The 126,518-nt window shown below is 45.9% G+C and overlaps 1 protein-coding gene across 1 annotated transcript; it reads right to left on the reverse strand.

Annotated features, from left to right (window-relative positions):
• Positions 1-22,027: 22,027 nt before the first annotated feature.
• SCUBE2 (signal peptide, CUB domain and EGF like domain containing 2) lies at positions 22,028-97,337 on the reverse strand. Its single transcript, XM_055142366.1, has 23 exons — positions 97,153-97,337; positions 95,763-95,885; positions 86,934-87,059; positions 80,684-80,818; positions 75,981-76,106; positions 73,297-73,413; positions 71,922-72,011; positions 67,334-67,450; positions 66,275-66,397; positions 63,465-63,581; positions 61,247-61,369; positions 60,761-60,877; positions 60,442-60,522; positions 58,526-58,630; positions 55,743-55,898; positions 55,084-55,290; positions 40,055-40,225; positions 38,264-38,431; positions 37,380-37,541; positions 34,581-34,778; positions 33,337-33,489; positions 25,016-25,095; positions 22,028-22,368 (listed from the first exon to the last, which is right to left on the reverse strand). The coding sequence occupies exons 1-23, from the start codon at positions 97,310-97,312 to the stop codon at positions 22,216-22,218; spliced, it is 3,108 nt and encodes a 1,035-aa protein (XP_054998341.1). The 5' UTR covers positions 97,313-97,337; the 3' UTR covers positions 22,028-22,215.
• Between the last annotated feature and the right edge of the window lie 29,181 nt (positions 97,338-126,518).

Genomic DNA, 126,518 nt, shown 5'->3' on the forward strand with positions numbered 1-126,518 from the left:
AGGAGCAATTGGAATCCGGTTTTCTTCATGCATCTTTCATACCCACATGTCATTCCAATGAGTCCTTCCGACAGGCTGGGTTTTGGCCTCGATGTCGTGAATTTGTACAAGATCTGTGCGTGTGTGTGTGTGTGTGTGTGTGTGTCTGTGTCTGTGTGTGTCTGTGTCTGTGTCTCTGTGTGTCTCTGTGTGTGTGTGTCTGTCTGTCACCATTCTCATCTCCCAAGAGCAGGCTCAAAGCAGAAAGATCTATGCTTTGAAGAGAACTAATAATAAAAGTAGCAATAACGACGTTTACTGAGTCTTTGTGTGCCAGGTAGTAGAATGAGTACTTAGCATACAGTGTCCTTGAATTCTGGCAACAAATTAGGAGATAGTTTTAGCATTTTACAGGGAAATTTCTGAGATTTAACCAGTCTCCTGAATGTGACCTGGTTTGGTTTCCTTCCAGTGCCTTGTTCTTGTCTGACTGCCAGAGTAACCTTTCCGAACAAGAGTTATCGTCTCTCTTCCCTGTGAGGCTTCCTACTGCTATTAAGATAAAGACCCGCATTCTTATATTGTCTACCTGTTACCTGCCCTTCGGCCCTACTCCAGCTTCATAAGCCTTCTTTCAGTTCTTTTGGAAGTTATTCTCCCTCTTACCTACTGGCCAACTTTTGAATATTCTGGTCTCTTTGCAATGAATGCCCTCTCCTCCTTGTTCAGTAAACAGAGGTCAGTTTATCATTTCCTTGAGACTGCATCTCTGTTATCATTCCTTTGAGAATGATAACTTCTGCCACTGCTAAGAGTGAGTGAATTCTTCCCAAGTGAAAATTCTACATCTCAGCCTGGATGAGATGGTGGTGCTTGCTCACATGTGGCTTTCCCGGATTCAATCCCCACTTTGCCAGTAGTGATTCCCTTATATGATTGCTTATCTTGTGCAGTTTATCCACTACAAAAGAAATACTTTAATCCTGGGATATTAAAAGATGAAGGAAGAAGCCAGGAGGCCAGATGTAACCCCAAGACAGGAAGGGGGATGCTAGGGGGAAGGTGGAGAAACCCTCTACATCTCTCTCAGACAACTCACTTGTTTTAGGTTTTTTTTTTTTTTTGGGGGGGGTGGGTTGGTGGTGGTGGTGATGGTTGTGTGTGAGTTCTTGGGTGAGGTGTTGGGTGCCTTGTTCATGAACTAGTATCTATGTCCCTAACTATCTGCAAGTTCCAAGAGGATGACCGAGTTTTTCTTTTTCTCTTTTTCCCATTGATGCCCTAGCTTGTTACTGTTTTTATCATATCGAATACACCACAGGTAGCTTGCCAGGGTCCGCTGTGCAGGTGGGATACTCTTGGTAGCTTGCTGGGCTCTCTGAGAGGGATGGAGGAATCGAACCTGGGTCAGCCGCGTGCAAGGCAAACACCCTACCTACTGTGCTATCACTCCAGCGCCTAGCCCTGAGATTTTAGCAGCCTCTCCTTACTCTTTCCCAACAATCGGAGGCTCTTTCAGGGTCAGGGGAATGAGACCTGTTATTTTTACTGTTAGTTTTACATAGAATATGCCACAGGTATCCTGCCAGTTTCTGCCGTGCAGGCGGGATACTCTTGGTAGCTTGCCAGGCTCTCTGAGAGGTGTGTGTGTATATACATGTATATGTATATGTATACATATATATTACTCTCTATTATTTGTTGCCTACTGTACTGATTTAAGTATGGCATAAAATTAAGGTACTGTCCAAAAAAATGAATGGCAGAGCTAGGATTTTAAAGCCAGACTATGTGCCCCCAGAACATGTGTTAGAGCTCCCCTGCATGAAAAGCCAGGTTTGATCTCCTGAACACACTTCTTTCCCTCCATTGCTCACTTCAACACTTGCCCTGGATCCGAGGCTCATAGACCACCTGTCAGATGAACCCTGAGACCAGAGGACACTCACCTGACTTCAAGGAAGGCCCAGCTGCCTCCGTCACCACACCAGCCACCAAGGGCAAGGTCTCTGGGATAGGAAGAGGATGCAGTTGCAGCTCACCTTCAGTCTGGGCACACATCCAGTAGTGAACAACAGTGGCTGCCCTGGCAGCTTCTGTCCTGTCGCCTGGATCCCTGCCTGATCATTCCTCTAGACTAGAGTTGCCCAGGGAACAGTGAAAGACAGACTTGCCTTGTCTCTCGAGGACAGGTGCCTCTGAGTTCAGCAAAGCATCCTCCTCCCAGAGGACAGACCCAAGAGCAAGACTCCGTGTGGCTTGGGCTGGGACAGCCACCTTCTGCTGCGAGCTGCCAGTTCCCCACTCCTTAGCTGCCTGGCTATCCTTTTGTTTTCTGCTGAAGATGCTCAGTGGAAGATAGGGGCTTGATTCATAGCTTTATCCTTCATCCCCCAGGAGTACCAGGAGGATGACTCTGTAGTCTCTTTGGAACCTCTCCTTATCAAGTGCTGCTGAAAAACAACAAAAACAACAAATAGGGCCTTTACTGCAGCTGGGAATTATTTTGTAAATGCATACCTTGTTGTTCTAGTGGGATTTTGGTTCTATTGGATCTGTGGCCACAATACCTATTGGTTCCCTCATTTCTCGGTAATCTTCCTCAACCAGCCTGAAACCATTACTGCCCTAAAGCATGGATCTGTGCACTGAGGTCAGCTCCCTCTTCAGGTGCAAACAGTGTAAGTTTCTGCAGACTGAAGCCCTGCCCTGAAGTCTGGTTCTGTAGACTGATCTGAGGTGCAACTCCTCTGGACAGTTTAATGCAGTTTATCCAAGTGACTGAATAAGTCACTTCCAACTTCTCATCCTCTTCTTCCCTGTCTATAAAATTAATGCACTAAGATTGTATACAGGGGGCCAGAATGATAGTACAGCAGACAGGGCACTTGCCTTGCATGTAGCTGACTGGGTTCAGTCCCTGGCATCCTGTATGTTCCCGTCTCCCAAGCACTGCCAGGAGTAATTCCTGAGTGCAGAGCCAGGAGTAACCCCTGAGCATCGCCGGGTGTGACCCAAAAAGGCAAAAAAAATTTAAAAAGGTTGTATATAAAAATTGGCTTTGTAAACTCTTGAGAGCTATACCAATGAAAGGTCATTATTAATATGCATAATAAAATATGGACTTAAACAGGACATAAACAACCTTCTCTGCCCTAATGACTCATCATGCCAGCTTTGAAGAAGAATGATACAGTTGTTAAAAGCCTGGGTTTGGGGGTCCAGTATACTAGGATTGAATCCCTGCTTTGCCACTTACTAGTTCTATGACTGGTTACTTAGTGTCTTTTAGTTCTTCATCTAGAGCATGATGCTGGTAACTATCCACTTCTCTGAATTACTATTAAATGCTCACAGCACACTGTGGCACCTAGTAAGTGCTCAGCAGAAGGTAGCCACATCATCACTTGGAATAGCCTCAGGAAACCTTGTCTATCACTGTGTCTCAGCTGGCTGTAACCCTTGCTTCCTCCAAGCCTCCCTACAGAACTTCACCCAGTGCACACAGATATGAGCATCATATCCACACTCTGGAACTGAGGCCTGCAAGAAGGGTGCTGGCCAGCTCCTTTCCTCTCCCTGTTGTCTCTGGATTCTGATTCTACCTTGTAAAGTGGCTCTATCAACATTCTCTACATCCTACCTTGGCAGGCATCAAGGCTCAATCCTTGAACATTGTTGCAGGGGCTGGATAGATGGCCCAAAGCACTGGAACATTTTTCTTGCATGTGGGATCACCTGAGTTTGATCTCCTGAGCACTGTGCAGTATAGCGCCTTCCCCTCCAAACTAATAAAATAAAATTAAAATTTAGTAGACAAGATGGTACTATTTAAAATTGGATTTTATTTGTGAGTTCTTGTGATGACTTTTTTTTTTTTGCTTTCGGGTCACACCTGGCAATGCACAGGGATTACTTCTGGCTCTGTGCTCAGGAATTATTCCTGGCGGTGCTCGGGGGAACATATGGGATGCTGAGAATCGAACCTGGATCTGCTGCGTGCAAGGAAAATACCCTCCCCGCTGTGCTATCGATCCAGTCCCTGTGGCGACATTTTTTAAACATTCTAAATAATAAAGCAACCTGTTGGTCTCCTGAATTAGAATGTGAAGGGCAGGGGTCAACGATGGCTGGATTATAGGACTTGAATGGTACAATCACTGTTTTAGCTCTGAGCTGCTGCCGTGGCAGGTTGACTCTGTCTCATGGCTATCAGCAGCTCCACACTCAGTCTCTTCTCCCAACAACCCTCTTTTGGTCCTCAGCTAACAGGGAGACCTTTATTTATTTTTGTTGTTGTTGTTTTTTTTTGGGGGGGGGTTGTGTGTGTGGTTTTTTTATGTTTTTAAATTTTAAATGAATCACTGTGAGGTACAGTTACAGACTTACAAACTTTCATGCTTACGTTTCAATCATACAATGATTGGATATTCATCCCTCCACCAGTGCCCATTCTCCACCACCAATGATCCCAGTATCCCTCCTACCACCACCACTCCATCTCCCCAACCCACCCCGCCTTTGTGGCAGGGCATTCCCTTTTGCTCTCTCTCTCCTTTTGGGTGTTGTGGTTTGCAATATAGGTATTGAGTGGCCATCATGTTCGGTCTATAGTCTACTTTCAGCTCGCATCTCCCATCCCGAGCGGGCCCTCCAAGCACCCTTTACTTGTTGTTCCCTTCTCTATCTGAGCTGCCTTTTCCCCCAGCATATGAGGCCGGCTTCCATGCCGTGGAGCAATCCTCCTGGTACTCATCTCTACTATTGGGTGTAAGTCTAACAGGGAGACCTTTAGAATAGGGTACAAGATGAGTACCAAGACTGAGAGGACAGAAAAGCAGACGGGAAGTGCAGAAGAATGGAAGACAGGTATGGAAAATTCCAAGGAATCTTCATTCCCAATTCCCTTTGCTAGTTATACATATTTTCTTGCTATTACTCTGCCCTTGGACATATCGTGAAAGTAATTTCCACTGCTTGGGTCCCCCTTTGTTCACCACCTAAATCTTTGTATCTACAGAGTCCCCTTCCTCTCGTGGTGCCTCCTCAGCACCCCGACTTTCTGACAGAAAGATTCTGTAGCCTTTGCTGCAGGTGCCATATGTGTGCCGGGATGTCTGACTACCCAGTGCCCACACTTTGGCACGTGACCTGAAGACAGTATCTGCTTTGGCAGGTTAAAGCAAAGACAAGATATTTCGGTCCGCTTCCTTCTGAGTGATTCCCAGCATCACCATATTCATAAAACAGGGCTGTTGGCAGCCCCGCTGGTGTTTTCCAAAGTTGGCTGGGACTTTTGGATCTATTCCTGTGAGCAATGATTTTGACTCCTGGGATAAGGATAAGCTATGACCTCAAATCAGAGAGCAAGAGAGGAGAGAAAGGTGGCAGGGGAGACCTCAGTGTCTGAAGCAAAAGCACCTGGTGGAAAGAGGAGATTCCAAACTGGCTTTCAAACTTGGCTCTGCTCCTTGCTCACTGCGCTACCTCAGCTGAGTTCCTTCAGCTCTCTGAGCCTCAGTTTCTCCTTTAGAGAGTGTGGCTCTGTGTGGTTTAAATCAGATAACAAATAAAGTGCCAGACCTGGCACTAAGTCAACTGAATGTATTCTCTTCATTTCCTCCCCTCCCCAGCAGAGGAAGTGAACAGAGAGAGAGAGAGAGAGAGAGAGAGAGAGAGAGAGAGAGAGAGAGAGAGAGAGAGGCTTCTGAGGCCTGGAGCCTTCTCTGAATGCTGCCGGTTCTTTGGCTTTTCCTGTCAGATGAGGGCAGGAGCAAGAAGGGGCAGGGCAGCTCAGGAAAAATGAGCCTTTGGGGAATAAGGTGAATAGTCAGAAAGTCCCAGGCCTGGAAACAAATGGCAACAGTAAAGTGAGGCAGTGAAGCACAGTGTGGAAGGAGGGGGCGCTGGACGTGCAGATATGTACATACCAGTCACACCAGGCGCATGTTCCACTGACCTGTTTACTCGCGTTTCTGCACTGCCCAGGGAGAAAGTCACAGGTGATCATTTTAGAACTTTTGCTTTGGAAACAACTTGGAACTTGCAAGATGTTGCAAAAATAAAAATAAAAGAAACCGTACATCCCTGAGCCAAATTGTTAACATTTTACTCCATATGCAGTATCATTTACTTTTTCCCAGCATAAACACATTCAAACATAGACATTTTTTTTTCTCTTTGATTTTGAGCCACATCCTGCAGTACTCAAGGCTTACCTCTGGCTCTGTCTTAGTCGGACTCAGGGGACCAAATACAGTGCCAGGGATTGAACCCGGGTCAGCACCATGCAAGGTGAGTACCCTAATCCCTGTACTATCTCTCTGACCTTCATACACACTTTAGCCCCTCCCCTGGAACATTTGAGGATAAATTACATTATGATCCCTTATCATTAATGCTTAATTGTATATTTTACAAAAATAGGGAGTTTTTTCTCTTACCTAAACGCAGACCTGATATAAACCTCATAAATTCACATAATACTACACATGGTGTTTGTGTGTATTTGTGTGTGTATGGTATTGTGTATCAGACTCAGAGACAGGTAGCATTTCCACAGCTTTGTCTTAATGATATTTGCATTTTTGAGAAATAATACATTTTGAGTCATCCAGCATTAAAAAACAAATTAAAAAAGTAGGGCCAGCGAGATACCACAGAGGCTAGAAGCTTTCCTTGCACATGGCTGACCTGTATTCAATCTCTGGCACCCCAAGTCCCACCATTAGTGATCCCTGAGCACTGAGCCAGAAATAAGCTCTGAGCAAAGCCAGGTGTGGCCCCCAAACAAAGAAAACAAACAAACAAACAACTGACTGAGATACAATTTACATGCCATAAAATTTGCATATTTAAAAGTGCACAACTATGGGCAGAGAGTCAGTACAGAGGGTTGGACGTTTGCCTTGCACACGGCTGACCCAGGTTTGATCCCAAACATTGCATGTAGTTTCCCCCGAGGACCTCTAGGAGTGATCCCTGAGCACAGAGCCAGGAGTAAGCCCCGACCACCACCTGGTATGGCCCCCTAACAAACAAGGAATATACAAAAGCACCAATTCAGGGCCAGGGAGATAGTCCAAGAGGTTAAATCATGCCTAGCATGCTAAAGACCCTGAGTTTGGTCCCCAACACCACATGATACTTGCCCCCACCACCTTCCATCTGGAGCACCTTTGGCCTTGGCAGCACTGCAACACTAGACTGTCACTGTCATCCTGTTCCTCATCGGTTTGCTCAAGCGGGCACCAGTAACGTCACCATTGTGAGACTTGTTACTGTTTCTGGCATATCGAATACGCCACAGATAGCTTGCCAGGCTCTGCCGTGTGGGTGAGATACTCTCGGTAACTTGCCGGGCTCTTCGAGAGGGGTGGAGGAATCGAACCCGGGTCTGCCATGTGCAAGGCAAATGCCCTGCAGCTGTGCTATCGCTCCAGCCCTGCAACACTAGACATGAGCACTAAATTGTCAGGGATCCTATTAAAAATAAATAAATAAATACACAAATTGCATTTGGTGATTAAAAAAAAATTCATAGAAGGGTTGAGAGATAACTCAGTGGGCTGGGCTGGAACACATGCTTGACATGTGGGAGGTGCAGATTCCATGCTCGGCACCATGTGGTCCTCCAAGCACCATTAAGAGTGAGCCCTGGGATTGGGATTGGCCTCAGTATGGTGGGTATGGGTATGCCCCCCCAAAACCAAACAAAATAATTTTCTGCCCACTTCCCACAACGGCCACCGTGTCAACTCATCAGCCCAGTTTTACAGATCCTAGAGTTTCTGGACACCTCCAAATTCCACAATACTAACATCCCAGTAGGAGCACAACAAGTTAGATAGAAAAGAGACATAGAATCCAACTAAACTCAACAAACAAAAACAATAACAAGGAAGTCTTAACCAGCAACAAACAGCTTAGTAAATCCTCAGACAAGGTATACCCCATAGTGAGGTATAACAATTTGCATAAATTTTCTTTTACTGGAGTAGCACTGTAGCACTGTGGCACTGTTGTCCCGTTGTTAATCGATTTGCTCGAGCAGGCACCAGTAACATCTCCATTGTGAGACTTGTTGTTACTGTTTTTGGCATGTTGAGTGTGCCACAGGTAGCTTGCCAGGCTCTACTTTGCGGTACTCTCAGTAGCTTGCCGGGCTCTCCGAGACGGACGGAGGAATCAAACCCAGGTCGGCCACGTGCAAGGCAAACGCCCTATCTGCTGTGCTATCAATCCAATCCTTTACTGGAGTATTTTTGATAATTTTGTTAGTCACTTAGTTGTAATAAGCAGTATAAAATTATTTGTATGTCTGCTAAGAGGGCTTGGGGACTGGCTGGGAAAATGGGGACAATGGTGGAGAGAAGGCTATTCTGGCGGTGGAATTAGTATTGGAACATAGAAAACCTGTAACAATTGTATTATGAATACTTTTTAAACCATGTTATTTAACTTATTTTATTTAAAAATCACTTTTTTCCCACGGAATTTCGAAACCTTCACTACACTAAACTTAGGACATTTTTAAAATTGAATCACCATGAGCTACAGTTACAAATCTTTGATGTTTGAGTTTCAGTCATACAATGATCGAACACTCGTCCTTCCACCAGTGCACATTCTCCACCACCAATGACCCCAGTATCCCGCTCCTCCCCCTCCATCCAACCTTTCCCCTTGCCTCTATGGCAGACAATTTCCCTCGTAATCTTCTCTACTTTGGGGTATTATGGTTTGCAATACAGATACTGAGAGACCATCATGTTCGTCCCTTATCTATTTTCAGCACCCATCTCCCATCCTGAGCGATCCCTCCAACCACCATTAACTTAGTGACCCCTTCTCAATGCTGGCTGCCTTCTCCCCTGGCTCATAGGCAGGCTTCCAACCAAGGAACCATCTTCCTGGCCCTCATCTCTACTGAACTTAGGACATTTTCATCACTCCAAATAAAACTTTTTTTTCCCCTAGTGCAGTGCTGCTTGGGCTCTGGTGCAGGGATTATCTGGGCCACTCTCGAAGGTATTCAGGGACCTCCAGGGCCACACACCTAGCTGTGCTCAGGGGTCTCCAGAGTTATACCTGGCAGTGCCCAAGGGAACACATAGTGCCAGGCATCAAACTGGGATAGCTTTATGCAAGGTATACTTCTTGGCCCTATGCTAACTCTTAGTATCTAATTTAAAGTTTTCCTTGCATTTGGGGGACCACTCCCAGTGGTATTCTGGGCTCACTCCTGGCTCTGTGCTCAGGGATCACTCCTGACAAGCTCTGGAGATCATATGAGGTACTGTGGATTGATCCTTGAGTGGGCCGTATGCAAGGCAAATACCCACTGTACTATCCCACCCTTGATTTAACGTTTTGAGAAATCTTCATACTGTTTTCCCTAGAGACTGGGCCAATTTTCATTGCCTCCCAATAAGGAATGAGTGAGGGTGCCTTTTTCTCACTCATAAGCACTTGTTGTTTCTGGCCCTTTGATCTAGGTCTTTCTCATAGATGTGAGATCTAATTATAATTTTGATTTTCACTTTCCTGATAACCAGTGATAACAATAATTTTTCCCATGTTTATGATGATCACCAGTATGTCTTCCTTGGGAGGCTTGTCTGTCCAGCAGAAAGTATCTTTTTTTTTTCATGAGTCGCTTTTTGATAGTGGTGAGTTTTGCACATTCTTTATGTATATTAGTTATTAGCTTTATGTCATATGTATAATTTGTGAATATTTTCTCCCATTCTGTCATTATATGGTCTTTTGTGCTGACTCTTTTAGCGTAATGTTTATCTATGTTGTACCATGTCTAAGTATGCTATTTCTTTTTTTTTTTTTTGGTTTTTTTTTTGGGTCACACCTGGCGATGCACAGGGGTTACTCCTGGCTCATGCACTCAGGAATTATCCTGGCGGTTCTCGGGGGACCATATGGGATGCTGGGATTCAAACCTGGGTTGGCCGTATGCAAGGCAAACGCCCTACCTGCTGTGCTATTGCTCCAGCCCCCGCTATTTCTTTTTATGACAGAATAACTTTTATTTTTATGTGGAGCGATAGCGCAGTGGGTAGGGCATTCGCCTTGCACGCGGTCGACCCGGGTTCGATTCCTCTGCCCCTCTCAGAGAGCCTGGCAAGCTACCAAGAGTATCTCACCAGAGCTTGGCAAGCTACCTGTGGAGTATTCGGTATGCCAAAAACAGTAATAACAAGTCTCACAATGGAGATGTTACTGGTGCCCGCTTGAGCAAACCAATGGGCAACAAGATGACAGTGACAGTGATGTGAACATATTACATTTGTTACTCTTACTTTTTTTGTGGGAATCAAATCTAGGCCCTTACATTGCAAGGCATGTGCTTGATCACTGAACCAGACCACAGTTTGTTTTTCCCTACTGTCCAGTTGCTGGTTCAACAACTTTCCCCTTTTTGGCTCTCATCAGGAGATAATGTGTGATTTTTTGTGAACACACACATTTTCATTTCTCTTGAAGTAGAATTCAAGAGAGTCAAGTAGATTAGATGCGAGAATGTTTAACCTTTTGGGAAAATAACAGATTGCTTTGCAAATTTTATGAACCATTTTATATTCCTACCAGTGATATGTGAGGATTTCAGCTTTCCATATCCTCACTAATATCTGCCATGGCCTGTCTGGTCTGTCTCTTACTTTATAGCCAGCATAGGGGGTATGAAATGCTGTCTCATTGTGGCTGTTTAAAATTTTCCCTAATGGCTAATGATGATGAGTATCTTCTTCGTGTCTATTGGCCATTTTCTTTTTTTAGAATCCTTAGTTACTTACTTTTTATGTATTTGTGTATTGTTTTTCCCTTTCCTACTCTCCATTATTATTGCTGTATTAAGCACACATTTAGCTGTGGTGCATACCAAGGATCACATTCCTTTAGTTACAGTGCACACACACACACACACACACACACACACACACACACACTTTGCTGTGCTGCATCTAGAAATTATTTCCAGCACCAGGAATCGTGGACAGCAGAGCTGCTATGCACAGAGTAGCCAGGATTGTGCTCTGCGCAAACAGCACCGGGGGTTGTACACGCAGCCATGCATTCCTGTTTTCTTTGAAAAAATGATCCCTTGCTTATTTATTAATTGCCTAATCATCTTTTGGTGAAAGAGGTTGGGGCCACACTGTGCAGTGCTCAGAATTTTTTTGCTGGCTCTGTACTTAGGGCTTTTTCCTGGCCCTGTGCTCAGGGATCACTCCTGGTGGTGTTAAGGAGACCATATATGGAGCCAGGGATCAAACTGGGGTCAGACATGTACAAGGCAAGTGTCTTAACCCTTGTACACTCTCTCTGGTCCCACTTATTTGTCTCTTTATCTTTGAGTTGTAAATGTTCTTTATAAAGTCTAGCTACCTGTCTCTTGTCAGACATATGGTTTGAAAAATTTTCTACCATTTTATGGAGTACATTTTTAGTTTCTTAACAGAGTTCTTTGAAACACTACTGTTTTGTTGTTTGGGGCTTTGTTGTTTGCTTGCTTTTAGGTCACACCTGGCCGTGTTTAGGCCTTACTCCTGGTTCTACATTCAAGAGTCACACTCCTAGTGTGCTTGGGAAACTGTGGTGCTGGAAATCAAACTGGGGTTGGCTACACCAAGGCAAGTTCCTTGGTAATTTCTATATTGTCTCCCTGCATAACTCCAGGTTTTTAATTTGATAGATAGACAAGTTATTTGAGATTAAGATTATACTTTCTTGACCTGGGTACCATATGGATGATGCTGCATTCTTCTCAGGTTATCACATTTGGAACCAAAGATATCCATATGTTCTTTCCTGTTTGTTTGTTTGGGGTTTTTTTTGGTGGGGGTCACGGGAGATTATCAAGTAGTGCTCTGGAGACTTAGCCAACCAGACCAGATGTTCAATGCTAAGACTTGGTAATGCAAAGCTGCTTGGGCCCAGTGGTACTGGGGGCCCCCAGGGCCACACCCAGTGGTGGGGTGGGCATATGGTGCCAGGAATTGGACTTGATATCCTATAAATGCAAAGCATGTACTCCGGTGTCCTGAGCTCTCTCTCTCTCTCTAGCCCCAGATCCATCTTTTATTGGAACTGCTAATTTTGCTCATCTCATTAGGGTATTGCTTGATTACTATGATTACTGGTTTATTTTCTCTCCGTTCATGGTTTTTAAAAAAGATGGTACTGTCTCTTTTCATGCTGTCTGCACCCCCTAGAATACATTTCCTTTGAGTTCTATGCTCTTTCGGGCACAGACTTCATGGTGCTCAGACCCACCCTGGTCTGGTGTGGGTCCTCACATATGTCAGGGCTTCATGACCCTGACCTTGAGGACTCATGCAAATTTCCCCGTGTTTCCTCAGGGATCCAGAGTTTACATCATGCCTAAATGAGTATCTACGGCAATCTCATTTGCCTACATCCCTGAGCACTGCCACCAGGAAGTCCGAAGGCGGACTTGGCCGTGTGAGAAACATCAAGCATGGGTATGCAGTTTGGAAAAATGTGTGAATTAGAGCTCAGCAAAGAGCTAGGTTTCCATCCTTACACAGAAGGAACTGAAGACAGGAAACAAGCAGGAATAAAGGACTGGCAGGTCTCATGCCCATATCTGAACCTCCCCGGAGTGGGGCAGTCTCTGGAGAACATAGATTAGTCACCATGACCTTTCATTCCAGCTTCAAGCTTGTAAATATTCTGTTTCTAGAACACATCTCTCAAGAAAGCCTGTGATTGGGCTGGAGTGATAGCATAGCGGGTAGGGCGTTTGCCTTGCAGGTGGCTGACCCAGGTTCGATTCACATCCCATATGGTCCCCTGAGCACCACCAGGAGTAATTCCTGAGTGCAGAGCCAGGAGTAACCCCTGAGCATCACCAGATGTGACCCAAAAAGAAAAAAAACAAAAACAAACAAAAAAAGAAAACCTGTGATTAAAGGACTTTTTGTTTCAGTGAAATGTGGAAAACCAGCAGTGTGAAACCACTGAAGGAACCAATATTGGGGTCGTTGTGAGGTGGGGGGGGAGAGGTAGGATAGTGACTCAGTGGTTAGAGCAAGGCTTTGCATATGTGAGACTCTGATTTTGATTCCCTGCAGAGAGAGAGAGAGAGAGAGAGAGAGAGAGAGAGAGAGAGAGAGAGAGAGAGAGAGAGAGAGAGAGAGAGAGAGAGAGAGGGAATCTGTATTTAACTTCTCAAGTCAAAGAATTGAAACATAGTATTGATGCTAATAGGTAACATTTATTTAGCTTTTATTATTTCCACACAGTGTTCTAAGAGTTTTCCATGTGTGATCTAAGTTAATTCTAACAACCACCCTCTCTGGTAGGTTCTATCCATGATCTTTATTTACCATAGGAGGTAGGAGGAAAAGGACACAGAGAGAATCTAAGTAATGTGTTCAAGGTCACTCACTTAATAAGTGGAGAGCTGGAACACAAATCCAGGTACCACAGATTTTCCTGGAGTCTTAGAGAAGACAAGCGTTATGAAATATAAACTTTAGAGAACCTATTCACTGAAGTAAACTCTTTCCCAGAGAGGATCGTTGTAAGGAAAATAAGTTAGGAACAAGGGAGGGGATTACTGGTGAGTAGTGTTGCTGAGTGGCTTCAGTTTTTCATGAAAAGTGTCTACAAAGCATTGTATACTTGTTCCTGTATCATCCAACACCCCAACTTTTGTGCCTGATGTGATCCCTGAAGGCTACCTTTCTCAAGCCAAGTTACTGGGTCTTACATTGGACTCATGAGCCTGTGAACTTGTTACATTGCTGTTCAACTCAGTGGACAGGTAACATGCACACAGATCCCACAGGCTACAGAGGGCCGGGCACAGCCTGGCCTGGGTTCTGCACACACCCACACTGCCCGAGCTCGGGCATCTGTTCGCCAGGGTTGTGTTGGTCACACTCCGCTGGCTGTGGCTTCCTGGGGCAGTGGAAACCATACTCTTCCTGGTAGAGATTCCCCTTCCCAGTAATGATCGCCAATTACAAGCATATGCAATGTGACAAAGCCAACATCAAATAGATCTCAGGTTTATTTATTTATTTTTTTGTGGGGGGAGGTGGTCACACCCGGCGATGCATAGGGGTTACTCCTGGCTTTGCACTCAGGAATTACCCCTGGTGGTGCTCAGGGGACCATATGGGATGCTGGGAATCGAACCCGGTCGGCCGCCTGCAAGGCAAACGCCCTACCCCCTGTGCTATCACTCCAGCCTCAGGTTTAAATACCTCCAGATCTCAGGTTTAAATATGTCTGTAATTTAACTTTTTATTCATTGTGTAGGAAAATGACAGAAAATCCCAAACTGTGCCTTAAAATTGTCCTTCATTCCACAAGTAGAATAAAGAATCAGAGAATAGTCTTATGTCAGGGCATGTGAGACCTCAAAGAACTACATGTGGTGAAACATGCAAGATTACAGCTTGGGGTTGAGTTTCTCCTTCATTTTTCAACTTCTTTTTCCTCCTGTCTTATCAATTTTTAACTCAATTTCCATGCTGCCTAGAATACAATAATGAATGAACAGATGTGATGATGTTGTGTGTGTGTGTGTGTGCATGTATGCTTTTGTGTATAGTATTTAAAAAGACTTAAATCAGTAACTTTCCACTTGATAGTCATCAGGCCAGAAAAAAGAAAGGAAAATATATACACAGATATATTCTATATATTTATATATTCTGAGGGCAATCTGAAACACACACACACACACACACACACAAAACAAAACCCAAGATAAAACCCACTCAGTCAGGGCTGGAGAAATAGAACAGGGGGCAAGGTCCTTGGGTTGAGTCTACCCCAGTTTGATCCCTACCACTGCATAGGGTCCCTTGAGCACCACCAGGAGTGACCCCTGAGCGGGAGTCAGAGCCAGGAGTGGGCCCTGCACACTTTTGGTGTGGCCCAAACCACCTGCCCTCTTCCCTTAGGCCCCCATGGCCTTGGTCCCGGATTAAAGACATTAAACTCTGAGGCTTTGGGATAACAGAAACATCGCTGAGTGTCACTTTACAACCACTAGATGGCGCTTGTTCTAGGAATCTCGAAATGAGATGTGGAATCCCCGCTGAGTGGGTAGAGGAGCTTGCCAGAGCCAGGGCTGCCAAGCTTGATTGATTGGCGAGTCCGATTTCCTGATGGGACGTGACTCCAGTGCTGAGCTCGCCCTCTCTAAACTAGCCACTCCCTTGCCTCACCTCTTGTTTGCCATCCTTCAGCTGTCCTTTCTTTTCTTCATAGAAGTTATCACACTTGACTTTACAATATGTTTGTTGGAGGTGCTAGGTAGCCATCTGGAATTTTAATTCTACAAGAAGAAAGACTTAATTTTGGTTTCTACAGTATCTCTAGCCCCTGCATAGTCTGTACTTAGTAAACCCTCAATCAATCCATTGCAGGGCTGGAGCGATAGCACACACAGCCTTGCACGCAGCTGACCTGGGTTCGATTCCCAGCATCCCATATAGTCCCTTGAGCACCGCCAGGGGTAATTACTGAGTGCATCGCCAGGTGTGACCCAAAAAGCAAAAATAAATAAATAAATCCGTTGCATAAATGAATGAAGGAACAAGAACATACCAAAGAATTATGAGTAACTATAGTCTCACCCCACTTATGGGATACTTTAAAAACCAAAGTGAGTCACTGTCATTGTTTATAGCAAGAGAGCTTCGGTGAGAACAACCTGCCTGAGAATTAGAGTGGTCTCATTTTCTAAATCTACCCCAGTACCTCTTCACCTCTTATTTTCTATGGTTTCAGTTACCTGCGGTTATCACAGAAAAAAAGCATTCTGGATAATAAGGAATTTGGCAGGATATGGGGAAGTTGATGCCATACTCAACAATGTTCAGGAGTTACTGCTGGCTCGGTGCTCAGTTGTCTCTCCTGATTGTGCTCAGGGACCATATGTGGTGGTAGTGGTGGTGGTGGGTGAGGGGTGCCTAACTTGGGCTATGTGCAAGGCTATGTGCAAGGCAAGCATCTGAACTCCTGAATTGCTTCTCCAGCCCCTCAATAGGAATTTTAAGAAAGCACACAGGTATATTCAGAAACTTTTATTAAGTGTATTATTATTGTTCTAGTTTATTATTGGCATTGTTGTCCATCTCTTGCTATGCCTCATTTATAATATATCATTTATAGATCCAATAGTATCCTATTCTCTGTAACATTGCACAGTATATGGGGTTAGAGGCATCCCACTGCAGCTTGGGGCAGGTGGAAGATTCTGGATTCTGATCCTAGTGTGCTTTCTGGAAATGATCCCTGCCACTAGTCATAGCTTTGTGGTTGTTGATGACAGGGGCAGCTTGATTGCACCATCAGACGTGGGGATAGTCGCTGCAGCTTGGTCAGGGCTGCCTGAAGGGAGAAGAAAGCAGGGTACCGCCTGAGTTGGATTAATAAACCCCATGAGTAAAAAATATAAAAAGTCAAGATTTATAATTTCTCACCCAGGCTTCTAACTTCCTGTTGATGGGACCCTAGGGGCCATACACAAGTCCTGGATTCCAAGCAGCCGATAGCTTGGCTACTAAGAAGGCCAAAATGTCATCAGTTTGACAAGGAACCATTTTATTCCAAGATTTACCTAATCCACTTGCCTCCCCAGTGCTGGCTGTGAATGAATGACATAGAACTGGGCCCTGAGTCTGCTGTGTGAAAGGAAGCAGAGATGCTGACTGCCTTAATAACGGTTTGCCTCTGGGTTGAGTGCAGAGGAAGACTAGGCCCTCTGTGGTCCCCCGGTGTCCCAGTGCACTGGCCCACCAGATGCTGGGGCCTGAAGCCTGCAACAGCCTACAGGCAGCTTCCGGCAAGGGCCTCCCTAGGGCAGAAGCAAGTCCTTGCTCTGTGCAGTGCAGCCTCCGACTTTCTCAAGTTCGCACATGACAATTTTAAAATCACCTGCAAACCTAAATCCAGTGAGTGCCTACAGACGACACACTTAACAGTTTAGAGAATGATTCAGAGGAAGCAATTTTCCAAAGTGGAGATAATCATCTGTTAGTGTGAAAAGGCAAACACTCTTTTATTAGCATTGGAAACTCAAGGGAAGCGTTGTTAAAGGCATCAATGCAACCACTCGACTAAAAGGCTCAAGAACAATAGCCACAGCTGGAAGGAAGGACTTGTACAGATTTTCCTCCCACTCAGAGTTCCTCCCAGAACCCACTCTTCCATTAGAGAAGGTGACGCTTCCCTCTGGCCTTCTTCCTATTTCCTTTGTAAGCAGCAGCGCTAAGCCCTGGCCCTGAGCCTAACACCGGAATCCCAGAATTCAGAGCTCCCTGGTCCTTCAGCTCCAGACTCTCCCCAGGTGACCTCATCTTGATTTTATAACATTAAACTGCTCATTTCAGCCCTGATCTCTCCTGTGACTTCCTATTTGAACCCTCCCTCAAGATATTGAATAGGCAATTCATCTTCAGAATGACCAAAGTGGAATCTTTTCTCCAGTGTCATATTACTGCATAAGAGACCACCTCACGGGTCCTGAAGTCCCGGAAAGGTTTACAGTGGCAAAAGCACCTGCCTTGCAAGCATGAGGATACAACTGTTTGGGAAGCCCAGTGCTGCCTTAGAGTGTGCCATCTTCTGCCCACCTCAGCCAGGCATAGGCCAGCACCTTGCTAAAAGGTACCAACCCCAGGAACACTAGAGAAGTATGCTAAGACCACAGCCCACTGAGGTCTATGACCCCCAGTCATTGCAACAACTAAACACCAACAAAGGAAATAAAGGGAAGAAAACTGGAGAGATAGTACAGTATATAGGGTGCTTGCCTTTCATATAACCCACCCTGGTTCAATCCCTGGCATGCCATATGGTCCCTTGAGAACTGCCAGGAGTAATTCCTGAGTGCAAGCCAGGAGTAACCTCTGAGCATTCCTCAGAATGACAAAAACCAAAAAACAAACAAATAAACAAAATAAAACAGAAAAGGATGGAATGGAAGGAAGGAAGGAAGGAAGGAAGGAAGGAAGGAAGGAAGGAAGGAAGGAAGGAAGGAAGGAAGGAAGGAAGGAAGGAAGGAAAGGAGAGAGAAAGAAAGGGAGGGAGGGAGGAAAGAAGGGAGGGAGGGAGAAAGGGAGGAAGGGGGGAGTTCAATGAGAGAAATCACTCCCAAGCCTAAAGACTTATAATGATTATTGGTTCTGCTCCCAAGCTCTGTGGTTTGGAGGTTGCTTCGCAAAGCATAGCACGGGCGGCTCCCTCCTTCCCACTTGGGGTTGGAGAATCCATTTCCAAGAAGGCTCAAGCACAGAGCTGAAAAGTTCTGTTAAGCTGTCACTAGGAGCCCAGCAGACTGTAGGTGGGGCTCGGTTCCTTTCCATGTGATTCCTCCACCTGCTGCTACAGCTTTCTCAGGACGCAGTGACTGAGTTCCCAGCGTGGGCTTCCCAAGGAAAGGAAGTGGAAATTATCAATGTGTTAGGACCTGGCCCAGAGATTTATTAAAACTCTCTCTCTCTCTCTCTCTCTCTCTCTCTCTCTCTCTCTCTCTCTCAGACACACACACACACACACACACACACAGAGTCAAGAAGAATGCCCAGATTCAATTCAAGGGGAAGAAGGAAAGAAAGGAAAGATTCCAGCTTTTCATGGAAACATCATCCCAAAAAATTGCAGAGAGACTTTTAAGTGTCTCATGTCCCAAATTCGCTTCCCTGCTGGTCTTCTCCAGTTGCTCAGGAAAGCAAGAACTCCTCTTCAGTAACTGCCTTTCCCTTCCCCTTCCACCCAGTCCTCGACCACAAGTTCTGCCGACTCTTCCCCCAAATGGGATCCAAATCCTTCTCCTTCTGTCATCACAACACAAACAACCTCATCTACCACCTGGTAGCTGTGTGACTGGTTGCAAAGGCTCACTAACCAATCTCTGCCTCCAAGGCCTGATTTTCTAAAAACTTCTTCATACAGGAACCAGGGCTATCCTTGGAAACATCCACCAAAGGCCGGAGAGATAATACTGGGGTTTAGACACTCACCTTGCACTCGGTTTGATAACTGGCACCACATGCAGTCCCCCAAGACCCACCAGGAGTGATCCCTGAGTACAGAACCAGGAGTAAGCCCTAAGGACCAGGTGGCCCAGGCCCCACCCCCAAAAGAAAAGCATGCATCAGATCATTCCATTCTTCTGTGTAAAGCCCTCCTAATCTTCACAGCTTCTGTAAAATTGAGGAGAACTCCCAGTTCTGGATAGCAAAGTCCGATGTGTTCTATCTCCTGCACACTGCCTGCGCCTCATTTTGTACCCCACTTTGTACCTTTGCTCCAGGTTGGGATCCACACAGTTACTTGTTCCTGCGGGCTGACTTTGCACGTGGGGTGGGTTCTCGCTACCTGAAATGTGTTTACCCTAATGTTCCCAAGGCTGGTTCCTACTTGCACTCTCAGATGAAATATTCCCTCAGAAAGCCCATCTACAACCCACAACCCCAAGGCAGCTATTCAGCTACCCACTGTACTGAGCCATTTTACTTTTCCACAAGGCATTCATCACTAGCTCAACACTTCTGTGGGTTTATTGGTACATGGCCCATCGCCTTCCTCTACACCAGGGGGTTCCATGAGTGCAGGGATGTTGTTTGCTCCCCTGCTGTGCATCCTGGGAGCCCAGAATAGTGCCGGCACATAGCAGATGTTCAATGAATATTGACGGATTCAGCCCCTGAGAGCCTCTGAGAGGGGGTGAGGGAGGAGGGAGAAACTGCAGGAGGGCCTTGGAGGATTGTGCTAATATGGGCAGCACAGCTCTGGGGCAGGTGCTGCTCCTGGGAGATGCTCACCCCACCCCGCCCCCAAAGCATTCCCTTGCCTACCCTCCTGTGGAGTCAGCAGTACCTAATCACACAGTCCTCAGCAGAAAGTGACCAATGTGCTTAGACAGGATGGGGCAGCTCAGCTGGCCCCAAGCCCCACATCAGTTGGGTCCCCAACTCTCATGTCACATATGTTACATGCGAATTGTTCTGTCACAAAACATTTGTATTATGCTACATTTGAATTTTCACTTTATGGTTAGATACAGGAACATAGGCCAGGTTCTGGTATTGCAAATACCAAGTGCTTGTTTTTTATAGTGAAGGTGTTAAAATTTCTTTATTGGGGTTTGTATTCACAGATGTGGTGCTCAGGGACTTCTCCTGGCTTTGTGCTTGGAGGGTTGTGCTGGCAGTATCTGGGGAACCATGAAGTACCAGAGATTGAATCTGGGCATTTGGCCTGCAGACACGCAGCTCTTTGGGTCATCTTTCCTGCCCAGATATTCCCCCATCCCCACTTTTTTTTTTTCAGAAAATTTGAAAATTAAAAAATTTCCTCTAATTGCTTTAGAGCTTTTGAAAAAAACCTCAATGTTATTAACAGGTTAAACACACACACACACACACACACACACACACACAAAGAAAAAAGAAAAAGAAAGAAATGAAAAAAGAAAACATAGGTTAGGGCCAGAGAAATAGTGCAGCAGGTTCCATCCCCTGGTGGCCTTATATGGTGGCCCAGACCCTGGGTGTGCCCCCCAAAAAAAAATTTGTAAAAAACAACAAACTTTAGGTCAGAGATATTGTATGGGGGTTAATTACTTACCTTGCATGAGTCCAACCTGGTTCGATCCCTGGCACTGCATTTGGTCCCCTGAGCAGCCCCTGAACACCACCCATGCTTGCCCAAATCCCTCCCCACCCCACCCCAATAAAGCCACCAAGGAAAGTGAGTTCAACTATACTAAAATCATCTTTGTTTCCTTCAAAAACCATTTGTAGATGTCGAATGTAATATTTGCTGTAGAGAAGTGGTCACATCCAGAGTTAGTCTGTTACTGAAACAGCTAAAAGCTACGTGTAGGAAGCACCCATTTGTTAAAAGAAATAGCAGCTTGTTTGACAGGGCTGGTGTTTTGGGTTTTTCTTATTCACTGTCATGAGATGTTTTCCTATGGATTAAAGTTTTTTAACATTTTGATCCTATTGGGCAGTCATGATCCCCCAGGAGAGAGTGACTGTAAGGCTGATGAGTGGATTTTGTGGCCCTCAGAGGCACGGATCTGAATCGCTCCTCTGACAACTTTGTGCCCACAGGGAGCATGAGAGCCTTTGGCCGTGCTACCCAGAAGCTGTCCTTGGAGCCATCTGACCTTGGAAAGTGAAGAGGGCAGGAAACTCTGGCTGCACCCCCCTAGCCCACCCATGCCCCATGGTGGGAAGTCCCGGCAGAAGGCCCTGGGGAAGCAGGATCCTGAGACTTCGTGGGATCTTCTCTCCATGACGGAGGAGGATTCTCATGCACCAAACAGGCCATGTCAGACCGAACCTTCCAGCCCAGTGGCACTGGAGACACCACAACAGGTGCTAAACCAACTCTGTGCCCTGGTGAGGGTGTAAGCTGGAGGCGATGAAGGCTGCAGGTGGGTCTACATTATTATGTCTGTAGCCATGCTTTGGTTTTGTCTCATTATTTCTAGTTCTTTTTGAGTAGTTTTTTCTTTTGTCTTTTTTTTTTTTCTTTTTTGGGTCACACCCGGCAATGCACAGGGGTTACTCCTGGCTCTGCACTCAGGAATTACTCCTGGCGGTGCTCAGGGGACCATATGGGATGCTGGGAATTGAACCTGGGTTGGCTATGTGCAAGGCAAACGCCCTACTCGCTGTGCTATCCCTCCAGCCCCGAGTATTTTTTTTTTCAATGACTACTGCTTTGAGGATCAGACTTGGCGCCAGAGGAAAAGGCTGTGGAGAAGCAGCATCCTCTGGGGTCTTAGGTGGGTGAAAGGCATTGGGAGATTCTTATCCCTCCATTACAACTCTACACGGGTAGAGACACGGCAACCAGGGCAAGTGGGCTGGCAGGAACTGAGTTTCAGACCACACAGCCCCTCTGTGGCGCCTTCCTATAGGAGCCCCCTTGACAAGGAAGAAGAATCGAGATGGACGGTGAGTTTCTCCTCAGGCCTGGAGATCGCTGAGACTGTGAGAAGCAGCGAGACTCAAAGCCACGCTCAGTTCACACCCACATGCTTTTGCAAAGAAAAACCAAGTTGAATTTACCAAAATATCTGTATTATCTATAAAAATTGAACTCTAGCGAGTCACTGCTCCCAGCGGCGGCGCTGTGGGTGGATGGGGCTGCAGCAGCGAATGGGGGGCAGCAGCGTGCCTGGCAGAACGACACCTCAGAGAACAGGGGGTGCGCTCATCGGTACGGCCTCAAGAACCTGGACACTTTGGAACGCAGTAACCGAAGGAAGGACCTTGGAAACATCTCCCGGGACTCCTGAGCTGTGTACTTGAAGTAGTTCTGGGGGTGAGCCAGGACATCAAATAGAGCCTTGATCAGTTTCTTATCCTAAAAAGATCAGAATTTGTGTTACAGGGCCAGAACATTCACACATTCTTTTTTGCTGACACTTGTATCACTTGTATCACTTGTCATCCCATTGCTCATCGATTTGCTCCAGAGGGCACCAGTAACAGTTTTTGCTACAATGGGACTTATAACAACCTAGTGTTAGGACAAAAATTCTCAATTGTTTATAATATAAGAAAGTAATCCTTATTTTTAAATTTAAAAAGTTTTTGGTTTGGGAGGGTCACACCTAACAGTGCTCAGGGTTTACTCCTAGCACTGTGCTCCGGAATCACTCCTGGCAGTGTTTAGGGAACCATACGTGGTGCCAGGAGTTGGTTTGATACAAGGCAAACACCCAAAGCCCTGCAGCACCTAACCTATCTCTCTGGCTCTGATACTACTTTATTTTAATAGGGACAAGCCCTGTGGTGCAGGGCGTGGGAACGGGGTGTTGGGGTACACTCCATGGAGCTTCGCAGATGCTGGTCATGTGTTCTCTTGCTAATTTTTTTCCCCAACCAGATGAGATGCAACATTGGAATGCAGACAAGTTGGTGCTGAGACTCAGCAGTTCCTGGGGGCCTGTGGTGGAAGGAGGGGTCCCTGCCGACTAGGGGCCTTGCATGCACTAGGCATGTGCTCTACCACTTCAGCTATCTCCCTGGGTGAGAATTTGGGAATATTTATAGTGTTAACATTTGGCAGGTGCTTACTGACACTTACTTATAAACATCTAAAATCAGGTAAATTGTAGACTGGAAGGATAAACCAGCTGCTTACTGCTTGAACACCCGACATTTGCAAATTAAAAAATACAACTCTGGGACCAGGTAAGTGATGCCAGGTTCCAGTCCTCGTGCCACAAGCCTGCCAAGCACACATAGGCCGGTGGACCCTGGCACTGCAAGGCCCAAGCAGCACTACCTCTTTTCTTTTTTTTTTTTTTTCAGTCTGCAAATTTTTACGCAATAAGTGGTAAAATTATACATATACCAAAAAATTGGGGGGTGGGGTCACACCCTAAACTCTTGTAAATCTCTTTATGCCTGCCCCCCACACACACTCCTCCACATATCTTGGGCAGTACCTGACAGTGCTCAAAAGTCACTCCTAGCATTGACTGGAAGTCCTATGCGGTGCTGTGACCTAGCCCAGGCTTCCTGCATGGAAAGCACACACTCCGGTTCACTGAGCTGCGAACCAAGCAGCTGTTACTTTTACTGTGAGTGATCTCTGGTTGCTTTTGTAGAGCAGAGCCAGGAACAGCCCCTAAGCACTACTCAGTGTGACCCCAGAACCCTACTCTTACCCCACTTACAGGCAACAGCTACTCTACAGGTAAAAACTGCTTTGGGAAAACTTAAAACCAATTAATTATCTTGTATTCTGTATTGTACAGTAACTTATTAAGAATTTGAGAGCAAGAGGGATTAAAGATCTTGTCTTTTATGCAGGCGACCCTGATTTTAATCTTGACACCTCATACAGTTCCCCAAGCATCAGCAGGAATGACCCCTGAGCACAGAATCAGGAGTAGGCCCTGAGAACAGCCCAAAAATCCAAAGAAAAAAGTTTCATATTAGAGGTTTAATAAGAATTAGAGGAAAAAGTATCTGGTAGTAGCATTTGAACAAATCTAGATTATAGCTTATATGCACATTTCAACAGCACCTAAACCTAAAATTAGTTAAGAAAACGAAAAACCACTATTTTATGAAGTACTTAGGTCTCACTTGCATACACGATGCAAAAAATGTTAATTTTCTGGTCACCAAATCTTGAAATACAATTCAAGATAATAATGTTTATTATCTTCATATAATAAATAAATATTTTATTTATGAATATAATGAATATATATTAAAATAACAGAATAAACAAAATTAATGTTTATTTTGTTTATTAATAATAAATAATTAATCCAAGCCAGCCTAAGTATATATAATGAAGCTGTATTAAATTGAACTGAGTTCTCAGTCTCCATAAACTAAACTTAATTTCACTCAGTCTCCATACACTAGACTTAATTTCACTCTGTTTCACTTATTTCACTGTATTTCAGTTTGAAACTCTGATCTGATATTGAACCCTACAGAACCCTTCATATTAAATGTGCATGGCCTGCTAGAATCATGTAAATACTCAAGTGGGATTTTATTTATCTTCTTCTTCAACAACAAAGGCTACATTTTAGTACTTAAATCCATATTTGACAGTGGTCCTTCTTCTAAAGCAGAGTAACTGAAGATAGTGATGAAATGTGTTTTAAAAAATTATTTTTTACAAATCCAAAGATGGGGCCAAAGCAATAGTCTTGCCTTGCACGTGGCTGACCCAGCTTTAATTCCCAGCATCCCATATGGTCCCCGAGCTCTGCCAGGAGTCCACTTCCTTGAGCCTAGAAGTGAACAGCCAGTCTGGTTGGCCGAGTAGCACCAGTGGTTTCTCTCCAGCACCACTTCAGAGGCTCCCAAAAGAAGACAGAACTTCACTTGACAACACTGAAGACAGCCACCCAAATTAAAAATAAATGGTGTCTGGTAGAGCTAGAAAACCACGCTCAGCTAGCACAGGTGCCATGGCTGAGAGGTGGGAAAAAAAGCCAGCAGGAAGCTTCCCCACCCAGCTGCCCCTGCATCCTTACCTTAAGGATTTCCTGGTGGTTCTCAGAGGCGTACAGCCTGCCGTCTCGCACGATGTCTTCGATGAGCTCCTGGTAGTCCTCTGTTGGAATCAAAAAGAACACCAGCATTCTGCTGCTTTAGTCAGTTCCAAGCTTGCTCTCTCTCTCTCTCTCTCTCTCTCTCTCTCTCTCTCTCTCTCTCTCTCTCACTGTTAAATAAGGTTCTGAGGACTCCCTTTCTTGAATTCCACCATGGCCAAGACCACAGTGAGCACTAGAGAACTTCTTTCCCACCAGGGAGAAGCAGGGTCCAGCTTTCCTGGCTCCCTCCTCTAGAGGAATCCTGTGCACCCTGCCAAGATTGCTCCCCACTTCTCCTCACATCAAGGGCATGTTCCAGCCTATATGGTGCAGTGTTCTCTCTCAGGGCTGGGGAGAAAGACAGGAGTTGGGGTTCATGTCTTGCATGTGCCCCACCCAGGTTTGGACATCCAATGTTACATGGCCATCCAAGCATCTCGGTGTGTCCCTAGAGGTTCCTTAATGGTTCTGGTGGGTCCAGCACTGTAGGATCTGACAACAGCATATCCGCAGCCCCCAGCACTGAACTGCAGGTCCTGTTGGCTCAGTATAACCAGAAGTGGGTCCTGGACACCTTGAACAGAGAGTGAGAGCCACCCCGCCCCCCGTAAAAAAGGTTTACTGCTGGTGTTCCCTATATGCCTACAAACATACTATATCTCCATTAAATATGTATACATTTTTAAGAATCAGATGTTTCAGTGGGTAAGTCATTTGCCTTGCACAGTGCCAACCCGGATGCAATCCCTGGCACTCAATATGATCCCCTGAGCCCTGACAGAAAGGATTCTTCAGCACAGAGCCAGTATGGTCCCTGATCACAGCCAAGTATGGTCGTAAAATAAAACAACAATGAAAATAAGATAAGTGAAAAATTAATAGCCCCTTTGACCTCATTTCTCTCTCTAGCTTCCATTCTGCACCTTGCTCTTGTTTGTCATAAAATGTCTTGTAAGGATTGCCTGCATTCACTGTCTTCAATTTTTCCTTCTTTCCTAAATCCAGTCTAATCAGCTTTGTGCGTCTCTAAAACTGCTTGTCAAAGTCATAAATAACCTTCTTGTTTTTCTACCTAAAAGGTCAACTCTGGGTTCTCATCTTCTTTGATGCATCAATAGTATTGGACTTGATGAGTGGCCCTCCTCCTTGATCCATTCTTCATGCAGTTTCTAGGATACCCTACATTTGTGACCTCCGAGGCTCCTTTGCTTTGCTTACCCCACCTCCTGCTTTGTTTTTTGAGGGACCACACCCAACAGTGGTTGGGAGCTGGAGTTGCTCTACCAGAAGTGTTCTGGGAGACCCAACCCTGTGTAGCTCAAGAAATTGAACCCTGACCTCCCGCATGCAAAGCATGGGGCTTACCATTGAGCGGTCTGGTCCTTACTTGTTACTACCTCCCCTCGAAGACTTCTGACTGTAGGAGGGCTCACCATCAATGCTTGTTTCTCATCTCTTCTCTATGTATGCTCATTCTCTTGTCATTTTTTCTTTTTGTCCCTATTTTTCTTTCCCTCTCCACTTTTCTGCCTTCTTTCTTCTCCCCTATTTTCTATGCCCCTGTAGCATCTAAAACAAGTTTTTAACCTAATAAGAAGATTCTCATCCTCATCCTCCTCTTTTTCCTTCTCCTCCTCCTCCTCCTTCTCCTCTTCCTTCTCTTCCCTCTCTCCCTCCCTTCCCTGCATGCCTCTCCCCTCCCATGGGGAAGGAAGCACTGATCACTTTCTCATGAATAATTCTTGGTCCTAACATACACATTAAATGCAGTACACTCCAAAAATATAGGCAGAATATTTTAAGATCTAGACCTCAAAGATGTCTTCAATAATACAATACCACTGGCAAAAGCTAAATTTAAAAAATTAAACTAATGGGACTACATTAAAAAGTTTCTGTATGGCAAAAGAAACAAAAGGAACATGGGTTAAACCAAAAGACATAACTGAATGGGAGAAAGTATTTACATTCAACACATCAGAAAGGGTGATGTGTACTTTAGATACCCAGGATATATAAAATACTCACAAAGTTCACAACAACAACAAAAATTCCATTAAAAATGGATAGTAGAAATGAACAGGAATTTCTTTAGAGAGAAAAAACATATTTTCTCTAAGGAAAACCAATGGATAGCCAAAAGGCACATGAAAAGTACTTATCACTTATTGATAGGGAAATTCAAATCAAGATGACAATGAGATATCACCTCACACCAGTGAAAATGGCACATATCAAAACTACTAGGAACAATCTGTGTTGGTGGGGGTGTGATGAAAAAGAAACTATCATCTATTGCTCATGGATATGTTGCCTGGTTCTACCTTTATGGGGAACAGGATGAAGATTTCTCAGTATCCTAAGAGTTGAGTTTCTATCTGATCCAACAGTTCCACTTCTGAGGATCTAACATCAAGACATAAAAACATTAATTCAAAATAACATATGCATATCATTGTTCATTGCAGCACTTAGTACAGTAGCTAAGATACAGAACCAACCTAGGTGCCCAATGATAGGTGAGTGGATCAGGAAGATGTGGTGTATATACACAATGGGATACTACACAGCTTCAAGGAAATATTAAATCATGCAATTCACTGCAACATGAATGAAATTGAAAGATATTATATTAAATTAAATATGTCAGAAGAAGAAGGACAAACAAGATGATCTCACTTTTATGTGGTATATAGAATAGGTGGGTGAGGGAATGCAATGTTTAAAAGGAGGTTGCCTAAAGCACCCTTGACCCCAAAGTATATGAAGGAGAAGGACAGAGAAGGAAAGAAATGGAGGGTAGCAGGGAGGAGAGACAGACAGGAAGCAATGAGGAGCAGGACTCAGGGAATCTGAACACATTAGTGGTGTGAAGGAGTGGTATAGCCAAATACCCAAACCACAGAGTCAACAATACTGAAATTAAGAGATCCAAATGTCAACAATCAAATTTAAAAATGTGTCTGTCAAGGTGGCAGGCAGAGAATGAGGTTGGGGAATGGGAGGGAATATGGGAACCCTGGTGAGGGAAGACACTGGTGATGGAATCAGTGCTGGAACATAGTATGTATAAAATCTGCCTATGAAAAACTTTGAAAATCATGGTGCTTTGATAAAACTTTTTTAAAAGCAGTGCTTTCCAAATGCAGTCCTGTTCTTTCAGAATCTATTTTCTATAGTTAAAATTCAAACCAAGTAGAGGAAAATCACAATCTTTTCTAAATTCCAGACAGAAAAAAAATGTATTTTTGTATGCATATCATGTGCAACAACAACAGCAAATAAATCATAAGAATATTGCTGAAAGGCATTCTAGAAGGTTTCTCTTAGTCAAGTCAGAGCATATGGAAATTAATAATACTCATAATTACTAATGGCATTGGCACTAATCATTGGCACTAAATGTGGTGTCTTCTATTATTCTATTTTAGTGGATATAAAATATGAGTTAGGATAAAATACTGTATTTATTTGGCTTGGAAGTCATACGGGTGGGGGTGCTCAGGCCTTATTCCTGGCTCTGTGCTCCAGGACCACTCCTGGCAGAGCTCAGGTGGACTCTACGCAGTGCTGGGATTGACCCTAAAGATGCTGTGTAGAAGGCAAGTAACTTAACCCCTGTACTAGCTCTTCAGCACACACGATCTTTCCTTTTTGCTTCATTTTCTTTCTTTTTTGGTACTGAGGATCAAACTCAAAGTCATGCAAGAAAGTTCCCCACAACTGAGCTAGCTTTTGGGTCCTACCTTTTAAAAGGGGATCCTCCCCAGTGGTGCTGGGTGTGGCGTACAGATGACTCTTGGACAGCCAGACTTTATGTTCAGTATAAGGGCCAGAGGCAGGGAGACCTGAGTCACCATGATATGCTGGGTTCTCCATGGTCACACCCAGACCACTGCTATGTGGTGCCGGGAATTAAAGCCAGGTTCATGGTCACTGCATGCTAAGCATGTGCCCTAATTGCTGTGCCATCTCCCAACCCCAGGGTACAAGATTTTGGTTATTGTTGTCTTGGTTTTGATTTTTGGGCCATACCTGGCAGTGCTTGATTTCACCCCTTTGGGTATTTTTTTCTTTTGGGGTCACACCTGGCAGTGCTCAGGGGTTACTCCTGGCTCTGCACTCAGGAATTACTCCTGGCAATGCTGGGGGGACCATATCGGACCCTGGGGATTGAACCCCGGTCGGCCTTATACTGTACACTGGAGCAATAGCACAGCGGGTAGGGAGTTTGCCTTGCACGTGGCCGACCCGGGTTCGATTCCTCCGCCCCTCTCGGAGAGCCCAGCAAGCTACCAAGAGTATCCCGCCTGCATGGCAGAGCCTGGCAAGGTACCTGTGGCATATTTGATATGCCAAAAACTGTTATAACAAGTCTCACAATGGAGATGTTACTGGTGCCCACTCAAGCAAATAGATGAACAACGGGAAGACAGTGCTACCTGGTAGTACTTGGAGAACCATATGGGATGCTGGAGATCAAACCTTCTCACTGTAATTTCTCTCTAGCACACCAAGGTACAGATATTTCACTTGAATTCTTTATTCCTTTGGCTGATGAGCCTTTATCTTACATCAGCCTGTTGCTGAAATCTGTTTTGGTGTGAGAGGGAGCTAGAGAGCTGTTTGTCATTCCACTGGGAGTTTCCAGACCACTGCTATTAAAAAAAAAAAAAATGTTTCCCTCTGCTTTTAAGAACTACTGTGTCTCCTCACTTGCTCTTGTCATGAGAAAAGCAGTCAAGTATTGTAGTTAAGAACTCAGGCCCCTGGGACCAGAGCCATAGTGCAGCGGGGAGGGCATTGGCCTTGCACACACCCGACCCAGGTCCCATCCCCAGAATCCCTTTTGGTCCCTGAGCACAGCCAGTAGTGATTCCTGAGTGCAGAGCCAGAACTAACCTCTGGGCATCTAAGGGTGTGACCCCAAAAGCAAAAAACAAACAAACAAACAAAACCCCAAAAAACACCCACAGAACTCAGGCCCAGAGATCCCAAAGATTTAAACTAATCTCAGTTCTAAAGTTGTAGCTGCCACCTTGGTCTGTCTTGTGGCTTCACTCCAGCCCCAGCAGGCTGAGTGAGGTAAAGGGACCCAGTTCTTGTGGCCTGTGGGAGGAGCACGGCCAAGGCACTGCCCTGCACATCCCACCCATCACTAGCTCCTTCTCCAGCAGTACAGGGGCCTCCCCTGCTTCTTCTGATTGTGGCTGCTATTTGTTCTACTGGGTTAGGAAACAAGATATCACACCTGGCAGAAATCTACATTGAAAAGAAAACTTAATGGGTTTTCTGAGTTAAAATCTACTGGGCTTCTGTAAACATGTAAACATCAATTTTCAACATTTTTCTGTTGTAACAAGGTAGGGTACACTCATGGGCCTGACTAGAGTTATGTGTCACTGCTGCTGGCTCAAGCTCCATCTCTTATGTATATATACATTTTCGTGCCACAATGGCAGAGTTGAGTACAGTGAACTGAAAGGGGGTGAGCTTTGGAGTCATTGTTCAGGAGTACCTGTCACCTTTTTTTGTTTGTTTGTTTGGGTCACACCCAGGATTGCTCAGGGGTTACTCTTGGCTTTGCACTCAAGAATCATTCCTGGCGATGCTCTGGGGACCATATGAGCTACTGGGGATTGAACCCGTGTTGGCTGCGTGCAGGGCAAACACCCTACCCACTGTTCTATCGCTCCGCCGGGCCCCCCCCTCCCCGTCCCCTTTTTAAGGTTCCTTTCTGATCCCAGATATGAGAGGGGGTCAGTCAAATGCTTCTACAGAGATGAAGTCTCGGCAGAGCCACGAGGGAGGAATTTGTGTCCACCTCAGAGACTGATACTAAAAATCCTGTCTTGTGTGTCTGACCTGGCTTCAGGCACAGGAATGAATAGCCCGGCACTGGCCACATGTTAGAAATGATTATGAGAAATGTGCTTAGGAAATCCACAGCATACTATCTCTCCTGATGCCTACTGTCAGCGCTTATATGCCTAAAGTCCTTCAGTGGTTCCTGATAAGGTTGCCTGATAAGGTTCTTCTAAGCTTGCCACTGATGGAGCTTCGGTACCTATCCCCGTTCCCTTCTAGTCTCATTTCTCACTCTAAGGCTCATGCATGTAACCAATGGGCCAAATGAAGCCATTCACTAATCCTCACATGTGCCTGTAGTCTACGCCATTTCCTCTTCCCAAGTGTTCTTATTGTGGAGAGAGTAAGAAGGAAAGTGCCTCTCATAGATGGAGGCTGGGGGTGGGGCATGGGGTACTGGGGGATGATGGGAGGGAAACGGGGTGGGGGGGCATTGGTGGTGGGAAATGTACGCTGGTGGAGGGATGGGTGCTGGATCATCGTATGACTGAAACCCAATTATGAACAGCTTTGTAATGGTCTATCTCATGGATCACGGCAGAGCCTGGCAAGCTACCTGTGGCATATTCAATATGCCAAAAACAATAACAACAAGCTTCACAATGGGGACGTTACTGGTGCCCACTCGAGCAAATAGATGAACAACAGGATGATAGTGATACAGTGATACAGTGATCTCACAGATATTCAATTAAAAAAATTTTTTAAAGTAACCGAGAGTATCTCGCCCGCACAGAAGAGCCTGGCAAACTACCCATGGCATATTCGATATGCCAAAAACAGTAACAAGTCTCATGATGGAGACGTTATTGGTGCCCGCTCGAGCAAATCGATGAACAACCGGGAAGACAGTGACAGTGACAGTGAATGTGGAGTTCATGCCTGCTTCAGTCAGCTTAATTGGTGGCTGAATAAATAGCATACTCCTACGTTAATAAATAAATAAATATTCCTGCTCTTACCATTTATAAATTGCTTTTGAAATGTATGTTCTTCTAAATTTAAATCACTGTCACTGTCACTGTCATCCCATTGCTCTTCGATTTGTTCGAGTGGGCACCAGTAATGTCTCTCATTGAGATTTATTGTTACTGTTTTTGGCATATCCAATATGCCACGGGTAGCTTGCCAAGCTCTGTCGTGCGGGCATGATACTTTCGGTAGCTCGTCGGGCTTTCCAAGAGGGGTGGAGGAATCACCTTTCACTCGGGTCGGCCACGTGAAAGGCAAACGCCCTACCGCTGTGTAGGGTGTTCTATCTATCTATCTATCTATCTATCTATCTATCTATCTATCTATCTATCTATCTATCTATCTATCTATCTATCTGTCTCTCCAGCAACATGAGATTTTTCTCTAGCCTCCCAAAACTTTCTTGCAGGTTTAACTGCTGCCTCTTCTATGCTCATACAGTGCTTTTGTACATGCCTTAGTAGAGCATTGATGAAAATATAGCCTTTCTTTTGTTTTTGTCACTAAACAGAACCTAGCCCCAAACCTGGCACAGTAGATTCTTGTTAAATATTAGATGAATGAGGGAGAATCTGGAGAAACAGTACAGTGGGCGAGGCCCTTGCCTTGCCTGTGGCCAATTCGGGTTCAATCCCCAATACCCCATATGGTCTCCTGAGCACTGTCAGGATTGATCCCTGAGTATAGAGCCAGGAATAAGCTCTGAGAACCACTCGATGTGGCCCCAAAACTGAAATAAGTAAATATTAGATGAATAAAATGAACAGATGGCTCTTCCCCATTATACTATGAGTTTCCTCAGGACAAGACCCAGCTCATTTTGTGTTTTCAGTAAATGTGTGATAATCCGGGCTCAGCTCTGGGTATGCTGCTCCTAGCACTCTGAGGGACCAGCTCTTACTTAGCAAGAAAACCAAAAACCAGAAGTCATCTGACTTGCCCCAAATCACACAACAAGTTGCTGAGAGCTGAGAGAGTTTCTGAACTTGACTCTTGTCTGCACACTCCTCCTTGATGATTTCTTTATGATCAGTGCAGATGATCCTTATTTGCACATTTCGAACACGAGGCTTCGAGTTGGTAAGGAGTATACACAAAGTTACAGGAGAGATTGTATGCAGGCAGGCTAATTCCGACACCCACGTTCTTCCCCATCAAGCTATGCTCACTTCCATTCTCTAAATTATCCTGCCGTCACTTTAAACTTTTAAAAGTCACCCTAGTAATCAGTGTCCCCAAATGCCTGTTAAAATCTGGCAACTGTGAGTCAGCAATGTCCTTTGTCCATGCCCGCCTGCCTCTCTGAGTGCATGTGCATGTGTGCACGTCAGCCGTCCACCAGCTGGCCCTGTTGCTGCTGCTCACAGTAGCGATGTCCACCCCCCCCAAGCTCGCTGCAGCCCGAGCCCCTCAGAGCTTACCATCATAGGTCACGTAGGGGACCTGGAAGCCTCTGGCACTGTTCCCTTCGTTAGACTTAAATTGAATCCACAGCTTCTTGGATCTGGAGGTGAAGGCAATGGGCCGTTCGTAGGTCTGGCAGGTTTCATAGGTTGTCACAGAATTGGACGAAGCTGCCAAGGGAAGCTGGGAGTGACGTGGGGCTCAAGACCCCTCCCCCGGGCAGGGGCACACTCATCTTTCCACACACTCACTCTGTACCATCACTTGTGCTCAGGAGCTCTTCCAGGCCAGCTCAGCCAGTATAAAGGCCAAAAGCCCTGGAAAGCAAGTAGCTGCAGCTGGTGCTGGGGGGGTCCCCAGGGAAGGCTCAGCCTGCAAGGCCCCTGGGGAGGCAAAGCGGCAGCACTTGCTGCAGGCACTGAGTCACAAGTCCTCTACTATGGAGAAACTCACCGGCACCACTAAATCCTGCTTCTTGAGGCCAGGTGCTATGTTGAGCACTGTGGGGACTTCATCTTCCCACAACCTCCCCCAACCACACAAAGCTGGTGCAGTTATAACCTCTTGAGAGAGAGATTAAGGGCTTGCCCGGGTTTACACAGCTGATAGGTGGAAAAGGGAAGAGTCCAACTCACATCTGACTCAGAGAGTGACCACTAACAGGAAGCACACACCCATATAGAGGGCTCCATTGCTACTCTAAGTGCTTGACAAGTACCAAGCCATGTATTCTTCAGGATAACCTTAGGAGGGAGCAACTACAATTATTCCCATTTTAGCAAATAAAGAAAACTAAGGCACAGAATGATCTAGAATGCAGGCCCAAGGTCACAGGATAACTAAGAGGCAAACCTTGGTTTCAGACCCAAACAGTCCGCCCGCTACATGGATTTCTGCACCCAGCTCTCACGTTAGGATGAAGGCGGATCCTGCCCAGCTGGCCCATACCCTGGCCCTCAGTCAGTCCCCCACCCAGGAGCTGCTTCCCCGGTGAAGGGACCAGTCCTGCTTTTTGAGCTTCACTGATTCTCTGGGTCCTCATGAGGGAAGAGGCCTGGAACAGGCCTGCCATCAGCACCAGGCCCAATGTGCCTTCAGTCAAAGCTGTTTCCCGGTTCACTCTATCACCTCCTGCTGGCTCTCTATTTCCATATCTAGGTCACATTCTAGGCCTGCTTCTGACATTTCAAGACAGCGACTGTGCTCTCAGGCTTCCCAGCTGGCCTGAGAAGGGATTTGGGGGCAGAGGGGTGAGACGCACAGGTTTTTCTCATCACCAGGTAGTCCCCACAGTCATCCTCCACGGGCAGAAAGATCTCAGGGACCACAATCAGGATGCGGCGCTTGGGCGGTGGGTTGATGATCCATGTACACTCGGTGTTGGCCGGGTAGTTGCCTGGGTAGTTCGGGGATTCGATGTATCCAGTGAAATCTCCCAGCTCCCCTCCACATCTTCTGTCTAGAAGGGAAATGCCGAGGGTTGTGATGGGACAGCTTGATGATCACTGTGGCAAAGCATCACCTGCTCTGTGAAGAAACCCGACTGCCACAGAGCATGGGGGCCAGGAAATGACAACGTTGGGGGAAAGTGTGACCGGTGATGCCCAGGGCTGCTCTGGGAGCTGAACTCCATCAATTCCCCACCCAGAGACCTTGCTCTGAGCTCCTTCCTGCACTGCTTTCTCGTTAGCTCAAGGTCACAGGCAGAGATTTGTGAAACAAAAGGACAAGTCTAGGTTTCCAGATCTTGTTTACAAAGTCTAAGGGCTGGGAAGTTGTGACACAGAGCTTCAAGGTATGTCAAAGGAGGAGCAGAGCTTTCTGCTCAGTCAGTAGATTCTAGACCCCTTCCTAGAATTCTTTGAGGAGGTCATGGCAGCCATAATCCATTCACTTTTCCTTCTGCTCAACACCATGTTATTTGGTTTCTATTGTGTGGGGTGGAGGCTTAAGCCACACCCAACTTGGTTCTCAGGGGACCGTGCATTGCCGGGATGGCACCCAGGCCCCCCACAGGCTGGCATGTTCATTGAGTTGTCTTCTTGATCCCCTACATTCTATTTTGTTTTGTTTTGGGGCCACAATGGCTGTGCACTCAGGGCTTATTTCTGGCTTTTTGTTCAGGAATCACTCCTGGTCATGTTCAGGGGATCATAAGTGTGCTGTATTTGGACTGGGGTGGGCCACATGCAAGGTGAGTGCCTTACTTATCCCCTGTCCTTTGTCTCCAGACCCCCACATTTTATTTTCAAATGAGTCAGAGATGGAATCATCGGTCAGAAGGGGGCATGTTGGACATTCAGCCTTGGAATCAAAGGCTTACATACAAGTTGCATGCACACACATGCACGCGCACGAGTGCGCACACACACACACACATACACACACACAGAGAAGCCCACATCTCAGTCATATTGTCATTCACTGAACCATCTAATCTAACAAGTACTAGCAAAAGCTCTAAGAGTTTAGAAATGAGAAAGACACAGTCCTTGAAGGAGGTCATTGCTTAAAACGGAGGCAACCCTGTACAAGAGAAGATATTAATGGGATTACCTTTTTCCTCGCTAACAGTAACTGGTATTTACTATTCCCAGCGTGAGAGAGGAGGGGAAGCAAACTCCAAAGCAGGCTTTTTCATTCCTAGAAGACATATTGTGGCGTGCGGGAAGCAGGGATCTGCAGTGCTGATCCAACCAGTTCTGGGAAACTGGACCACAGGGCTCTTATGGCCAAAAACAGAAGTTTTGGTGGTTTGGGAGAGGTGGGACAAAAGGGGGGTTATTTGTTTGCTTGGGGAACACATCCAGCAGTGTTCAGGTCTTATTCCTGGCTCTCCACTCAGCAATCATTCCTGGTGGACTTGGGGGACCAAATAGGGTAGCAGAAGCTGGAACTAGATTTTGTGGGGAAGCATCTTCTAGCACAGTGAACTTTCCCAAATCTAAGCTAAAAAATTAACTAGGCTATAACGAAGGTAGTGTGTTTCCTGTTGCGGGTCTAGTATTTGAGAAGAGACTAGATGCTACTGGGAAAAGGTTGATAGATCTTCAGTGAGACATAGAGAAATCTAGTGACACTTCCAGTTCTCAAAGGCAAATGGTCCACTGTCCCCTTGGATTGCAAATTCCTTCAGTTTGGGGATGCCTCCTTTCTCCTCCAGATTGCTGCCTCAATGTAGAATTAGCTAAGATTTACTTTGGGCCTTTACTAGAAAATTTTACATATTAGCTTAGGGAAAAGTAAGAACATAAAACAAGTCTGAAGATTTCCTTATTCCCATAGAAAGCGAGTCAGAAATCCTTAGATGCTGGAGAGGTTCCTTACGTGTGTGAGGGTTGGATCACTGGCACAACTTAAAGAGTTTTCTTGGTAGTGCCAGAATCAAACCCAGCGCCCCACACACCCTCCACCTCTGAGCCATATTCCCAGCCCTTCCTGGCATCACTTAAAACAGGCAACAACAATCAAACAAACAAAAACCAAATTCCTTAGCATGGCATCAAGACTTTCCCTTCTGCTCTGCCTCAGATCACGCCAGCACACTCTGTGCTCTGAGCTTTCCACTTCCCTGAGTCTATGCTTCCCAGCTGCTCCCATGAGTGTGCAGCTGCCCCCCGCCCCCCCGCCCCCAGCCCACTCCTTCCCTTCAGAACCTCACACCCTCTAAAAGCTCCTTGTCATTTTCAGGACTGTGCATTGGTGCTTTTGCTTCCTGCTGGACTAGGATTTTATTCTGCCCAGAGTTGGCACATCACAGGTCCTAAAGCAGTGCTGCCTGAATGGGGTTGAACTGAAATTTTGCACCAGGAGGAAATGTAGGCAAGGACAGTTTGTAAATGTGTCTGAAGAAGCGATCAGGATCAATAAAAGTGAGTACCTGGCGGGGAGGGGGGTCAGTCTCACTCCCCACCAACTCTGATCTGAGAGCCAGGAACTGGGCTGACAAGGTCTAGCTATAGAGTTTTGACAGGACCTGGGACCCCTGCCACCACTATCACCACCCACCCAGTCCTGAGGTGAACCTGGACACTGTAAAAAGCCTTTGACAAAGACCTACTTTTACACTGGGTTATGTTTGTGGAGCCATCAAAGTCTGTCGTTGTATTTCCTGGGCAGGAAACACAGTGATTTTTTCCGAATTCAGGCTGATATGTCCCTGCTGGGCACCGAATACAGCGGTGAGTGGTGGTGTTGTAGAAGTGTCCTGGTGAGCACTGAACTGCGGGAGGGAAAGGCAGAGAGGATGAAAGAGAGAAGACTGTCATTTCATGCAACACAACACTAAAGGCTTCACGGTTCTCAGTGCTAATTTTTATGCTCAAATGAAGTAGTGCTTTCATGTACTTTGGACTAATCAACACTTGAGTTCCCTAAATAGCCAGCTCCAGGAGGACATGTGATTTAGGCCACCGAGAGAAATACAAATAGAAAATAGGGGCTATCTTTGGAGCTTCTGGTCCTTGCAGAGCTCAGGCATAAGTGACCACAGCCAGGCAGACCAGGTAGGTGAGGATTCTGTGTGTGTGTGTGTGTTGGGGGGGGCGGGGGGGGAGCAGGTAGGACCAGTTCTGATCTCCCATCCTGGGTGACACAGAGAGGGGCTCCAGTAGGAGATGGCAGAAGTGAGGCCTGGAGAAGGGAGGGGTTCTGTCCTGAAGTGGGGAGTACTAAGCCAGAGGGTGGGATGAGGAAGGCTGGAAGGCAGAAGCTGTGAGGGCCTCTAGACACTGCCTCGCTCTGTCTCTCATTCTCCCTCTATGCAGCCCGATGCAGAGGGGTGGTCGTGGAGAAACCGTGGCAGAATCCCTGTTCCCATAGTACATCCTGTACAGGAGGACCACCGGGGCCTCTCGGGGCTGCTGCTGATGGCAGCGCGGCCAGACTCCCACAGTTCTGAACAGGGATGTTCCAGTCTGGAGAAAAGGCGAGCCCAGGCCTCACCTCTAGTTTCACAGTCCTGGAAGGAAGTGGCTCCCGGGTGCTTGGTGGCCAGGCCTCCTCCACAGGAGAAGCAGAAAGTACGGCCGGCTTCGGGCTGGAATGTGCCCAGGGCACAGAGCTGGCAGGGTGCAAAGCCATCCGCCGAGTATTCACCAGGTTGGCACAGACCTGGGATGGAGAACCAATGACCTGAGGTGAGCAAGGCCCCCAGGAAGACCCTGCCCCCCACCTTTTCTCAGATGAGACGAGACATGGGTCACGTGTGTTGTCCTGTGCTGGCCTCAGCTCTGCTGTCACTAAAGCCCTGTTCTAATGTGGGTCCTGAGCAGGCAGCAGGTCCTGGTCTGTGAACTTGGGCTGACATACATGGCACGGAAGGAAACCACAGAGCCATGTGTCCCCAAGAAGGGGCGCACCTGGGCCTGTCTGGCTCAGAACTCAGGCCTGGCAGCCGCAGACAGGGAACTCTCTGTGCTGGAATCAGTTCTGTAATCCAGCCAGAGCCTGACCTCCCGAAGCGGATTGCATCTCTATGATGTGGAGGCTTATCAGGAGAGTCAGGGCTGGAGTCATAGCACAGCGGGGAGGGCGTTTGCCTTGCACGAGGCCAACCCGGGTTCAATTCCCAGCATCCCATATGGTTGGTTCCCCGAGCATCGCCAGGAGTAATTTCTGAGTGAAGAGCCAGCAGTGACCCCTGTGCATCGCCGGGTGTGACCCAAAAAGAAAAAAAAAAAAAGTCACCCCTGCTTTACCAGTAAGGTTCCTTAATGACAGCCCCTCCTGGCTGCTTCTCAGCGCTAATTTTTATGCCCAAACGAAGTAGTGCTTTCATGTACTATTTGAGGTGTCTCCTGGCCACCCTCAAATATGTAATCCATCCAGTTCAGAGGGTACCAATGGCATTTGCTGTAAACATGCTACTTTATTACAATTATTTGGGGGAGGAAAGGTTTGGGCGACACCCAAAGGTGCTCAAGGGCTATTCCTGGCTCTGTGCTCAGGGATCAGTCCTGGTAGTGTTTTGGGGACTATGAGCAGTGCTAGGGATCAAACTAGGGTTGGCTGCCTGCCAGGCAAGTGCCCTACCCTCTGTTCTATCCTGAGAGACTGAACTGAAGGTGGCAGCAATGGTCCTGCAGTTGAGACTAGAGCCTGAAGGTGGGAACTACAGCTGGCAATGGGAGTGACCAGAGGGAGAGGCCGCTGAGCCGTGTGGAGGATCCGCCCTCACATTCCACATGACCAGACAGAGTGTCAGTACAGCAGGTCCTTCTTCAATGAACAGAAGGGAAACAAAACAAAACAAATAGGAGACGCCCCCACAGATCAGAGTGAACCTGCTCTATGTTAAGAGCTTATGGGAGACGATTCATAACTTTTCAAAGGAGGTTCCAATTTTTAACAAAACAAACACAGAGGTCATTTTTAAAAAGCAGTAAGATCTGAATTTGAAACAAAGCTGGGAAAATAATTAGACCGTCTTTCTCCACAGTAACACTTTCAGAGAGTTCTATCTATGGAAGATAATGCAGGTCTCAAGGTATATTTATCTATAGTCAATAAAGCATACAGTTTTAATATCTGCACTTTTCCCTACCAATTTATTCTCAGATCATTGTTTATTTACTCAAGTGAGCATCCATCTAGCATGTACCAGGCACTAAGCTGAACACCGGAGAACCACAGATGAACCCGATGCGTCCCTGCCTGTGGAAGCCATGGTGCATGGTGCAAGTCTGGGGTACGCTTTGTAACAGTGACTTAAGAAGGGGTAGGCTACCTCCTTACCTCCACATTCAGACACATTCCAAGCTTCTGGGGTGCTCAGGGTCTCAAGATTTTCTGGCCTTGGGCATGGTTCACATGTGATCTGTCCTTCCTCATTCTGGAAAGTTCCATTTGGACATAAAATGCAGCGGTCTTGTGTTCCATCATAATAGGTCCCAGCCCTGCAACTGACTAGCCAAAGGGTGAAATGAGAGTCAGTGAGAAATCTGAGGACCGGGAAGGACAGTGAATGCTAGAGATAAAGGTAAATAGCTGTCTTTAACCCCACATTCCCCCCAACCCACAACATGAGCCTCCTGGGGCTCCTGTGCACACCCCTTTGTCATGGTCCCTATTCCCCTTTGTCAGAATATGTCCGGTGTACCCTCCGGAGACTCTGGTCTCCCTGGGAGTAAGGATCAAAACACTCCTCATGCTTTTTGTGGCACAAGCACTATCTGACTGACAGGGCCTGAGAAGAACAAAGGAGATCTTTTTGTTTTGTTTGTTTTGTTTTGCTTGCCTTGCGGCCACACCTGGACTGCCATGTGTGGCACTCAGGGGATGGTCCCAGCTGTATGCTCCGGAATTGGTCCCAGCTCCATGCTCAGGGATAATTCCTGGCAATCTTGAGGGACCATATGGGTGCCGGGGACTGAAGTCAGGTTGGTCACCTAGAAGGCAAATGCCCTACCCTTGTACTATCACTCGGGTCCCAGAAAAAGATCATTTATTAAACAAAGACCCAGTACGGCAGAAAAAAAGAGAGGACAGTGCTATTAATTCTGGCAACTGGCATCCTAGAAGGCTCCCTAGAGAAGGCCACATTTGTTTTGGACCTTGAAGAATGACTAGTAGCTCCCCAGTTAAAAAAGGAGAAGGGGGCCCGGAGCGATAGTACAGTGGGTAGGGTTTGTCTTGCATGTGGCCAATCCAGGTTCAATTCCCAGCATCCCATATGGTCCCTGAGCACCACCAGGATAATTCCTGAGTGCAAAGCCAGGAGTAACCCCTGTGCATCACCAGATATGACCCAAAAAGCCAAAAAAAGGAAAAAAAGGAGACGGGTATTAAGATTCATGCATAACCTGGGAAGACACTGAAGAAAGGAAGGATAGAGATCAACTAAAAGAGTTACTGAGTGCCAGGCATTTGCGTTTTATTCTGCACATAAAGGAGTCATTGACAGGGAGGAATATGGCAAGAAACTGGTTTTTGAAAGGCTCATTCTTCACATTATGTGGAGAGGGTAAACTCAGGAGTCTCATAAACTCTCCAAAATAACACATTTTCTAGTTGTCATAAAATTGATACGTTACAAAGAGTAAACCTCAGTAAATATCTCTTGAAATAATAAACCATAAAGAAATGAACTAACTATACATCTGATTATTGATGCTGCTTGTTACATGTGGATTTATACTTTATTTTAGTAATATAAATATTATCATCATAATGATCAGATAAACTTACAGTGGCTAATATTCACCAAGCATTTACATTCTACTAGATACCATGCCAAATGCTTTACAAACATTATCTTTCTCCTGAGTTGCTAAGTGCTATTGTTAATTCTACTTTACAAAAATAGTGGGAAAAAAACAACTTAAGGGATCTCAAATTATTTCACGAAGTACCCACAGCTATTTTGTAAAGTACATCCACATCAAAATCAAGAACAGTGAGTTTAAGGGGGGGAAAAGGTCAGTGAACAAAAGTAGACTGAATCACAGTTCAACTTTGCCAAGGATTTTCTATGGGTCATTTGGAGAGTTAGCCTGGAATAAGCACATTCTACTTTATACTTACTTAAGTTGCCAAGAAACAGAAAACAAAATATCACATGATAAAGCTAGCTACTCTATCTCTTGAATATAGGGGGCGATATATGTTTTTATCATAACCAACAAAAGCAGGCTGCATAGGTACATTTATGGTTAAACATGGCAAAGTTCTATCATCTGTAATAATGATATCTTTTTGTTAATCACTCCATAATATTTTTTAAATAGTCTTCTGGGGCTGGGGGCAGCAGGGGAAGGGGGGCGGTAACAGAGACATGGGAGGGAACCTGGGAACATTGGAGGGAAATTGACACTGGTGGTGGGATCAGTGCTGCAATTCTCTATATCCAAAACTCATCTATGAATAACTTAGTAAGTCACAGTGCTTTAACTAAAAAATGAGGAAAGGGAAAAAATAGTCATTTGAGGCTAGAGCAATAGTATAGTAGGTAAGGCTAACCCAGGTTTGATCTTTTGCACCCCATACAGTTCCCCCCAGATCCCTCAGGAGTGATCCCTCTGCACCTCAAAAGAAACAGTGACCAAAACACAGAGAGAGCCTACGGAATGGGAAAGAATATTTACCCAATACCCACCTGATAAGAGGTTAATATCCAGGATATATAAGACACTAGTAGAATTGTACAACAAAAAAATCTCCAACCCATCAAAAAATGGGGAGGGGAAATGAACAGAATCTTTCTCAAAAAAGAAATACAAATGACAAAAGGCACAGGAAAAAATGCTCTACAACCCTAATCATTAGGGAGATGCAAATCAAAACACCAATGAGATATCATCTCATACCACAGAGACTGGCACACATAAAAAAAAAAAACAAGAACAACCAGTGCTGGTGTGGATGTGGGGAGAGAGGGGCTTTCTTTCATTATTTGTGGGAATGCCGACTGGTCCAGTCGTTTTGGAAAACAATATGGGCATTCGTTTAAAAACTAGAAATTGAGCTTCCATTTGACCCCACAATACCACTTCTGGGAATATTCGAGGATACAAAAAAAGCACAGTAGAAATGACATCTGCACCTGTATGTTCATTGCAGCACTGTTCACAATAGCTAGAATCTGGAAACAACCTGAGTGCCCGAGAACAGACTATTAGCTAAAGAAACTTTGGTACATCTACACAATGGAATACTATGCAGCTGTTAGGAAAGATAAAGTCATGAAATTTGCTTACTTCATTAGACGGTCATGGAGAATACCATGCTAAGTGAAGTGAGTCAGAAAAAGAGGGACAGAAATAGAATGACTACACTCATTTGTGGAATATAAAATATCATAATATGAGACTAACACTCAAGGACAATAGAGACAGGGCCAAGAAGATTGATCCAGAGTTGGAAGACTGCCTTTTGAGCTGGGGGAGAGGGCAGCTGAGATATAGACGGGATCACTAAGTCAATGATGGTTGAAGGGATCCCTCAGGATGAGAGATGTGTGCTGAAAGTAGATAAAGGGCCAAACATGATGGCCTCATGATCTGTATTGCAAACCACAATGCCCATAAGTAGACAGAGAGTAAGAGGGAAACTCTGCCATAGAGGCACGGGGAGGGGTCGGATTTGGAGAGGGGAGAGAAATACTGGAGACATTGGTGGTGGAAAACGTACACTGGTGGAGGGACTGGTGTTCGATCATTGTATGACTGCAACTCAAACATGATGGCTTTTTAAGTGTTGCTCACGGTGATTCAATAATAATAAAAAAAATGGAGTGATCCCTAACCACAAAGCTAAGAGTAACTTCCAAGCACCACCAAGTGTGGCCCAAAAAATCAATTAAAGATGTATAAATACTCTTTTATTTCTTGTTTCTTGGGGGCTAGGGGGTTGGTCACACCCAGCAGTGCTCAGGACGTACTCCTGGCTCTGTACTCATGGATTATATGAGTATATAATCATATAAGATTGATTATATCAATCTTATACATAAGATTATTATAAGATATTAGATATAAGATTGATTATATCAAGCAGAGCTGGGGGGGCCATAGGCGATCAAATTCTGGTCAGCCACGTGTAAGGTAAGCACCCTACACACTGTACTATTGCTTGGGCCCCTCTTATTTCTTACAGTAAACCAAACAATGCCATGTTCTAAATAATATTTCTACAATTAAATGCAATCACTCAATAAAGTCTATTCTACACTATAACTCTTAATGCTTTTTAAAGTATTGTTCAGATTTTCCTCCTACTATATTCACATATTTCTGCAAAATTGCGTAATGCTGAACCAAATCCTTGCTTTCTTGAAAAAGAACACTACAATGAGCTTGATGCGCTGTGCCAGAAAGAACCTATCACTCCGGACTTACTCTATGTGCCGCCCCAGCCTGTAATGGGTCCCATAAGTCCTCTGGTTTCAGCCCACCTCCCATGATATGCTGTAGGGAATTACAAACTAGGAATTTATGACTTTTCAGCCTGTGTCTCACTCACCTGATATCCAAGTCTCTGAATTGAGCCTGTATTCGAGTCAATGATCCCCTTCCGGGCCCTAATGAGCCAGAATGCCATGAAGACAGGCAGAAAGTAAAGTAAAAACAAGACCGTCTGGAGCACTCCTGGACCGAACCACAGTCATGTGGGCCCAACAGCTGTTTTCCTAATATTCATCCACCCAGAGCAGAAGAGCCCACGTGACCCCAGGGTTCCAGCGGCACTGTCCATCATAAGCCAAACAGTCTATCCGTGGGTGGACAGGACTGCAGTGCAGAGCGCAAAGAGTGACTGCACGGGCCCCTGCGGTGAGGCTCCTCAGGAGAACTATTGAAGCCCTGGAAAGCCTTTTCAGAGTTACATTTTGAGAAGCCTCACAATATCCCACATCTGTTGCCATTTCTCAACCCAGCGAAGGACTGAGAAATGCCCCTTGGGCCGCCCCAGAAGAGGCCACCAGCTCTTCTTTCTCACAGTGAAAGGCCTGCTTCACATCAACACACTCAAATTGTCACTCACTGTTTCCATTTGCCCTCCCCAAAGAAAGACCTCCAGAAATAATTCATGCCAAGCACCTTCCAAATCGGTTTCTTTCACAAGGTAAAAATGAGCTAAATACTAAAAGCAACTCTGAAAGGTCACGAAGAGACGCCTGAAAATGGCTCTTTGCAAAGACGCCTGGATCTGGCCTGAGGAGACCTCAATCACACGTTCCAGTAGGTTCTCTTTTCTCCGGAGCCGCCAGCTTGTTTTGCTGCCCCGGACAAAGGAGTCAATTGGCCCCAGAACACTTCACTATCACAGCAAAGCTTTTGTGTGTCTTCAGTGACCATTAAAATCCCATTCTCAAATCCCACACAGCTGTTTTCGCTCCCTCTTTAAAAGGAAAAGACGAGAAAGCTTTTCTGATGCAAAAGGGAGAGAGCAGCAGGGACCTGGATTAATGGTGACAAAAGGACCTGAAAGCTCACCCCTCTTTTCAACACTAGTGCCTTTGAGTGTTTCAGGCTGTGGACAAACACTATGGTTTCTTTGGCTGAGACGGTGAGCCTGATGAAAGAGGGCACTCCCGAGCATCTGACGGTTTTCTTAACGTGCCGATGCTTGTGCTTCTGAAGGAGAGCCACTGGCGGCCCCAGCCCAAGAGACGGGGGAGGGGGCTCCTGGAACGGCTGCCCTGCCACCCCTCAGAGGTAATGTATCCTAGGCAGTGTTGTCCGAACCCCTCTGGTCAGAAATTTTATTTTACTATTATCCTTGTGTTTTCTCAGTGCTGGGAAACCAACTCGGGGTCTCATGCAAGCAAGGCTAGTGCTCTATCGCTGAGCCATAGCCCCTGGCCTGAGCCTCTTTATTAATTTTTGTTATTTTGCTTCTTGCTTTTGAGATCACACCCAGCTGTGCTCAGAGCTTATTTCTGGCTCTGAGCTCACTTCTGGCTCTGAGCTCAGAAATTACTTCAGGGGGATTTAGGGACCACAGGGGGTGCTAGAAATTGAACCCCGGGTCACTTACCTGCAAGGCAAGCGTTCTACCCACTGTACTATCTCTCCAGCCCCTCCAACTCCTCTTTAAATAAACATTTCAGGATAACAGGAAATAGCAGCCCGTCAGACTAAGCGATGGATTTGTCACAGCTGTCCTGGGTTTGGGGTTTGTGTTCAGGTTTGCTATTTGAAAATATTCTTAAGATGGGACAGAGAGGGGGCTGGAGCGATAGCATAGTGGGTAGGACATTTGCCTTGCATGCGGCTGGCCCGGGTTCGAGTACCAGCATCCCATATGGTCCCCTGAGCACCGCCAGGGGTAATTCCTGAGTGCAGAGCCAGGAGTAACCCCTGTGCATTGCCGGGTGTGACCCCCCACACACACAAAAAAAGGAAAAAAGAAAAGATGGGACAGAGTGCTGAGCATCTTAATACCTCCTTGGCTGGATTCCTCAATGCATTCAGCATTCTCTTCCTGCCTGGGTACCTGGGGCTGAGATTTTCCTGCCCCTTACCCTTAGCTCAAATGTTTGCCCCAAGGTTTGCCCTTTGATTTTTTACCCCTTAATGTTGGTGACTACAGGGGCCAGAGTGATAGTACAGGGGCTAGGACCTTTGCCTTACACATAGCTGACCTGGATTCGATCCCCAGCATCCCATCTAGTCCCTGAGGAACCACCAGGAATAATTCCTGAGCGCAGAGCCAGGAAGAAACTCTGGCTATCATTGAGTATGGCCCAAACCCCCATCCCACCCTTCAGAAAAAAAATGGTGGTGGCTATCTGTGGAACTTCATCCTGTTGTGAGGATGAATGGACTCATCAGACCAGTTAAATACTTACTAAGCACAAATCTAGCAGAGTAGAAGGCAGACACACCCTGACCTAGAGGGGCTCTCTAGTGGGAAATGTGGACCAAAAAATGAGCAAACCAATCAATATATAGTAGAATGCTGGTAATGAAGAAAAGTAAAACAGGGTTGTGGGGAAGACAAAGGGTGGCAGCAGGAGGTAGGAGGAGAGATTTGGCTGAATATGTTACTTAGAAGGGATGGGTGTTTGATCATTATAAGATCGTAACCCAAACATGAAAGCTTGTAACTATCTCACGGTGATTCAATAAAATTTTAAAAATTAAAAAAAAAAAGAAGGTAACCAAGAGAGGCTCCTTTGAGCAGAGACCAAAATGAAATGAAGGAAATAACCCTGCAATGACAGTGGGAGCACAGTGAAGGAAGATAAGATTCAATGGCTTGGCCTGGGAGATACTCAATGGGCTGTGTGCGTGCTTGGCCCATAGGAAGCCCTGGTTAGATCTCCAGCACTGCATGGGCTCCCATGCACCACCAGGAGTGATTCCCCCGCCATCCACCCCCCCAAAAAAAAATAAAATAAGGAGAAGACTCCATATATTCTGGAAGGTCACTGGAAATGGTCTTTATGCAAAGTATGTTAGAGATTTTGAAAAGGGGTGTGACCTGATATGACTTTAGTTTTTAAAAGATCTGCTGATTACTGCATGGAGAACTGATAGGAAGGGTAAGAAGAACAATTCCAAGCTTCTCACAATAGACTGGGTTTGTGGTGATGTTAGCTGCAAACAGAGTGGTAAAAATCAGTGGAGAAAACTAGCTGGACTGGGGACACATTAAAGCAGAGTGGACAGGAGTTGCGCATGGATTAGATTAAAAGCATGATGAATTGTGAGGTCAAGACGACAGTTAGGTTTTCAACTCTGGCAACTGCAAAAATAGAGATGAATTGACTGAGATCAGGGAGAGGCAGGTTTCATTTGTGAGGAAGGACAATGAAAACTGTTAGTTTTTTTTTTTTTTTTTTTTTTGCTTTTTGGGTCACACCTGGTGATGCACAGGGGTCACTCCTCGCTCCACCCTCAGGAATTACCCCTGGCGGTGCTCAGGGGACCATATGAAATGCTGGGAATTGAACTCAGGTTGGCCCCGTGCAAGGCAAATGCTCTACCCACTGTGCTATCACTCCAGTCCCTAGATATGTTAGTTTTGAGAAACTTTCTGGTCATGCAGTGCTGATAGTGAGAAGGTATTGATTATATTAGTGGTTCCAACATAGAACAGGGAGGGAGGGAGAGGGAAGAACAGAGGATGGGAGAAAGGAAGGAAGGAAGCAAGGAAGGAAGGAAGCAAGGAAGGAAGGAAGGAAGGAAGGAAGGAAGGAAGGAAGGAAGGAAGGAAGGAAGGAAGGAAGGAAGGAAGGAAGGAAGGAAGGAAGAAGTTTACTCTTCAGGCTCGAGTTCTCCCTTGAACACATCTTTCTTGCTTGTCTCTATGTTTCTTTGTGTGCCTGTTTCCACTCTGGAAAGCCTGTGTTCTCTCTTAAACACATACTTCTTTCCTCTCCTCCTATCACAGCTTCATAAATAAGTTTCAATAAAAACTATCTAGCTTCAGAAAAAATAGGAGAGAGAGGGAGAGAAAGGAAGGAAGGAAGGAAAGAAGGAAGGAAGGAAGGAAGGAAGGAAGGAAGGAAGGAAGGAAGGAAGGAAGGAAGGAAGGAAGGAAGGAAGGAAGGAAGGAAAGAAGGAAGGAAGGAAGGAAGGAAGGAAGGAAGGAAGGAAGGAAGGAAGGAAGGAAGGAAGGAAGGAAGGAAGGAAGGAAGGAAGGAAGGAAGGAAGGAAGGAAGGAAGGAAGGAAGAAAGGAAGGAAGGAAGGAAGACACCATCATTGGTTAGGTACAATGTACAAGACTGACTTGGCTGAAGCAGGCACCTGTGAAGACACAGGACTCTAAGGAAAGAAGTGCAGGCATTCCACAACTCTGAGGTTGAAGATATGGACTTATTTGCTTCTTTTCAATGCAATGAAAATAGTGAAAGTTTAACTGAGCTTTATCGAAGAGATTTCCTGATTCTATTACCTAGATTCAACCATATTAACCACCACAAAATAGCTTCGAATGACCCCTGAGAGAGGCAAGGTGAAGGCAATCCCACAACGCAGACATGCAGGTGAGCGACAAGGTTTGCCAGGGCCAGCCCAGTTTTGTTCTTGGTCAAAACACACCATGAGATGGACATCAATGACCTAATCAGACAAGAGTTAAAACAAAATACTAGCAGTGTATTTTAAAAAAGACAAAATCATGCTATGTGGATGGACCTGGAGAGTTTCCCAGATTCTCCCTCTCCCTCCGGCTAACTTAATTTAGAGGGATAGACACAGAATGATCTTTCTCATATGTAGGCTATAAAGAAACATAGTAAGGAAACAGGAAATACTCAGAAACAGTAGAAACTGAAAACTGGTCTTTAGTAGGCAGCATGACACTGTAGGGAGGGTGAGGTAGGATAGAGGATAGGATGGGGATGGGGGGAAACAATGGGGCATGGCGAAGGGAAGCTGACACTCTGGTGAAGGGTGTGGCATTGGAATTTTCTGTGCAGGAAGCTCTGCCATTTCCAACATTATATAGCATAGTGTCTGAAATAATAATAAAAAATTTAAAACACTAGCAATGAACAGAAAGACTATTTTAAAAATGGATCCACAGTTAACAATGACATTGCCAAATGATAAACTGGCATCTAAAAAGACTAGCCAGTTATTTAAAAATTGTGTTTATTTAATTTGTATCTCAATTTTCTATATTTTATAATCATTCGTGCTAGTTAAGAGTATAAATATGTAGTTTTAAAGCAAGAAAACATTCATGTGGTCAAAAATACTTTACTTCTGTGTGTGTGTGTGTGTGTGTGTGTGTGATAAAAAAGAAAGCTAAGGGCCAGGAGCAATAGCACAATAGGTAATATATCTGCCTTGCACACAGCTGACCTAGGTTCAATCCCCGGCATCCCATATGGTTCCCTGAGCAATACCAGGAGTAATTCCTAAGTGCAGAGCCAGGAGTTACCCCTGAACCTCACTGGGAGTAGCCTCAAAATAAAAATTAAAAAAATAAAATATAACTACCTCTCTAAACCTCTTTAAGAAAAAAAGAAAGTTACCATCTCCAAAACAGATTTCATAACACAAAGCAGAGGTCAGTGCTCGAGAGGGTGACTCGAAGATCAGCAGTCTAGTGGGGTATTTAAAGTGATGGCTCTGGATGAGGTCATCAAGCAGAGTTCGAATATAGAGATGAACGGAGACAGAACCATGGTGACCTAAGGATGAAATATTAGGGGAGAGCTCAAATGGAAAACAGAATAAAGGTAGGCACCCAGGTGGGAGGAGAACCAGGAGTCTGTGGTGTCCAAAGCTCGAGAGAAAAATGTTTCTGGGAGGACAATGGCTCACATTAAGCAAAAGAAGGGCAGTTGGCCGTGTAACATGAAGGCTGCTAGAAATCTCAGGAAAAGCACTTTCAGGGGCGAGGTTAGGGACAGAGACCAGACTGGCAAGAGCAGAGGAGGGAGGAAGGGAAGACGCTGAGTGCAGATGGCTCTTTCAAGGAGTCTTACTCTGGCAGTGATCAAAGGAATGAGGCAGGATCCAGAGAGAAATACAAAGTCTAAGGAGGTTTCTGAATTTCAGGTCTGTGTGCCATTGGCAATGACCGAAGAGAATAGGATTTGAAGGTGGTAGTGGTGGTGGGATGGTCAGCGGGGGCCACTCCGGAGGCAATGGTCTCAGCAGGGGATGAGAATAGGCCGAAGTGCCCAGGAGAAGGAGAGAGCCTGGGCTGTTGATCAATGTTTACAGGAGACAAGTCAGAGCACGGATAGACAAGTGCAGGGCAAGAAGTCTGGAATGGACACAGGGAACCGAGAGAAGCTTCTCTAGACTCCCAGAGGCCCTGGACATCTCTGCCTAGAAGCCTCATGGCAGCTCAAATTCAAGCGCCAAAAAGGACCACATCTTGGGGCTGGAGCAATAGCACAGCAGGTAGGGCATTTGCCTTGCGCGCAGCCAACCCAGGTTTGATTCCCAGCATCCCATATGGTCCCCTGAGCACTGCCAGGGGTAATTCCTGAGTACAGAGCCAGGAGTAACCCCTGTGCATCGCCGGGTAGGACCCAAAAAGCAAAATATAAAAAAAGGACCATTTCTCTTCCCTACTCCGGCCTGTCCTTTCTATTGCTCTGGCTTCACTCCTGCTCTACACAGCACCTGTGAGTCATGTCATTATCCCAGACTTCTCTCCCCCATACAGGAGCACCCAGCAGCTGTGTTCCTATTGTGTAGCCCCTGACCTTCATCCCCATGGACTCATGTCCTCTGACCCTCACCTTCTCACGTCAATCATCGCAGAATGTTCCCAGTTAATCCCCTTCCTGCCATGGATCGCTGCCTCAGTCCCTTTGCCTGGGGCCGGCAGTCACCACTCAGTGCTCCTCTGCTTGCTTCCTCCCTGCTTCAGCACCTGCAGGGCTGCACTCACTGACACAGTGCTTGTCACCCAAAACTGTCCCTAGTCTCCATTCTGGATTTCAGCTTTTCTTTCCACTCTTGTTCTCTCAACAGCCATTACCCTCCTGCTCCTATAAATCTTTTCTGGTTATTTCTTCCCCAGTGATCACATTCATTGAACCATTCACTCAACACACCACAGGCATTTTTCAGTGCGTCCTGCATATGAAACAGGACCGGGGCAGATGAAAGTCTTGTGAGAAGCAAGTGACATAACCCAAGCAGGTCAGAAACTTCTGTGTTTGCCCAACTTTTGCCTCTTTTAGTTTCTCAGTCCAATTTCTCGCCAAAGGCTAATATTTTCCTTCTAAATATTTCTCTAATCCAAGGAGGTACTTAGTATGTGGGGTAGGACAAGGGAAACATGGAATAAACCATGACCTCATACATGCAAAGTGCACACACTATCACTGAGCCATACCCCCTGGCCCTTTCTTAGTATTCTTAGACTAAGCTTTCAAAAATTCCCAGTTGAGTTTTCTACTCCCAGTCCTAATCCGATCCCCACTTCATATCCAGTCAGAGAGGGATTTCTAGAATATAAATATGACCTGAACACTCCATGATTAATCCTCTAATCGCCCTTTTTCACCTAAAGCCAAGGCTCCATAGCAACATACTAAAACTCTCCCAGGACTTGGCCATACTTTCCTGCTAGCCAGCTGCCCACTACTCCTTTGCTTTCACCCAAATGTGGTCATAAGGAGACATCTGCCATGCCCCTACCTGTACCCTTCTGACTTCTTCCCCAAAGCTGTCACTTGGCTTGACTACTGTCCCTCTTCTGCTTTATGACTCCTCCCTGGGGGGGTTACATGTCACTTGAGGGGTGGTGCTTTATTTATCCAAGTCTCCTCAACACCCATCACAGATGTGGCCCAGAGAGGGTTCTCCTCACGTGTGGGAATACAGAAGGATCACAAAGCACAGATGGAAATGGAGAGGGCGGGAGAGAAGGCAGGAGAGGAATATGGCTGCTAAAATCAGGTCTGAACCTCAGTTCTGCATTTCTGAGGGCTGAGGTGGCAGGAAATTGTTCATCTCTCTATGCCTTAGCTTCTGTATTCAGAAAAAGGGCATGAGGAGAAAAAGATAATAAGCTATGTTAAGGACTAAATGAGCTAACACATGTACAGTCATGTGTCACTCAGTGATGGGGATAGGTTCTGGGTCATGAGGGGGTTTTGTCATCAAGTTCACCTCACAAAGTGTAATCACACATAAGTAGATGGTGCTGCCCTCCTGGTCTGTATCGGGACTGCCCTCAGAAATGAGTCTGATGTTGATAGAAAAATGTTTAAGGCATGCATGATTGTAAACTGCCTAGGACAATGCTCCACATATTGTAAGTGTTCAATAAACATCCACATTCATTAAATTGTTTCCCCAACTTTTTTAATGAAAGGAATTTCCTACAAGGATGTGCAATGGGTTTTGGCCTAAATATTGGTCTCTGGTACTAATACAGACTTTTCCTTTCTGAATTGGAAGGATTTAAGAACATGCCCCAGCAGGAAAGCTCAGTGCTTCGGTGCTTTGTACTTTCCAGTCCCTCCTCTATCAGGGTCCCCCACTCAACTGCCAGCAACTTTGAAAACTTCCCTGGAGACCCCACAGAAGGTGATCCCACTTCTCTTCCAGCCCTTTCTATTTTATTATTTTCACAGAGAACGTGACTTCTGGAATTATCCTTTTTCTTTTCTTTTTTCCTGTCCATCTCCTTGGTTAGAATGGGAGCTGCCTAAGAACAGCACCTTGCCTGCTATTTCTCTCCCTGCTTCTCCACATCTATCAAGAGAGGCACAGAGAAGCATCTTGACGCAAGCTGGTGGGATGGATTATTCTCAGCTGCTGCAGAGAGAAGAGGCTGCTGCTATGATCTGAACTAAGCATTCTCTGTCTCTCAGGAACCCAGACACTAAATTATCCATTTTGCCAGTTACCTGGATTGTTTCTTTTTTAAAAATTTTCAGTCAGTTATGGGGGCTGGAGAGATGGTACAGTGGGTACAGTGCTTGCTTTGCACGTAGCCCAGCCAGGTTCAACCCCCGGGCAATCCATATGGTCCCTTAAGCCTCACCAGGAGTGATCCCTGAGCACAGAGCACAGAGCACAGAGCTGAGAATAAGACCTGAGCACCACCAGGTGTGGTGTTTCCCAAAAAAATTCAGTAAAATTTCATTGTACCACTGTCATCCTGTTGCTCATCGATTTGCATGAGAGGGTACTAGTAACATCTCCATTGTGAGACTTGTTACTGTTTTTGGCATATTGAATACACCACAGGTAGCTTGCCAGGTTCTGCCGTATGGGTGAGATACTCTTGGTAGCTTGCCAGGCTCTCTGAGAGGGATGGAGGAATCGAACCTGGGTCAGTAAAATTTAAGATAATTAACTACAAAGATAGATGTTATTAGCAAGCATGTTTCCTAAATAATTTATCCTTAATTAAAGGATAAACATCTGTAAAAAAATAAATAAAAGTCTGTTTTATTAATTTTCTTTAGAATTGAAGAACTTTATGGATGACTATTGAATTTTAGAAATTTATTCCCTGGAGAATATAATCTCTCTTTTCCTATATATTTTTTGCCATCTTGTTGAAACTGATTACAGATGGTTCAAAGGCCACCTGCAAAACAAGTTGTCCCCAAAGTCCTTAAAATACCAAATTAACAAGCTTTTTCTATAAAATGACTATTAAAAGGAAGTGTATCACTGGCCCAAAGTGACTATGTTGTTTGCTAACAATTTAAAATAATATTTAAAAAAGAATGAAAGTTAACACTACTTGAGAACTAGGTCCTGGTGAATGTTATTTTATCCTTGATTTTCACTATATTTTGGTCAAGCTCTGTGTGGGTTGTGGGTCTCCACTGCTGATTCTCCTGTGTGAGCAAGCCGGGCCTCAGCTTTCCTTGCTCAGGAATACTCACGTATTACTCTAGCTTAAGCTTCATTCCTCAGGCCTTTCTTTCCAGTGAACTTCAAAAAGGACATCATTTATTCTTGGGTGTAGTAGGGGAGGTGGTTAGTGATCAAAATTCCCCTTTCCTGGCACTTAAACTCTAGAGTTAGACCATCTATTGATCTTGAGCCAGAGGACTTAGGTCTCTGAGCTTAAGCTTGTCCAACTATTAAAAGAAGATAAGAGGATCTACCTGGTATATTACTGTTAGGATGCAATGAGATGAGGCCAAAGCCACTTAGCATTATGGCAGGTGAGAACTCAAGAAACTGTTGCCGTTACTCTTATAAGTGAAGCCTTGATTTTCCCCATCTAAGTCTTCTCAGTAAGAATCTCCCATAATGTTCCAAACCGCCTCTCCAAACAGGCCTCAGGAATGACCACTCTGGAACGTCTCAGCCCCTCCCTCTGAGACACAGGATTGACACTGCACATGGGGGTCTCAGAGCCCACACAAGCAGCCACACATCAAATCACAAACAAAAGCAGATCCTAGCAGGGGCCTTGGGTGGAAGTTGGGGATCTCAGAAGGCAGCGGAGCACCCCCTGCCCACCTCTTCTCTGCGCACTGCTAGAGACGAGGGCATGGTAAATGGCACGGCAGGAGACGATGAAGCTCTGTGCTCCACCTGCAGCCCTGCACCCACAGTGCTCAGAGACTATCCATCCAACCCAGACCCTACACGGGCAACGTTTTGTCTTCTGTGCCTCAACTCAGCAAACAGTAAGTGCCCACTGCAAGTCAGGCTCTAGGCCAGGTGCAGGGGGGCTCCCGGTGCAGCAGAGATGACAGACACCAATACAGCTTCCCCTGTGAGGGCAGGTGTCCAGGTGTGATGGAGGGAACCTGGAGTGAGTGAGCCTGGAGCAGGAAGGACGGGCGGCCTCTCCCGGGGCTACCCTCAGCGTGTGGAGCTCAGCGAGGTACTGTGGGCAACAAGGTCCTGGCCAGCCGGCCACTCACCACATTGGTTTTCTACGAGGCCCTGGCCCACTCCACAGGACTCCACCTGGTGCTCAGATGCTCTGGAAGACTTTTCAGCCACCTGAAGATGCGTGCCTGCGAGCTGGAGGTGAAACTGCTCCCTGAGGACAGCCTTCCGGAGCCTGCGGATCACCTTCCGGAGCCGCTTCTCTGTCCTCTTAGCAATGCAGCTCAGCTCACAAGAAGCTACATACATAAACAAAAGGGCCAAGACGGTGGAGATGGGGGGTGGGGGATCAGCCCCAGCCCCCGTGGACATCCAGACTGACCGCAGGACTTCCCGACACCACAGTCCCCTGTGGGCAGAATGGGAGAGGCTTGGAGTGGGGCACCGAGCAGGCTGGGCAGCGTTTGATTCAAATAGCCATTCATTGACCAAAAATGGCAGCTTTGGATTTTTTTTTTTTCATGAAAAGCAGATAAAATCATCAGATTCCAAAAAAAACTTCACTTTCATTTGGGAGGTTAAAAACAAGCAAACAAAATAAACACACACACCAAAAAAACAGGAGATACTTCAGTGGTTGCACTATTCTCCCCCCCACTTTGCCACCCCCAAGAATGATGAGAAGCGAAAAGCAGAGAAATCGGGAGAGACTTGTGAGAAGCCTGGCACCATAGACCATTTGCAAACCAACCTGTCACCTCCTTTTGGTTAGTTTCAAGTTCAAACTCAACAGTGATAAACATGTCCTTAGTGGCGCTTGGGCGGTCAGGGTCTCCCGGGGCTGGCTTGCTGGAGCTGCATGTGAGGTTTACGTAGCGGAAGCTCTCTTTCACTGAGCTGAGCTTTTCTGTATGAAGAAACAAAATGATCGGAAGCCAAATCCTGGCAGAGCACTCAGTAGAACATTCGCTAGAGCTCAGTAAACATTTCATTAAAGCTCTCAAGAGACTGAATGATTAACTCCAGATGCCAAGATGTTGCAAGCCTCCGCTTAGAGCATGATGACATTTTAACTTTGAAGAGCTAGGATTGCCTTCTCTATAGCTTTCCAAGTTAGCTCTGAGAAATCACTTTCATGGACAAATTCTGGGTGTTTCTGTTTGATTAGTCACTGGTGGAAGATGGGAACCAGGAGTCACGTTGTATCACTTACTGATGATTTATTAAGGTGTCCTCAGGTCCTCATGATTGGTTTCCTGAGAACTGGAAGATACTCAGTATGGGGGAGGCTTCAAATAAAGAAGAAGCATCAGAGTGGAGAAGGTACCCACGTCTGCTTTGGGGCAAACTGACTTTTGTGATATTCTAACAGTTAAATTCTGAAGGGAAAGTTGATGGACAGATCAACAGTGAAATCTCATTTGGTAATAATCAGGAGCAATAAATGCCACAAAGAATCAACAAACATCCTGGAGGCCTCAAGGAAGGGAATGAAAGTGTTGTACAAGGCAGGGCTTTTTACATCCATCCTCCCATCCCCATTTTCAGCTATCTTCCTCTCCTGAGCCTTCCGGTGATCCTTATAACTAATGATGCTTGTTAACTTGAACCAAAAGGCAAGTTCACATATCAGCCACACAAATCATTTGTCTTCACTTTAAAATCTTTTTTTTTTTTAATTTTTGGGCCACACCCCAGCTGCACTCAGGAATCACTCCCGGTACCAACTCTACAATCTCTCCAGCCCCTTTACTTAAAAAATCATACTTCAATTATCTGCAATAGTCCATATCATACTCCTCTTTAATATCACAAGCGTGTTTAACACAACAGGTCAGAAGGAGGAGGCAAATTAGTTCAATAAAGTTCTAGACCTTTATAGAAGGCTACTATCACAACTCAACCTAAAGAGTTGATCATTTTGATCCTTTCTCTCTTCAATTTTCCAATGCCTAGTTTTCAAAATTTTTTGAAATAAGCTTAGATTTATAGAAAAGCTCCTAAGCTATCATTGAGAGGTCCCAAAAGTCTTCACTCAGTTTCCCTTAATATCAACATCTTATGTTAACAGCTACTTGGTCAAAACCGAAACTTAACACTAGTATGATATCATTTTTTATATGTTTTAATTTTGTAAACTAAAAACCAAACCTGGCTTGCTTTTCAAGTCCGTGTTCTCCCTTGTACACATATCTCACTTTATTATCTCTCTGTTTCTGAACATGAAGCCCATGTTCTCATGAACACATTTCTTCTCTTTCTCTTCTCTCATATATTTCCTTTTTTAATCCTTTCTTTGTTTTGGGGTCACATCTGGTGGTGCTCAGGGCTTACTCCTGGCTCTGCACTAAGGAATTACTCCTGGCAGGCTCCGGGGACCATATGGGATGCTGGGAATCCAAACCTGGTTGGCCACGTGCAAAGCAATCCCTGAGTGCAGCTGGGGTATGGGCCACTGTATTGTCCCTCCAACCCTCCTCTCACATGTTTCTAAGCAAGTATCTTTTAATAAAAGCTACTCTGCATTTTAAAAAAGAAGATCAAATTTGTTTTTCAAATGCTTAAAGGCATTAAAACATTTTTAAAAAGCATTACCTAAATGTTTTCCCCACTAATAAAAAAGAATGAAATCTCACTTTGGAGAACTTTTCACATGAAGGAAAATTGAAATCACCCCATCATCCTCTTATCCAGAGTAAACACTATGAATGGTAGAGTGAGTTTCCTTTTTCCTGTTTTTCCCTTCTACCCACTTTTCTTACACAGATTGGATGGTATTAGATATGCAACTCATTATTCTCCCTTTTCACATCAATATTAGAAGAACATTTTTTTCTGCCCTTGAACCATCTTTGAAAACACTTTATCAATAGCTGTGTAGCATTTTATCAAAAAGAGGTACCGCTATTAATCTTGGTTAATTTACTAAAATAGGGAGCCAAAAGTTACATGAGTGAACTTGATGCTTATTTACTTAATGAGTTACTTGAGGACAGATTAGAGAAAAGACATCTCCTTAATCCATGAATCTTCATTAAAAAAAATCTCTAAATTATTTTATGAAATGATCCTGAAAATATGTGCCTGAGGTGAAAGAGGATTTGGGTTCTGCTGTATCCAGGGTTCTTAGATCATATTATTCTGCTGAAGCCAGTCGAGTCACTGTCTCCAAAATTGACTTCCAGCACAAAAGTTGGATATTGCATCTTTGTTCACCAGAGATTCTCCTTTCGGAGCCAAACCTTTCTTTCATTGCTTTGGCTCATATTTCAAGCAAACTATAAGATCTAGAGAGTTAGCCAATATGGTATCAAATAGCTAATGTGTGCTTTCAGGAGTAAGCCCTTCTTGAGATCTATGAACTCATAGGCTCCCTGGGGCTTTGCCGGCAGCAAAGGAAGCTTGAGCTCCGCAGGGGAAGCGAGGCTGTGGAGTTTCTTGACACCACTGTCCCATCCACAGGGCCCGGCTGGTTACGAGGGCCCCTCTCCCAGCATGCAGGCTAGCTCTGGCACCAGCCATTTGCTTCCATACCTGGTAGTGCTGGTCGCAGACCCTCAGGAAACAGCTGAGCCTTTTTCAAGCTACACTTGCCTTCATTTAGCTTAAAGGTTACACTTGTCCTGACGATGGCGACATCTTCAGAAAAAACAAGTAAGAGATGTTATCTTTAGAGGCAAAGGAATGGAAATCCCAGGTGGATACCAGTGAGCTCTCCACTGGCTGGGGACCTCGACACACACAGCACCCTGAGCCCCTCTCTCGCCTTGAGACCAAAAAAACAAACAAACAAAAAAGCTGGATCATGGGATAGCCCTGATCCTGGGACTAGGAACACTAGGAGTCTCCTAAGAGCCTTTACTCCTCCACCTTAGACAAATTCAGCACCCCAAGAACAAAGGGACAGCCTCACCCAATCGCATGGTGACCTAAATGTGTGGTGACTGAGCGCTTTCACAAGAAAGCAGCCGGCATCCCCTTGTTCAAATCCACATAAAACTATTGAGGAAAATGGGGAGGGGCAGAATCTCCTAAGTAAGCCTGTTCTGGAAGGCGTGGCTGAGTGAGCCCTGGCCCCCAGCCCCAGATAAGGATGACACTAAATGTGCTGAGAATGGGGAGCATCGGTCCTGCTGTGAGCCATCATGTCCAGAATTCTGCTTTCTTCCCACAGAGTGGTCTGTATTATATGTAAAACTCTGTAGCAAATGACCAGATTAGAACTCCAGTTCTATGGCTCGTGATGAGGTCTTGAGTGAATGACTGTTCTCCCAGTCTCATTTGTGAAATAGACACAGCTATAGTACCTACAACACCCGACTGCTGTTAGGATGAAATGAGAAGGGGTGGGGGGACTAGTTTACTATCTGGTACAGAGTAAGATCTGAGTAACTTTTTGGGATTTTTTGAGGGGGGTTGGTTTGGTTGGTGTTTGGTTTGAGGGTCACATCCAGCAGTGCTCAGGGCTTATTCCTGGTTCTGCACTCAGGAATCATTGCTGGAGAACTCAGGGATTGAACCCTGGTTGGCTGTATGCAAAGCAAGAGCCCCATCCACTTTACTCATGCTCCAACCCAGAACTCAGTGACTGCTAACTATGTGCATGCCCATCCTCGGAGTGGCCTTAACCGCTGCATGACCATCACTGAAGGCTTTTGTGGTGAAGACCAAACTGCTTGCTCTGGTTGGATGCAGCATCAAGCAGATGGGGCAGTGAAGGACAGTGCTGAGAACTCCGGGTCCACACACCTGCTTAGAATCCTGGCTTCACTAACTCCACTTGACACACTCTATATGTTATTTCACATCTTTGAACCTCAGTTTCTTTCTCAAGATTAAAGCAAAAGTGCCCCCAAAGTCTGGTATAGATCAATCAGCTAAGCAAGGTCACACAGTTAACTCAGCTCATCACGGGAGCTGCATGACCATGCTGGTGCCCCTGGCTTTGTCATATGACCTCGAGTCACTTCATTGTCCAGAGGTTCCACAGCATAGCCACACTGCTGAATAAATCTGGGGTGAGGAGCCCACTGAGAGTTCTAGATGTTATTCTTTGTCTTGGCACAAACCAGAAAGGATTTGAAACCCCTTTTCCGGAAAGAGTCCTTGCTCCCCATGTCATGGCCACGCACATCGCCACTAATAATCTGTGCTCTGGGCCTGCATTTCCCCAGAGTTTTTAAGGTGCTCTGGGGTATAAAGAATTTGGAAGACCCAAGTCTCGACATCTTAGAGCTCTGTGAACCTCTGCCCAGGGCTGGACAGAGTCCCGTACACATTTGACACTGTCTCTTCCACCTGAGGTCAAACACCTAGATAGGACCTCAAATGATCTTGCAAGCACAAGAGAAAAAAAAAAACCTGTCAATCCAGTACCCAAGAATGGCACCCCGTGAAGGAAGACCGAGGAACACTCGGAGCCTCACAGAAGACCCAGGGTTGGTAATTACCCCCGAAAGCAGAGTCATTTGATTTTTGCTGTTTGTTTCTGACCGAAGAGCCGCAGATGACAGAGTAGGCCTCTTGCAGTCCTGACAGACAGAACATGAATTGTCAACATGTAAGCAAGATTACAGTCTCTGCTCATAGTAGCTGAAATCACCCCCCCACCCACATATCACAGGGACCCCTAGAAAAATACCCAGCAGGTGGGGTTCTTGATAAAGACGGATAAAGACCTGGAAGCCCTGGGAGGGCAGTTAACACCGACAGGGCAGGAAGGCCTGGCCCTGGCATGAGGACCTACCCAACAGCCTCGGCCCCACTCACCTGAAGAGAGGTGAATGCCAGTGTGACATCTGAGGAAGCACCTGTCTCCGCCACCACTCTTACCGCAATGCAGGGACACATGGGGTGACACGCTAGGGGGCAGGAGCCCCTGCACTTCTAGATAGGACAAAACACAGACACATACAGAGAGAGAAGGAGGCTTCCAGGCCTGGCCAGGACAGCCGGGACCGTGCAGGCAAGGCCCCCAGGAAAGAAGGAAGTGCCGCACCAGCACTGCCTCCTGCACAGGGAAGGAGTCCTTAGAACTTTTTTTTTTTCAATCATGCAGAAAAGCAACCAGGAAAAGAGAAGTGAGTTCCAACCTATGCAGAAGCACAGAGGGAAACACCAAAGCGCCTGCCAAGTATCTCCTGTTTTTTGCCTATTTAAAGAAGGCTGCTGCCGCTGGGGGAGGGGGCTCGGTGGGGGCCGGTGAGCCGCACTCCATAGGGTGGGAAGTGGGGAGTGCTGTGGGGCACCCCTTACCCACACAGTCCTTTCGGTTCCAGTGGAGCTTGTACGCAGGCAGGCACTGGCACTCGTAGCTGCCCACTGTGTTCACACAGAGCTGCTGGCAGCCTCCATTGTTGACGCTGCACTCATCGGTGTCTGTGGAGCAAAATACTCTCCTGTCACCGTCTCCTTGCTGACTCTCCAGCCGGAGGGTTGGGGAGGGATGGAGGGTGGGGGGAGAGGAAAACCCATGACTGACTCCCCCACCATGACCCAGCCGGGTGCTGACTGCCTGGAGGAGGTGCACTCAACCCCAGTCCCCAGGCAGCCCCGCTAGGGTGGTTTCAGCTGCTGTTCTTGGTGAAACCATTTCCCCGTGAGGAACACTGAGGGGCTACATTCTGCTTGCTGATGTCCAAACTCAAGACACCACACAGGCGGCCGATATCAAGCTCCACCATCCTTCTGGGCTACACACCAAGGAAAAGAAGACTAGGTTTCCCCTTGTGGCAGTTTATAGAGTTGAGGTATCACTGTCACTGTATCACTGTCATCCCGTTACTCATCGATTTGCTCGAGCGGGTAGCAGTAACATCACCATTGTGATACAGATACAACATCTGTATCACGGGATGACAGTGATACAGTGACAGTAATACCTCAACTCTATAAAACAAACATACTGTTTAACAGTATGTTAAACAGTAACATACTGTTTTTGGCATATTGGATACGCCACGGGTAGCTTGCCAGGCTCTGCCGTGTGGGCAGGGTACTCTCGGTAGCTTGCCGGGCTCTCTGAGAGGGACAAAGGAATCGAACCCAGGTCGGCCTTGTGCAAGGCAAATGCCCCTACTGCTGTTAGCCAGGGGCAGTGAGTTAATACAGGGCTTAGGCTATACAACTTGGGGCATGTCCCAAATGACCTGGGAAACTAATGCTGACCTCTTTTGTCATTCAGATGTATCAATGTGGGCCCCCCCCCACACACACACACCTGCCCTGTGACTGCTGCATCATCTGCTACCTCTTCCTCAGACTGAGGAAATCCTTCAAACTCTCAAGGACCCAGAAAACTGAATTTGGGATAATTCAGTTGGTTCCCTGAACACTGCTGGGAGCTGCGCTGGAGGCCCTGAGTACCGCTAGGTGGCCCAGGGGATCTGCCACATCACGGAGCCTAAGCAGCATGGTGTCCTTGAGCCCTTGCATTGAACTGCCCAACAAGTTGGCCATGGATGACCAAAAGGGACTCCTGGACCTCAGGAGCACTGCAGAAGAGGTCACCTCCTCTGAAAAAAGAAAAGGTAAAGAAAAAAAATCATGGTCTTGGGGTAATATCCCTCAATGTGAGGCTGTGTCTGGATTAGAAGGTGAAATCGACTAAAACCCAGACAGGCCTCCATATTTCCATGGCGTGCCTTCGAGGACTTGAAGAGTATGACTTTAGCACTTTTGAGGCTGGGTGGAAGAGCAGAGACATACTGTAGAGAGTCACTTTCATCCCTTCTCTTAAAGCACAGGACACAACTCAAGCAGAAGCATAGCATTTATGCCGATGCTTCCTGCATCCTCAGATTCTCAGAAACCCTTGACATCCTGCATCAGAACTGCAATCTGTGCTCTAAAAACCTGCTGAGCAACTGAGAAGGGGTGGCAGAGTAGGACTTGGCTGGTGACAAATCTGATGCATGTGCCATGGGCTACTTGACCACTGCTCATGAGCCATCAGAACATGCTGCCACAAGGGCCCAGCAGAGACAAAATCCACTTCCATGTCAAAGACCTACTCAGATTCAAGCTCCTAGACCAGCTCCAAGAGCTCAAATTAAGGCTTCTCAGCCAGTGCCCCTGCACAGCAGGGTGCCTGGACTGGGCGCTACTCTCTAAGGCCTGCACCACCACCATCTGGTGCCAAGTTCCGAAGGATTTGGAGGCAGCCCCTGAGATATTCTCTGAATACAACAGCATCCTATAAAGTCTATAAAAAACTCACAGCTGTTCAGTTTCTTCTGAATTCACAGAAGTTCATTTCTCTCGCTTCCATTTCACACTCAACTTGTTAAAGGCAAAAAGGTGGGGTGGTTTCCCTTAGCAGAGAGTTCTCCGGAGCTGATGGATGGACTCTGTGCCACTGGAATGTCCCATCCCAAAGTGGAAGAATAGGCTCTGAGCTGGAATAACTTTAGGGGCAGGCCTTTCTTTCCTGCAGGCCCAACTTCTCCTGACTCTAGAAAGGCCATTTGCTCACCTGCACAGTGGGTAAAGCCATAGAGGGTGTAGCCTTTGTTGCAAGCACACTCAAATGTGCCAGGATAGTTAATACAGCTGTGGTCACAGGTCCTATCCAAAGAGCATTCATCCACATCTGGAATGGTCAAAGGGAGAGACGAGTTGAAACCACTCTGAGAAGTGGACGGAGCACATTTACAATAATACAACCACTGACAAACCAACAGAAAGAGTGATTTGCTATCACTTATACCCATGTGTTTGACAAAAGGGTACAGTGACCCACAGTAAGTCTTGTTTCTGAATTCTGTTGCAAATTTCACTTGCCTAAAAGTTTCTTTGGAATCTCATCTGAGTTTTCCATAATGATTTAAATATATTGAAATGATGCTAAATGAGATAATTTCCCTAAAAAGGGTTCACAAACTGCAATGGGACACCAATGTGTGACACTATATTAGTATTAGTGAGACAACAAGCATGATTTTTATCAGCTACTGTAAATTAAACAGAGAAAACACCCAACTTAGAAATAAATCTGATTCACATCTCTTTCTGATCTTTCCAGAATAGTATTTTAGTCGCAGGATGTTTATTGATCCTGGATTTTAATACCCTCTTCACTAAAAAAGAATGTACTGACACTAACATTTTCAATCATTTTCTCCTGTGGAAACTGAAATTCAGTTCCAAAGTGGCCCATTCCTTAGCTTTATTCACCCTGTATCTCTGTACACACACACACACACACACACACACACATACACTGTTCATCTCACAGGACCTCTCCCTGCCTGGTTCAGCTCAGAGTCACCTTGGCACCAGCTAAGGACACAGGAGAGGCTGCATTTGTCTCTCTAATCATCTCCTCTTCCTGTTCTGGTCTTTACATCTTTCCTTAAAGTAGGATTTTAAAACTTCACTTACTCAACCTGTTAGAGGGTTTTATTTACAAAGTTATGTTTTATGTCTTCAAATGGATAAACCAGAACTAGTGTGGAGTCAAGGACAGGCCCTTTCATTGCTAGAGCTCTTTTCCAACACCAAATGTGTCATGACACTATGTTAATTAAATATATGTATATATTTAAAACCAAATGTGCCATGAAACTATGTTAATTAAAAATATGTATATCTGGAAGAAACTGGAGGTATAAAAACAATAAAATAAAGGGCAAATTCTTACAAAACCTTTTCATCCCTAGCTTTTCCCATAAATCCTGGCAATTTCTTCAGCAAGTTTTTCTGTGCAAATATGTCTTCTATTAAGACTGATGGGTGAAAAATGAGAAAAAGTCTGTTTCTTCTACAGTAATTGATGCCATGTTATGGATTCTGTTATTAACATCAGCCAGCGATTGAGAAAGTAGACTTGTTCAGTAGCCGACTTGGGCTGCTCACAATGGACTTTTCTGTGCCAAAAATAATGAGATCACTTTTCTGATTCCTTTTTAATGTGTTTACACAGCTTAAACAGTATTTCATGCTCTATACATTATGAAACATTATGTGGAACCGTTAAATCACTTTCCAAGTCAAATGGAAGAAAACCACAGTAACTATCAAGAAAGAACTCACTGAATTTGAAGGGAGATATACTTGAAACTGCCTGGAAAAAAATAACTGTTAAGAAGAGAAAATCAAGAAAGAACCTCACTTCACGTGGCACCTTAAGCACTGCTGGGAGTGAGCCAAAACAAAAGTTTTTCAAAGAAGCTCATCCAAAAACATAAATTGATACCTCCCACCCAAAACAGCTTACCAATAAAAACAAGGATCAATAACAACCACTGCCCAATATTTCCCCTAACACGGTTAATGTGGGAATGACATATCTAAGAAAGGGTCTGCAATCCTGTCCAAGGACCAACTGTCCTCTCCTCCACTCAGTCCACCCTGCCACTCTCCAGGCATCAAAAACTGGTCATTCCAACAAGAGCTATAAAGACATACCGATGGCCACGTGATCATGATTATAGGCTAACCCTTTTTTTTCATTTTTTAAAAATTGTATTGAAACATTGTGAGATAGTTACAAGCTTTCATGTTTGGGTTATAATCACAAAATGATCAAATACCCATCCCTCCACCACTGCACATTCTCCACCACCAATATCCCCGGAATACACTCCCCTTTCCCACCCTCCCCCTGCCTCCATGGCAGACACTATTCCCCATACTCTCTCTCTCTACATTTGGGCATCATGGCTTGCAACACAGACAATAAGAGGCCATCAAGTGTGGTCCATCATCTACTTTAGGCACACATCTCCCATCCTGACTGATTCCTCCAGCCATCATTTTCTTAGTGATCCCTTCTCTATTCCATCTACCTTCTCCCCTCTGCTCATGAAGCAGGCTTCCAGCTATGGGGCAATCCTCCTGGCCCTTGTATCTACTGTCCTTGGGTATCATAGGCTCACCCTATTTTGCAGGGAAGAGGGACCTTGGAAAAGTCACACATTATCTACACATTTTGTCATGAAATTTTGGTATGAAAATAAAACATAGAACAAATTTTAGAAAAGGAAAACTATTCAAAACCTCAATACCAAGATAACCGTATACCATTCTAGCAATACGTTCTACTGTAATCACCCCAGATGGGTTCTTTGGGGTGTTCTCTGATCATTAACAGTTTAGCTTCCAAAATAAATCTGTGAGCTAGATCAGTGTTTTTAGTCTATCTTACAGATGGAAAACGTGAAGCGCAAGTGGGAGGGTTGATTATGACTTGGTCAATAAGCCAGCAATCTAGTCTCTGATGGGGTGGGGTCACTGCTCTTCTCCCACCAGCATCGTGCAGAACAACAACGTCTCCACACATACCTTGGCAAGACTTTTCATCTGTTAATAATTTAAATCCCTTTTTGCAGCTGCAGTCAAAACTGCCCACAGTGTTTTTGCAGAAATGATCACAACCTCCGTTGTGGATCTGGCACTCATCAATATCTGTAACAGGCAAGCATTGGCAAATCAGAGAGCAATACTTACTCTGTGTGCTTCATTATTCTCTGAACAAAAGCAGAGAATTCTTTTGTTCATACAGTCATGCAAAAGTATTCACCAGCATTCTTAATCTACACGTTTTCCTATCTGGTATGACCAATTTTGAAAGATAAGTGTCTCATTCCCTTACGAATTCTGACTTCCACTGGTCTTGACAAGCATCAAGGGAAATGCATCTTGGGAACAATGAAGAGCTCCTGTTACATTTTTGTCCTTGCCTGCTCCCTCAGGAAAAGATGGCTCCTTTGGTATTCTGTCCATTCCAGTTTAATGATTAAAGTTATAAGGAACTAGAACATTTGTTTTGGCAAATTATGTATGATCAAATAGCCTCAATGCTTTTAAATGATTCCTGATAGTCAAATTAATCTTATCTTTTTTCAGTTTCATCTGGTTATCTACTTTTTATCATGTCAAAGAACCAAGCCTTTGTACTCTTGCCCATGAAGTACTAGCAGGCCACTGGGTCGATTCATCAGTAAAAGTTAATAGTACAGTTATTCATTAAGTTCTGATAATCATCTTGGCTGTTATTCATATAATAATCTCTAGGCTATTATTCATATAATAGTCTCTAGGTTGTTATTTATGATATGATGATATTATCTCCTGTAAATGAATGTTTCCTTGAACTGCTTTTTTTTTCTAATAAGGCCACTGCCTGACAAGGAATATTTGATGCTTGTAGAACTGACCTTCTCAACAGTTGGTGTAATTAAGCCAGTTCTAATTAAGCTTACTCAATTATAACCTTCTTCTAGCCAGGGAAGAAACAATCCCGTCAATATGAATCATAAGAAAAGCTGGAGTCAGCCAGGTGGAGGGGAAGAGCAGCCTCGGTGCCCCTCCATACACTCGCAGCTGAGGGGCACAGGCTACCTTTACAGGTCTTCCCGTCCAGCTGGAGAGTGAAGCCGGCAGGACAGCTGCAGTGAACTCCTGTCGAAGTGTCCTTACAGGTGCGATCGCAGCCTCCATTGTTGACAGCACATGTTTCTAGCAAGGGGATAAGAAACAAGGGAGTTAGTGTCCTGAGGCAAAGCGGGAAGGAAAGGACTGTTGGTGCCATGTTAATACTTGACAAAAATTTAGGAACGCCAAGAAGCATGATGGGGTCCTCACAGTTATCCCTCAAGGCACCACGCCCTGCAGGGGCAGCTCCTCCCACCATTAATGTCACTGACATTTTCAGGGAATCTGACCGCCTAGTCCAAGGGGCAGAGAGGTCCCTGCCAGCCTGTGGGTCTTCCCCTCCACTGGAGGATCTGAAGCCACTACAAGTTCCTGTGGGCCAGCTTGTGACCTGCTCATTGTGCCCACATCTAGCAGTCTAGATATGAATGTAGACCAGGGCAAAGTGGGCTAGTCCCTCTCAAATCCTGAGCCCCCTCCCTTCAATCTGAGTAAAACACTAAACAGGAGAGGGTAAGTATCCCCAACCCCAACTGTTCTCTTGCTGTGGACAAATGACCTCACTGTGGAAACTGCCATCAACTCACATAAGAAGTCTACTTTTCCCTGAAAGGAGAAACATCTGTCAGATGTCAGATCTACATGAAAAGTCAGCCACAGGTGTTCAATTACAACTACAAAGATGAATTCTAGTTCTGAATTTCATACTGCTACATACAGGTACCCAAATAACAGACAAATGCAAGATTCATTGTGCTAACTGTTAACATCTAGGCCTCCAGAAACTTGATTTTATTTCAAAGGGCAACTCACTCGCAAATCCAAAGGTGTATGTGTGACGGGGCTTGGGGCGGGGAGAGGATAGGGGTCACAAGCTGAATTTTAATGAAATATGACAGAACAGTTCTGAGCATGACAACGATTGATGATCTCCTTCCTCTCCTAATCCCAAGAGAATGAGAATAAATGGATCTTTTAAAAGCATAAATATTTAAAGACACAGAAGACAAGAGATAAAAGACAAGAGATAAAGCTAGCAAACATTCTGGAAGCAGCACGTGAAAGGGGGAGCATAGCAAAGTTAAACACTGCTGGTCTGCAGAGGGGACACCAGCAAACAGTAAAGTGACGTCAGCCGCAGAATCCCCGAGAGGCTCAGGCAATGAGAGCACTAAGTTACTCTAGAGGCAGAAGTAACAATGGAATGAAAATGGATCCAGAATCTAACAGGTAAATAAGCTCTTAGATATTTCCCTTACACCCACAGCTAAGTGGTTACCCCTTCTCTATTCAAGAAGTTTCTGTGCTGGAAAGATTTCTTTCTTTCTTTCTTTCTTTCTTTCTTTCTTTCTTTCTTTCTTTCTTTCTTTCTTTCTTTCTTTCTTTCTTTCTTTCTTTCTTTCTTTCTTTCTTTCTTTCTTTCTTTCTTCCTTCCTTCCTTCCTTCCTTCCTTCCTTCCTTCCTTCCTTCCTTCCTTCCTTCCTTCCTTCCTTCCTCTCTCTCTCTCTCTCTCTCTCTCTCTCTCTTTCTTTCTTTCTTTCTTTCTTTCTTTCTTTCTTTCTTTCTTTCTTTCTTTCTTTCTTTCTTTCTTTCTCTCTTTCTTTCTTTCTTTCTTTCTTTCCTGAGGTCACCAGGGAAAGTCTACACCTTGAGGAGAGCTGCCAAGCTCTGGTCCCCCACCTCAGAGCTGTCAGTCAAGCCTATGTTCCCTTGATGAGAGACTAGAAGATTCCTTTCCAGCTAAGCTAAGCTGACCAACTGAGAACCAGAGACCAGCACTTGAAGGTCTCCAGATAAAATGATTAAGTCACTGCCTGAAGCCCACCACTCGGACAGAAGAGTCAATTGTTTTTGTTTTTGTTTTTTGAGAGGGTTAGTATTTCACTTTTGACTGAAAAGCCAGCTAAGAAGAACCAAACATTTCAAGAAAGCATCTAATATGAAGTAAGCATACCAAATCAGATACTGGAAGGGAGAGAAGTTGGACAAAATAAAAATATCGAAAGAGAAGTTAAAACACTTGTATTTAACTTCCACAAGGAGAGAAGTATCCATGAAATAAAAACAGGTTCACACAACAAAATATCAAAGTAAGCTTCTGGAAAAAAATTAGTATAAAACCTTTAAAATATTCCAGTAGGAATTGGGGATGTGATTCCCCAGCTACAAAGAATAGAGAAATAATAGTTATTGAGCCTTTCTTGATGTGTGATGCCCTGGGTTTGAGTCTGTGCACCACAGAAGGGAAGGGAAGGGGAGGAGATGGGAGGGGAGGGGAGGGGAGGGAAGAGGTGGGAAGAGAAGGACAGATATATCATATAGAAAGAATAGAGGGGAAAAAAGAACAAAACATAATGAAAAAAAGAACAGTAGAAGATCAAAACAGTCAACTATCAGGAGTTTCAGAGAGAAAGAATAGAGAAAGCAGAGCCTAGAAAATTAACAAAGTGGGAAAAAAATCATATGAAAACTTAAGCCACTTGAGTGTCCCTAAAGAAAAGACCTACTGGATGCTTAATACAAGCTGCATAAAGGAGTATGAGTGTGAAATTTCAAATCCCCAGGAGCAAGAAGATCCTGAAAAAACCCAGAGAGAACTTCCACTTACAAAAGACCTATACAAAGGATCAAGAGTTAAAACTTAAAGCAGGACTAATTGCTTGAAAACAACAAAACACCAGTCAAACCTGATGGAATCTTCTATTGAACTCTGGCTTTTATACTGAGGCAAATTACTATAAAGGCATCTCCCAGCATGCAAAGTGGAAAAAAAAATCTCTGTCTTGGTCTCTCTGTAAACTAACAAAGGGATTTAACCAAACCAGTGAGTGGAATTCACAGCAGGGATGTGTGAACCCCACCGAGGAGGAGCGAGGTACCTCAAAAGAAACTTTTGGGGAAGAAAATGAAATTTATAAGCTACCTGATGTGTTTAAATACATAGAAAAGGATTCTAAAACTCTGATAGAAATCTGAAAAAGAATTGATAGGAGGAACTTAGCTAAAGAAACGAAGACACTGTAATCATAACACATGGTATGACTCAGGTGCGAATCATGTGGAGATGTTCATAGTCACAATGATGGAAGCAACGATAAAGTCATACTGAGGGTACGAGGGGGAGGGGTTAGAGAGAGAGAGCACAGGCAGTCAGGCATTCACCTTGTATGCAGCTGACCCAGGTTTGATCCCTAGAACCACATATGGTTCCCACAGCACTGCCAAGGGTCACTCCTGAGCACAGAACCAGGAATAGCCCCTAATCACAGCCAGTATGCACCCCCCTCCAAATAGAAAGGGTATGAGAAAGAGAGAGAACTGATGAGGGCAGAAGACCTAAAGCTAATACCTCAGAAAAACAGTAAAAAAAGTGTCTACACTCCCCTTTTCAGAAATAGGGGGGTGGGGAATCAGAAAAACTGAAAAGTATTGCCCATGGCAAATGGGATGAGGAGAGAGAAATGATAAGACAAGGAAATGATGCATTTTATTACAAGCTTAATAGTATCAATTAAGTTTATTTTAAGTTCTTACATTATTTGTATGTGCAATTTTAAGTAATTTTGGAAGGTACCGGGAATGAACCCAGACCTACCTTCAGGGGAGGCATTCTCTCACAGAGCTCCACCCCCACCTGGAGTGTCTTAATTTAACAGGGCATAAAAGAACTCAGATAGGCCACCTGCTTGGTGATCAATTCTTACCTACTGCTTAACTTAGAGGCCATCAAAAGACCAGGCTGACTGAGGTGAAGCCAAGCTTTCTGCAGAATAATAACATTTCCAGGGCCAATGGGTTTCCCACCCCCACAGCCAGGCCCTTCCTTCTTTCTCATCCACGGCTCCATAGCTGGGCCTGGCCACCACCCACAGCCAAGCAACACTCTCCTGCAGCCATTTTTCCTTTCCTTAACACAGGCTGAGTCAAGAACAGAGTAGACCCAAAACACCACACACATTGCCATGCTAATCTAAGGCAGGGGGTGCCCATCTGCTCCTCCCATCACAATTCTCAGAAGGAAGGGACTGAGCACCCACTAAGTCCCAATCTTTGGATGTGGGGCACAAAACACCACACGCATTTCCATGCTAATCTAAGGCAGGAGGGTGCCCATCTGCTCTTCCCATCACAATTTTCAGAAGAAAGAGGCTGAGCACCCACTAAGTCCCAATCTTTAGATTTGGGGCACCTTTTCATAGCATCATCTCAACTCAGCTTCTGGATAACCCTAGGAGGAGATTCTGCTGCATCCGAGTTAAAGAAAGATGAGGATCCGATGCTCAGGGCCCAAGACTCATGGCTTGCTGGCAGCCCTGGGTTGCTGACCAGGTTATTCAGACGGTTGGTTATTCTTCTTGCAACACCAGGGGCTCTCGGATGGTGACTAGGCAACAGCAGAGTGGGTGAAGAACAGACACACCCTGTCTTGACAGGAACCGCTCACCCCGGTCCAGCTGGTTTGAGGGCACAGGGCCCCAGTTCAGGCCTCATGCAGTAAGTTGGGAAGAGAAAGGAACCGTGGCAGTGGCCAGGGGAGAGCGGGTGAGGCGCCTACCCATGAGCAGCCGCCGTTTCACCCGTTTATCCCCGTCCGCCACTGATGTGGCATTGCTCTCCGTCACCTCCAGGGCGCTGTCCTCGCGCTCTACAAGAGACGCAAACGAGCACAGTTCTCAGACTGAACGAGTCCCACCATCCATCCCCAAGCGCTGCCACGGAAACCCCAGGCAGGAGGCCTGTGTGAGGCCTGGGGTCTGAGCGCTCCACAACCACGCCTTGGAGCCAGGCTCTGCGGGAAATACAGCAGAGTCCTTTGCCCTGACCAAAGAGACACACGAGAACGGCAGTTTTAGATTCATGCCAGTCTCTTCAGTTCAGGACAAAAAGAACCATGGGCCTGAGAACTTAGAAAATGGAGCTGGTGGTCCAGAGAGCTAGGACAGGTCTTAAGGCACTTGCCCTGCATCCTGATGAACCTGGCTCAAGGCCCCAGCACCATATATGGTCCCCTGAGCCAGGGGTTACTCTTGAGTACAGAGCCAGGAATGACTACCAGAGTACTGCCAGATGTGTCCCCAATATGGAGGGGAAAAAAAGAAAGAAAGAAGGAAAGGGAGAAAGAAAAAAGAAAGAGAAAGAAAGAAAGAAGGAAAGAAGAAAGAAAGAAAGAAAGAAAGAAAGAAAGAAAGAAAGAAAGAAAGAAAGAAAGAAAGAAAGAAAGAAAGAAAGAAAGAAAGAAAGAAAGAGAAGGAAGGATAGAGAGAAAGATAGAAAGAGAGAGAGAGAAAGAAAGAAAGAGAAAGAAAGAAAAGGAAGGATAGAGAAAGAGAGAGAGAAAGAAAGAAAGAAGAAAGAAAGAAGAAAGAGAGAAAGAAAGAAAGATAGAAAGAAAGAAAGAAAGAAAGAAAGAAAGAAAGAAAGAAAGAAAGAAAGAAAGAAAGAAAGAAAGAAAGAAAGAAAGAAAGAAAGAAAGAAAGAAAGAGAGAGAAACAGCAGCTCCTTGCTGCAATCTACGGGGATGGGGGTGGGGTGACAATAATAATGGAATCATTGAATCAGCAAAGGAGCCCTGTGGGGTTCCTGAGCCCAGAAAGGCAATACAGAGAGTTAGCTCCAAGTTCTGGGGAGCCATGGTCCCCCTCTCCGGAACACCAGTGCCAAGAGCAACCAGATCCAGGAGGAGAAAGGGCTCTCCAAGGTTGCAGAGGTAGAAGGGGTCCCCCTCCCCATGGTTGGCTCAATCCACTGACACTGACAGAGGTGGAGAAGGGTCCAGTTGAGGACACATGTGTAGGAATCTTCGCACCAGATGAGGTTCAACATGGGAAAGAGTGAAGTGAGGAGCAGGGCTAGGCTTACTCTTGGTTCAGGTTCAGCTTAGAAGGGGGGATGGAGGCAGTCCCTCCCCCTGGGCAGGGGTCTCCACTCACCCAGGCAGCTCCTCCCATCTACATGCATCTGGTACTGTGGGTGGCAGCTACACTCTGGACCTTCGGCTGTGTCTTCACAGGAGTGTTGGCACCCTCCGTTGCCATGGTTACAGGTCACTGAGAGGAAAATGAATTAACACATGAAGCCCTGAGGTTCCCACCACCATGTCTGGCTGCTTCTGGCTGTGTCTGGGCACCTAGTACATGCGAGGCCCAGTGCACTAGCAGGAGAATCCACTCAGGCCTGTCCTTGCCTGTGGCAACAGATGCTCGCGAGATGAACTGTAGAAATGCCCACTGAATAGAGGCAGACATGGAGGCAGGGGTGAGAAGGCCAGGGAATATTTTCATGCTGCAAGAGAAGTTACACCAGCAGATTCTTGACCACATCTTTGCTCTATCGGGATAAGTTTGCATAGTAAAACAGTTACTCTGGGAAACGCTTTTGAACTTTATGTGTGGAGCAAACAGACAATATTTAATTTGCACATATAGGTCAGGATTCTCTCATTAGATTACATCTGAATTTGTTATAAGGGAGCATAATCAGAGGAAATGATGGTTCTCTCTCCACAATTAATGCAACTTAACCAATAATTACAAAGACTGCCTGAGTGCATTGATGACAAGCCATCTACAAAACTATCTACTCATCAGACTGAAAAGGCAGAGGAGAGGGGAGGGGAAGGTTATATGTTTTCTTCATACTCTTGGGAGTTTTTGAATTTTTACCTTTGGAATTTCTTTATTTTTTCTTTCTTTCTTCCTTTCTTTTTTTTTGTTTTGTTTTGGGACCACCCTTGACTGTGCTCAAGGATTCCTCCTGGTGATGCTCCAGGAACCATACATGGTTCCAAGGATTAAACCCGGGTTGACTGCATGCAAGGCGAGTGCTTCTTCACTGTACTGTCTCTCAGGCCCCTTTTATTTTTCTAATCTTAAAGACCTAAATATAGGTTTTCAATGTGAGAAAAAAAACTGTTCTGAGATTACAGTTCTATAAAAAAATGCATATCCTTATGAACAACTAATTAAAAAAATATATAAAAAGGAACATCTGTTGATGTGGTAAAAGTCCATGTATTTCTTTTATTTCTCAGAAAGATTCTATTACCTAGAATATTCTAATACCTTAAAATATTTGAAATTTTAAAACTAAGCCTTTAGAATTCTACTGGCCCCTGAAAACTGTGAAGGGTCTGTGCCCACAGGAGAACATTGGAGGATCTGGGTTCTCCTTCTTTTTTTTTTTTGTTTTTTTTTTGTTTGTTTTTTGGGTCACACCTGGCGATGCACAGAGGTTACTCCTGGCTCTGCACTCAGGAATCACTCCTGGCAGTGCTCAGGGGACCATATGGGATGCTGGGACTTGAACCCGGGTCGGCCGCGTGCAAGGCAAACGCCCTACCTGCTATGCTATCACTCCAGCCCCTGGGTTCTCCTTCTGAAGATAATCAGATACCAGGGCGAGTGGCCCCACTGTGCTGGGTCCCCAGAAGTCCCCAAGCGCAGCCTTCCTGTAGGGGATACTGAGTACATCAGAACCATGGTCTGATTACTCCAGCTGGCTGGCAGGCCTAGAGGCTGTGCTATGCTTTGTGGTGGAGATCAAGAATGAGGTCGTGAAACTTTCTCCTTTCCTCTCCACTGCTAAGGCCACTTCTGTGTAGACAATCAGCCTAGAAAACCACTGGGGCCTTCGAGAAGGTGCCTGGCTTAGGAGCAATTTCCTAAAGGAATACCCCTAGGATTTCCTCTAAGGTAGACTTTGGTTTGGGATTGAAACTAGAGGCTGGCTGTGTCCTATGAGCTGATGGAGTTTCTCTATTGTGTTTCTCTAATTTTGGGTCCTCGTGGACCCTGGAGAAACCCATTCATTAAACAAGTGTGTGTGCAGCCCATCCTGCAGCGGGCAGCAGGGGAGGGCTGAGAGGCAAAGGCAGACAAAGACGCCAACTCGGAAGAGCTTAAAGATGGGGAGAAAGATGCATAAAAGCACAATTCAACCCTGAGTGTCCTGCCCTAAAATGAAGGACCTGATGTGCTGTGCGAGACAAATACAGAACGACTGGCCTATCCAGGGCTAGCAGGCTACTGAGCTAGCAGAAAAAGGGACCGAACGCTCTAGCCTCACAGATCGCAGGCCCTCCATGAATTCTAATTGGCCATGGACTCCCTGCTGTGATTTTGTGGCTTTACCTCCTCCACAAATACCTCCTGAAATTATGAATGTGAGATAGTTTTGGAAATGAAATGGAATGTGGCACCCCTCTGGACAAGTCTTTGCACATAATAAATGCTTCCCCCTCCCCCGAGTTATCTATTACCCTTATCCTTATTAAAATTCAGGCCGGATATTAAGGTTTCCTGAGAACGCATGGAAGAACATAGGCTATTCTCAGACGGCAATAATGGGGTGCCTGGGGGTGAGCGGAAGACAGTGCCCAAGACCATCCCACGGGGACACTTAGTTTTATTCGGCGTAAATACAGAGACTCAACACCCAACATGCACACTCCTGAGTTTCATTACCTTCTGACAAGCCACCCAACTTCCCTCCCCTCTGGGAGCCTCTGCAGGGACAGTGCGCTTGGGTCTCACTGGAGCCGGCATCTCTCCTTCTGCACCTGCTGGGCTGAGGTGGGGCAGGGGGGCCAGCGGGGTGGACAGGGGTCTGTACTCACAGATGCAGTCTCTCTGGTTCTTGGCCAGCTCAAAACCAGGCCTGCACTCACAGGCCACGCTGCCCCTGGGCGCCTCCTTGCAGATGTGACTGCAGCCATGGTTTTTATTCATGCAGCTCAGACCTTCTGCAAAACACCAAGAGGCACAGGTGACGTGGGTGACTCTTCAGGCCGTGAGTAGTGCGAGAGGCAGGGAAGAGGCAGCGGGAGGGTGATGTGCAGATCCATATGTATGGGTTTCCATCAGCACTAAATTTTAAATTTGTTTTATTATTTTGTCTTGGGGGCCGTGCCCAGCAGTACTCCAGGCTTTACTCCTGGCTCTGTGCTCAGGGGTAATTCCTGGCAGGACTTGGGGGACCCTAAGCAGTGCCAGAGATTTAAATGCAGTCAGCCATGTGCAGGGCATGCATTGCCTCCTGCACTATCTCTCCGCCCTCTGTTTTGGTTTTGGGGTGACATGAACTTGATATTGGAGAGTGGGGAGGGGTTTTCCCTGTAGTGCTGTGGGATCGAGCAATTCCAGGGATAAAATGACCTCAGTCCCACTTAAAAAAAATGCCACTATAACCAAGCCAGGTCAATGAACAAATATGAAAATTGTATTATGTCACCCGAAGATATGATGGTTCAACTCTCCTGAGGTGGCAGGAGCCCTCCCAATCTACTGAAAAGCAGCAACCCCAGAAGTTTTTCATTAAGTATACGAGGCCAGAGCCTCGGGGCCCAGAAACTGGTACTCCAACTCCTCTGTCAGGCTGTAAACCATAGTGAGTCTGAATGTGAAGGAAAAGGCCTGAGAGTGTAGCAGGTGAGGTACTTGCCTTGTGCGTAGCTGAAGAGCTTTCTGAGAGATCCCTGAGCACAGAACAAGGAGGAAGCCCTAAGCACTGCCCATTGTACTATCTCTTGGCGCCCCACCCCCATATTTGTCCCAGTTTTTGGGCTACATCCAGAGATGCTTAGGGGTTATTCCTAGATCTGTACTCAGGAATGACTCCTAGCTGTGTTCGGGGGACCACTTGGGATTCTAGGGATCACACCTGGCTTGGCTGTGTACAAGGCAAGTGTCCTACCCATGTACTATCACTCCAGTCCTCCCCCTCCAATTTTCTTTCAAAAAGAAATATTTGGGGCCGGAGCAATAGGAATGTGGGTAAGATACTTGCCTTATGCACAGCTGACCTGGGTTCAATCCCTGGCATACGGTGCCCTGAGCACCAGGAATAATTCCTGACTTCAGAGCCAGGAATAAGCCCTGAGTACTTCCTGGTGTGACCCAAAACCCAAAAAAGAAAAACAGAAAAAGAAATAGTTCATGAAAGTTTCCCATGTGACCAGTGCCATGGAAACACCTGAAAAAATATCCCCCAATGTCACCACTTGTCAAGCTAGAGCTCTAGAAATGCCTTTTGTAAGAGGTGATCCAGTGCTTTTCTAAAGACTGACAAGGCCAGCTAAGAAAAGCAGATGGATCTGGTCATGGGCCTGGCTCCTTCTAATACTGGGGTAGAGTGCAGCATATTTTTATGTTTCTTAATTCATCATAAAGGAAACAAGCTCCAAAACATGAGAAATGCCCCCATTTGGGTGGTGGCCAGACTCAAGGTCTCAAGGCAAGCTGAAGAGCATCTCTGGGAACTGAATCCAACTCTGTCTTGCAAACACATGCAGCTGCCACAGATCTGGGCTGCACACCCCACTGAGAGCCAGCCTCAGCCTCCCTGCCCTGACACCTTCCCCTCCACTCTGAAAGGGCAGCAGCACCACATCCAACACTATTTTCAGAGCAGACAAATGAAAGAGGAATGCTCGATTCGCTGGAGCCCCATGAATAGGGACAAAGGCAGCAGGGGCGATGTCTCTCGAGCCTACCCCCATTACATGGGTGAAAACACACGGGCTGTGCATCAGGATTAGGAAAAGAAAAAAAATCTGTCACTTATGCTTTCCTGCAGAGTCCGCTATTACAATCATTTATGCTGAAGATCATTTTGCAAGCCATTATTTTTAAAAGCCAAAAACAGCAAAATAAATAATACATACACACACACACACACACACACACACAAGAAACCCCACAGAAAACCAATAGCATCTTAGGAAATAGCAGCCCACAAAGTTAACCTTCTTGTTCCCACTTTCACAGCATCAGCTGTGGCTTGTAAAGTCTATTTTAGCACAGGTTCTAAGGGTTTAATGTGCATATCGGGGAGGAATTCCTGAAGCAGTGCTCTTGACAGACTGTCACACTGACAGAGCGAAGGCCCCTTGGATGGGAAAAGGTCCCCACTACAGAACGCTACTATCTGCTGCCCAGGTAGAGTTGAATCACCAGGCAATCGAGTTGAAACAACACAATCACAGAGTGCTTCCAGACCACAACGCAGATTCTTGGATTTTGGTTTTAAGGTCCAGACAAGTAGGTTCATTTTAAAGACTCTTTGGGGGATCCAAGAATGTCTGAGCTGTAGGAAATTTGGAAAACACAAACAGCAGAGAGAAACTGCATTTGTATTTACTTCAGGCATGAGGAGCCTGTGTCTGTCATCAGTGGTAGAGTGGGGGGGGAAGGAGGGGGTGGGGGGGAGGTTGGCAGGAAGGAGGAAGGGGCCGAGCTGCTGTGCAGGGAGTCAGGCTGACAGTGGGGGAGGGAAGGTGCTGAGTCTCCAAAGAGCTGGGGGGGGGGCAGGGGAGCAATGATGGGGCCAGGGAAGTCAGGCTAATGGGGGTGGGGGTTGCTGAGTCTCCAGAGCACCAGCAGGGGGGTGGGGTGATGATGGGACGAGGGTGGGCTCCACACTGGGGGGTATTCAAGCCACATCTGGGTCTCCTGTTCCTCACCCCCCTTCCTACTACCAGAAGAGAAAGCTGGCCTTAAGCAACTTCAGGGGTCTGCCCTAGCCCCACCCCCGCCATAACTCTTGCAGCAGCACTTAATTCTGTCTGGATCGGAGGCTGCTCGCAGAGACCCCAGCAGTCAGTGGACCCAGGGCCGCCTCCTCACGCCAGCAAGAGGGACAGAGCAGATCAGACAGGGCGACTGAGCCCAGGGGTCCTCACCAGACCCAGACAGCTTGTTGGATTTGGTCTAAGCAAGGAGTCATCATTTTGGAAACAAGGCAAAGTTATCTTCCATGGAGAACCCCCTTAAAAGTTACTAAAGGCATCACTGAAGCAATGCATCTACAAATTGTGGGTGAACAGGAAAAAACTTCAACCTGCTTCATCCTTCAGTTGTGAGAAAGGGGCCGAAGGTACTGATGGAGCAAAAGGCACTCACGGCTTATTTTACCCTGGGTCAAAAAGTATTCATGGGGGCTGGAGTGATAGCACAGTGGGTAGAGCGTTTGCCTTGCACGCAGCCGACCCAGGTTCGATTCCCAGCATCCAATATGGTTCCCTGAGCACTGCCAGGAGTAATTCCTGAGTGCAGAGCCAGGAGTAATAGGACTATGCATCAATGGGTGTGACCCAAAAAGAAAAAAAAAAAGATATTCATGGCCCATGGTAATGAGAATGGGGGAAGGTACACACTTGGGGCAAAGGTACTCCTGGCCTATTTTTTTTTTCAGTTTTGGGGGGCCAAACTAGGTGGTGCTCAGGAACTATTTCTGACACTATGTTCAGAAGTGACTGACCCCTGGCAGGGCTCCAAGGGCCTCATGCAGTGCCAGGGACCCAAACCTGAGCTGGATCCCTGAGTTACGCATCTGACCTCCTTTGCTGTTTTTGTTCTTTTCTTTTGTACACACACCCAGCAGTGCTCAGGGCTCATCCCTGGTTCTGTGATCCTAGTGGTGCTCAGACGATCATATGTGGTGCCTTGGTTGAACCAGGGTTGACAAGATGCAAGGCACGCTCTTAAATTCCTGTATAGTATCTTTAGGGTATAGTCAAACTGGGAGAAAACCACCCACTACCACACAGTTCTTGGGATGACCAGCCACAAGCTCTTAAATGCCTCTTTACGGAGAATCCACCAAACGGAGGAACTCATAAAGGCATAAAGGCAAAAAGAACTAATGAGAGAAGAACTGCCAGCAAACCAGTGGGGGCCAGGTACTAGAGACCCCAGTGAAGAAAACCACAGCATAGAGAACCCAAGTCTGGGAAGGGGGTGGGTCCCTTTGTCCCCCCAACCTTCCGCCGGGGGACCCCTCGGGGAGGGGGGACGCCAGAGAATGTAAAACTCAGAGAAGGCCAGTTCTGCACTGCTGCTGATGACAGGGACATTCACTGCTGTTTCCAGAGCAGGTCTCCCCAGCTCCCCCAGACCCCGGCACCCCCGCCAGCACCCCACCCCGAGCAAGGAGCAGGTTCACACTTGGGGCCCGTGCTTTGCAGCTCCCTTTTGAAAAACTTGGCAAATCACCCATTCTATTTCTCCTGAGACGTGGAGTCCTGTTTGAACTCTGCCCTGTTTAAAGATTAGAATCAGGGACCGTGAGGGTGTGAAGCCGCCTCTGCGCTCTCACCCCGTCTAACCCGCTCACTTGGCCCCGCCGGGAGCTGAGTGAAGTTCGGGGACTTGCCCGGGCCTCCAGACCGTGCAGAGCCCCAGCATCTCCCTCACATGGGGATGTTCTCAGACAGGATCCCCCGCGGCTGGCGGGGATGCGATGCGCGGGCGGGGGACTTGGTGGGGAGCGGGGTGGCGCTGGCAGGGATGCGGGGGCGGGGTGCAGGCAGAGCTGTGGTACCTTCTGAGCGGTGGATGCACGTGTGCTGGTTGTCGCTCAGGAAGAAACCCTCCCCGCAGCGGCACTCATAGCTCCCCAGGACGTTGATGCAGGTGTGCTGGCAGCCTCCGTTGTTCTCCAGGCACTCATCCACGTCTGCGGGGACAGAAGGACCAGTCTTGGTTACAGCAGAGGTCCAGACGCACCCTCCACCACCCGCCCCCAGCCTCACCTCTGAGTGGCTGCTGCCGAGCAGACCAAGTCCCTTCTCCAGCCCCTGCAAGCACAGAAGCTCTGGGCATTGGAACAGTACCCCCTCTCCAGACCGCAGCCCGGCCCTTGCGGGTCTAGGGTTCCCCTAACCAGGCCTTCCATGGGGACACTAGGGGATCTGTTCAGGAAATAGTTACAAACACCCCCTCTTGCCAAACCACGTCCTGGGAGAGACAGTAAAGCCCTGATGTGGAATATCAAAGTCTGTCCTTAGGCAGAGAGGAAGATAGGGAAGGTGGGGGGAGGGGAAGAGGGAGCGAGAGGAGTGGGGGGAGAGGTCCAGGGAGCAGGGAAGAGGAGAGAGAGAGAGAGAGAGAGGGACAGGGAGAGGGAGAGAGAGGGAGCGAAGGGAGAGGGGGAGAGAGAGGGTGGGAGAGGAAGAGGGAGAAGGAAAAGGAGGAGAAGAAGGAGAGGGAGAGAGAGAAGGAGAGGGAGAGGGAGAAGGAAAAGGAGAAGAAGGAGAGGGAGAGAGAGAAGGAGAGGGAGAGGGAGAGAGGGGAGAGGGAAAGAAGGGGAGAGGGAGAGGGGGAGAGGGAGAGAGAGAAACAGAGGGAGAGAAAGGGATAGGGGGAGGGAGGGGAGAGGGAGGGAGACAGAGGAAGAAGGAGAAGGAGAGGGAAAGGTAGAGAGAGCGAGTGAGCGAGCGAGCGAGCAAGAGAGAGAGCAAGGCAACAAGTGTATGAGGGTAAAGGCAGCAGGCAGGAGGAGGTTAACAGGGGTTGAGGGGTACCAGGCAGGGTTTGTGGGAATGCTGATGAAAGGTGGACCCCAAGATTTCTTTTGTTATAAGGCAGGAAAGGGGGTTTCTAAGTAACAAAATGGGCTTCAGCACTGACCCAGAGGCTGGGGGCATGGAGCATGCGCAGAGCTCAGATGCTGCATTTGTCCAGAGCCTGTGTGCGCGCAAGGAAGTTACAGGAGGGGAGCAGGAGCAGGGCTGGGGTTGCTCCAGGATCTAAGTGGATTCTCCTTCCTCTGGGCAGCTCCCGGGGCAGGGTTCCTGTCCAGCTGAGGGCAGGACACAGGGAAGGAAAAGAGTCCAAAGCCTGGGCGTTCACACATGCACCAGAAACAGCTCCAGCCAGTGCTGGCGGATACGGGGGAACCTGGATCCTCACTGTGGGGATGCCGAGGAAGGAAGCAATAGAGGAGGACTCTGGGCAAGGAGACTGCTAGGACTGGAGACATGTGTGCACGGGGTGCTGTGCCAAGGGATGGGCACAGTCTAGTGTGGGGTACAGAAGTCAGTGGGGGCAGGGGGTGATACGTGTGAGAGGCGGCAGCAGGGAGGGTGGCAGGACACCTGAGCCTTGGGTTTAAAGATGCTTTGAAAACCACTTGCCCTTGCCCTTGGTTGCCTGATAAAGTGGTGGACGTAGAGGACACAGCCCAGGCAGGAGAGGGGAAACGGAGAGGCGGAAGCTGAGAGGGTACTTGCTCAGAGGCCGAACCTGCGAGCAGTTAGATCCAGGGCAAAAGTGGGAAGAGAGATGGTGGGAACCCCTGCGAAGGTGACCAGAAAGGCGGGGAGGGAGAGGCAGAGGGAGGCAGTCCCTCTCCCTGCCTTCATCCGCACAACTACACACCCGCACACCCGCGGTGGGGGGAGGGGAAAGTCCTGCACGGTGTTGAGCACCGAGCTGGCCTGCTCACTAGTACACTGACCGCACCGCACTTCCTGCACTGCAGCCTGTAAACCCTGCACTGTTTTCGACAGGGTTCTGTTGGGTCCGGCACAGCCCCCTGGAACCTGGAGGGGCTCATCCATGCTGTGCTAAGCACATCAACCAGGGGAGCACAGCATCTCGGAGCTGCAGTGGAGGAACCATCCAGAAAACTCTCAGGACCCATCAGAGGATCAAGGAGCAGGCTGCTATCAAAGCGATGTCTTTTCTCCTGCCTCATTTCTCACGTGCCTATCACTAGCTCCTGGGCGCATCCGTAAGAAGAAACTTCACATTTAAATATCTGTTATCTGGGTTCAAGCCTCAGATCTCTCCGTCATCCATCCTCCCACTCTGCCGAGCTGAGGCCGCTCTAAACTGATGGGACGTCAGCCATCCCCTCCAGCCTAACAAACTCGCCCTTCTCCTGGCCAGGGGTGAAGGGAGCACATTCCACGGGCCCTGCTGGAACACACCTGGCTGGGTGTTCATCGTGTGCGCCTGGGGAGCAGGAGAGCTGGGCCAAAACTACAAAAGCCTGGGTGGGTGCGTCGTGAAGGCGCCGCCCTCTGGGCCGCCACACCCAGCACCGACTGTTCCTTTCCTCCAAAGCAATTAATTGGAAGCGTGTCCTTAAGTTGTGAGATGCCCTGATTACATGAACACCAAAGTGTAAGTGTTCATGCGCACCAACATTGCATGAGGCAGGAGCACCTTTCGAGACAGCAGATTGGTGGTTCTCAACCTCCTCTGCAGGGTCCGGGCCTGACCCCTGGGGTTTGAATCCTCACTCCACCAGAACCTGATAAAATTAGTCTTGGACGATGAAGTTAGTCTGGTGGGGTTTTTGTTGTTGTGGTTTTGGATTTTTTGGCCATACTTGGCAGTGTTTAGGGATTAATCTTGGCTCTGCCCTCAGGGATCACTCCTGGCAGGGTTCAGGAGACTTTGTGGGGTGGTAGGGTTTGAAACCAGGTCGGCCACGTTTGAGGTAAATACCCTACCTGCGGTAGTATCTCTCGAGCCCCTGCTTTGTTCTGAGTTTTAAAGAAGGGGCATACACAGAGGTGCTCGGGGACCACCAGGGCTTGGAGGGGCCATGCAATGACAGGGATTGAACTTGGACCCTCACCTATACCAGACATGTGCTCCATCACTTGAACTATCTCCCTGGCTCCTGCTTTTGTTTTCAAACAGCTCACAAGGTTCCATTGTGCAGCCCAAATTGAGAGTCACTGCTACAAAACTAGACAGCTGTCACGTGCCTCTAGATACTTGAAATACAGAAAAAAAAAAATCTGAACTGAGTTTTCGGGGAATGCTGCTGCTGGTCTTCAGGTCCACAGGCGTTCAGGGTCCTGGAGCACACCAGGGTTAGCACTTGAGCTAGTGGGTGTTTGTATAGCCGGCTTCTGGCTAACGTATTTATGCTTCGTGTGTGGTGAGCAGGCCAACGAAAGGGAAGGGGTCACCCCAGAGGAATGAGGAAATGACCCCTCCTGAATAGTCTGGGCTCTGAGCGTCTTTCTTGTTACAAAACCCTTCAACTTTTTAAGTTTCAACAGCCAAGAAAACCCTATAGGCTGGCACTGTTCTCCTAGTGTACCAGTGTATTTCCTAGTGTTTGCCCTTTTTTGTTTGCTTGTTTTTGTTTGTCTTGCAGCCATGAATGGTGGTGCTGGAGGACCATGTGGTGTAGGGAATCAAACTGGGATTTCCGGCTCACATGAGCCATCCCCTGACCCGTCCCATGCACTCAGTGAGGTTTCAGCATTTTCTGCAAGGCGGTTCCTTGCTGACAAGCCCAGAGACCCAGAAAGAAGAAATCCAGAGAAATACCTGTCCTAGCAGAGAGCAGAGAGTCCAAAGATACCTGTGCCAGCAGCCAAGCAAGGGAAGACTTGGGACCTTGGGATTTCTGAGTAGGCTTGAGCTCAGACCCAGCCCAAGCACCGGAGACAGACAGCTCCTCAGCCCCGGGTGGTTCTGCTGCCCCAGTATGGGCTTGAGCGCACACATAATGGCTACAATGTCATCTGAGACAAACCCTCGAAACTTCAAAGAGAAGCGTGAGACTGACTCCAGAAAATCTCATATTCAGAAACAAGTACTGAGAGCTTCCTAACAAATAACACATTGACAGTAATTTCCTTTTAAAAAATAATTTTGTTCTTTTAGGCCAGGGAGATTGGGCTGAAGCACAGGGTTGACATGTGGGGGGTCTGGGCTCGATTATCAGCAGTGCATGCCCTGTCCCCACCAATCTGGAATCGTTCCCCATTCTTAAAAACTAACCTCAATTATCTCTGCACTCAGGGTGTCACCCTAATGTATTTCTGTGACTGCCTGCCTACAAAAGAGACACAGGGCCCCCAGACAACCGCAGGGTCACAAGGCCCAGTGTTCGGACCCAGGGCCAGACACAGGCAGGAAGGCACAGAGTCTACATCAGGATGGAGCTCAGGGTGACATTATAGGAAAATAAAGGTCTTATGATGATTAAGTCCTAAAAGGAAACACTCCCCTCCCCCAACACTCAAAATACAATTTTGTCTTATTAATGACTCTGTGCGGCTGATGAAACATTGGCTCAAGTGGCTCTTCCAACAGCCCCGTCCGGAGCTGCTTTCTGCAAGTGTCAGGGCCTGGCTTGAATTATTTCTCTGTCAGCCAGGTGGACATGAGTCAGCACCTGATGTCATTTGTCCCATACAACATCCTCCTGTGCGACTGATAACCCCAACCTTAATAGGCAAAGAGCCCACAAATACCTGTCAGTCGGTGCTGTATGTGTGTACAGTGCTGCATATATATAAATGTGTGTATATATGTATATATCTGTGTGTACATATATGTGTGTATAAAGATAGATACAGTGCTCTATATGGTGTGTATCTATAGTGCTGCATATATGTGTATTTGTATATATAAGTGCTATATATGTGTGTGTTTGTATCTATGTGTTTCTATAGTGCTGTATTTTTGTGTTTGTGTATAGTGTGTATACATATATGTGTATATATGTGTGTATATATATATAATATAGTGCTGAATGAATATGGTGCTGAATGAATATGGTGCTGCATCTTCTAAGAAGACCCCACTCTCCACCCCATCATGCCTAAGTTCTGTTATTATTCCTGGCATAAGGAACTTGGCATGTAAAAAAATACACTTTTTGCAGTCTCTAACTGAAACGCCAACAGATATTTCTGCTTTGCGGAATACAGAGAGGATGTTAAGGAAGGTTTCAGTTTAAATTTCTCTTTCAAGAAAAAAAAAAAAGAAGGATCTACCTGGCTGGGAGCCAAACACACAATTGGAGATTTCACATAAGTCAGTTTTACCAAATTCTAGAACAGAGACAGCACTAAGGAATGGTTACAGGGCCTCAGAGATCATTCAAGAGACTAAGTGCATGCTTTGCCCATGCTTGATCCTCCATACCACATGGTCCCCCAAGACTGCTTGGCATGACCCAAAACCAAAAAAATAAAAAGAAAAATGGTGGTGGGGGGTACATCAAGTATGGATGCTTGCCTTCCACGCAGCAAACCGGTGTTTCATCCCTAGTATCCATATGGCCACCCCCAGCACAGCCAGGAGTGATCCCTGAGTGCAGTCAGATTTAAGCCCTGGGAACTATTGGATGTGAACCTCAAAAACCAAAAATAAAACTAGGAGCATAAAAGATAATACATGGGTAATTGCCTTGCACGCCAAAGGCACCACTTAAATTCCTGCCACCATATATAGTCCCCTAAATGCAGTCAAGAGTAATCTCTGAGCACAGCTGGGTGTGGCCAAAAAGCCAAAAAGGAAAAAAAAAGGTTATTTGTCAAATATTTTTTAACACAAGACCACAGATTTTTAAGGTGGACTGGAGAGAGAGCACATCAGATAAGGCACATGCCTGCACATAGCTGACCACATAAGGTCCTCTGAGCACTATCAGGAGTGATCCCTGAGTACAGAGTCAAGAGTAGGCCCTAGCATCACCAGGAATGCTGCCCCACCAAATTATTTTTTAATTTAAGATTTTAAATATGTAAAGTCAATGCTAGAAAGTCAATATATAGCAATGACAATATCCATTCATCTTCTTAGACTAGCAGATGATTTGTATATATATATGATAACAGGAAAATTGAAATACTTCACCTGATTTTCCTGCTATTAGGGAATGTCATTTCTAGGGAGCCAGAAAGCACAAATATCTGTTTCCCTTTTTGTTCTTTTTGTTTTAATGAGTGTGTTTTCATCAAAGGAAAGAAAGGGGCGGTGTGCCGGAGGGTAAGCAAAGGAGAGTTGCCATATCCAACCGTTTCTCTTACCAAGACAATTATGACCATCATGAGCCAACATGAAGCCATCAAAACAAGTGCAGCGATAATTGCCTGGAATATTCAAACAGTCGTGGACACAGCCTCCGTTGAGTTCATTTTCACATTCATCAATGTCTGAAGAATAAAATACAATTAAGTCAGATGGTATTATTTCCTTCATGAAGAGATATATGCATTCACCTATTATAACCAGCCATCCCACTTCTAGCAATCAAACCTAAAGATACAGCGCCCACAAAGGGGAGTAAATATGCACAAAACCACTCAGTTTGTAGTTTATAATTGCAAAAGACCAGATACAACACACACTAAATGCCCACACACAGCAGTCTAAGATTAATGGCACATTTACTCTTTAAAAGCATTATGCAGCTATTTAAAAAAAAAATAGAATGAGAAAGATCAAGCTCTATCCATGGTTTGGTGCAATTTCTAGCATATAAATGAAAAATTCAAAATGTGTAAGAGTATTTGTAATATGTTTCTTTTGTGTGAAAAAATAAGGGTGGATAAAAAACACACCCACACATAAAAGTTTAGCATGCTCTTCCTGCAGAACATGACCAACTTATGCTGAAATTTATAAAGAAATTTGAAAGGTACAGAAAAGTGAACTGTGGGGCTAAAGACAGACATCAAATCAATAGAACATAATTGAGTGTCCAACTGTTTTTATGATGATTTGATCTTAGCCGTTTATTAGGGGGAAATAGTCTTCTCAACAAATGCTACAAACCATAGTGCCTAAGAGGAAAATAATAAAATATCTGCCATAGAGACAGGCTGGGGTGGGGGCGGGGGGGGCAGGAGAAAAACTGGGGATATTGGTAAAAGGAAGTAGACACTTGTGAAGAGATTGGTGTTGGAACACTGTATGACTGAAACTCAATCATAAACAACTTTGTATCTCACAGTAATTCAATAAAAGCAAAACAAAAAACAAACACTGCAGAGACAACTGGATGGTAATATGCAGAAAGATCAGACTCTAACCTCACACCATCTACAAAACTCAGCTCAAATTGGATCAGAGACCTAAATGCAAGAACTAAAAGGATGAGACGTTTAATAGAGAACATAAAGTTTTTATGAGGTAAATATTTGTGACCTTGGTTAGGTAATGAAAATTTCGCCCTTCCTTTCCTCTGCTGACACTATTGCTCACAGTGATAGGGCCACACACGCATGCTGTATCATACATCCATTTTTCACCTCTGCTCGATGGGTCCCGATCATCATAGGTACAAGCCAGTGCACACCCTGACTGTAATGGAGCCAGTGTCTCTGGGGTGTGTCCACACTTGCTTACTGGAAGATCTCACTCCTCACCACAGTGCTCAAACATCTTTTTTTTTTTTCAGTTTTGGCTCCCTCCTGAGCTCACACACAGCTGGCTGCAGTATTGCTAGAAATAACTGTGGCCCTGGATTCACAAATAGCTGAACTAACAGGAGCATGTTTGGTGCATGTGGTGGACTTTCTATACTTAAACTTGGGGCTTTATATGCTTACAGAGAAGGTTAAGATTTTTTTGGTGGGGGGGGGGACAAACTAGGGATATTATCTGTATTATCTCTCCAGCACCAGGCAAAGATTTCTTTAGGTACAACTCCAAACACATGACCCATAAATTTAACAATGAGTACACTGAATCTTATTCAAAATTGACAACTGTTTTATTTCAAAAGATCCCATTATAGGAGCTGGAGCGATAGCACAGCGGGTAGGGTGTTTGCCTTGCATGCGGCCAACCCAGGTTTTATTCCCAGCATCCCATATGGCCCCCTGAGTACCGCCAGGAGTAATTCCTGAGTGTAGAGCCAGAAGTAACACCTGTGCATTGCTGGGTGTGACCCAAAAAGCAAAAAAAAAAAAAAAAAATCAATCCCATTATAAAAGTTAATACAAACCACAGATTGGTAGAGAGTATTTGCAAATCCATATATCTGATAAAAAAAGTTTTTTTAAACAATTCTTATAACTCAAGAAGAAAAACAACCTAACTTTAGAATAAGCAAATGATCTGAATAAACATTTTACCAAAGACACTATGCAAATAGCTTATAAGCATATGGAAATATATTACCATTAATTACAAGGAGAATTCAAATTAAAACAAATGAGATACTATTTCATACTCATTAGAATAGCTATTATAAAAAAGGACAGACAACATATGGTGCCAAGAATGGGATAAAAGATCATGCTCACTGGTGAAGGTATTATAAGATGGCACAGCCTCTTTCCAAAAAATGTGCAAGTTTCTTCAAAGATTAAAACATAAGTGTACCATATAGCTAGAGTACTAATACAGAGGTTAGGCACTTACCTTGCATGCAGGGACACAGGTTCAATCCCCAGTACTACATATGGTCCACTGAGCCCTGTCAAAGTTGATTTCTAAGCACAAACCTAGCAATAAGCCCTGTGCATCGCAGGGCATGGCCCCCAATATTTTTTTAAATCCCTGGGCCAGATCAATAGTATAACAGGTAGGGTACTTGCCTCGATCAGCACAATGCTGATCTGCATTCAATTACCACACACAATCCCTGAGGATCACCAGGAGTGATCTCTGAGCACAAAGCCAGGAATAAATCTTGAGCAATGCCAGTTGTGGGCCACCCCCCCCTACAAAAAAACCCCCAAAAGTATACAATATAAACCAGAAACTCCACTCCTAGATACATATCCAAAAGAAAGAAAAACTTATTTCTATAGTACTTACAGGCTCAATGCATTATTATTTTAAATACCCCAAAGTAGAAACTGCCCAAATTACCATAATCAAAATGGATAAGAAAAATACAGTATATTCATACAGTGAAATATCATCCAAGAGCATGGTATTTCATCATGGTATTACAGTATTACATCACCCCCCACCCCTGCCAGTACCTGTTGGCCCCCGAGCACCAGACAGTACTACATTGTCTCTAACCCCACAGGGAGCGAGGCTACCCCACACACCCAGATAGATAGAGACAGAGTTATATGCATATATTTTAACTATATATATGTGTGTGTGTATATATATATATATACATATATATATTCTATGGAGCTGGAGCAATAGCAGAGCGGGTAAGGCGTTTGTCTTGCACGAGGTCAACTCGGCCCGCCCGCACGGCAGAGCCTGGCAAGCTCCCCGTGGTGTATTCGATATGCCAAAAACAGTAACAAGTCTCACAATGGAGACATTACTGGTGCCCGCTTGAGCAAATGAATGAACAACGGGAAGACAGTGCTACAGTGCTATATATCCTATGATTCTATTTATAGGAAACATCCAGAAAAGACAAATCTATGCAGACAGAAACTAAGGTTTGCCAAACTGAAACTGGGAACAATAACTAATTCTCTGTGGTCCTGAGGAATCTTACTGATGTGAGGAAAATGCTTGAAACCAAAGGTTTCATTGTTTGCAACCTATTTTCCTATTTGTTTCATCCTCGTGTATACAGAAACCAAAGGTATGCTGGTTTATCATATCTTGTATGATTTATCCAAAATCATTTTGTAGGTAGAATTGCTGAACTTTTGGGTATGTGAGTCATAATTCAGTGAAGCAGTTAATAAAAAAAAGGAAGATACACATTTTCCTGTTTCTTTGTATGAAAGAAATGTCAAAGAGTAAACGAGAAACCAGAGGTCAAAGACCCACCATGCAAAAGAAATCACGAGGAATGGAAAGCACAGCCAAAACAAGAGGAACTAACACTTGTCTGAGCACATCTTTAGGCTTAGGGTCTCAAAACACTAGGGATATACACATGATATTTACATGTGCTCTTAGTGCAATCAACCAGAAAGCAGTGAGAGACAGGGGACCAAAAGAAAGATGAAACCAATGAATATGATCTTATTATAAACAAATAACATAATCACATGGAAAGGTTAGGGAAGAAAAGTATCAACCTAAGTAACTTAACAAAACAACACCCTAATTGGACCTGGGGAAGGTTAAAAGCAAAAATAACCTGTGCAAATGTTGTACACTTACTAGTCAATCTGCTTTATTCACAGGGTTATGCGTGAATTGTGTGAATGGTTTCTATAGACACAAGGATGAAACAAATAGGCAAATAGGTTGTAAACAATGAAAGATGTTTCTCACTTTTGGAGAAAGAAGTTATGAATAGGCAAACGGGGAAGTTAGACTGAATTTTGTGGGACTGCTTTAAAATCCAAAGTATCAGTGTGACGAAATGTTTGTTTTTTTTCTGCTTTTTGGGTCACACCCGGAAATGCACAGGGGTTATTTCTGGCTCTGCACTCAGGAATTACCCCTGGCAGTGCTCAGGGGACCATATGGGATGCTGGGAATTGAACCCGGGTCCGCCGCGTGCAAGGCAAACGCCCTACCGCTATCGCTCCAGCCCCTGTAAGGAAATGTTTTTAATATATGTCAAATGGATGTAAATAATAAATTGTGTGTTAATGAGTGTCTATACATTTACTTCATAGTTCTGTGACCCAGGGGTAATGACACTCTGCTGATGTGAGAACACCAAGCACTCAATCGTGGTTTCTACATATCACTTCTAATCAAAGAAAACAGGGTTAGCCACAGAAGGGAAAATAGACACAGAGCATCTTACACTAGAAAATTTTAAATTCCTGAAAAATAATATTAATGGGGGAGGTTATACCAAAAGGATGCAGAAGACAACGTGAAGGGGCTCCCAATGACTAAAGTTGGAAAAATATGAACCAAAAATAAATGTGTGTAATTAAATTAATATCCATTAGTTCATATCTTCATAAGTTAATAAAGAAATACCAAAATAGATGAGGGCAAAGAGACACATCTTCCTTACAGAATAATTTCAATTAATCAATATACGAGGAACAAACATTACCACAAGGCAGGCATCATAGTAAACACACTTGCAGGTAAAATCCACAATTAGATGAAAAAAATCAGGGGCAAGTTGTTGGGGGGCGGGGGACCACAGAATCTTAGTATAGTCCCTAAGTATCTGCCTACATACATGGTGTGTGTGTGTGGGGGGGGCATACACATTTGTAAAGAGGGGAAATCAGCGACTTCGTTGTGAACACTGTATGCACCAGGTCCTGAAGATTGACGTCACTTTTACCAGGGCAAGCTGACATGGAGTGCCTCCTGCCCCCACTCAGACGCTCTACCAAGGACACAGCACATTTCTGTATAGTCTTGCCTCACTGTCTTATCTCAAGAAGACACAGGACTTTCTCTTATTGTGTCAGTTGCTACTACACCAATTCTTATCATGAAAAAACATAAGGCAAACAGAAGATCTGAGCCATAGTCATCAAAAGCTCCTAATACAAAGGCCAGTTTAGATTCATCCTTGTTATGATTGTTGGACCAACCCAGTTCCCATCCTTAACATAAACAGTAGCAGTGACTCTGACAGAAATCATAACACAAATGGTGCCATGGCTTGGACCCAAAGACTTAAAAACTAAAAACCCAAGAAGCACACACAAAGGAGTCACATCTTTGACTAGCTTTATCTTTGAAGCCTTCATTTTTCTCCTGTTTTCCTTCTTGGAAGAAAGCTTCCACCTTTGGACTCCTCTACCAAAAAATTCAAACTAGGGGCCGGAGTGATAGCACAGCGGGTAGGGCGTTTGCCTTGCACGCAGCCGACCCGGGTTCGATCCCCGGCATCCCATATGGTCCCCCAAGCACCGCCAGGAGTAATTCCTGAGTGCAGAGCCAGGAGTAACCCCTGAGCATCGCTGGGTGTGACCCAAAAAGCAAAAAAAAAAAAAAAAAAAAAAAAAAAAAAAAAAAAAATTCAAACTGAATTGAGATACCCTTACTTTTTAAGTGTATACAGACCAGGATACAAGAACAAATCCTCCCAGAGTTTTAATTTCAGGTGACAATACAAAGAATTTGTGTTTCGTGTTAAGATCTGAGTTAACAACAAATAAGATGAAAGACTTGTAAACTAAAAACTATGTTACTATTTAAATAATTGGAAGGCGACAGAAATAAATTGAAAGATACTGTGCTTGTGGATTAGAAGAATTTATATTGTTAAAATCACCATCCTATCCTAAGCATATGGGTTAAATAAAAACCTATGAAAAATTATAATAACATTCTTCTAAGAAACAGATAAAATTCTACTAACATTTATATGAAAATTTAAAAGTCCCTGAATAGAAAAAGTAACCCCAATAATAAAAGAATGGTGATATATTGGGGCTGGAGCAATAGCACAGCGGGTAGGGCATTTGACTTGCAAGCGGCCAACCCGGGTTTGAATCCCAGCATCCCATATGGTCCTCCGAGCACCGCCAGGAGTAATTTCTGAGTGAAGAGCCAGGAGTAACCCCTGAGCATTGCCAGGTGTGACACAAAAATAAAATAAAAAAAAAAAAAAGATCTGAGTTAAAAGGGAATAGGAAGGTCCATGGTATATATTTTTGTAATGTTTCACATTTTTATAATAATCATACATGACCAATTTAAATATATAAAAACAACTATGGCAATTGAGAATTAATTATTTTAAACTAAATAGTGAACTTTTTTAAACTATGAACTGCGGACAATTTCATCTCATTTGTAACATGTCAAACCCAATAGCTAAGAAAAAGACCAGGGGAAAAATTCAGTACAGTGCTTAGGGCGTTTGCCTTGCATGTGGCTGGCGGGGGTTCAATCCCGAGTACCCCATATGGCCCCTGAACCCTTCAGGAGTGATCTCCAAGTGCAGGGTCAGGAATAACTGCTGAGCACTGCTGAGTATGGTCCGGAAACTAAATACATAAATAAGCAAAAAATAAGACCAACCTTGACAGTTGTCATTAATCATCATTTACTAAATATCAATTTTATATCAGAGAAGTCCCTTTACTAAATATGGATTTTATGTAAAAGAAACCCCTTTACAGAGAAATAGTACAGTGGGTAGGGTGTTTGCTTTGCGTGCGGCCCAGCTGGGTTCGATCCCCAGCACTATATATGGTCCCCTGAGCCTGCCAGGAGTGATCTCTGAATGCAGAACAAGAGGTAAGCCCTGAGCAATGCCAGGTGTGGCCCCAAAAACCAAAACCAAAACCAAACTAAAAAATAAAAGAAAAGAAACCCCAAATGATTTCTGCTCCCAAAGAGCATAGCACAATAAGAGAACCTGGTGAAAGAGTAACTTTCCCCCCCACACCCTCCAGTAGTGTACCAACATGTGTAACTCTCAGTACCATCACTCCAATGTTGGATGCAATGAGCTAAAGCTATGGAATGGGAGAATGACTAGAGATGCTTCAGGAGAGTTAGCCTTTCAGTGTTCTCTAAGGTGGGGAAGAAAGAGAGAAGGTTGTCTGTCTTCACAATATGAACGTGAAGAATCACCTGGGCTTAACTGCTAGACCACCAAGCCCGCCAGCTGTGGCCGGATCAAGGACACGCCTCCTCTCACAAGTCAGCCAGGCAGGAGTTTTTCTCCTTGCACACAGGAGACCATAAATATACGGATTTTGTGTCCACCCAAAGAGGGTCAGCTGGAGAATGAGCTAGGTGACAGAGCTGACTTTGTTCCACCTGCAGACCAATGGTGCAAACATGGCCACCAGGCCCCAATTTTAGTTCCCCTATGTCTCAGTGCCACTATCTGGAAAATGAAGAAAAGAATTGGTGGGGAACTCCCTGATTAGTCCTGCCACCTCCAGTCATACCCTGATTCTCACCCCAGGAACATCCTACCTTTGGGGCAATCTGGTCTCTTGCCACACCCTAAACTTCAGAGTTAATGACTGACACTGCACTGACCCTCCCCCCCCCCCCAGCACACACAACAGTGTGTTCAGCTCCCAGATCTAGAGCTCTAGGGGCTTAAAATATCCCTTTGCACCCATTATTCCAGGGTCAACTTGCATCTTCAAATGAGACAGGCCTTTGGTGGGGCTCTAAAACAGTTTCCTGGAACCAGAGAGATAGAACAGCAGGGAAGATGGTAGCCTTTGGGGGCTGGAGCAAGAGTACAGCAGATAGGGGGCTTGCTTTGCATGTGGCCGACTAGGGTTCAATCCCCAGCATCCCATATAATCCCTCAAGCACTGCCAGGAGTAATTTCTGAGCACTACCAGGTGTGGCCCAAACACACACACACACACATGCGTGTGCACGCGCGCGCACATAAGATGCTTGCCTTGCATGTGGCTGACCTAGGTTTGATCATGGTACTACACATGGTCCCCCAAAGAACTGTCAGAAATGATCCCAGGAATGAGCACAGAGTCAGGAGTAAACCTTGAACACCACTAGGTGTGGCTCAAAAACACAAATAAATTAAAATAAATGAACAGAAGTTACTAAACTCAAGTGGCCTTCTTCTCAGAAAGAAAAAACAAATTGCTCCACACCCTCTTCTTCAAGGAAACAATCAGAAAGTGCCTTCCCCACCAGCATTGTTCAGGGTGCCCAGGAGGGAGTAGCACCCTCTCTGGGAAACACTGATCCAGCGGTTGGCAGGTCACAACTCCAAATAGCTGAAAGCCATGGACGGGATGGGACCACACCCCCACACAGGCAGCAACAGAGGGCAGGGCTCCAGCACCCAGAGAACACTGCGCACAAGCCCCCCAGGGCGCTGCAGGCTCCGCTCTCCTGCCCAGCACAGCTGCTGAATTCCTGCCCAGCACAGAGTGGGATCCAAGACAGGAAAGCCCCCTGTCCTCGCTTTCAGGAACTACACAAAGGACACCTCTGAGCCAGACAAAATCCCATGACCCATGCAACATGCTTTTCAGAGAGAGAGACAGACAGACAGAGCCTCCCCTGCTGGCCCATCCACTACAGGTCCCCAAATCACTTACCCTCACAGTGCCTGCCCCCTCCGTGGTAGCCAGGCTTGCAGGAGCACTTGTAGGAGGTAAGCGTGTTCTGACACAGGGCATTGGCATGACAGTCATCTAGCCCTTGAGCACATTCATCCACATCTGCTAAGAAAGAAAGAAAGAAAAAAAAAAAAAGCCCAGCATCTCCTGGTGCGAAGGCCAAGTTCTGCTTTTTCCCAGCCTTCCCCTCTCCCTAACATTTCCTCTCAGCACTGCACCCCATTTCACTCCTCATAAGCCCAAGTCCTGGGAGTTCTTAGATGGACGTATTATTTCTAGGCACAGCCTTATTTCTCTGAGAGGAATTCACACACACACACACACACACACACACACACACACACACACACACACACACACACACACACACACACACACACACCAGCTCTCAGTCCTTGCTTTCCAGACTTGGCTGATATCCACGTCCTGCAGAAATCCTGACATGACCCCTGCCAGGTTAGGGGCTCCCATGTTTCTTTCCTTTCACCGCACACCTCACACACGGTTGTGCTGTTTCCCTGCCAGCCCCTCCCTGGAGTGCCTTGATCACAGACCGCATCTGTGTTCCTAATGCCAAGGGCAGAGTCTGGCACAAGAAAAAGTAATAAAAGCTTGAAGACCAGGTTGGGCAAAAAAAGAAAAACAAAAAAAATCTCTGAAAACTGAGCTGTGTCCCTTAGCTGTCGCGGGGCTTCTCGCCCTGGGCTCTGAGCCCACCGTCCTAGCCAGTCGGTGCAGTCTGAAGACTTTCCCTCCCCATCCCCCAAAGCCATGACCGCTGCCCACCCTGTGGATCTGGACACCGACCTGAGCACAAGAATTCCTGGGGGGAGGAGGGGAGGGCAGCCCTTTCAGAAAGTCCGTTTAGGATAGAAGAATTTGGAAAGTACTGCAATTTATCACGGAGTCGCCGGAGCACTTCTCTCTGGTGATCCCCAAACCCAGGCTGGGGTGCAATTTGCGTGGGTTCACCGGGTGCTCCAACCACAGCCATCCGCGGAGACCACCTCATCCCCACCGCCGGGCAGCCCCCCACCCCCGAATCCCGCAGGAGAGCTTTTCTAGCAGCCCGAAGAAAGAAAGATCCAGGTGGGCCCGACCTCTCAGGCAGCGACGGGCGGGCCCTGGGTTTCCCCATCTCCCCGTCGAGGCGCGCGAACTGTCATCCAGCCCGGGTGCGAGGTCGGGCCTCCAGGCCTCGGGCCTCCAGCCCGAGCGCCTGGGGGCGCCGTGGGCGGACGGCCGGGCGCGCCCCGGGGGTCAGCGGGCTCCCCGCGGCGTCCCGCAGCCCCGCGACCCTGCTCGGAGCCCCGCCGGGAGCCCGCGGGCGGCGCGCGCCGTGCCAGGTGCGCCCGGGGCGGACACTCACCCTCGGGCGGTGCCGGGCCCGGGCCGCGCGCGGGCTGCACGGCGGCGGCGGCGGCGGCGAGCAGCAGCAACAGCAGCGGCAGCAGCAGCGGCAGCGGCAGGGGCAGCGGCCGCAGCTGCCCGGCCCGGCCGGACCCGCCGCGGCGGGCGGGGACCCCCATGGACGGCGCGGCAGCTGCGGGCGGAGGCGGCGGCGCGGGGAGGTGTGTGCGGGCGCCCTGCCCGCCGCGCTCTCACACCCCGGCCCGACCCCGCCCGGCCCCCGAGCCCCGGCCTCATTTTCACACGCTCCTGCGGGCCGGAGGGCGGCGCGGGGGCAGCGCGGCCCCTCCCGGTTCCCTCGCTCCCCCGCCCCGCCGGGTGGAGGGGGCGCGGCCGCCGCGGCTCCGGGACTGCTGGGAGCCCGGGCCCCCGGGGGTCCCGAACCCGCTCCCGCACCTTCCACCAACTCGCACGGACAGTCCTGCGCTGCGCCGCTCAGCTGGGCCTAACAACTTGACCCGCATCCCGCTTGCGGACATCTATCCTCTGGACCTAAGGGTTCTGTAACACCCCCCCACCCCCACCACCCACGCCCAAAGACACCGATGGGAACTGGGAATGTGGAGGAGGCAGATTTGGGCCCCCTCAGACTGTGCGGGAGGATGGGGTTTACTTCTTGAGGGTCTCTTAGGATGTGGTGGGGGATCGAACTGGGGCACACCGTGTCCAAGGCAAGTGCTTTAACCCCTGTTCTGTCTCCAACATTTTGTACCTTCCGCCGAACTCCGGGAGAGGATGACCCCAGTTTCTCCTCTCACCGCAGCACATGCTGCATTTCTCCGGTGGTCTGCCAACCTCGCCCTCTGACCCTCCCCCTCCACCCCCCCCACCCGCCCACTGAGGATAATGATCCCTTTTTGTTGTTGTTTTTGTTTGTTTGTTTGCTTGGGTACTCAGGGGTTACTCCTGGCTGTGTGCTCAGGAATCACTCCTGGTGGGCTCAGAGGACCATATGGGATGCTGGGGATCATACAGGGCATGTCAGGCTTGCAAGACAAGCGCCTCATCTGCCTTACTCTCACTCCAGCCCCCCGGTCACTGCCCTTTTCCCACGAGGCACACTCTACTTGTTCCCTCTCTTAAGCATACTGCTGGGCCCAGAAGCACAGCAGAAAGGGCACTGAAGTAAAGGCAGTAAATGTGTCCTGAAAAGGAAAGCTAGAAGGGAGGGGCGAGGAGGGTCCCATCTTTGCCTGGGATTCAAGTGGAATCTTTGCAAACCTAAACCCACACATACTGGCTCCCATCAGCTTCGAGAGAGGCACCAGGCAGCAGGACAGTCCCTGTGGGGACCCAGGCTCGAATGACAGGCACACACTTCATTCAGTGTCGCTCCAGGGACAAGCATGGCAACACTTGCTCAAGCACACAACACCCCACTCTGGAGTTTTAAGAGCTTCTGTGCAAGAGAAGTTTCCCTAGTGACTAATATATTACTACTCAAACATGTGTGTACATATGTGCACATATGCTCATTCAGGGTAAAAAAATGAAAGTGACCCAAATCCCCACCTAACTCTTACACAAAAACCTGTTTGACAGGGGTCCATCCCCAAAATGGACCTACCCCCTACCCTGACAGGCTCAGCTCTGCCCCTCAGCCCCACTGAGCCCCGTGGCCCACACCGAGACCCCTCTCTGGGCCCTTGCGGGTGCCTCAAGGAGAATAAGTTTTCTGTGGTTTGTTTTGTTGGAGGGTTTTTTTTTTTTTGACCTTTTCAGCCCCAGTGGAGGCAGACCACTTGCATCTCCTTTTCTGTCTTTTGCCCTTCCCTCTCACCCCCTTTTGTCTGGTGCAGGGAGAGATTCTCAGCTATTTCTAGTCATAAGGGTGGTTTTTTTACACATTAGTAAATCTTCACTTAGTGAATCGTTCCCTCCGTCTTTGTCTTTGTGTCCTTAATGGGAGTCATAAATTACCGCAGGCTTTTCTCTCCCCTGTATCAGGCTTCATTGCTTTTGAAATGATCAAAGTTATTTTCTTTTAAAGTCAGACTAGAAACTGCCCATTGTGTGGCACAGACCTTTTTTCGCTCCAGTCAAAGCATATAAATACATAAAGCTGCCCATGAAATGCTCCCCAGAGCCTCCTGCAGCCCCCTTGAGCCTGGTAAAGAAATAAACATGTGCGGAGCTCTCCCCTTGCCGGTCCCCCAAGTTTATGTTGCAGGAGGAATACGAATTCATAAGGATAAGTGTGTGTGTGTGTGTGTGTGTGTGTGTGTGTGTGTTAGTCTAAGAGGGTGGTTTTTTGTCACATTTTTTTTTTTAAAGTTCTCCAGTGCAGATGTCAAAAAAAAAAGTTCTAAATCCTATTTTGTTCATCCAGTTTTCCTCACAAATGCACTTTCGGTTCTCAGCTCCCAGACTCCTGGGTAACCTTCTGACACTTTAGACAAGCGAGCGGCAATATGGTCTACAACAGGGAATTTCCATAGAGGAGAAGCTCCAGGGGAAATTTGTGTTCAAGTGTTGTTTCCAGTGTTCCAGTGTTGAGAGGGATTTGGTGGATCCTGAGCTGCCTGCTGAAGGCCCTCTTTGGTCCAGCTGAGGTCCCCACCAGTGTCTCTAGAAGACCAGCCACGGGCTCTGGCCAGAGGCGAGTCTCCCCTCCTGCTCTCTCCCTCAGGCCAGTGGCCTTGAACCCGGCGGCAGGGGAGGGGAAGAGCAGCCCAGCCAGGCCCAGGCTCCTTGCAAAGCCTGTGGAGGGACAGGGTTGCTGGGTGCGCCTGTCCCTCTCCAACTTGCTTAAACTCTGTCTTCACCAGTGGCCTTGAAGCCCTTCTTCTGTCACACCTGGCAGCTTTGGGTATCTCCTTTCGAAAATTCTCCCTCCCCTGCAGAGCAGAAGGCAAGCTCCTGGTTTCCGGGAAATGCCTGCCTGGCTGCTTTCTTGGGATCTTCTTCCTCACCCTTCCCCAAGGTCTCCCTAAAGGAAAAATCTAGTGAGGGTCTCTCCACACAGCTTCAAAGCTGTGTGTAAAATTGCCTTGGGGAGACCTTCACTTCCATCTCCCACAGACCCCTCAGCATGAAGGTGCTCAAAGCCAGACACCTGCCGGCCGCCTTCCTGCCTCCTCCCACATTCGGCCTCCTGAGAGGCCTTCACCTTCTTCTCCTCCACCTTCACCAGCTTGGTCAGTTTTCTCATGGTGCCTGAAAAGCCAGGCTGGAGACTCTGGGTGCGGAGTAGTTCTCAGAGGGTGCCCCAGTGGCCACCATCAAGACCTACGTCCTGTGCCAGTGCCCAAAGTGGACATGCCCCAGCTCAAGTATCAGCTGAGACAGGCACGGACCACAGGCTTGAGCCGAGGTCTCCTCACCTGGCGGCCTACTCTAAGGCCAAACGGGCTGTTGACAGCTTCACATTAGCTCACAAGCTCATGAGGAAAATTCAGTTCATTAAGATATTCCCCAAAATAGCCCCCAGAAATCCTGCAGGGCCAGGGCCCAGGAGCAGGGCCCAAAGAGACCTAACAAAACCAAGGAGTATCTTCTACCCCAACCCAGGCCAAGGACCCCAAAGGGGCTGGAGTGATAGCACAGCGGGTAGGCTGTTTGCCTTGCACGTGGCCAACCCGGGTTCAATTCCCAGCATCCCATATGGTCCCCTGAGCACTGCCAGGGATAATTCCTGAGTGCAGAGCCAGGAGTAACCCCTGTGCATCGCCAGGTGTGACCCAAAAAGCAAAAAGAAAGAAAAGAAGGAGGAGGAGGAGGAGGAGGAGGAGGAGGAAGAGGAGGAGGAGGAGAACAACCCCAGAAAGCCAGGAGTGGGGGAAATAGCTCACCCCAAATCAGGAGCAGCCAAGGAAAAGTTCCCCTCAAAAGGCGAGCAAGTTTAAAAAAGGGCCTTTCCAACTCAGGCTGGATGTAAAGGGGATTCCAATAACTGACAGATGCCAGGACAGCTCAGCCTCAACACAGCACAGCCAAGGAGAAGCCCCTCCACCTGGAACGGTTGCCAGACCAAGGACCCCAAGGCCAGGAAAGCCCTCACTAGGCCAGGAAGGACCCTCTCAGGGGGAAGTCAAAGGCAGGAGGAGAAAAGCACAGGGCTGAGGAAAGACAAAGCAAAGAGCTAGAGTTCAAAATTCAAAGCCACCGAGAGAGAAAAGTTTGGCCTCCCTGCCACAAAGAAGGCGTGGCCCCAGGCCCCTACAGAGGCTGCAGTCTGTGTGTGTGTGTGGGGGGGGGCAAGGCCAGGCCTCCTCCCAAGGGGAGTGGGACCTAGGTGAGGCCTGCACTCCTAGCCAGGAAGAGGAAGTCGGATACAACCCCAATGCCTCCACATCCATCGTGGCAGACAAGAGGGCAGTAATCAAGAATTGAGGCCAGAGAGGAGAGAGACTGAGATTCTGCTAGGGTTTTTATTCCCCACAAACCATCACTGTTTCACTATCACCTGCTTATCAATAAAAAGCACACACACACACACACACACACACACACACACACACACACACACACCTTCCCTCTCCCCCATCCCGCCTGTGCCAATGAACTCACCCTCTTCCTCAAATTTGCTTCTGTTCCAGGGCACCCTGGCTCAGAGAAGGCCACCACCATTCTACCAGTGCCAAGTTAGAGCAGGTGATCATCCCAGACCACGCTCTCTCCTTCTTCTCACCACCTATCAAAACCCTCCCCTTCTCCCACACCTGTTGTCTGCCTCACCAGCCCTCCCCTGGGATGCCTCGTTTGTTGTTCTTTGTCTGTAGTCCCTTCCTGGTCTCCGTGTCCGGAATCTCAAACCCCTTCTGCATGTCACCCACAGTTCCAATCACCCAAGTCAACACTCCCACAGCCAGAGAAAGGACAGGGCTTAAGACACTTGACCTGCATGTGCAAAGCCCCCTTCTATCCCAGCAGTACATTGGGTCTGCTGAACACTGCTTGGAGTGAGCACAGAGCTAAGAGTAAGCCTTGAGTAACATCAGTGTGACCAAAAAAAAAACCAAACAATAAACCACCCAAAACCTCCCTGGTTACAATCAAACCAGAGCATGGTGGAGGTTTTGCCGGAGTGTTATGTGCCTCTGCACTTCTAGGCGCATGCCCAGGAGAAATGAGTGTTATGCTATAATGATTCCTTTCTACGCTTTTCAGCTTCTCTCCTTCCACCTCTCACGCGCAGGCCTCTGGCAACCTCTCAGGACATGTACCAGGAGCTGTCACTCCCTGCCTGCATCTTTTCTCTTGCCCATGCCGTCGCTCCCTTTGCCTTTTGCTTTCCACATCGTATGGGTCGCAATCACTTTTTTTTGAGAAACAAAGTGCAACATCTTGGTTAATAGATCTTAGACCCAAGGAAAACAGTATTTGCTACGATGCTCCTCACTAATGCAATGAAGTCTGGGAATTCATCTATTAGTGATCAGCTCCTGAGAATTAATCCAGAGAAGAAAGTACATCTATTCTCACACACATTCGTTTCGCCTCCGTAGATGGCTTGTATGTCTCCTGGTAGGGTGGGTCCGTATATCTGAGCTGGATGTGAGTGAGAACATTTATCTGGTTGCTTTCCTATCCCCCTCTGCTTCTCCTTCCTAGCAGACATTCCTCCCCACTGCAGGAAGCCAGTGCCCCTGGGAGGGGAGCTGTCCTCTCCCCAACTTCAGGCTCCAGAGCTGACATGAAACAATCGATATCCTTCCTTCTCCTGGCTAAGGTCACTTGAGCAGGGATAACCGTGGGACAGTGCTCCTCTCGAAGAGAATCTTCACTTGAAGGTCAGCCTGGGCTTCTTTGCTCCTGGGCTCTGGAGGGGCTGATGAGAAACTGCAGCCACCACCTTGATGTCAACAGAAACAGAAGGAACAAAGAATCCACAGAGAGGCCACCTGGGCATAGTCTGGGTCTCCAGAGCATGGCCAGCATACTTCTCTCGGGTTTGAATAAACATTGATGTTAGTACTTATTTGGGTAAAACAGAGAGAACACAAAATTGACTATTTTGGTTTCTGTGTTGTTTGGTTTGGAGGCCACATCTGGCAGAGCTCAGACACTCCTGCTCAGTGCTCAGGGGTCACTCTCAGTGATGATCAAAGGATTACGGGGTGCTGGAAATTGAGCCTGGTGTTTCTTCATGCGAGCATGCACTCTGGTCCATTGACCTATCTACTCAGCTCCTCACTTTAATCTTTTTTAAGTGTACATTTAGTACACTAAAATGGCATTGAGCACGCTTATATTGTGTGCAAATTTATCTATTTTTTTAACTTGCAAAACTGAAACCTATTTATTTAACAATGCTTGCCCGTTGCCCCACTCTCCCAGCCCTTCACACCCACCAATTCACCTTCTATTGGCTAGAATCTGGCTACTCTAACACCTTGAGTAGAATCACACAGTATTTGTGACTGTCTTATTTCACATTGCATAAAGTCTTCAAGATTCAATTGAGTAGTATATGTGTAAGAATTTAGTTCATTTTTTCAAGGCAGACTAATATTGCCTTCTATGTCTTTGCTCCATTTTATCTATCCCTCCATTAATGGATTTCTTCCACCTTTTTTGACTCTCATGAATAATATGACTGTGAGGATGGGAGCAGAAATATCTGTTCCAGTTCTCATTTTTAATTCTTTTAAGTGTATACCCAAAATGGAACTGGTTGTATCATATGGTAGTTCTATTTTTAAATTTTTTGAGGAACTACAATATTGCTTACTATGTCACTGTCACTGTCATCCCATTGTTCATCGATTTGCTCGAGTGGGCACCAGTAACGTCTCCATTCATCCCAGCCCTGAGATTTAAGCAGCCTCTCCTTACTAGTCTTTCCCAATGATTGGAGGCTATTTGAGGGTCAGGGGAATGAGACCTGTTATTGTTACTGTATTTGGCATATTGAATACGCCACAGGGAGCTTGCCAGACTCTTCCATGTGAAGAGCTTACTATAACAGCTTACTATATTATTACTTATATATTACTACAACAGCTTACTATTAACATCTTACTTATTGCTTACTATAACAGCTCAAAAAATTTTATATTTCACCAGCAATGTACAAGCATTCCAGTTTCTCCACATCCTCATCAAAACTTATTTCCCGGGGCTGGAGAGAGAATGCAGGAAATAAGGCTTTGCATATGCCTTCTGTGCAGCCAATGCTAGCTTGGTCCCTGACACCGCATATGATCCTACCAGCACCTCCAGTAAATTACTCCTAAGCACAAAGCCAGGAGTAAGACCTGAGCACTGTGTGGTTCAGAAAGCATATTTTTTTTTAAAAATTCCATTTCCCCCCCCCTTAACCCCGAAGAACCATCTTAATAAATATGATGTGGCAAATCATTGTGGGGTTTTCTTGTGGGGTTTTTTTTTGTGGTTTTTTTTTTTTTTGCTTTTTGGGTCACACCTGGCGATGCACAGGGGTTACTCCTGTCTCTGCACTTAGGAATTACCCCTGGTGGTGCTCGGGGGACCCTATGGGATACTGGGAATCAAACCTGGGTCGGCCTCGTGAAAGGCAAACGCCCTACCCGTTGTGCTATTGCTTCAGCCTCAGATCATGGTGGTCTTTGAATTGGATGTTTTGTACAGTCAAAATATATTTCTATTCAATTATACTTAAGTCTCCACTAGGAAAATTTGGCTGAGTAGCAGATAATTCTCTGAGTGAAATGGAAGAAAAATAATTGGGTAGAAGTGTATCCCATCAGAACCAAAATAATAATGATTATTTTATTCAAAAGGTTAATGTCATCTTTGTGGATATAGCAGGACTCTCATTTCTTTGGTTCTAAAATCTCCACTAATATTCTCTTTTGCTCACCAAAGGTAAAAAAAAATCCTTCCAATAAGTGCTTAAAATTTTAACAGAAGACATTTCATGAATACTAAATGTTAAATATGATTCTAAATCCTTCACATGCTCTTCTCATTTAATTCTCATAAAAACTCTGTGGAACATGAAGGCCACTTAATACCTCTATTGCAAACTACAACACCCAAAAGGAGAGAAAACAAAAGGGAATGCCCTGCCACAGAGGCAGGGTGAGGTGGTGGGGGATGGGTGGGGGTGGTGAGAGGGATACTGGGATCACTGGTGCAGGTGAATGGGCACTGGTGGAGGGATGGATAAACGATCACTGTATGAGTAAAATGCAAACTCCAAAGTTCATAAGTTTGTAACTGTACATCACAGTGATTCTCTAATAAGAAATTTTAAAAAAAAACTCCATGGAGAGCTGGAGAGATAGTAAATGGGTAAGACACTTGTCTTTTATAAATGACTGACCCTGCTTCAATCCCCAGAACCACAAATGGTCCACTGAACTGCTCGGATGGCCCTCAGCAAGGGGTAATTCTGGGGATGGACCTTGTGGTCTCACACCTGCAAGGATTGTCCTCTACCATTGAGCCATCCCAAGTTCTGAAAGCGTATTTTAAACAATCATGGGGTGGGGCTGGGGGGGGTGGCGAGGGTATCCACACCCAGCAATGCTCAAAGGGCCTTAACCCCTGTACTATCTCTCCGGCAGCTGAAAAAAAAAGTATTTTGGATTCAAATAAATTTTTTCGAAAAGATATGAATAGATGCTTCTCTGGGGTGAATGTGGGGGATGGGGGAAAGGGGAAAGCCTGTCTCAACCCAGAGACAACATTAAATTTAAAAATTTAACGGGGAAACACTCAAAACATATTCACTGAACTCTGAAACTAGAAAATATGACTGCTCTGAATTATGTAATACTTTACAGGGTATATGAGTCAAAATCAACTAGACAAAAATAAAGATATAGGAATTGAGAGAGAGAGAGAGAGAGAGAGAGAGAGAGCGAGCACTGTGGGCAGTGCAGAATGCCGGGGTGCATGCTCCCCGTGTGCCAGTCCCAGGTTCCTTCCCCAGCCCTGCATGCCCCCCTCCCAGCCACTAGAAGCTTCTCAAGCATTGCAGTAGCCCCGGAACACTACTAGGTGAGGCCCAAATACAAAGAAAGCAAAACAAAAACAAATTGAAAAAGAGAAAATAGAAAATTTTCTAAATTATAGAATGTTCTATTCTATAGAAAATGTATCTATACATACACTATGGTAGAATGTATGTTATATTTCAGGAGCAGTATGTATTCAAGAAAATTCAACCCCAAAACTATAAAATACAAAAATATGGAACAAAATCAGTATACAGAAATCCATTTTTCAATATAATGAGGTGAAAGAATATAATACCCTATTTATAATAGCCACAAAAAGTAAATTTGATACCTGATCACACATACAGTAAGAAATATTCAAGGACTATAAAAGAAAAAAATCAAGCACTTCCCAAAAGGTAACTTGAACAGGTAGAAATATTATATGTTCTTGGAGGCTGGAGCGATAGCACAGTGAGTAGGGTGTTTGCCTTGCATGCAGCAAACCCGGGTTCAATTCCCAGCATCCCATAAGGTCACCTGAGCACGACCAGGGATAATTCCTGAGTGCATGAGCCAGGAGTAATCCCTATGCATCGCTGGGTGTGACCTAAAAGGAAAATAAGATATTACATGTTCTTGGATAGGATTATGCAACATTATAAAGATTTCCGCTCACCATAGCTTAATTTTTAGTGTTATGTAGCAGAATTATTTTTGGTTTGGGGGTCACTCCCAGGGGTAGTCAGGGCTTAGTCCTCTCAGTGCTCAGGAGACCATATAGGGTGGCAGGGATCAAACTTGGGTCAGCTGAGAGCAAGATGCTTTACCCACTGTAATATCTCTCTGGCCCCCAGACTTCTTTTTTTTTTAAACTAGTTTAAGTGATTCTAAACTTTAAGTGGAAAATAAATAAATTTTATATAGAAAATGAATGATTAAAAAGTTATAAAAATGTGGAAAATAAGAACAATATTGGGGAAGTAGATTAACTCTGCTATTGATTGAAAAATGTTATGATGCCTCAGTAAGTAAAACAATATAATATTGGCAAATACATTGATATAAAAAGCTCATAGAATAGTATATACATAAATAGTCTTAAAATCATACAATGAAATAAGGCTGATGCCTAAAGTAACTGGAGAAAATACTATATAAATGATATAGGAACAAATGGGTAACTATTTGGAGAAAAATGGGTAACCACCTGGATAAAAACGAAGTTGATTCTATTTTCCATGCCTCACTAACTTCAAATTATTAAAAGACTTGACTCTTTTAAAACCTCAAAAATACTAAAAGAAAAAGGGAAAATAATCTTCAATTTGTAGAGAAGAAAGTCTGTTGTCCTAAATCCAGAAAGACACAAAAAATTTAATGTTGAACCATAAAAATAAAATGCAGTTTGTGGGACTGAAGAGACAGTTCAAGCGGCTGGGACATGCTCTGTATGCAGGAGGCCCAGGTTTGATCCACCCTGGCCCCCTGAGCATTGCCAGGAGTCATTCCCAAGCACTGAGACAGGAGCTCTTGAGCACCACCATGTTAACCCCCCAAAAATCAAAGAATAAATAATTAACCAGGGGCTACTTTTTTTTTTTTAATTTATTTTTTTTTTTTTGCTTTTTGGGTCACACCCGGCGATGCACAGGGGTTACTCCTGGCTCATGCACTCAGGAATCACCCCTGGCGGTGCTCAGGGGACCATATGGGATGCTGGGATTCGAACCCGGGTCGGCCGCGTGCAAGGCAAACGCCCTACCCGCTGTGCTATCACTCCAGCCCAGGGGGCTACTTTTTTTAAATCAGATCAATCAGATCACAAAAGAGCAATGCTTCGCATATATAACTACGAGATGCTGACATGCAAATACCAACTACTCACTAACCCACAAATGGGCAAAGAATACAAATTAATGGAAATGAAAGGTGACCCTTCTCCCCCTGCTACTCTCAGGTCAGTGCTGGGGGACTGAGTACTCCCAGTGGTGCTTGGGAGTCCACACAGAGCTAGAGATGGAACCTGGGCCTCCTGCATGAATAGCATGCCCTCCAGCCCAGCGAGCTTTATCTCTGGCTCCATTATATGAAATTCTTCATTTCCTCACTAATAATGAATTAAATGCAAAATAATACGTCAAGAGAGTTTCATTTAGCATAGTCACAAAAACCCCAAATTACTTCAGTATGGGCTAGAGGGACAGCACAGTGGGTAGGGTGTTTGCTTTGCACGCAGCCGACCCGGGTTCAATTTCTCCGCCCTACCCACTGTGCAATTCTACCCTGCCAGAGATCACCTCCTGCACCACTGGATTTCTCTGCTGGCTGACTGTCCCATCACAGCACACATGTAAACATGTATGAGGAAGTGGCCCTGATCAAAGACCACACACTTATCAACAATCAAAAACAAACATACAAGAAAAAAACCCAAAATGCAGAATGTTTCTATTTGGATGATTTGGTACCTTTTAGGGGGTTCAGAATACTGTTACCATTAATTTATATAGAATAATTTTTAGCAAATAAAGAACCAAATAACATCAAATAGTAATTCTCTACTTTTGGACAGCAGAGAAAATCTAAATTACATAATTGATTTTCTAATGCTGCCTCAAAATTACTAATACCTGATTATATTGAATTACTATCCTAGACGGGCTGGAGCGATAGCGCAGTGGGGAGGGCGTTTGCCTTGCACATGGCCAACCCGAGTTTGATTCCTCCGCCCCTCTCAGAGAGCGTGGAAAGCTACCGTGAGTATCCCGCCCGCAAGCCAGAGCCTGGCAAGCTACCCGTGATGTATTCAATATGCCAAAAACAGTAACAACAAGTCTCACAATGGAGACATTACTGGTGCCTGCTCGAGCAAATCGATGAGCAACGGGATGACAGTGACAGTGACAATGACTATCCTAGACCAATTTAGATTGAATAGGCACAGGTAACATTTTGGATTTTTTTGTGTGTGTGTGATTTGGGGCCCACATCTGGCTGTGCTCAGTACTTATCCCTGGCTTGGTGCTCAAGGATCCCTCCTGGTGGTGTTCAGCGTGACGTATGTGGTGCCAGGAATTAAACCTGGGTCAGCCCCATGCAAGGCAGGACTACTCTCCGCCCCCCCAGGGAACATTGGACTATGATTTTTGTAGTTAAGTTAACCTAGTTCTATTATGTTGCCGTTCACGCTTTGGGTGTACAAATTACCACATCCCCTCCTGCTCTGCAGCCACTGTCACTGAAGTGCCAAAGATTCATCCATGCTATCCTGTGTCACTTCTGCTCGACCCCTTCCTCGCCCACCAGCAGCCTCTTCCCCCTGCTACTGTAACCCTGGCTCTATTGTCCAAGTCAATGAGTTTGTTACCCTTGGACACTGTCCCTTCCCTTGCCTTGTTTATATACATAGACACCACGTATGAGTGAAGTTTCTCAGTGTCTGTTCTTTTCCCTCTGACTTGTCTGGATTAACCTCTTGATCACAAGCTAGAGTGCTCCTTAAGCACCAAGCCAAGGATAAGCACGAAGCACAGCCAGATATGGCCCCCAAGTCACACACACAAAAATGTTACCTGTGCCTGTTATGACTCCCTCTAGCTTCACTCAAGTCATAGCAAATGGCAAGATTTCATCCTTTCTTATAGCTCTATAGTAGTTGATTGTGTGTAAATACCATAACTTCTTAACCCACTCATCTCTCAATGGACATTTGGGTTTTCTCCACATCCCGGCACTGGAAATAGCACTACAATGAACAAAGCCATTCGTGCATCTTCTTTTGGTTGATCTTTTTGGTGCTCTTGGGGTGGAAGCCAAGGAGTGAAATCAATGTGGGTTTTACTTTTCATTTTTTGAGACATCTCCATGGACAACCTGTTTTCCACAGAGGTTAATCCAGACAACAGTCCCATCAGCCAGATAACATATTTTAAATTCCTGTGGCAACAATGGTAACTATTGCCTAAAGCCTGTGGGAAGAGAGTGAGCAATCAAAATGCACATTTTGTAATTAAAATCATCATGTAAGTTACTGAGATTATAGATGCCTTAATCCTTTTAAATTAGCCTATTAATAAGATAACTGTTAAGATGTAACCTGTGATTCCTTGAACTTATCTATTGATTCATTTTGCAATTTTATTGCAAGTAACTAGTAATGCCCTTCCAGACAAGTCAGTTTGTCAATTATTTTTTATTTCTGAAATAGCGTTCATACCGGTTTCTAACAGAAATATTTTTTTCTTTTTGGGCCACACCCAGTGATGCTCAGGGGTTCCTCCTGGCTCTGCACTCAAGTGTTACTCCTGGCGGTGCTTGGGGGACCATATGGGATGCTGGGGATCAAACCCAGGTCAGCCATGTGCAAGGCAAACGCCCAATCCACTGTACTATCTCTCTGGCCACGGAAAATTTTTTTAAAGATTAAAAAAGAAAAGAAAAGGGGCTGGAGCAATAGCGCAGCGGGTAGGGTGTTCACCTTGCACTTGACCGACCTGGGTTCAATTCCTTCGCCCCTCTCGGAGAGCCCAGCAAGCTACCAAGAGTATTTTGCCCACATGGCAGAGCCTGGCAAGCTCCTGGTGGCATATTTGATATGCCAAAAACAGTAGCAAGTCTCACAGTGAAGATGTTACTGGTGCCCACTCAAGCAAATCGATGAGCAATGGGATGACAGTGACAGTGACAAAAAGGAAAGAAAGAAAACAGAGTTCATGTATCTTATATAAAACTGAGAAGTGCATGTGATAGAACTTAGGGCTTTACAATGGGTAAATACACTGTAGGAACAGCCTTTGCTTCCATGCTGCAAGCATGATAGGAGGTAATATCAGGTTCTACATTGAACATCCATTACTTTTATAATTAAGAGACTGGTGACATACAGCTGTGCGCAGGGCTTATGCCTGGCTTTGTGCTCAGGAATCCTTCCTAGTGGTGCCCAAGGGAGCAAAAGCAGTGCCAGGAACCAAACTGGGGCTGGATACATGCAAGGCCAGTGTCTTTGCTCCTCTACTATCTCTCCAGCCCCTAAGAAAGGATTTTTTTATGCAAATGAGTATAGTCTCTGCATGCAGACAGGCCTGAATGTTAACTCTGATCTGCCTTTTATTATCTGTGGGTCATGCCACATTAGTGATTCAGAATCTGCTTCCTCACATGTAAACTGAAAATAATCACATCTTTTTGGGGTGAGAGACTTGCTGAGTGGCTGGGGGTATAGCTCAGTGGTACAGCGCTCATCTAGCAGGTGTGAGCGCCTGTATTCATTCCCAGCACTACAAAACAGGAGAGGAAGGGGGACATATTTCCCCAATACTGGCTAGAGGCTCAGGTGCAGAAGACGGGGCAGGTCACACAAAAGCTGCCCCTCACGCACAGAGAAAGTTGGACCCCACTGAAGTCATTCCTGGTCACTGCCCATTTCCTGAGATTCTCCATTTGGGCTCTCCTAGGTCTGTGCCAAAGCTCGGGTACTTGCTCATGCTTCTTGGGAAAAGCCTGGCTATTAATCCCACCTATGGTTCGACCACCATTAGGAAGCTAGAAATCTGGCGAGATAAACTAATACTGTCCAAATCCCAGAGGGTATCTCCTGATACTGCTAGTGAGAAGGATTCAGTACAGAAAACTGGCATTTTAGAGAGTTTATGCAGAAAAGCATGAGCTAGAAAGAACTGAAAGTTTATAGAATGTTTGGGAGAATAAGAACGGTGCACTCCAGGTGGGCCCTCAGGAAAAACTCGAAGCAAGCGCCACCCCCAACCTGCCAGGGAAGTCACTGCTTTTGCACAACTGGGGAAAACCCCAATTCTTCTGTGACCAGCTCTGAATTCAGCTGCCTCCGTACAATGCCCTGAAGGTCACAATGACTGTGAAAGGAGACCTTGGGCTCAGAGTGGACCCAAGCTGTCAGCAGTTCAGGCTGGAGGACAGAGAAGGTCTGACACAAATGCCTCAGGGAAGCTTCCAGCAAGAAGTTAAGTATTTAAGGGTTAAATGAGTCATGATTGCAAGAAACCCAAAGAGACTAACAGCACACTTGGACGAGAGCACTCTCATGACCCTGAACCTCCATGGGGCCAGGCAGGGTCTTCCTCCTCTCCCTGTCCCCAACACTCTAACTACAAGTGTGGCATTGAAGGACACCTTCTATGAAACATCCCCCACCCTAAGCTCCATCTCAGAGCTTGCTTTCTGGAGAAACCTGCTGCACAAGATAATTACAGAGAAAACCATGGGATGAAGCACAAAACTTTTTCCGATACTACGCTGCTGTTGGGCTGGAGTGATAGCACAATGGGTAGGACGTTCGCCTTGCACGCGGCTGACCCAGATTCGATTCCTCCACCCCTCTCGGAGAACCCGGCAAGCTACCAAGAGTATCCCGCCCGCATGGCAGAGCCTGGCAAGCTACCCGTGGCATATTCAACATGCCAAAAACAGTAACAAGTCTCACAATGAGACGTTACTGGTGCCCGCTCGAGCAAATCGATGAGCAGTGGGATGACAGTGACGCTGCTGTTGACTATGTTGACATACCTATAGTAATGTCAGTTCTGGGGCTGGAGTGATAGCACAGTGGGGAGGGAGTCTGCCTTGTACGCGGCCGACCCGGGTTCGATTCTCAGCATCCCATATGGTCCCCAAGCACTGCCACGAGTAATTCCTGAATGTGTGAGCCAGGAGTAACCCCTGTGCATTACCGGGTGTGACCCAAAAAAACAAAAAATAATGTCAATTCTCCCTTTTGATCTGAAGCCACCATATCATTTTATCAGGAAGCTAGAGTAGGAAGATGTGTATATGCCCTGAGAATATATGAAGGAAGAGAAATCCTGTTTCCATATTTAAAAAATCAAGAAGTAATACCTAAGATAAAAAAAAATCAGCAATTCTAGCCAGTTTTTAAAATTTTTAAGAGCTGTGATTTACAAAATTTTTGATAGTTTTAGACATATAATATTTCAACACCAATTTCTCTGCCAGTGTTGACATCCCTCCACCAGTGTTTCCATATTCCCTCCCCACCCCCAAGCCCCTCCTCATCCTGCCAATCAACCTGACAGGCACATTCCAAAGTTCCAGTGGCTGCTGCTGAGATCTCATGTTTTCAGTTCTGTTGAGTCTGTGTTTTGGGTATATGCTTTACCCCTTGCCCACATCACCAGTATAGCTGAAGCCCTGATGCCTGGTCACCCATTACTTCTCATTCTCTAACCACCCCCTTAAATTCTTTCCTTCTCTGTTCTTCTCTCTAAATACTGGGGTTGCGTGACCTCCCTTTTACTACAATACATTTCCTCATCCAATGTTCTATCTATCACAGATAAGTGAGATCATCCTGTGTTTGTCTTTCTTCTTCTGGCTTACTTTCTAGCCATTTTTAAAAAAAAATGCTTGGGGATAAATCACAAAATAATGTATTAAAAAATAAATCAAGGGCCAGAGTGATAGTACAGAGGGTAGGGCACTTGCCCTACATGTGGCAGACCCAAGTTCAATCCTCAGGACTTCATGTGGTCCCCTGAGCCCACCAGGAGCGATCCCTGAGCACAGGACCAGGCGTAAGCCCTGCACACCACTAGATATGCCCCCGGCTCCACAACACACACATGCTCCACAGCACACACATGCACACACACAGAAAAAGAAAGAAAGAAAGAAAGAAAGAAAGAAAGAAAGAAAGAAAGAAAGAAAGAAAGAAAGAAAGAAAGAAAGAAAGAAAGAAAGAAGGAAGGAAGGAAGGAAGGAAGGAAGGAAGGAAGGAAGGAAGGAAGGAAGGAAAGAAAGAAAGAAAGAAAGAAAGAAAGAAAGAAAGAAAGAAAGAAAGAAAGAAAGAAAGAAAGAAAGAAAGAAAGAAAGAAAGAAAGAAAGAAAGAAAGAAAGAAAGAAAAGAAAAGTGGTTGTCTTTGCTTCTGGATAAAAGCAGAAAAGAAGGGATTGCTATTTTTATGATGAATTTTATAGAATTATTTGACTCTTAATGAGAATGTTTTATTTTCATAAAATCATAGTTAAAACCAAACACTAAGCTTTGGCTCTATGATCAAATGAATCCACTATGGTATCTCCACGGATACTACACAATCCCTAGAAATGAAACCAAGATAAGTATTTATTAAAAAGGAAGGATGTTCATAATATATGAGGTGGGAAAAGCAGATTTGAAAACTCTATGCTAAAGGAACAAAACATGGAAACAGAAAGGAGGCAACAGGGGCTGGAGCAATAGTACATCGGGTAGGGCATTTGCCTTGCACGCAGCCGACTCGTGTTTGATTCCCAGCATCCCATACGATCCCTCAAGTACTGCCAGGAGTAATTCCTAAGTGCAAAGCAGCCAGGAGTAACCCCTGTGCATGGCCAGGTGTGACCCCCCCCCAAAAAAAAAGAAAGAAATGAGGCAACAGAACCTTATTTTTTTTTTTCTGAGAGTATATGAAGGGAGAGAACTGCCCTACGGAACTGAGCTTGCCACCAAAGTGGGGGTTTTGGGAGCAATATGTGGGGAAACACTGAGACAGTGGTGGAGGGAAGTGGACACTCTACTGGAGAGTATGATATTGGAACATTATATGCACGCAACACTACCATTAACAGTACCGTGAATCATAGGACCTCAAATTAAATATAAACAAAAAACCTCTATACACATTTAATCCATCATTAAAAATATTAGATACAGATAACTGGAGAGATAACTCAAAGTCTTAGCTCACGCTTTGCATGCAGGAGAACAGGGTTCAGTTCCAGCACTGTATGGTCCCCCAGGCACCACTGGAAGTGACATTCTCCACCTCCAAGCACAGATCCAGGAGTCATCCCTGAGCACTACTGTGTGAGCCATCTCCCCAAATAAAGTACTGGTCAGGGAGATGGCTCACATGCTAGAGGTCATGCCTGACATGCACAAGGCCCTCAGTCCTCTCCCCAGCACCACATGGCCCCTCGAGCACTGCCAAATATGGTCCTGGTTGCCCCAGGCACCTCTGGGCCCGAGTAGCACCTGGTTATCAGCTGACCTTAGTATTTATTAAATCATCAGGCCCACGCACCTGGGCTAAGGATTTCTGTGACTCCGAGTGCCGCCACGACTGCTTCGACGTCTCCACAGAAAGTAAGATTTGAATACGTATGTGCATAGAGAAAGACATCGACACCAAACTGTCTGGTCACTCCCTTTACATGTAGATGCCCTCATTCCCCACAGTAAGCAGCAGTTTGCTTCTCTCTGCCCTAAGTTAACACAGCATGGAAACACTACCCCTTTTCTGCATTTCCCTAAATATCTTGAACAAGGCACTGTCAAGGACTGCAACTCCACATGGCACCTCAGACAACTTGGAATTAGCAGGAGCACCCCAGCCCTATATGTTCTGGCTCACCTGTTTCTGGGAGATTCTCACCAGACATTCCTCCTACTTGGTCACTCTCTAGCTATTGTCACTTTGGGCCTCCAAATCTACTCTGTATGTTCCTGGTTCTTTTCTGCCACCAAACTACCAAATTCTTCAAGTTCTTAGTTTTCTTCTGCAGAGTCTGAGTCTTCTTCATAGACCCTTTCCCGGTAGGAAAAACTTTTTTGCGGGGTAGGGATTTGGGCCACACACAATTGTGCTCAGAGCTTACTCCTGGCTTTGTGCTCAGGGTTCAGGGGACCATGTGTGGCTCTGGGGATTGAGCCCAGGCCAGCTGCGTGCACAGTAGGTACACTGTATCCACTCTGACAGTACCCTCTCTCTTGGGATCGATAGTCAGACCAAAATTCTTATCCTTTCATAGACAAATGACTTATAAAGTACGCTTTCAAGCAGGGCTAAAGTTATAGTCCTGTGTACATGCCTTGTATGTTTGCTTCCCAGCATCCAAACTGTCCAATAACATAAGAAGTCATGTAAGAGTCCCTTTCTCCTACGTAAATAAGCAGCAGGAGCCATTCCTTATTTGTTCCCTCTACGTGTGTTACAACTGTACATTTTTCGATGCTGATTGTATACTGCTTTTGTTATTATTTTTAGTAAGAAAATAATGGACGCATGGGCTGGAGTGATAGCACAGCGGGTAGGGCGTTTGCCTTGCACGCGGCCGACCCGGGTTCAAATCCCAGCATCCCATATGGTCCCCTGAGCGCCGCCAGGGGTGATTCCTGAGTGCATGAGCCAGGAGTGACCCCTGTGCATTGCTGGGTGTGACCCAAAAAGCAAAAAAAAAAAAAAAGAAAAAAGAAAAAAGAAAATAATGGACGCAGACCAGAATTCTGTGGGGCATGGATCCAGCATGCACAGGTCAGCGACAAGACCCCAAGAAAACATGAAGGCAATTCCAGTAAGATAAGGCCCTTGCTTCTGCTCACTGACCCCATCAATGACACCATCTGCCCGGGCCTGGTGCAATCAATAGTCCCTTTCTCCACCCCACCCTGCTGCTGTCTACATTAGTGTGTAGTCAGGTCCATCTGTCTTCCTCACTCCTCAGTGTTCTCACCTGTGAAATGGGGATAACAGTATTTGTAGAATCAACTGCAACTGCATGACCCTTGTAAAACAGTGGGAGCAGTGTCTTAGTGTCAGGGATCCATAATGTCAGCAATCAGCCCTAGCACCACACCATTACTATTGTCACTATGTCCATGAACTCTGTTCTCAACCAAGATATCTCATAGTTCTGGGGGCAGTGCTGCACCAAGTAAGCCTGATGTGATTTTTTTAGGGAAGCTACACCTAGTGGTATGTGTTGAGAGGGACTGGGGGAAGTTCCCCAGGCCTGATACCCAGAAGTCACTTCTCGCAGTGCTCAGGGGGCCATGCTGTGCCAGTGATCTGACCTGGGGCTCCAGCCTGCAAATCCCGCCCTCCAGCCCTTTGAGCCTCCAAAACGAAAAAAAAATTTCTCCCTAGCCCCCCAATATTAAAATTGTTTTAAATTTAAACTTCTTATTGCCTTTTTCTGCAAGGTTATACAAATCCATGTGGTCTCATGAGTATTCCCAAAGTGTTTGGCTAGGCAAACTACACAATCAGATCAGCCACACACAATGTTAAACTGAGGTCACACAATTTCAGCTATCAAAGAGGTGCATCCAAATCCCAATACTAAAATAAAGAGACACAAACACAAGGACAGGAAATGACTTTGATAAAGTCTTACAAAATCTTGGCTAAAAGTATCTTTAATTGGAAGGTCTATCCCATTGTGTTCCATGTCTTTGTGTCTTAGACATCACTGAGAAGAGCAACATTTTGGGCAAGAAAGGCACAAAGATTTGAAGATCTGTCTGGTCATGACTGTGCAGAAGGGTAGAGACGATTTCATCTGCCTCAAGACCAAACTTACCCAGGACAAATCAGGATATGAGGAACCAAAGAATGACCAAGAGGGAAAGTAACACAGTTTGGTCCAGAGATACCCTGGCCCAACTCTGGGGTCAGCAAGAGAGCAGTCCAAACCAGATCTCAGTTGTCAGCAATGAATCCGACAGTTCCGAGGTTGCCACACTGTCCAGCTCAAATTAAATGTCAGCCCTTATAATAAGCCTCTGTTGGAAGCTGAGATCATGGTGTGACGCCAGCTTGAGGAATAGGACAGAATTATTCCAGGCCTACCCAGCACCAGAGGGAAGAATAACGTCAGGGGAAGCAGGAAGGAGCCTCAAGTTCCAGACTTCCTCCTGTGCCCAGCCAACACCACCTCCTTCAGAAAAAGAGTGAGAGGAAGTTCCCCACAGCTAAGCAGTGTTTCACAGGTGTCGGCATAAACACGACCTGGTTGGGAGTATGTCACCATGTACACCAGGTCCTGTCAATCTTGCCTTTGAAGCAATACAAGATTGCCTCCCCCCTCCCTCTAATCCCACCAGCACCCCTAGTTCAAGATGCTCTCATTTCCCCTTTGGTCACTAATTAGAACACTCATCCCTTCCTCAAAACATGAGTCGGCACATGTCACAACTCCAGGAAAAGCTGGGTGAGCTCTCAGAGCCCTAATGGTAAAGGTGAAACTCCCTGGAATGGGTTCGAGGCCCTGCAGCTGGGCTCATTCTCATCACCCCCCTCCACTGTCCTCAGATCTCACTGCAGAAAACACACTTTGAGTGCTCTATGCTCTATGCTCATTCCCACCCCAAGAATTTGACTGAGGTTATTCCCTCAGTCTAGAATAGTCTTCCTTACTTCGCCATCTTGATTAAAGTTAACTTTATTCAACTTTAGGAAAGGTCTCCTGAAAACTCTTAAGAGATCAAATTCCAGGGGTTATTCCTGACTCATGTACAGTGGTTAAGGTGCTTGCCTTACATGCTACCAACCTGGGTTTAATCCTGGGCACCCCCTATGGCCCCGGAGTCCCACCAGGGGTGATTCCTGAGTGCAGAGTCAGGAGTAAACCCTGAGCACTCATGGGTGTGGCCTCCAAAAAGTAACAAAAATAATTAATTCATTAAATGGTGAAAGTGAATTAAAAAAAAAAAAGGTGATCAAATTCCCTCATGTAAGCTCTCACAGAATTGAGGTCTCCTTAGAACTTCCCACAATTGTACCTACATATGTGTAATTTTCAAAATTAGTATTCTTCAAAGATTGCAAACTACATAAAGGCAAGAATCATATATGTTTTGGAAGACTTTATGCTGTGGAAAGTTTTACATACATAGAAGTGAAGGTATTAGTTTAGGGGCTGGAGCGATAGCACAGTGTGGAGAGCATTTGCCCTTGCACGCAGCCAACCCGAGTTCGATTCCCAGCATCCCATATGGTCCCCTGAGGAGTGGTTCCTGAGTACAAAGCCAGGAGTAACCCCTGAGCTTCACCAGGTGTGATGCAAAAAGAGAAAAAAAAAAGAAAGAAAGAAAGAAAGAAAGAAAGAAAGAAAGAAAGAAAGAAAGAAAGAAAGAAAGAAAGAAAGAAAGAAAGAAAGAAAGAAAGTAGTTTAATGAACTTCCATGAACCTCACCTGCTTCAACAACTAGAAAGTCACATCCAATCTTATTTTCTGATACTCCTACCTAACCTCCTTATGCTAGAAATATTTAAAAGTAAATCTCACAAATTTACCACATTCTGTAGTTTTTGCTGAGCATAGCCTAAGTTCCTAGAACAGAATTTCTCTCAAAACTGAAATTCAACAATTATTTGTTGATAAATGAAGAGAAGAACGAGTGAAAACCATCTATTGTTAGTGAGGGTCAAGTCGGGAGACTAGACTATGGCGACTTACAGGGCCACCTGTGAGCGAGGCCTTTCTCTCTGTGCATAGTGCAGCTACAGTCCCAGACAGAGATAAGGGGGTAGCTGATCAGCAAAGAAGATGACATGATTGTGCCCAAAGCTTTAAATTAGAGTCCACAAGAAGCTTGACACGGATTAGAGCCCTTAGTCCTCCTAGATAGTTTTTATTTTCACAATGAAAGGAAAACTACCCAAGACCTTTATGATGAAAGAACATGCAAAATTGTATGGAGTGTTTTATATCCAGCAAAACTTCCCTTCAAATAAAATAGGTATATAAGAACTCTGGGAATATTCCTCCTATGAGTCCTTCCGAAGGAACTTACTGAAGAATGAGCATCAGACAACCAAAATGACTTAGAGGGAGATCAACCTAAGGTCTAGTAAAGAGCATTAAAAGTCAAGTTTCTGGCAGAACAATAAATAAGCGTGATAAGACTGAGTCTTTAGTTTACATGGGGTGTTGTCCATGGAGATGTCACTCAGAGATCCTGCCAGGGAGCCTGCTGTAGGGAGCAGAACTGACATGTGAGATCGGAAAAATCATCAGATTCTTATCTTTATTGGGAGAATGAGAGGACACACCATCCCCCAAGGCATGGTGGATGTACTGGCAGGGAGGACGTTAGCTCATAAAGACACCCAGTGATGGCACTCCTGTTGGCTACGACTGGCAGAAAGGCAGTCATAGAACTGCTTTAGACCCTGCGGCCGCTAGTGCAGCTGCTTGACCTCATATCTCTTCATTCTCAGCAATGGAAAACAAATTATCAAATGCTTCCTTTTCAGCAGGTCCGACTTTAGGGGGGAGAAACTCCAAACAATAATAGTGAGTTTTTTGTTGAAATATTGAATGTAATCAAAGTAAAGTGAAAGTAAAGCGAAATTTATCAGTTACACAGGCGGGATGGGGGGCTGGGGAGGTGGGGGGCTAGGGGGAGGTATACTGTGATTCTTGGTGGTGGAATATGTGTACTGGTGAAGGGATGGGTGTTCAAGCATTGTATAACTGAGACTTAAACCTGAAAGCTTTGTAACTTTCCACATGGTGATTCAATAAAAGAATACATTTTTAAAAAATGGTTTAGAAACACTCTGGAAATAATAAAGTAATTGAGATCCGGTGATGGACTTACCCATCAGGCACCAGAATGTCAGTTATCTTAATGCTTTATAAGAACCAAAAGTCAACCAAGAGAGCTTGACCAGCAGGAAGTTGTTAAAGTGGTTCATAGGACATGATATTGCAGGCAGCCTACATAAGAGCAACTTAAGATCCTACAACCAGGAAGAGAGAATAGAGGAGCAGAACATGGTCACATCAGTATAAAATCACAATCCCTTGCTCAGATACAAGATCCGAGTTCTCTAGTTCTCCAGTTCTCATTCTCCCTCTTTCTCTCTCTCCTCTCTCTCTCACCCCGCTCCCAGCATTGCTCTGGGGCTACTCCTGGTTCTGTGCTCAGGGATCATTCCTGGTGGTGTCTGAACCATAAGTAATGCCCTGGATCAAACTTGGGTCAGTCAAATGCAAGGCAAACACCTTACCTGCTGTACTATCTCTCAGGCCCAAGAGTCACATATAGCCAGAGGGCAAGAATGTACTCTATGATAAATCATATGACTTTCACCTGTGAAGCATTGGGTTCAATCCCTGGCATCATATGCAAAGAAGAGTTACTAATGTTTAGATCCAGAATTCACTGACAATGAATGGAGCTGGAGCAATAGTACAGCGGGTAGGGCGTTTGCCTTGCACGTGGCTGACCCAGGTTCGATTCCCAGCATCCCATATGGTCCCTCCAGCACCACCAGGAGTAATTCCTGAATGCAGAGCCAGGAGTAACTTCTGACCATAGCCGGATGTGACCCTAAAAGCCAAAAAAAAAAAAAAAAAAACCCACAGAATTCACTGACAAGAGAAGGCAAGTCCCAAAATATCCTATGACGAGCATGTAATGCTAATGCTGCTTCCAGGAATACAAGAATAACTTGCAGCCATTACCCAGGTAACTACAATGTGGAAAGGCAAATGATCAGACATTTCAAGGACTCTCAGACATAATATATGAGCAGACACAAATATACAAAGACTTTAAGTATGTCACACTGCCTCCCACGCCAAAGCCCTATCTATGTCTCTAAGAAAAAACACATGGGTCCAGGAAGCAAAGGTCATAAGTAAAAGTGGTCCCATTTTACAGTCGCTTCCAAGGACTATTTGAGGACCCAGGTGCTTCCTGTCCCTGCAATTCTTGACTTCTACAGAGTTGGAAGTATAAGTCCTCTCTTCAGGGGACACAGAACTACATTCTGTAGGTTCCATCACATTGGAGTACATGGTCCAGCTCCCAGCAGGGCACCTCAGACTACTTGTATCTGAAAATCAATTGACAGAAAGAGTCACTATCTTGGCAGAGATCTCTCAGCCGCCTGAACAGCAGGAGGCAACCAAGCTGTTTTTAAATACTTTTTTTTTTTTTTGCTTTTTGGGTCACAGTCGGCGATGCACAGGGGTCACTCCTGGCTCTGCACTCAGGAATCACCCCTGGCGGTGCTCAGGGGACCATATGGGATGCTGGGAATTGAATCTGGGTTGGCCGCGTGCAAGGCAAACGCCCTACCCACTGAGCTATTGCTCCAGCCCCTTAAATACTTTTAAAATGGAATAAATGAAATATATGCTACAAATCCAGTATTCATGTACTGGGGTGTAGTATCCCTGTATCACTGTCATCCCATTGCTTATCGATTTGCTCGAGTGGGCACCAGTAACGTCTCCATTGTGAGACTTGTTGTTACTGCTGGAGCGATAGCACAGCAGGTAGGGCGTTTGCCTTGCACGCGGCTGACCCGGGTTCAATTCCTACGCCCTTCTCGAAGAGTCTGGCAAGCTGCCAAGAGTATTTCATCTGCATGGCAGAGCCTGGCAAGCTACCCATGGTGTATTCAATATGCCCAAACTGGGGTGTAGTAGAGAAAATAAAAAAAACAACGAAATGCAACCGTGATCCGTTTAGATGTCTCTTAGCACTCCTTCGCACAATTACAACAGCAAAACTGCAATGACAAGTAATAACCAAAACACGGGCTTGTTGGGGACTGCTCAGGACCCTGAACAAAAGAGGACCCCGAAACCTTTACCCTGGACAAACCGGAAAATTCCATTACCAGCTTTGCTTGACCTGAGGCAAAGGTGCCCTTGTGACAAAGGAAATAGCCAAACTCAAGAGGTAAAAGTAGCCCAGGGCAGTTAACTAAGAGATGCCATTAAGCCCCCCATTAAGTAGAATACCTTCCTCTACCTTGTGCATTCCTCCTGCCAGATGCTCCTGCCAGATAGACCCTTGCCTTCCCCTCCCCACTATTTCTCAATCTACTCTTGAAGAATGTTGTAAGCCCACCTAATACACCCCGAACCTTTCCTTATTTGGTCTGAGAAGACACTTCCCTGATGATTGACAACTTATGTACCAACCCCCTGCTAAGAAAAGTATAAAGCCAGTGTGACAGTTAATAAAGTTGTCCTTGATCGGCATGTGTCGTCTTGGGCCCCCTGTTTACTAACCTCACTAGTCTTATTTCAGATCGGGACCCTCACAGAATCCACCTAATTAGGAGCGCTTTCCACTGTTGTCTCTCCGCGGGCCGGAGAGATCTCCAGGGGAACGCGCACGGGCTCAGACCTCTCTAGCTGCTGGATTGGACCTCATCACCAGGTAAACTCAGTAAGGTGAAAGCTGGGTGGGGAGGAGAATTTAGAATGGAAAGTGAAACACAGAGGCCTAGAGATAGCTCAAAAGGCTGGCGCTCAGACCAAGCATGCACAGGGTCTGGGCCCGAGGCACTGTATGGCCTCCTGAACATCAGCTGTGTGTGGTGTGTGACCCTCAGGGACCCTACTATCATGAGGCCCCAAAATAACGAAAACAAAAGACAAACGAAAATAAGTACCAATTGTGGTTTCAAGACTAACTCCCTCAAAAAAAAAAAAAAAAAGACTAACTCCTTCAAAGGTGCCTGCCACAGAGGCAGGGGGTGGGATGGGGTGGGAGTGGCAAGGGATAATGGAGACACTGGTGGTGGAAAATGTGCACTGGTGGAGGGATGGATGTTCAATCATTGTATGACTGAAACTCAATCATGAAAGCTTTGTAACTGTATCTCACAGTGATTCATTAAAAAAAGAAATTAGATAGAACAGTGGATAGCACAGTGGGTAGGGCGTTTGCCTTGCACGCGGCCGACCAGGGTTAGGGCAATAGCACAGTGGATAGGGCATTTGCCTTGCATGCGGCCGACCAGGGTTCGATTCCCAGCATCCCATATGGTCCCCCCAGCACTGCCAGGAGTAATTCCTGAGTGAAGAGCCAGGAGTAATCCCTGTGCATCGCCAGGTGTGACCCAGAAAGTAAAAACAAAAAGAAAAAAGAAATTAAAAAAAAAAACCTCTTACTTCAGGTAGTTTTAGGATTGTAATTTGTCTTCCAAATCACCCTCTTCTGAAGGGAAGCAGGAAAGATCGTTCCCCGAACTTGCATAGGAAAGTGGATCTACACAGGGCAAGGGATGAGCTGCATGACTGTGGACATGTACCAATCACTTCTCCCTTAAGAGACGGGCTGGAGATGGGGAGGTGGGGATGGGGACTGAATGATGAAGGGTCCAGATGCCATGCCTAGAGCAGAACAAAATGACTGAGCATGACAGGGTGACTGACACCAGCCTGATCTTGTCAGCTTTTTCCTCAGGCCTCTCCATCAACCTGAGATTTTGGGATCTAAGATCTTCTGCATTTTTGCCTAATCAATTTTTCTTTCTATTCTCATAAAAAGGTCAGACCTTCTCACATTCTGAAGCCTTTTCTGCTCTTCCCTTTCAGTCCTCATGCATTTCTTCTGAGTATTTCCTTCTCAAATAACCCATGCTGATAGGAATGGCCATCTGATCTGTCAGGGAGAATACAACCATATAATGGGGCTGGGTTTGAGGGGAGGAATGAGGAAAGCATCTCCCCAAACATTTGATGCTTACATAGTCATATGGAAGAAGTATGATTATTCTGAGACTGCTATGTATATAAAGTGAGATAAAGCAAATGACTATAGGATATTCTAATTTCTAATTCTACCAATCTTTCTGCCCTTAAAGAGATATAGATGTAAAATCCAGGAGGCAAAAAGCCATGATCTGAAATTTCATCAGAAATGACTATAAAAATTATGGTGGCACCACATGCACATTATGTAGGCACTTAGCATTAATACTCATACACCAGTTTTTACATATGAATCCATATAATTCCTAGGCCTTTTCTGTGTACCTTCAAATATGCCTATATATACTTATTTCTAGGTAAATACTTAACTATACAAAATATATGCTAAAGGGATACCTAAATATAATCCAAGCTTTGTCTACTGAATACACCCAGACATAATAAATGGCCTCCAGGGATCTGCCCAGCAGCAGTGAGTCTCTCCAGTGTTTAATGGTCACTGAAATACTATTTTCCATTTAAAGAAAGTGGGCTGGACTGGGGAGATAGTACAGCAGGTAGGGCACAGCACTTCAGGTAGGGCACTTGCCTTGCAGTCAGCAGACCAGGTTTGACCCCAGCATACCATAAGGTCCCCAGAGCATTGCCAGGAATGATTTGTGAGCTCAGAACCCCTGAGCATTGCCGGGTATGACCCCAAAATTAAACAAACTAAAAAAATAAACAAAACCCCAAAACAAAACCAGGGCCCTCAGCGAAACAACAATTTTCAAGTCTAGGACAGAAACATAAAACATGAGTCAGGGACATCTTTAAATATTAGAAAGTAATTACCAGGGTCATGTCAAGCAACTCAGGAGCCAGCCTGACTCATTTTCCAATAGCAAAAGATGGAACAAAGTTGGTACAAATTTCAATAGAGCAAAAACATATACACAAGTGCACAATTATATATGTGTATGTCATTTTCTGAAGGTAATAGGTAGTTTATTATCTTAGAAATTCAGCAATGAAAGAATTAAACATTTATCCTTTCCGATATAAACTCTACTTGGGAAACCAGAGATGAGACAGCATCTCCTGATAAAATTCTCCCATCTGCTAAGTGAAAACAGAATGATCAGGATATTTCCATGCTGCGGCACTCCCCCTCCAATTACAGGATACAAGCACTGAGCATCATTGGCTATTTACATAAAAAACAAAACAAAACTGAGCACCAGACACGATGTGCCTCCTGATAAATGAGCACATTACCCAGTGTCTCGTCAAAGGGATCTAACCCGAAGAAAATAAAAAATGTGCATCTAGATGACTTGCAAAAAATCCAGAGGGTAAAAGAGTACACTGAACTATGCCACCATATGGAATTAGTAAAATCCAGACGGTGGGAAACACTAGATCAAGTAGATGAATTGTAAGGAAAAGAAGAGCCCTTTATTTTATTAATTTGTGTATTTATTTTTTGGTTTCTGGACCACACCCAGTGGTTCTCAAGCTTACTCCTGGCTCTGAGCTCAGGAGGCACTCCTGATGGGCTCGGGACAAGAGAATTGAACCTGGGTTGGCCACGGGCAAGGCAAGAGCCCTACCTGCTGTACTATCACTCCAGCACCAAGCCAAGGCACTTTTTTTTTTTTTAAAGAAATATTTTATTGAACCACCGTGAAAACAAAAAAAATACAAAGCTTTCAGGTTTAAGTCACAGTCAAATACTGATTAAACCACCATCCTTTCACCAGTGCACCCGTTCCACCACCAAGAACCCCAATACACCCCCCTCCCACCCCACCCCCCATCTAAGTAGCTGATGATATTCCCATTATTCTCTCTATATATTGAGTACATTTCATATTTCCATACAGAACTCACTATTGTTGATTGGAAATTTTCCCCAACAATCAGGCCTGCTGAATAAGCATCATCTAATAATTTCTCTTCCTTGGTAAAAGTGAAGACTTTGAGTTTCACTCAAAGTTTTTGGGTTTCTAATATTTTAGCTCAGTTCACAGTCAAAATGGATGGGTGCAAGAATCTGCTCTGGTGCCAAAATGGGTTAGGAGACCTCAGGATCACAGTCAGTAGGCGGGAGGCTCTGCTTCTCGTGCCGCGGCTCTTGGTTCATCTCTGGGCGGAAGGCGCGCCGGGAACACCTCCCCTCCCAGGATCACCTACAGGCTACGTCACTAAAGAGAGTCCTACCTCCTGGTGGAGGGGTCTTAGAGGGTGGCTC

The sequence above is a fragment of the Sorex araneus genome, chromosome 6 (genome assembly GCF_027595985.1).
Source record: "Sorex araneus isolate mSorAra2 chromosome 6, mSorAra2.pri, whole genome shotgun sequence".
In the NCBI taxonomy this organism is placed as follows: domain Eukaryota; kingdom Metazoa; phylum Chordata; class Mammalia; order Eulipotyphla; family Soricidae; genus Sorex; species Sorex araneus.

Bases quoted from the DNA above. Each gene is read 5' to 3' on its own strand.
- SCUBE2 (XM_055142366.1), bottom strand. From the start codon at position 97,312: ATGGGGGTCCCCGCCCGCCGCGGCGGGTCCGGCCGGGCCGGGCAGCTG. The intron at 87,060-95,762 runs GTAAGTGATTTG...TTTATTCTTCAG, and splicing joins AGGGGGCAGGCACTGTGAGG to ACATTGATGAATGTGAAAAT. The intron at 66,398-67,333 runs GTAGCCTGTGCC...TGCCTGTTACAG, and splicing joins GGACGGGAAGACCTGTAAAG to ATATTGATGAGTGCCAGATC.